The sequence below is a fragment of the Primulina eburnea genome, chromosome 11 (genome assembly GCF_022965805.1).
Source record: "Primulina eburnea isolate SZY01 chromosome 11, ASM2296580v1, whole genome shotgun sequence".
NCBI classification, from domain to species: domain Eukaryota; kingdom Viridiplantae; phylum Streptophyta; class Magnoliopsida; order Lamiales; family Gesneriaceae; genus Primulina; species Primulina eburnea.
This window is the reverse complement of record NC_133111.1, coordinates 2,225,432-2,339,083: the sequence shown is the minus strand read 5'-3', so window position 1 is coordinate 2,339,083 and position 113,652 is coordinate 2,225,432. Positions and strand designations below refer to the sequence as shown.

The following is a 113,652-nucleotide window of genomic DNA, read 5'->3' as shown; positions in this document are numbered from 1 at the left end:
AAATATAAAGAAATAAAGTAATGATTATGATTTGACAACATGTCAGAAATAATAAACAAAAATAGAAAATCACTCTGTTTTTATTTGTTTCTATTTATATTGTTTTTAGTCACTAAAACATCTTTCTTGTTTCATTTCACCATCCTCTCATTATCTTTTATTTATTATTACCGGAGCTACTTGGTGTGTGTTATGTGAAAAAATAAAGAATGAAATAAATAAATGTAGTTCACCACATTTTAAATTTTATTTATTTTTATGTAACTATATCTTTTTTACACTTCATTTTAATAGTAATTAATATAAATTCACCATTTTAGAGTTAAATGTAATATTAAAAGTAAGAATGTCGAAACGAGTTAGTGGTTCGGGCCAGCGGACAACCTGTCCCAACCCAACACGTCTTGATCAAGGGTTAGATGGGTCGGCCCGTTTAATTTTTTTACTTAAAAAATAATTAGAAAAAAAATGCCAGTTTTTAAATTGGAAAAATTAAAACATTTGAAATTATTAAAAAAATAATAAATAAATTTTTATCATATTGTTTAGGGAAAGTTGGTAAAAAATCTCCAATCAAAACATTTATTTGGGTTCACTCCCTACGCTTAAAATTGTGGTACTATATCATACAAAATATGGTACACTTCATGTGGAAATGTGGTACTTCATGTAGAAATATGGTACTAAAAAAATACGCAAAGACTGAACACAAAAAAAATCGACGGACTAGCAGACTGAATGCTAATTTTCCGTTGTTTATAAGATATTTTGACGGGCTGATAGTCCTGTGTTTCAGACTCAACCCATTTGATCCGTCTCAAAAGCCCACCTCGTTTCTATGGTGGAAACTGACATAGGCTAATAAAGAAATAGTTTCTAAATAAAAACTCAAGTACAAACTGACTAGTGACAAGCATACATATGATAGAGAAAAGGAAACCTAGTCTGAGACCTGTGGCCCTGAATGATGTTAAGATAAATATTTGTAGTATGAGTTTTATCGAATTTTATATAAAATATTTTTTTAATAATATTTTATAATTTTATATAATTATGATATTTAATTCATCAATATACATTGATAAAAGTTCTTGAATATACAATAATCATATGATTTGCCTCTCAATGTAAGATCATGAAACTTATTAAAAAGCGTACTCTATATTCTAAACTAGTTCGTTATTATGTTTGTACACCGTTAATCGTTTGACCCAGAACAACGTAGATGCTCGCAAACGATTTTTGATCCATTTACTGTGTATGAGCAAGCACAATGCACTTGGTTAATTAAAAACATATCAGATTTAAATTGTTTCATGTGTAGCTTTGTTTAACAAACACATCTACTACATTGTCACATTTTGTTTCAAAAGCACGAAGACACATCCAAAACCTGACTTTCCATTCTCTTTCAATGGCGACGACTTAGTTACCATCAAGCGATGTGTCCTTTTGCCTGCTTATTAAACTCTACAGAAACCATAAAATTGCACCAGCCATACTTTTTAAGATGCGAATATAGGAAGAAGGGGAAGACAACGCATCCTAAGTGCCTTGGGAAAATAGAAACATGATATCGAATGAAGATTCATCACATACAACTCTTCTCCTACCCAGTGAATTTTAACAGTCGTCTCACATTTAGTTGCCATTACAGGGGAGACCAACGGAGTAAATAGTACAAATGGGAATTGTCCAACAAAAAATGCTAACATGTAAGGCGACAAGAAGATGTCAAGGTACAAATACATGGATCTAAGTCAGTATGTGCTAGATTTCTATTACACTCCGTGGATTTTTCATAAATCCCTCAAAGAACAGCAGCTAAAATTCCAGCTTTCTGCGTAAGTTCTTGTCAATGTTTCTATACTTACTGCTGGACTTCTTTGGAGCTGCAGGACATGTTTCATGTATTCCGGCAAGGCGTACTGCAAATTTAGGGGTGCAAAATCCATCATGAATCCAAAACCTGGGACGGGGATTTGGAAGCAAATCCATTGGTCCGCTCCGAAGTAATCACATCCAGTAGGTCGTTATACACAATATCGAACATCTGCTCTTCCTCAGAGATTTTATCATCGCGGGCTTCTTGATTCCTAAATACCGAATTTGTCGTGCTAGAGAAGCTGAGCCGCCTCACGATATTGTTTCGAGATTCTTCAATGCATTTTCTGCGGGAAGGAGCTAGCATGAATTTGTCAAGAACAGGAGGAAATTGATCAAAGATGCTCTCTTTAGGGGTTTGCGAGTCGTTGTTGTTTAAATCGAAGCAACGCACATTGGGAGGGGGAAAAACCGACATGACTTGGAATGGCATATCAAGGATTCGTACCGCGCTCGGTCGGTCGGAATCGGGAGTTACAGTCCGCCCAATAGATGTAAGTCTCTGATCCAATATCAAATTCGGAGATTCAGGGAACCTTCTGACTTTCTTTTCTTCCACTTTGGGAGAGTCTGCCTTCGGAAAAACGCAATTATGAATGAATTAGAAGATGCAGTACCTTCCATTTCCAATCCGTTAGCACATAGCTCAGACCCCATGACTCCAAGAGGGATGCCAGTATCAATCAACAGTCTCGGAAAGGTACAATACCTGTCTGAATATCCCCGCAATCCAATGAAAAACAACAAATCTTCTACGCCCAAAAAAACAAAAATAAGAATTGGTCAAAATTTAACTGAATTCGCACGAATCCGAGCTCAAAATCTCTGACGTATAACAGATCATCAAAACAATTAAATCGAGGGTTCAATTGTAGCACAACAAGATTTATAAAGCCAAGAAAAGGAATTAAATCGCAGTGTTTCGAAGATGAATCTTGCCCTAAAATGGGACGAAATTAATTTTCAGTATTATCCAGGGACCAAAAAAACCGTACAATATCTTGGTAATTATAATTATTCTAACCTAAAAGCTTATTGAAACCATTAAAAACTCACACATTATTTTTTGAATATTATCTTGTGAGACGGTTTCATGAATATTTATTTATGAGACATATCAACCCTACTGATATTCACAATAAAAATTAATTCATAGATGACCCAAATAGAGATTCGTCTCACAAAATACGACTCGTAAGACAGTCATACACAAGTTTTTGCCATATTTTTTTGCTTTCTTAATTAAATAAATTCAGCTTTGTGTAATTAATTCTTTTAGTGCCAACTTACCTATGGAATTCTATTCAATAGATATATAAAAATTTATTTGTGAAAGGTTGATTAGTAAAAATAATGGAGTAAAAGGTGTCAGTGGCATAAAATGTTAAGATTTTGAGTAATAAGATGACAATTTTATTAATATCGTTAAATTATTCAAAAATCATATATTAATATCGGATATGAAATTGTTGATATTCAAATATCATTTATTATTATTATCATATTTTTAATATTTTGTATCGTTTTTCATCTGAAATGATATATGTGTCATTGATATCAATATTTGTTATACATGTTTGGATACTAAAAAATCATATATTAATATCAAATCAGAATTAATATGTGCTCACATATAATATATCATTACTATATTTTTAATGTTTTGTATCGATTTTTACTCGAGATAAAACACGCAGACTGAGAGAGTATAAACATATTTTGTTGTGGATCAGGTATTACAAATATATAATTTTTCCGACAGAGACCAAATTCAAATTTAAGTTTGAATGTAGTGATTTAAAACAAATTTACATTTTTTTCTTTTTTAATTTTGTTTTATCAAATGCATGACAGTTATTTATTCTTGATTGTCAAAGGGCAAAATAGTTATTTTCTTTTCAAATCACGAGAAAATTTTAATTTTTTTTCACTTGTGTCATCTACTTGTGTTGCATGTACTTACAAATTCCACCAGAGAAAAATTTCTGTGAGACGATTTCACGGATCATATTTTGTGAGATAGATTTTTTATTTGAGTCATCTATGAAAAATATTGTTTTTTATACTAAGAGTATTACTTTTTATTGTGAATATCGGTAGGGTTGACATGCTTCACAAATAAAAATTTATGAGATCGTATCACAAAAAACATGTTCTAAATTATTATTTATGAGGAATCTAGCCTATACATGTTAATCAAACGTTCCCTTGAATTTAATTTAAATTATTAAATTGTGGTGCAGACAAACCGATGTGACAACAACTGAATGAAACACAAAAATAGGTATACGCCAAACTTTTCAATAATTGTTTTATATTTACATAGGTGTGATCTGAAATATTTCAACCTTTATTTAATGTGATCAGATTTTAGTATTTGGATTTCTAAGATATAGTGTGAATTTTCATAAAAATCTGAGAAACTTATATCATCCACCGATGTTATATATATGCATATTTAATATTATAAAATATTTTAGCTATTAATATTTTTATTATATTTTTTAAATATTAATATATTTTTAATAATAATTTATGATTTTTATTATTTGTTACATGGTCGAGTTTCAGAATATCACAATGTTCTATATTTACAATCAACACATCTGATTAACTAGATAATATTGTATGAGTTAAGCATTCAGATTATATTGTATGAGCTTAGAGATAATATACACAATCATGTGTTGACGTATTTAAATTATATGAGGTTATATGGTGTTCTAAAATATGGCTTTCTTGTTTGTGATAATTATCTTATTACTGCTCTTTTTGAATGGTGGCGCGTGAGACGCATCAATTTCATTTTAGAGGTGATGAGGCTACAATCACTTTGCAAGATGTTAATATTATTTGGAATTTAAATATTGATGGGGAGCACGTGACTATAGTAGATTATTCACATAAAGTCACTAAATGGTAACATACATGTCTCGAGTTGCTGGGATATGAACATCTACCATCACATTTTAAAGACAATTACTTATTTATTATCTTTTTACATGCTCATTGTGAATCCACGGGTATTGATAATGAAAGATCACACATTGATGTTGTTAAATATAGTCCATGTGTGGCGTTGGTGATAATTAGAAGAATAATATTTCTAGATTACTAAGGAAAATAAGTCGAGCTTTTGCTTTTGCAATTACTCTGTGGTATCGATTGAGTGAACTCATACAGTTGGGATAGTGCAATGTTAGCTTTTTTATATCGCGAGTTATGCTATAAACCCGTATAGAAAAGTTTAATATAAGTGGGTCTTTAAATATCCGGCATGTATATATATATATAATATATTTTATTATTTTATACATCTTTTAGTTTATTTATAATATTTGAGAGATATAGGCATATAGCAAGATTATATTTTTTAATCCCGACAGACATGGTATATCTCTTGTTGCGTATGTTCGTAACCTCGAAACATTTCCAGTTGCTCTCTATGCTGCACAATAATATTTTGAAAACTGATGTCATAGTATAAAATATTTTAAATATTCGAATATATAATCATATTTTTCCATGTATTAGGTGAAAATTTGTATTTAATTTCACTCGTATATCGACACACATGCTAATAATTATAAGGGATTGTTTTGATCATATGAACAATATTGAGTTATTTTTTATTATTAAATGACCTATATTTAATTTTTATTATTATTTAATATTGTATAATTATTATTATTTTTTTCCAGTTCGAATAGATCGTATGTAGAAAAAATATATGAATGTAGAAATTATTATTGATTCATACGATAATGATATCTGACGATTTTTTGTCCGTTGATCTGCTTCGAGATTGTAGAGATGCATAATCTCAATCGTATGATGCGACGATTCAAAATGAGACCGGTCTTTTCCAACTTACGATAACTTGTGCAATATCACAAAGATAATTCATCGCAATACATAATGTAATGAATATAATAAAAATGCAATTCTTATGTGGAATAAAAAGTCTAGGTACGTTGTATAAGATCAACGACATAAGAGATCAAGAGAAACCGTTGATGATTATGTGCAGTGTTATGAACGAATTACTGTACAAACAACTTGAATCATATCCAGCAAACTAGTAGATCATAATACTCGAATCGGTATCACATGTCAGTTACTATATTCGAATTAGATGTTTCCAATAATAATATCAACGCCTAAAGATAAGATAACACAAACTGTATCCATCAAACCAATTGGAAAATTTGAAAATATAAAATATGTTTAAATTTTTAGAGAGAAATGAAGGTGAGAATGGAAAATAGAGATGTCAACATTGATGTGAAATATGCGAAAAAATAAAAAATTTATAGTTAATGTGTATAAATTTTAAAATGTCCATATATACTTTCCACAACAAATTATATAACTATCCAAACATTACATAAAAAAAGCTCCTCATCTCATCTAGTAGATCTATCAAAATGGCTAGATCTGTCCGGTTGGATTGCTCCGGTCATGTCAAATAGACGGGTTGGATCTATAATTTCTCGACTCGTCCAAATAACGGGTAGGCCGACCACATCATACAGTGGGTTGTGACAACAGTCACGACCCACACAATATAACTAAAAATTAAAGAGTTATGGTCGACATTTTTTTGACTCATACAAATGACGGCCACCCAAGTCACCAATGGTGGGTTGCTGCGGATTGACTCTCGTAAAATAAATTAACAGTAGGTCTATCAGGAGACGATAAAACATATCAATTCTGTCCATATTTACAATAAAAAGTAATATTTTTGACATAAAAAATAATAATTTTTCATAGGATGACCCAAATAAAATATATGACATAAAAATTTGATATATGAAACTGTTTTACGTGAATTTTTGTGAATAAAATAATAAACCGCAATCGAGTATTTTATCGGTTTATTTCTCATGATGTCTGGAGAATTATTTGACAAAAATGGGATTAGTGATTTATTTCTCTTATTTTTTTGGAGCAAGACAAAATGGAACCATTATCAGTAATTAATAGAGGGAAAGAAACACGCAGGTCCAGATATAAAAAATAAACGCAGAGTCGCCATCGAAAGGTCAGGCACTATTCTATTCCATGGAAAGTCACATTAATTAATCGATTATCGATTGAATATTCGTAACGTCGAAGCAAAAGCAACGCCTGGCATCACGAGGAAGGTTCCTACGCCACAAGAACCACAGCATATGGTGGGGTTCGGTGGATCCCACTCGCGAGAAACTTCGGTAGAACAAGTGGGGATGGTTGATTTCGAAACCGGATGATTCTGTTCTGGAATTGGAAGAGTTTGACTATAAGAAGGAATCGTTAAGTAACATCGTCATTGTGATTATTGGTTTGTACCGAACCCTATATATTATATACGTCTGTCAAGTCTATCGTTCTTACATTGTTCGGTTCCCACAAGGAATAGTGTTCGTGGTTGGCGTTACTATTGTTAGAAAAGGAACATGTGTATTTTGTTGCGTGGCTGCTGCAATAGGAATATCAGGGCCTGCCACCGCCAGCCTGCTGTGTAGTTCAACTGTCGGGGTATTTTCAGCTGTATGTCCTCCTCGCTGTTCCTAATTCGTCGCCGACGTTATGATTTGCCTCCGTTTTTTATTGGTTTATCGGGTCCCTTTTTTTCCCTACCCTTTTTGATTCGTTCTGTCTTAAAGACGGGATTTTTATTAGAATACGACATATGTATGTGTATTGAGAAAAAATATTATTTCTATCCACGATTTCTCTTTATGATGTTTTCCTGCTTTCCAATAACTCTTTTTTTCTTTTGAATATTTGTGGACACAGAAAGTTACGTTAAACATACATATCCAGCGGGGACTTCTCAACCGCAACTCTCAAGAAGAACTATTTCTTGCTACAATTTGAAGCTTAAAATATTTTGAAGGAGAGGAGATGATGAATAGAATGCAAAGGTTTCTGGTTCAGGTCCTAACTGAACCACCCAGGGGTGGAACGTCGGTGCTTGGAAGCATCAAGATTGCTGTTCTGCCCATAGCAAAAGTTTTTACCATGTGTTTCCTTGGATTTCTTATGGCCTCGAAGTTTGTAAACATCTTACCTTCTAATGGAAGGAAACTTTTAAATGGGGTAAGTGGACAACATAGATTTTTCTCCAGATTTGAATCTTATGTCTGTCTTCTCATCAGTTGTTATTGTTTGTATGACTTGACGCAGCTCGTCTTCTCACTTCTGCTCCCATGTTTGATATTCTCTCAACTAGGACAAGCAATCACTTTTCAAAAAATGATTGAATGGTAAGGATTTTGTATCATTTATTCACTCTTCTTAAATAGCAATGACCGATTTAAGTGCTCGATCCATGTTCTTGTCTTGCAGGTGGTTTATTCCTGTTAATGTTGTTATAGCCACTATAACAGGCTCTATCATAGGGCTTCTTGTTGCATGCATTGCTCGTCCTCCTTACCCATTCTTCAAGTTTACCATAATACAAATTGGAATCGGTAAATATTCCAGTGTTAATTTCATTCCTGTAGCAGTATGAGGTTCGTTAGAAGTTTTAGGAATGTGACTTTGTTGCTTCGTTGTTGATGGAGATTTCAGCTGGGTGCTTTTTATCACAAGCGATAGCTTATTCTTGAGATATTGCAAAAAGAAGGGACAAACATGACACCAATTTATCACCATAATATAATTATGAATGTTTTAAAGTGAAGATAATTTAATTTTCCTTCCTTTGTTCAAATTCTACTGTCATCTATGGTTTAATAATATCATTTCCAAAATTTTAGGGTGAGAAGAACAAGATGCGTGTCAATTGATTCATAAAGGTCGCTACTATAATTGTTTGTTGCGAGTAATCCCCATGATTCAAGGATAGGACACTAGCATGATAATTGATGCATAAAATTAACACATTTTAATCCGTATGATTACTTGTTGTCAAGCCGAGTGGCATGTCTTACAATGAGCACTTGTTGTCACATTTTGAAGTTTGGGTTGAAAATAGGTTTAAAATTATTACATCAGGACATGAATCTAAAAGCTGAATAGTGGAATTTCTCTGCTCTCAGGAAATATTGGAAATGTGCCTCTTGTCTTGATTGCTGCATTGTGTCAAGATAAGTCAAATCCTTTCGGGGACAGTAGTAAATGTTCTCAAGATGGAAATGCTTACATCTCATTCGGTCAATGGGTAAGTCGTTGCTTTATTTAGTCCCATGATTACTGCAGCTCAGATTCCGCGAATACACCAGTTTTAAATGAAGAAAACCACATCCAACCTTTTGCAGCTTTTGGAGCTACACAGACCCTTGAGGCCTTTCACATGTTTCCTCTTCTGTGTAGTTGTTGCTTTTTTTGGAAATATATCCAAGATAGACATCATGATGCTTAGCATCAAAACTGAAAAAGCACACACCACTCAACCATAAGCCAATATGGCTTTAAGCCTTTTCAACAACTTTATGCAAAATTTGGCCCACATGGTAACTATGCAATTTTTTTGCCCACAGGTTGGTGCAATTGTTGTATATACATATGTTTTTAATATGCTAGCACCGCCGCCTGGTGGTACATTTGACGTTGAAGATGAAAAACTTCCTGTTAATAATCCTACAAGGATAAGCTCTAACTCTGCTGCTAAAGATAGTTCTCCTGAGAATGTTCCTCTACTTATGGAGGAGGCTATTTCAAATGATTCTAGCTATACTAAAAAAGATAAGGTGAGAACTGAAGAACTTATGTTAGTTTCATTTTCTTATCCAAGATCTAATGAAGATATAATTTTGCCTCTATCTAACTATAGAACACAAAGGTTTCCCATCATTTTTAGTGTTAAAGCTGTATGAATATTTGCGTGTGTCCGGTATTTTTTTAGTCACAAAGTAAAAAAAGCCACCATTTAGTGCTTATGCTAGCTATTATTCGTCTTGTAATTTCGACATCTCAAAAAACTGTAAAGAGTGATGTCCACAATAAGCCTTAGATTTAGTTATTTTGAAAATGTCCTGTTGACCTCGTTGCTGCCTATAATGCAAAAGTGAGACATGCGATGAAGTTTATTTAGATGGTTGGATTTGTCGGTATAAGTTTTGCCATTAATTTTATTTTGCCTTCTGCTGTCTTGCCATGCAGGTTAAACATTTTCTAAACATTATATATGAAAAATTGAAGCTCAAGCAAATCTTTCAACCACCAATTATTGCTTCTGTAAGATCAGTTTCTCTTATCTTTTATTAGCTTTCTTATTACTCTATTGCTTGGTCCAGCTGATGTTGTTCATAGTATTTATTTTTTATGGTTCGCAACATTTGACTGGGAAGTTAGTTATCATTGTCAATCATTAATACCAGTTCAAAATTGATTATTTGCATTAGTAAAAATTATCATGTTCTTCAGCAGCACTTTCTAGATGTTGAATTATAAGTTTCCTTTTTCCTTGTTGCAATGTTCTTACTTTCTATTTTTAGACTACACCCACTAAGAAGTTTAATTTCAAAATAAGTTTCCAAAATGGATCCAGAATAGAATTTCACAACAGATTTTCTCCAACTTGATTTTATGTGCAGACATGTTGATTTGCAATTAGGCATGTTCATCAGGGTATTGACAATAAACAGGGTGAGGATAGAATTAATTCACTGTTCCTCATTTTGAATATTTTGGTAGAAAATCTGGCTATCCCATTGTTTTGGTCGACTGCGTTTCCATGAAATTTTGTATTTAACAAATTGCTTTCCTCGTGAAATTATATATTTTGCAGGTTGTTGCCATATTTATAGGATGTGTCCCTGTTTTGAAGAAATTAATCTTTACTTCGGATGCTCCTTTCTATTTTTTCACTGACAGCTGTATGATTCTTGGGTATGCTTTTCTTTCCCCAGTGTGAATCTATCTAGTTATTTATTTACCTTTTGACTATATTACTTCGATTATTTTACATTGGTGAACTAATTTTCTCATAACTGGAGGATTACTTTGGCTTTGTTTTTCTGGTATCATTAACTTATTGAAGACTGGGCATGAAATGCGCTAAAACAGAAAACCTCTGGTTCTGATGTGCTTATTTGTCTGTCCGATACCCCAAAACGAGGATAGATAACATACTTAACTAATGGACTTGTTGGCTTGAATCATTTGTTCATTTTTTTCAAAAAAATTAATCCCATCAACCAGGGAAAAGGTATGATTTTTCCTCTAAATAGGTTTTAGTTCAAGCTCAGGGTGGTATTGAAAAATTTCTATTCCATCTGAAATCATGGATGCATTTTTCTATAGGTTAACTGATCATTACATATTCGTGATACTTTGTGTTTGATTTGTTCATTGTCCGTGGTTATATACCCATACCACAAAAATCGACCTGGTGGGCCTGGCTTTACCCATTATATAAACTCTGCAAATGCTATTATTATTTTTAATATATTTGATTATCAGGGAGGCGATGATTCCATGCATACTGCTGGCCTTAGGAGGCAATCTAGTGGATGGTATGTATGTTATCTAAATTGGCACTTAGAAGTACTGTACACGATGATTTAGAAGTACTGTACACGATGATTTAGTCGAGTTATTGTAGCAAAATTCCTTCAATAACCTATAGTAGTTCGTTCGTGGTGCCTGATCAAATCAAGTGATTCCAGGATATGATTTGCCTTTCAGGACCAGGTAGCTCAAAACTTGGTTTGCGAACTACCGTCGCTATTGTGTTTGGGAGACTGGTCTTGGTTCCTCCAACTGGACTTGGCATTGTCATGCTAGCTGACAAGCTCGGTTTTCTTCCCCCGAATGATAAAATGTTCAGATTTGTCCTCCTCCTCCAGCACACAATGCCCTCGTCTGTGCTTGCAGGTAAACATAGTATGAAGACAACATGACATTTTCTATATTTAACTCGATTGAACTTTGATTTGGGATCAACCGGTAAGTTAAGAACGATGTTTCCATCCCCCCATTCACAGGTGCTGTTGCCAATCTGAGAGGATGTGGGCGGGAGGCAGCTGGTATATTATTCTGGGTTCATATATTTGCTATTTTCTCAATGGCTGGATGGATTATTCTTTATCTCCACTTGCTCTTTTAAAATGTATCACAATAAGATGGCATTCGCGGTAGTTGTTTTGACGAATCGACCTGGACTAGTATCATAGAACGGTAGCAGATGCTACAAAGCTCCTGGTTAATGCTCATAATTCACATTGTTAGAGCAAAGGCCTTTCCATGTAAAGATTTTGGTTGTTTACTCTTATTTAATTATTTATTGTACGAAAATAAATAAATGAAATTCAACCCCTTTTCACTTCTTCATATAAAGCCCATAATCTTACACAGTTTAAACGCCTTGTAGCCAATGACAAGGAAACAACAAACGGCGGACTAAGCGTGCCCCCAAGATACATGCATACACAAATTAATAATTGTGTTCGATTGAAATGACAACTAATGTGCCCCGACAATACGAGGCTGGATTTCGGAATTTCCAAAGGAAAACATAAAAAAAGGGTTACACACCACTTTGGATGAAATATATTATATATCTGTCAGTGGCACAACTCGACCATTACATAACAAGTTATAAGAACGACCACCATCTCCTTTGGCTGTTCTCTTTGCGGCAGGGAATGTGGCCACCTGAGCATACTCCATTCACCGAAGGCTTGCCTAACCATAACATGAGAGAGATGCCTATCACACTGACAATAGGAGCAACTGCAGCCGCAAAGAACCATCTATTTCTTGGAATCTTCCAACCACAGTTCTCTGTATCGGAAGATGCATTAATCAGTTCCACTCGAGCACCTCCGCCATGATGAAATTGAGAAAGTTCATCTGCCACAGCATTATCTATGTCGTTTGACGAACCATCATCGTTAACATCATTCAGATGCATACTGAGTATCTCAACTCCATTGCCCCTGTTCCTTTGCCTTTCTTCATAATCAATGTCGTCAGTTGGAAGCTCATATCTGCAGAGAGGACATGTATTTCGTGTGCTTAACCATGGCAAGATGCAAGAGGGGTGATAGAGGTGAAGACAAGGAAGTTGGTTTAAAACAGTGCCCACACTTGGACACTCCTTGCAGATTGCGCATGACAAATTATCCAGGTTTTCATATTGTCCATCAATCCTAATTTCGGGCAAGCTATTTACAAAAGACACGGCAGCAGGTGGCACTCCCATCATAGAAATATCAGTTTCAGCAAGATGTTCCAGAGAATATTCAAATTCTCTCACATCCATGTAATCTCCGAGGACTCCAGCATAGTTTTGTGTCTCCAACTCGTCAAAATTTGATAACAATTCAGAATAACCATAACGAGTTCTATCCCTAGCTACAAGTGAAATTGTACCATCAACACGAGGGGACCGTGTTTGTCTGGACCAAGCCATGTACAACAAATTGTTCCTGTTGAATCCTAATGAACCATGATGATGGTCTCCAGCTCTCAATGACTCAACCATGTTTTCCTCGACATTAGCTTCCTCCCATTCACTACCATTGTCATCATCTTCTACCCCCTGATCTTCCGAACTCCATTGGTAGACACCAGCATTCATTGGATCAATATCAGTATCACTATCTAGGCCACCTCCTCCATCAGCATATCCAAAATTTCCTATCTCCAAAACACTCTGCCCGTCTGCTGACACATCAGAATCTCCACCATAGGCACTAGAAGATAAGGTATCACCCTCACCACGGAAAACCCTATATCTCATGAGGCTGGCATTTGATTCACTCTCCCCGTATATAGAATCAAAACCATCACTTTCAGTGTCAGAAAACACTCTCCTCCATCTTCTAGACCCACTAGGAGTAGTATGCGAACTAGCACGCTGAACTAACCTTCGAGTTCCATAATAATTGACAGATTGATTATCATGCTCCACCGCTACCGAGTGGGTGTGTCTTTCCACAGCATTCAATTCGGAAAATTGTTGGGAAAACAAAGTTTCAACCGACTCAGAACTCCCATAATTTCTCCTTCTTGTCACAGGCATTCTCCTTCTATAAACATCAGGTGAAGTGGTTTCAATGTCCTCCAAAAAGAATCTGCAATCTCCGCAGACACCCGTCAGGGCTTCTATGCCGCTCGATTCATTGCCAGACGATGAGATTCTTTGGCATACAGCACATGTGGTCGAAAGAAGATTCAGGGACGTATTGTTCACAGCCAAAGTACAACGATTGTCGTCCGGCGCTGATACTTGAGAAGATTCCTCCAAAACACTTACACCCGCCGTTAAACTTAAACTACTCATTTACTAACAAAAACAAGTACTTTATATAATCAGAAGAGGGATCATATTCCTTTGCGCAATAAAGTCACGTGAATATTGTCACCAAATGCTACCCAAGAAATGATCAAAAACAGTAGAAAACGGGAAGAGATTCCACAAATCCAGATAAAAAGTCCACAGTATGAGACTTTACTCCCCAAGAAATGAATTATATATGTATATATATATATATAATATAATATAATTAGGGCTGTGTGTGTGTGTGAAAAGAAGGAGATTCACAACGACAGGACGCAGATATGGTCCAAGTAAGAAAATGCAACGACATAAAGAACAATACAGAGAATAAGATAGAGATAGATAGCGTGTAGCTGACCTGATTACTGCAGGAGGAGACTGAAATTAGGGCTCGAGGCAATCCTAAATTAGGAAATCCGACGGGATCGTTAATCGATCGAAGACAAGGTAGCTGAAGGAAGAAAAAAGCTGCTAGCCCAAGACTCTCACGATCATTTTCACGCTTCTTTCTTTACAGCAAAGGTACAACTCTTACACGTTTTCTATTATATTTACTCAAAATGAATTAAGTCAGTTTTTAAAAAATAATTGATGTGGCTAATTTTGTTATTTTTAAACAATAATTACAGAAAATTTATAAATAAATAAATATTGAAAAATTATTTTTATTGGTTCATGTTAAACAATAAAAATAATCGAAATCAATAGATTTAAAATTCATCTATCTAAATGCATCTTCGACAACAAATTTTAATTTTTTCACCTGTCTCGAAATAGATGAAGTAAATAAATTATAAGTTTCAGCATCGATCGTATATATTCAAGTTATTTATATCAGTAGCAATAAGAGCTAAATATAACAAAAAATATACCAAAAACTAAACAACTGTAATTTGTAGCAGGTTTCTCACCACCGCAAGATTCCAATTTGATCAAGTGAAAATTAGTACATATGACGAATTCACGCCATAAATGAACCTCTAAATGGGCTGTTTCAAAGCAAGAATATGTCATAAACCCACGATTAATGTGTGCATTTTCATCTTATTAATTTGAACAAGTCTCTTGTGTAACAATCTCACGAATCTTTAGATTAATTTTATCGATATTTATAATTAAAAAAAATATTTTTAACTTAAAAATTAATATTTTTTATGATAGACTCAAATAAAAATTACGTCATAAAATACGATCGGACGCTGAAAATTCAAGATCTTTTAATAGAATCGAACATTTTTTCTCGTAATCGAGAGGAAAGATATCAAAATTATATCAAATTTTATCATTTAGTGTAAAAATCCAACTAAAAGTCTAAAACAGTAGGAAAAGAGTTGCAGAAGTACTTTAATGGAGGAGACAGAAAACCAAGCAACTTTATTTAGGAAGAAGTGCAAATCTGTGCATATTGTGTATTGGTAAATATGTGATCGAAGTTTCACAGAGTAATCGAAGTTTTACAGAGTAATTTTTACTTTCCGATGAATGTTACTGTCAATTTTCTACAATTTTTAAGCAACTCCGTGATTGAAGTGTCGAGTAAAGCCCGAGGCAGATTGAGTTAAAAAAAAATGGCTACTTTGCTGTTCTTTTCCCCTCTCTCTGATATCTTAACAGCTCTTTTCTACCCTTATTTTCTATTTTCTTTTTGTTAATTACAATATTATTATATTTTTGATACGCAGAAACGTTATTTTTGGGGGTAGGGTTGTGTATTCCGTGTCTTTGTATCTCTCTCCTCCTCTTCTCGTCTCTTCTTGTCATTGCCCTCTTTGAATCTTCTCGAGTTGTGGGTGTTGACACCGAACAGCTGATATTTTGATTTGCAAGCTCCACATGGCGGGCCATTACAATCCCAACTTCTCGCCATCCAGAACCGTGTCTCCGCAGATTAGAAGCATCCCAGATGCGGACAGGTCTGATTTCATATTTGGTTTGAATTCTTTTTATAGTTTACTTGAAAGATTTTGATGATTCTGATTGATATGGGTTCTCCCTTTTGTGTTTGTTTCGAAACAAATTTTAGCAGTCGGTATTTATCAGAGCTACTGGCGGAGCATCAAAATATAGGTCCTTTCGCACAAGTTCTTCCCATCTGTAGCAGACTCCTGAATCAAGGTTATATTTCGGGAATTAATTGGATCTTCTTCTCCTTTTTGTCTGGATATTTTATGCCTTTTTTCAGACAGCCGCTGTTTGTTTTTATATGCGCTTGTTGGCTCTAGACATTCGTGTTGCTAGTTGTTCTGCATCCATTCTTGTGTCATTTCTTAACATTTTGTCGCTCTGACCCATACTTTAGATTAAAAAAGTACTTTGTAAGGACGATATCGTGAAAAGGTTTTATTTTCTCATTTATGAGTGGTGGTGCTGTTTATAGCAGGTCTTGGAAATCTTTCGTTCATAATCTAAATGTAAATGAATATTTTGTGTAAAAATACACCTCTTCTAATATCTTTGCTGCTGTTTGATCATCATTTGAATGTTAATTTTTTTATTTGTCCAGAGATCTTGCGGGTTACTGGGATGATGCCCAATCACGGCTTCGGAGAATTTGAGAGGCTAAGACATAGAAGTCCCAGCCCTATGGCTTCTTCAAATATTTTATCAAATGCTGGTGGTACAGGGTTAGCTGGCTGGAACGGACTAACTCAAGAGGTAATTGTTTTCTTTGTAATATATGTGCGCACTCAAATGCTTACACACAGCTAGTGTTGCACTTACGGGGTAAAAGTAAACATGGCTGCAATATTTTTTTTCCTTTTCTTTTTGAATTTGGATATCTCTGAATATCTGTTATTATCTGGAGGAGTGCTTTTATTGCATTATTACCAAAAATTGCCATACCTTGCAAATTGGGTAAGTCCTTCCAAATTTTGGTGCGAGGGTTATGTTAGTATCTCACCTTGGCCTTTCTGTTCACAAGGCAACAATGGAAATCGTTAAAACATAACAATTCCTTCAGTCAATATAGTTGGTATACTGCAAATTTTTGAATCATGTAAACCATCTGTTTAAGTAATGCGGCTTCAGGAAAGTTCTTTATGATAAAATCTAAAGGACTGGTTCATGGATTTCATTGTTTATGACACAAATTTTCTGTGGCAATTACAATTTACGATCGGATTTAAATTTCTATCAAATTAAAGATTAAATAAGAGGAGTTCTGTAAAAGACACAGTATTAACTTTTCATGATTTTCATTATTATTTCTCGGCTTATTGAATGTGGAAGTGAATACGCTGTGAGCATACCTTCGTTTTGCCTTGAATTCCTAATTACTACATACATCCAGTTGACTTCTCCACTGTATTACAGAGGTACGGCCCCCCTGGTATGACAATGAGCTGGCAAGGAGCTCCAGCAAGTCCTAGTGCTTACACTGTCAAAAGAATCATGCGCCTAGAAATTCCTGTTGACACCTATCCTAACGTAAGATTTTGATGGAGCTGGTTTCCCTGACTCTCAATAATACATTTTTTGTGCATTCACACTCTTTAGGGTCAGCATGCATCCTTCCTCACTAGAGTATCTTCTTAATGCCTATCTTCTGGCCTCATAGTTCAATTTTGTGGGGCGACTTTTAGGCCCTAGAGGAAATTCATTGAAACGAGTGGAAGCCACTACAGGATGTCGAGTATATATTAGAGGAAAGGGTTCAATAAAGGACCTTGAAAAGGTAAGATATTGTCCCTCCCCCTCCTTGTGATAGAGTTTTGTAGCATTTTTTTTGGGAGAATCAAAATTATATGACGAACTTTTATTGTAGAAATGTACATTTACTGCTAATTTGCATGATTTGAGATTTTAATGGATGTTAAATTTAACTTCATTCTGCTGGTGTTTGTCTTCTGAAGGAAGAGAAGCTACGGGGCCGACCAGGTTACGAGCACCTGAATGAACCGCTCCATGTCCTAATTGAGGCTGATTTACCCGCAAATGTTGTTGATATTAGACTACAGCAAGCACAAGGGATAATCGAGGAACTGCTGAAGCCAGTGGTGTGTATACTTCTATGAAAGAAACTTATTCACCTGCACTGTGTAATTAATTCTCTGTTTTCTGAAACTTCAAATTGCTGAAAAGCAAGTCCAAAGTCTGAATAGCTGGACCCTTTAATTCTATTCACTAGTAAATGCTAAAGATTTCTCCCTGGATCTTCTAAGGACGGTTAATTCTGTCATCTCGTCTTAGTTAGACCATGAGTGCCATTGATACTGGTCTCTCTGTAGTTGGAACATGCCAAAACATTCTTGCTTTCGGTTGCTACTGGTCGTCTTTGCACAATCTTATTATTGTTTTGTTTGTTTTCTTGAAGGATGAGTCACAGGATTTTGTCAAGAGTCAGCAACTTCATGAGTTAGCCATGATAAATTCCAACATAAGAGAGGAGAGCCTGGGACCAAGTGGCAGTGTTTCACCTTTCAATACCATCAGTATGAAACGTGCAAAAATGGGATGTTAAGATGTCGAATGCATTAGCTGTTTGTCAGAATTTTCTACTCGTGTGTGTTTTACAATACTATTTAAACAACACATGTTAGCATTCCCCCTTTAGCATGTAATAATAATATAGGAGAATCCAATAAAAAGATCTTCACAGTAGACAATTTTTTCTAGGATTCTCTTCAATTTTTGGACACAATATAGGAAAGAATGGAAATGGGTTCTCGAGTGGATTTAATTGGTTTTGTATTATGATTTCATCAGTTCGCTTTTTGTTATTTCCATTTTGTTCAGTGAAATTTTTTGGATTTTATCATGTTAGCAACTCCAGTATGATATGTTATGTTTGTTTCAAGGGTAAACATTATAGTTTTATTTATTAATCCATCTATTTTTGGCTAAAATGTTGGGGTATTTGGAATCATGCAAGATAAGACGGTGCTAAGACTTGGACAATATTAAACTTGCGACATAAGAAAGCATGTGTCCGGAAACACAAAACTTAGGAAAATACACAGATTCAATTATTTTTTTTAAAAAAAAAAAGGCATCCACCAAACCCTACAAGTTACTTGAGGTTTTGAGTTAAATCTTTAATTGTATTCATCTTTAAATTTATAAATCAGAATTATTATATACATAAAAATTTAAGAAACTAACTTTGAGAGTCATATGTCCATAATTTCACCAAGCATTTAAAATAAATATATAAAAATGTTGTTTTTTTGTCTAATCTTACTCTTGTTGGCTTTGTTAAAGTTTGAATCTGAAATATTGTTTAAGAACAATCAAATTATTTGCCACAACTTTTCAGCCAAAAATAATAATAATAATTACCACGTGTGTCAATATATAGATGTATATGAACAACATTTTTATAACGAAGATCGAACCGGTTTATTATAAAAATAATTCAATCAATAATAAACGGTCAAACTGATAAACCGTTATATTACACAAAATAAAATATAATATAGTAAAAAATATATTTAAAAATTTAAATATCTTATATATATATAATATAGAAGATATATTTATCCAAGTTTGAAATCTAAACAATATACATATAATCAAATATAATTATATATATATACATATATTAACATAAATAAAATTTTAAATATAAAATCTTTTTAAAAAAAATTAAAATGTGCAAATCAGGGAGACCGGTTTTTGATAGGTATGTCTTAATCGGTTTGATCGGTCAAACGGTTTTGTAGTGTTTTGCAGACTAGTCTCATGATCGGTTATTGGTTGAACCAGTCGAATCCGATTTTGAAAACGTTATATTTATTTTATATAAGAATAAATACTTTCTATATTAATTGACAAATGAGGTTTGTACATTTTAATGTAAAGTTTGCACATCAAACTATAATTACTGTGTATGCATATAAAAAGTATTCATCCCGAAGAAAATTACATCTTTCTGATTTTCCTACACGATCGGGCTAATTTGAAAGACAATTAGGCTGCGAATTGTCACTCTCATAAACTCGCATAACTAAATCAAGTACGGAGAGTCTCTTCCCCAAACTAGGGTTTTCCTCTGGTACAGTCAAGCGCACATCACAGAAGTCGGGACCAGTTTTCCGAGCATCGACAGTCCCTTTTCGCTAGTTCCGCTGTCAATGCCACAATCATACTCCCGGTTTCTAAATCCTTCCTTCACTTCCCTATTTCCCACATTTGTGTGTGTGTGTGTGTGTTTTTTTTTTTTTTTACTGAATTGGAACTTTAAAAGTCATTTGACGTAGTCCCAGATTAAAAATTTGTTACTGCTCGCGATACTTACTTTTTGGTGAAGTTCGAAAGTCAAGATAAAAATTTTCGGCCGAATATTGAGAATTCTGTGTTAAAGATGAAATTAATCTGCTTGAATATTTTCTTTCATCCATCAGTGTTGTTTTTTTCCTTCAAGACGCGTATTTTAAAAAAAATTGTTTTTTATGCATGTGGTTAAACCCTGGCGAAGTCTGGGTTTCGGACTAATGCAAGTGTATGGCCTAAAATAAATTAAATTTGTCAATTACATCCGTTCCCGCCCTGGTTAAATTAGTTTCCATCCATTTTTATTTGCGTGTAAACCCGTTTCATTCAATATTTATATTCTTTTCCCCCCTTTTTTGCAGGTTCGACAGGGTTTTGGTATCTTTAGCAACACATCATGTCCTATTCCCGAAGATTCAATGTTTTTTACCAAGTTTACGTACTTTCACAAATTATTGTCCATATGGATCCCATGTATAGCTTAATAAAGATCAGTCAGAAATGCTCACCGTTTTTCGTGGAATACTTGGTGGTTTAAGACAAATTTCTTGCATTGTAAGTGAAACATTTTGCCTCCAGATGATTGTGTCATGCGTCCACTGTTGTGTTTATGCTATTTTGAGGTGTTTCTACGTGAAAAGCAGGTCTCTTCAGCATTTGGAAATTTTACAGAGGTGGTAGGTAAATCAGAAATGGCTTCATTGGATCCTATAGATATCAGTTCATCATCCGACAGTGACTCAGACTTACGGGAGATAGACAATTATAGAGAAGGGTCTCCTGTGACGGATAGTGCCTCTTCTGTAAATCTCAGGGTACTTCCATCATGGGGATCTTCAAATCCTCCACATTCGACGAGTAATATCTGAATTGCTGCATGCAAACACCTTCACAGTATTATTGAAGTATATTATATATCAAATTTGCTTTAATGCATTTGACAGGTTACAATGGTCATTCTCATCAAGTTCCTTCCTCCTCCAAGAGGCCAGTTGTTAATGGAGAAACTTCCTCAAAACGCCACGAGGTCCATGGAGCTTCAAGTTCAAGGATGGCTCGGGATGGGAATTCGTACCAATCTAATGGTTTAAATAATGCTGGTAGATTCAACACTACTCATGAATTACGTTCTTTTCCTGAATCCATGAAGAGAGCACTTCCTGCATCCATCCAACCTTCCATATCGAGAGCGATATCGAACAATTTAGTGGAGAATATTGGTGGCAGTCAAATTCGTGAAACATATGGAAAATATTATCAACCTGCAACATTGTCAGATTCTTTAAATGGAAAGAACCACGTGGTCGAAGATTTTCACCGGGTCACTGTGAACGATTCAACATTGTATGAGAAAAGAGGGAATCGGCTATTACCTTCATCTTTGATGATTGGGAAATATTCTCCAACCCTTCAGGTTCTTAGTTCAAACGATTCCATGCATCAAACAGGGGTTGGTGAAGAAAGGATTGCTGGAGCTGATGAGAGATTTGTTTACCAAGCAGCTTTGCAGGTACTTGTTTGACATGATTCCTAATTTCATATTCGCGGGTGATTGTTTAGTGCTTTATATTTGTTGTTTTCCTAGACAATTGGATATATATTTGTTATCTGTAACTTTGGTATCTCACCCTTTTTCTATTTTTTTATAAGAAAAGATATTTTATTAATAATTTAATAAATGTTAATTACATTCGGTGGACTAGTGGATCACTTTCAACAGAAGCTACATAAAATCAATGCTCTATCACTGATACGCATAAGTCTAATCTCTCAATTATATCTGTGATCGACACGTTCTTAAATTCTTCATGAGTACCAATCCACGTAGCAACATTGATCTTGATTTTAGCCCAGCAATGTTGTCTTCCGTATTCTAAAAAAATTTCGATTTCACTTTCTTTATACCTTTTTCTTGGCAATGTTTTATGATTATTTTTTATGATGATGAAAAATGTAGCTGATACTTTTCGGTGCGCACTGGATAAACCTCCGGGATAACACAATAGCGTGCAAACTACGCTAGTTAGGTGAATCGCACTGGGCAAACCTTATGTGACAAACTCGCCTGAAAAATATTGGTAAATAGAATCAAACTCTTGATTATTGGTCAAATGTTCATCTACTCTAGCAACTCAGACATTATTGATCAAATGTTCATCTACTCTAGCAACTCAGACAGTCCTCTAAGATTTATATTTATTCATATAGTAGTAGTGCCTTTACTTTCTGAAGATTAAGAAGCTTAGTGGGTGACTCTACTCTTTATCTTCTTGTTAACTTTTCAATGATAGAGAGAAGACTCAAAAGAGGAATATAGAACACAACTAAACATTGTTACTCAATCATGATCAATGAGGGCCTATATCTCCTGACGTGGTTTGACCATAGATCTAGCCTCTAGGGCTACAACTCTTTTGTTTTCGTTTAATTTGGAAGTCTATGATGACAATGGGTGAGAAAATATTTTGGGATATTACATAATGGGGGCAACCACTCCAACTAAATAACAACCAAGTCATATCATAGGTTTATAGTTATATCAAACATGATTCGAACTGACTAATTTGATTTTTAACTCTTCTTTATTGACCATGTTTATTTTTTTCGTCCCAAATTGGATTACCCCATCATTTTTTTTAACTCCAGGGTAGAGTCATCCGTATTTTGGCATATCCTGTTGTCACAAAATTCACTTATTAATTCAACTAATTGTCTAATTGTATTTTTAATGAGTTTTTTAGCTGTTGCCTGATGGTGCCAATTTGAACTTTTTTGGCAAATAAATTAGTTTTCAGAAGCTGATTGAAGCCTTTAACATTGTGGTGGTTGGTGGAAATGAAGGAATGTAGAATTAGTTATAATGAAAATTGAAATGAGGATAGAAAATTAGGCTGGCAATATGGTAGAGTAATGTAAAATTGTTTTACAACATGACTCATATGTTTCCATTTCCAGTATTTCGGTGTTTTCCAAATCTTCTTCATCACTATTATTTTGTTCAACCATTATAAACACTTCAACCTTTTGTGATCAACCAGTGAGAATTCAAATTCTGGGGGTATCGAACTTTAAAATTCGTAATTTTGGAGAAATTGGAATCAGAGGTGGAAATTTCTGATCAGGGCCGCTTTGCCAGTGTGCATCAGTCCAATCTGTACAACTAACTATCTTGTTGAATATTCTGGATTGAATGCAGTTCCTAGTTGAACGTCCATCTCCAGTTTCTAAACAATGGTAGTAATCGAAAATTATTATTTGTTCTCTACTAGAATTAGACTCCAGTGTGGGTTGCTGCTGAAGGTACTTTGGTTGTATGTGCATATATCGAAGTCCTGTACAGTGTATAGTTCACTTTCGAGCAAAATTCAGTAACTTGGACATTGTTCCTCTCTCTTTCTCTTGTGTATTTTTTACTTTATTTCATGTTTGCAACCTACAAAAGACCAACCTATTTTTGAGAAGATTTTCTTGCAACTGTGTACCCAGCTTGAGACCTTATTCCATTTGATTGCTAAATAAGTTAACAATATTATGCTGGACTTGTTGTCATTTTCCTGCAGGATTTGCATCAACCCAAAGATGAAGCTACTTTACCTGATGGCACATTGTCTGTATCTCTGCTTAGGCACCAGGTCATTCATTGTCTGCTTCTGTTACACACCCTTTAATTGTGCTGTGCACATGTAGTTCTGAGCATAGGACTTTTCACATGCAGAAAATTGCTTTGGCGTGGATGCTCAAGAAGGAATCATCTGGTTTATGCTTGGGCGGAATTTTGGCTGATGATCAGGTCTGCGAACTAGCGTTGCTGCCACTTCATTTTTTCCCCTTCAATCTTTCTTATAAATTTTCCATTTTGCAGGGCCTTGGTAAGACGGTGTCAATGATTGCCCTCATACACGCGCAAAGAATTCTGGAGGGAAAATCTAAGCCCGAAGACTCATGCAATATCCAAACCGAAGCCTTAGATTTGGATGGCGATGATGAAATTAGGGATATTGCAGCTGATGAAACAAAGCAGGCTAAAGAGAGTGAAGAATTTACTATACTTCCACAGACGAGTAACACAGTAACGGGATTTCACTGCAGGAGGCCGACAGCAGGTACATTGATTGTGTGTCCAGCTAGTGTTCTTCGACAGTGGGCTCAGGAGCTGCATGAGAAAGTTACAGATAAAGCTAAACTCTCTGTTTTGATTTATCATGGAGGTAATAGGACTAAAAGTCCTGCAGCATTAGCAAAATATGATGCAGTTTTGACCACGTATGCCATTGTGTCCAATGAAGTTCCAAAACAACCTTTGGTTGAAGAGGACGACAGCGAACCTAAAGATGGAGACATATATGGATTATCTTCTACATTTTCCATGGCAAAGAAACGAAAAAAATTGTCAGCTAATAAGAGGTCCAAGAAGGGTAAAAAAGACATCAATATTTCTGCTTTTGATAGTGATTGTGGCACATTAGCGAAGGTAAAATGGTCTAGGGTTATTTTGGATGAATCTCAAACCATAAAAAATCATAGAACTCAAGTGGCCAGAGCCTGCTGCAGTCTTAGAGCAAAGCGAAGATGGTGCTTATCTGGAACACCAATACAAAATTCAATAGATGAATTTTTCAGCTACTTCAGATTTTTGAGATATGATCCATATGATAAGTACAAAACATTTGTCTCCTCGATTAAGACTCTAATTTCAAGGGATTCAGCCAAAGGATACAAAAAGCTTCAGGTTGTGTTAAGAAATATCATGTTGCGTCGAACTAAAGGTGATTTTCAATTTCTTCTATCATTATTAATCTTGAGAATACTCTTTAATATAAAATAGTTTTGTACAACAATGTTTCTATCTTTTGAAGAATTCGCAGAGGCTTGCTAAAATGATGTAGGGTTCTTGTTTTATTTAGAAAATATGTTCTGGAATGCGGAAGGTACAACAATGTTTCTATCTTTTGAAGAATTCGCAGAGGCTTGCTAAAATGATACAGGGTTCTTGTTTTATTTAGAAAATATGTTCTGGAATGCGGATGGTGGTAAAAGATTTGAAAGGATTTTTATTTTTTCAAATCATTCATGATTCAACACTTATCTATGAGTTTTTGACATTAATATTTTTAATTTGGGAAAGTTGGAGAGATTCTTATCTGTGCTGTATCAGGATCTTCCCTTGCTTTTTTCTAATACTAGTCTAGTACCCTCATATGATTAATAATATGTTTGAATACTTTGTAGTGGAAAACATTTGTGGGTTTCAACTGATTCTGTGTTGTAAAATGATATATTTTACGAAATTAGTTTTGCTTGAATTTTAGTTTCGTCAGCTCACTTTTTCCTCCGGAGGAATCCCATTCCTGTAATAAAAAAGTAACACTACTTGTAAGCGTCTTTGTTTTTATTTTGGATATAATTGCTTTTCTTGATGTAAAATTTAGCTGTCTACTCTCTACTCGAAACAAATAATTTGAAGGTCATCATAATAATACCCAATAGTAGAAAAATGAAAGACGAGCTCGATATTTTTTTGGCAGAATTGCCTTCTCACCTGCGAGTTTCTTTTTTTAACACTAACGAACCTAGTCCTTTTTAGTTTATCCACCTTCATCGTTCTAATAGCTTTCAATCTCTTCAATGTTTATATTTATCTAAACAACTCTCCCTTAATTGGAATCATACTTTTTGAATATTGAGAGTACTTTTAACAGTTTAAGCTGCAACTTATGAAAACGTAATTTTTGAAGTTGTAGATGACTTATTTTTCAATTCTGTGTATGCTTTTGCTGTTCATTCTTGATTCTAGAGTTTTCATTCAATAGATGGTCATTCTTTTCCTTTGAATATGTATGATTCATCAAGGCAAGAGTCATGAAATTACAGTTGGTGCATGTTGGAAGCGGTATTCTTAATTAAAGTTTGAACTTGGACATTACTGTGACACTTTTTGTGTAGATTTGAGAGATCATTTGGCCATGTTATGTTATAATTAGAAGAGTGAATGCCATAGATTGTATAATTTGTTTCTACAGTGAGCATCGTGTGCTCTATGATTGCACAACACCCAATTGCGACGAGGCTACTGATTCTAACTGTTTCACGTTCTACGGTATTGAACTGTGTACGTTTTGATTTATTGGTTGTACCAACACTGGATGAATGGATATTGTGGCTTAATATGGCGACCATTTTTTTGTCAAGGGTGATTCTAACTGTTTCACATTCGACAGTATTGAACTGTGTACGTTTTGATTTATTGGTTGTACCAACACCGGATGAATGGATATTGTGGTTTAATATGGTGACCATTTTTTTTTTGTCAAGGGTGGAAACTTCGATTAGCCCAGCAGCGCAAGTAGTTTTGGCAGCTTCTCTGTGTTACTTGATTAATTCTTTTTTTATTAGATCTTATTTCTTTTGATGACTTTAGTATGTCATTTTTAATCAAAATGGTTAATTTCATGTTGTTTTCAATGAAAATGCAATGATAAATGGCCTCAGTTGATTTCACATGTATAGATGATTTATATCGGCTGCTGCTAATAATCCTTTCTTTGTGGCTTAGGCACATTTATTGATGGCAAGCCTATAATTATCCTGCCACCCAAGAAAGTACACTTAAAGCGCGTGGACTTTGCTGCAGAAGAAAGAACCTTTTATAGCAAACTTGAAGCAGATTCACGCAAGCAATTTAAGGTTCCTCTTCCTTTGTGTGTGACTCGTGTTTATTTTGATTTGTTTGTGTCTATCTCTCATCCACTTATTCCAGTTTCAATTCAGTTGTAAATGTGTGTATTGATGTGATTCTATCGATGTTTACTACTGGAATTTGTTGCCAATTTCATCCACTAGTGTTATTCTTGTCCATGTTTTGGTGCTTTATTAATCATCACTTTTTCATTTTAATTCTAGTTTCCTCCCCTGATGTTACCGGCCCTCTGTAAAATTATTGTAATAGCATCTCTATGGATTCATTGTTTATGACTATTGCTCATGATATCTTTATTGTTTCTATTTTATTGGATTATGTGGAACTGAATTTGATGTTTTTATATTTGCCTCTGGCATGTGGGTATCCATGTTATTAACTGAAGTAATTTACCTTGAATCATCAGTTGTTGACAATGTTCTTTTTGAAGCTATAGGTACACAACTAGGGATGGAAACATTAATTTGTGAATGTGGTGGGAATTCTTATGTTATGGTATTGCTACATTATGGTCTAAAACATCCTGGGGCTATCTGCCAAATATTCTTTTATGATGAGCATCATTATCTTAAAGAAGTGGTACTTGTATAAAAAAGGCATTAGGTGCTCTTAGGTGGGATCTAATTTATTATAATAAGCTGTTATTGATGATCCCCTTGTAACCATCTTGGTTCATTTCTGGGTCACAATAATGAGTTAATTCCTTTTAATTCCGATATTTTGCAGCTCTCTCTCTCTCTCTCTCTCTCTCTCTCTCTCTCTCTCTCTCTCTCTCTCTCTCTCTCTCTCTGTTGGTTTAGTGTCATGTGTAATTGTTGTTTTCAATGTGTCTGCTTTGTGTTTTTATGTTTAATATGGATGTTTTAATGGAATGAAATAGGATTACAGGTCATCAGACTAACCATACCTTTTAACCCGACATTGTCAATGATGAAATAGAGACTATCAACTAATTGATAGAATGCTATATGTTGATAGGAAGACTGCTGATATTGTGGCTTTTTATGAACCAATAGGGTAATTTATACACTTTCCTCAATGTCTACTGGAGATAACTTTGCCTGTTAGACATTAGTGGATACAACATTGAGGTTGGTGCCAGAGAATCTGTGGTCCTTTCAATGATATCAGTAGCACAAACTCCTGGAGATTGTGGTGCCATGAACAAATTTTAGGACAAGTGTGTCAAGTCTTTTACTTGCCATGATTTAAATTCACGAGTCCTTTGCCAGATCGTGGTTGTTAATTAGATCTATGGTTTTTTTTATGTTTTTCACTCTTATCTTTTACTTGATGGTGGATTAATGACATTTAGTTTTGATTGTGATTGTAAAAAAGTTTGGATTTAAAATAGGTAATTTTCAGGAATATGCTGCTGCTGGCACGTTGAATCAAAATTATGCAAATATACTACTGCTGCTTCTCCGACTTCGTCAAGCCTGTGACCATCCATTACTTGTCAAAGGGTTTCGTTCTGATCCTGTTGGAAAAGTTTCCTCTGAGATGGCCAAATTACTCCCCAGGGAATTACTTGTTAATTTAAATAATTTTCTGGAAGATTCTTTGGCCATATGTCTTGCATGCAAAGTACGATATCTCTCATTTAAGACCTTTTTTGTGCTTATCACATGAACCTGGTTCATCTCATTTAATCATCTTCTTGGATCACCAAAACCATTAATCTTGCTTTTTACTGAACCTTAATGAAGTCTTCAATGATATTGTTTTGCATAGAACCAATGACTTGCTATTGTTAATATTTATGAATCATATAGTTGAGAATGGTGCAGAGTTGAAGTGCAAGAATGTGTTTTATGTTATGTTAGAGTCCCATTTTTTATGGGAGACTTCTCAATTGGTTTCTCTAATTATGTATCAGAAATCTTTTCAAGGAAATCTTGCATGAGAAATACAGAAACATGTATAATCTTATAAGTAAGTAGGAAGCTCTAATGTTTCGATCATGTGATCGAATGCAAGTTTGATGTATAAATTGTTACCACATCTTGCATGTGAAACCTTTTAAGTTTTACCAGATTTCCAAGATAGCTTCCACATATTCTGCTACAAATTTGGATTAAACTTTACTTGGTAGAACTGATTACCCCTAAATAAAGATTTAGAAAATCTCAACCTTCTTCATTGGGGGTTGATTAATTTTTTCTTCATAAATTAAGATATTTGTTGACCTCCTGATCTTCATTTAGTTTACTGTTTTCTTTGTGCTTTCCTGACCAACTGATCATTTTTTCTTGGTCGATCAAATGCTAGAGGTGACCTTTTGGTGGAGATTTGGGATTTCAAGTAAAAACTTGAGGTGATTCATAGATTTTATGCATTGGAAAATGACATGACTGATGTCTAGTTATCACTTTTTCTGGAGGCTGGCTATATATTGATGAGATTGTTAAAGGATTCAGTACTTTCTTTATGCTTGTCAACTAGTATTTTTATGAGTTCTGTATAATGGTCCTCCTAGTGATTGATTTGTTGTCTAGTGTCTACGGTGTCAATCATGTTAGATGTTGGGAACTGTTTATTGGATAATTCTACTGTGAATGCATGCTTGTTGGATTCTTCTCATTATGCAATATGTAGGGATGACAATATGATTTTGGTGATTTTGATAGTTAACATGGTAACAGTTGCATGAGTGATGAAAAATTAATTAATGAGACAACTTTCATTTGTTGATTTTTCATTGCAGGTAAGCCATATGTTAACCACAAAAGGCTAAGTGTTTTTTGAATGGTTTGATATTCTACAGGATCCTCCTGAAAATGCAATCGTCACAATGTGCGGACATGTTTTCTGTTATCAGTGTGTCTCAGATCATTTGACAGGGGAAGACAGTACTTGTCCAGCCCCAGAATGCAAGGAACAACTTGGTGCAGATCTTGTTTATTCCCGAGCGACTTTACGAAGATGTTTATCTGATGATATTGACAGTGATACGGCCGTTTCATATGAAATGGGTGAAAAATCTAAGGTTCTGCAGACTGACTACATATCTTCTAAAATCAGATCTGCTCTGGAAATTCTCAAGTCACATTGCATTTCAAAAAGTCAGAGGTCAAAGTCGTATGATTTGGTTACAGTTGGGGGAGATGCTTCATCTTCAAGTGGTCTCTACTTGGATTCTGAGAGTGAAGAACCTGAAAAGGCCATTGTGTTTTCCCAGTGGACTAGCATGTTGGACTTAGTGGAGATATCACTGAAGAACTCCCATATAAATTTCCGTAGGCTTGACGGTACAATGTCAATAGCTGCAAGAGACAAGGCTGTCAAAGATTTCAACACTGATCCAGAGGTTGGACTTTGATCTCCATGTTACTCATTTTCTTGCTAGTTAAAATTTAAGTGCATTTTTCTCTAAGGTGTCTGGACGTCTTCCATTCTTGTTGGCTTCAATTGTATCTGATTGAAGATATAGTTGTTGAATTTCATGTTGGAGGTTCTTGTCAAAAAAAAATTACATCGTTGAATGAAATGTGGTATTTCTAATCAGCAAGTCACACCAACTTATAAACTTGTCTATTGTTAGCATTTATAAAATGATAAAGTCGGGTTCTTCTATATAGAGGAAAGGTATATTTTTAGCCTATAAACTCTGACATTTTTCATTTTATTGGATACGGAAAATTCTAATTTCTAGCCTACACCGGGGTAACACTCTTGGTGTGGGATCAGCCATTGGAGGGGTTGTTAAATATATTAGGATAGAATTTCCCATTGGATGCAGAGGATCAAACTTCTATGTTTATGTTTGACAAACCGCTTGACATATTTCTTTTAGTTGATTGATTGCAGCAATTTCTAACTCCAAGCATTGGCTAGTGGATAAGAATTCAAACAGTGATAAAAAGAGTTAAATAAGGAGTTACTTCTTCATCCCAAAATTGAGCTTGAGACATTTCTCAACTACAGAGTAATGTGACTTGGGATGGAAAGTCTGCCCTTCGTCAATCTTTTTACCCACTTAATCATTAGTACCCCAATCACGTGTCTATGGTTTTTTGGTTATCAAATACCATCATGGATTGTGTCAGAATTATTCCTCGGTCATTTACCTATGGTCAATTGTTTTCCCGTTCAAGGTGGATGTCATGTTGATGTCTCTAAAAGCTGGAAATCTTGGCCTGAACATGGTTGCTGCTTGCCGCGTAATTCTTTTGGATCTTTGGTGGAATCCGACAACAGAAGATCAGGCTGTTGATCGAGCACATAGGATAGGACAGACTCGTCCTGTTACAGTGTCAAGGTTAACCATCAAGGACACTGTTGAAGATCGCATTTTGGCTCTTCAGGTATCCACGTCTAATCTTTTGAACATTGTTTATTGGTTGATATATTTATTTATTGAGCTTTGAGGTTGTATTTACTGTCTGATTGAGTCTGGGTATGGATTGAACACCTTGACATGGTTATTCTAGGCTCTTTTCTGACTCATGCCTCTATGATCATCTCTTTAATCAAATTACAATCTTTTTGTCTAGCCGTTTCATCTTGCTCTTCCGAGTAGCTTTTTTTGCCATATAATTTCTCAACTCGATTCGTTCTTAATCAGAACCATATTTCGTTTTCTTGTTTTCCATGAAGTTATTTCTTCTTATTTCCATGAATTTAATTGCCCAAATACTTGTGGCAAAGTTGTGCATTGCCTGTAGTGTGACAGGCTTCTTTGAATTTGTTGAAATTACTGATTGTTTGATTGATTATCCTCTAGTGATGCATAGAAGGCATAGGCATCTCTTTTCTATTTTACTTCATCCCTGTTGTCATTCATCTCAGCTGACACTCTTATTTTTATAAATTTATTGGTATTAGTGTGTCACCATAACTACTGAAGGATCCTAACCAATCTATTGTCGTAGAATTCTCTAATATTTCTTCATGAACATTTTGGGTACAAAAACAGTAAACATTGGCTACTTGTTTTACCCTATTTCAACAAATAAAGATGTGTTGTAACCCTGCTCAAATGAAACAAACGAGCTTTCAATCCACCTGCTGTTGACTTGACGTTAGATAAATTTAGTTTTAACTAGGTTGACTATTATTTTTGCTTGGAAATGAATAGTTTTTGACCTTCTTATGGACAAAAGGCTGGTATCTAGTAACTTGTTACGTGATCGTTATTTTCGAGAACTTGTTAATGTAAAATGATATTGTTTACTTATTCTACTCTTGCCTGGAATCCTAATGTGAATGGTTGCTGTTGGCTTGTTTGTTACGTTGGAATGGCTATTGGTTGGTCTCATTTGAGATTTTATATTTGTAAGTCATCTGAAGCTCCGTTATTTGATGGGGACAATGATAAAATTGAATTTGCTTTTTGCGTTTTACAATTGATTTCCTTCTTAGTTAGATTGTTGAGCTGTGTTTTCTGGACTTGAAAGATTTGAGCTAAATGAGTTGATGCAAGTTTAAGGACAATAATGGTGAATTGATTCTTTCTGGTAATTGGTGAGAAATGGTGTCAACTGCTAAAAAACTGTTTATCATGCCTACAGGAAGACAAGAGGAAGATGGTCGCATCTGCTTTTGGTGAAGATCAAAGTGGCTTGCCTGCTACTCGCCTCACAGTCGAAGATCTCAGATTTTTATTTGAGGGCTCTGGACGCTGACAAATATGAAACATATAAATATGAAATTGACCGTAGATTTAAGTTTTGATGGCGTGGCAGCAGCATTGCCTGATTTTGTACAAAATATGCTTATGTGATAGTTCTATCGTTCATTGTGTGTGAGGGGCCGCATGTTGTGCTGCACATCATCTTAATTTAAGATTTCTAACCTGTAAGTATCCTTATCGCAGTTTTTTTTCAGAATTATTCCATCTTTCTACTGTAAGTTATTTATGCAGCCACTTTTGGTTACCTGAATTGATGTGCTGTCCAAATTTTCGGACCTTTTATGGTCTTCTGTGGATATGTTTGTGCATTGGTTCAAAATGAGGCACATTGTGCATACATTGCAAGCATATATGGATATTATTGAGCTATACGGCGGCATCACGAAAAAGAAGTCGAGTTTGTATTTAGAAAAAAAAAATTGCAATGCTTGTTTTTATTTTTCAAAAACTCATTTGATATGTTCCAAAATAAAATCAAATATCATAACCCCACTGAGTCTTTATCCCAAAATTACATTTCTATCAATATTTACCCTACTCGGTATGGGCATTGCATTTAAATCAATTTTTTTTTTATTAACTCTCATAAAGATTCTGTTATTACATAATATTCAAGAAAATTATGTAATTTTCAAATCTCAGTTTAATTATTATATAACTCTCGTAAATAATATAACTAAGTAATATTCTGGACAAGTCTTCTATCTTCAAAATCTCATTTTAACTTGGTTTCAAAAATAAAAAAAGTTTTTTTTTTACTTATTATCTATAAAGATTATCAATTCAAGTATAATTTAATACCATTTTACTAAATAAAATTTTACATGATTTACCTGCCTTTCAGAATAAAAACTATTTGATCAACAAATTGTGCCGATTACATTTATAAGCTCCCAACATTATCTTAAAAAATAATTTTTTTCCTAATCTCCAAAACTTAAAAAAAGTGATTAATGTCAGGGGAAATTGCTCCTAAATCCCTAAACCCAAACTTAACTTGTTCCTAACTCCCTAGCCATCAAAAACTCTCTTTTAACTCCCTAAACCTATAGAATTGACAAAACTACCCTTATTCTCTATTTTCTTTAATTGATCCTCCGCGCTTCACAAAATGGTATCAGAGCATGGTTAATTTATTTCAAACACGAAAATTTTATTATTACTAGTAATTAAATGTATGAGAAGGAGAATTTCGAAAAAATTATGAATCCGAACTTTAGTTCGAGGAGAATAATTTACAAGAACTATTCCAATATTTTGGAATATACACAAGTTTATCTAACTATTGTTAGATATCAGAAACAGGAGAACAAAGGAAATTTATCTCCTGATGAAAGACAGCAGTGTTTGCAAAACCTTGCATACACAAAAGGTAGACTCTTACAGGCCGAAAAGACCAGATCTTCAATGATCTGTTAAATATGCCAGGGACTACCATCCAGCTCGAAATTGAACTTATTTCCCTAGAAATAATTCAATTAGAACAAGAATTACAGCGAAGTACATGCTTCACTGAACTCAGAACGAAAGGTATGCATTTACAAGGTTTAAAGAACCGTAAAAACATACTTCAAAATCTACTCAGAAGAAATTCTTCAGAGAACAATGGATCTGTATAAACAGAAGATCTACGAAGGGAAGCAACAGCACCCTCAGGTAAAAATTTATGATTCAGAATAATAAATTTCTGGAGATAGTACCAGACTCCTCTAAGCTCTCTCTGGATCTTAGAGAAATACAGAAAACGGTACAAAATTATGGCAATATGCTATATTATGTACCTCAAAGGATTGAAAAGGTCCTAGAGAAACAAGAAGAAATTCTTGAGATCTTAAAGGATATTCAAACAAGAATACAGAAACTAGAACAACAACCAAGTTCTAGTAGAAGAACTTCAGGAGGCTGGTTACCACCATCCTTTGGTACCGAACCTTTGTTACATCAACAAGGGAAGGCCAGAATGGTGTCAAAACCTTTAACTGAAGAAGAAAAGATGATCAATCTAATCAAATCTGTCTCAGAAAAGAAATTGATCTGATGACAACTTTAGAAAGGATTGGTTTGGAGGATCTACAAGAGCTTGCGGAATCTTTCGCAAATCTCAAAGTAGTAGATCTAAAGATGAATACAGCAGTAGGTGAAACACCACCTGCAATAACCTGGTCATCTTCCCAGGAACCACCAAGGGAAAGTATGGGATCTCATAATATAAATATGAGAGAATCTCAGACTGATTTCCATACTGGTGGAGGATCACACCCAGCGGGAACAAGGGCAAGGAGAACTCAAATCCCTTTGCACCAAACACCCTATGGGAAAACTGTTTTAGATCCTATACATCCTTACGGGGTTATGCTTAACCTTGATGTATTGGACTTCAAAAACAGAGAAGAGCTCATAGACGATTGGACATCTGCTATGAGGATTGCAGCAGGAACACTTGATCTCAACAAAGAAGGATTCATTAAACTTTTGGAAATGAGTCTTATGGGATCAGTAAAAATTGCTTGGGACATGACTTCAGCAGACATGAAAGAGTCAGTCCTAGTTGGAGAATCTCTTAGTGAGATCGCTGGAAAGATGGCTACCCTATTCAAAGCACACTTTATAGGGGTAGACTATTTCAACAGTCAAAATACAGAGAAGAAGAAAAAATATACTCAAGCTCTGCATAGTCTTGAATTACATGATATATGTTTGGTAGATGAATACATTATGTTATTCACCAAATATAGATGGAATTCAGGAGTCGAAGAAGATATAGCTATGCAGCTTTTCTTCGCAAAAATGCCAAGCCCGTGGAGAGAAATGCTCATAGGGGAATACGTACCTGGTAATCCAGATACATTGGCAAGAAGAGCCTCTTTCCTTAAAGGGAAATTAGCAGAATGGTGTCACATGGCAGCATTACAAAAGAATTACAAACGACTAAGGAGTATCAACAAAAGAACTCCTTTGTGTTGTAAGGAAAATGATCTTCCAACAATTATTGGAAGTAAACCACAGAAACATAAAAGGAAAAGTTTTAGGACTCATCCTTATGCACGAAGTGGAAGAAGTTCTTGGAAACCAAGAACCGTATGGTCTAGACAGAAAGCCAGATCTTATAAATCTGGACAAAGAAGCGGACCATCGAGAAGTAGGATATCATCCCAGGCATCAAGTTCATCTCGAAGCACAGGAAGAACACCTACAAAGAAAACTTTCAGAAGAGCTCATACTAGAGCCAATGAAAGTTTCAAGGATTGTAATTGCTGGACATGTGGAGCAAGAGGTCATATCTCGACCAATTGTCCAGAAAATGAGAAAAGAGGTATTAAACGTTTTGATCCTACTCCGGATATTGAAGAAGCAGTTTATTACCAAGATCTCATTCAAGTATACCAATTTGAGGACATTGCCTCAGATGAGAGTATATATGAAGAAGAGGAAGTCTTAAGTCAGGAAGAATCTGATGGAACAGAATCGGAATCTGACTGAAGACGAGGTGTTTCGACACGAAACACATGAAGATTTGTCTGGGTTTTTTAGCCAGACAACAATATCTCATAACATGGTTCAAAGAATCATGATAGAAAATCCAAGTCTACAGAGATACCAAGGTTTCTCTGCAGGACAGGTAGAAAAGTTCTTAGGAAGTCTTGGCCTAAGAAGCAGAAAGCATCATCTAATCTATAAAGTTTCTAGAAGGAAAATGGCAATCCCAATGGAACTTACAGGAAATAGAATGGAGATGCAGTTAATTCCTTCCGAAGAAATAAAAGAGGAATTACAAAAACTCAAGATAGAAGTAGCAAGGACTATGTCCTGGATTCATATAGGAGCAATCCAGATTATGATAAAGGCTACTTTCAAAGAAGGGATAGATTCACCAATTGATATCGCCATATGCGATAAAAGAATGGGGAATCTACAAGATTCAGTACTGGGAACAATCTCAGGAAACCTCTGTGCAGGAAAAATTGTAGGAGTAATCTATCCAAGGATAGCCTACAACCTGGCAGATCGAGATTTCAGCCGAGCCTTGACATTACATCAGAACTTCAAGGAAAAAAGATTGATGAAGGAAGGCAATAGACCATATTCTATTACCTATCAGATTTCATATGCTCTATCTAATACACATCATTCTGAATTGTTTATTAGAAACGAGTTTATTGAAATACCTGAGATATTTGGAAAAGTTGCGCAGGCAATTTATCCAGAAAGAATTGAGTTTCCTTTAATACAGGAAACAGATATCCAGATCCAAGACAAACCGATTCTACAGAGAAATCAAAGTCTTAGACTGGAACCAAGAAGACTATCTTTTCAAGGAGATAGAATTACAAGTTACAGATGGGATAAAAAGCCTGTCATAGAAACCCAACAGGAGTTGAAAAGTTTTTCTACAATAGGAAAGCTCAGATGCCCAGAAGGTTGGAAGGAAGTAGAAATAGTATTTGATATTACAAAACAAAGGAATCAATTTCCTTGTAATTCAATATACTATTTGGAACAACCGATGATAGGAACTTACCAAGGACTGATTAATATCGGAGAATTGGAGGTTCATATTCAAGGAATTCCAGGAAAAGAATCAGAACGATTGATTCTTGGGCTAGAGTTTCTCGAGGAACATAAACCTTGGAAACGTCTAGAGTATGGAATGGAGTTTATGGCAGAAGATAAAATGTGGAAAATCCAATGACCACAAGTCCATTCTCCATATACATTCCAGTAGGAATGTTGTATGAACAATATAAGGCAGAATACTTTGCTGCATATATTGATTCAGGTGCTGGAATATGTACAGCAAAACGAGGAGTTTTTCCAAATAATTTGGAAGAAGAAGATTGCTGGAAGAGATTTTTCCAGAAGAATCTTAATCTTATGTAAAGGGATTAAGATGACTGAAATCATGATTGGTGGTGCTGGACAAACACCTTGGTACAAGGTAAAGACACCACCAATTTATTTTCATGATACAGGAGCTGACATATTGTTAGGAAATAATTTCCTACAAATGTTCAAGTCCTATACACAAGAAAATGAGACTAGAAGATTAGTGTTCACAACACCATGTGCCCACAAAATCATAGTCCAGAGACTTAGGGAGGCATTTTACAGAAAATTGCCAATCTAGTTTCGCAGCAAGCGTGGTGATTCAGGAAAACTTCTGAACCCAAAAATGAAGGATTCAAGACGATTTGGAGAAACAATGCTCCAGTTAAGAGCAGATAAGGAACTCCAACCAGAAGATATAGAATGCCTTAAGATAACTCTACACACAAATGAAGTAGAGTTTGAATCTAAGGTATCACTGGAAGATGTCAAGAAGAGGATCAAAGAAAATTATAACGAAGATCCCTTGGCATGGTGGGACAGAAATCAACTCAGGGCTTGCCTTAAGATCAAGGAAGGCAAAGAGTATGAATTTGTCCGTTGTAAACCCATCCCAATGAACATCATTGATCAGAGGGATATGCAGATTATAATCAAGGAACATTTGGACCTTGGATTAATCAAAGCAGGTATGTCACCATATAGCAGTCCAGGTTTTCTGGTAAGAAACCATGGTGAAATTAAACGAGGAAAACCCAGATTGGTTATCAAGAAATTAATAAGATTCTGGAGTTTGATGGGTATTTTATACCTAGTAGAGAACACTTGATTAGTTGCATTCGCAATGCCAAGATATTCTCTAAATTTGATTGCAAGTCTGGATTCTATCAGATTCGGATGCAGGAAGAAAGCAAGAAATTCACAGCTTTCTCCACACCTCAAGGACATTATATTTGGGAAGTATTACCAATGGGATTGGCTAACTCACCCCAAATATTTCAAAGAAAGATGGATAATCTTTTCAAAGATTATTTCAAATTTATGTTTGTTTACATCGACGATGTTTTAATAGCATCCAAAGATATGAATGAACATGTTAAACATTTGGAGATTTTCTCTAATGTTTGCAAGAAAGAAGGACTGGTTTTATCTGAAAAGAAAGCAGTCATTGCTACAAGAAAGATTGAATTCCTCGGAATTGAAATCGATGAATCAGAAATAATTCTGCAAGAACACATAGTAGAAAAGGTGCAGAATTTTCCAGAGAATCTCAAAGACAAGAAACAACTTCAAAGTTTTTTAGGGGTTGTTAATTTTGCTGGGATGTTTATTAAAAACCTAGCAAAACACAGGAAGGTGTTCAGTCCATTATTGAAAAAGGATGCTAGATTTATATGGACAGACGAACACACAAAAGGACTTATCCATTTAAAGAAGGTTTGCAAAAATCTTCCAAAGATGGCATATCAACGAAAAGGAATTTTATGCAGTAAAAAGGGCTTTTGAAAAATGGCCGTTATTTTTACTTGCAAAGAAATTCACTTTGAAAGTTGATAACACTCAAGTTAAAGCCTTTTTGAGGAATAGAATTGAGTCTAAACCGGAGAAGGCTAGATTATTACGATGGCAAGCTTTATGTCAAAATTATATTTTTGATATTATGATAATAAAATCTCATGAAAATATTCTTGCAGATTTTTTAACAAGAGATGGACAGCATTGACATTGATGCTATTATCAAGATGCAGAGGCATTTGAGGGAACACCTTGAAATGCTTCAAACCGAGTTCAACAAGTTAGCTGTTAACGCAGAAGTTGCGGGAAGGCTACAACAAGCTGATAAGAGAATTGTCTCTGATCGAATTACAGGATGTTTACAGGCATATACTCAGTTATGGTCTGTAACGCAAAGGCCTATCCTCCAGGGCATTGAGAGACCACTGGTTTCTCAAATGGAGAGTTTTCGAGTACAGGACTCTATACCTGTAGCGGGGGATTCAAATACCCCTTGCACAAGTGTTAAGTCGGGATCATCACGAGATGAGTCGGCTGAAACAAAAATTGAGACTCCTGATCCTTATCTTGAGTCCTCAAGTCAACCCTTCACCTCGGGGATTGAAGAGGGAGAGATCAACCTTAGGCCTCGTATTGACAAAGGCAAAGCTAAGGTTGGTACTAATGAAGGTGTAATTTCTCCATTCCAGGTTTATCAGCAGAATTGGGAGAAATTAAAAACACGTATTGGCATTAACCCAGCTACAAATAGGGTTGATGTTTCAGGAAAATATCCAAGGGTATGGATGAAACCTAATTCATATCCCAAGGAGGTTAAAGCTTGGTATGAATTTGGGGCTCTTGCCTCAGTTTATACTACATCACCCAGCTTTCCGGAAATCTCAGGTTTACCAAAGTGGATCCAGGAAGCTGTTCACGAGACTTGGGCAAACAATGATTATTTGTCCAGAGGAGATGTTTTGGAGCTATACTTCTTTAGTGCAGCACCAGAACCAGCAGGGAAAGGTTCTCACGAAGCCTTTCATTTCATCAAGCTAAGGAGGCCAGATTCAAATATCCAGAAATTTATCAAGGACCCTCCGACAGAAGAAACACCCCTAGTGTCTTCAATGACTGAAGATGACATTTCTACCAGAAGAGCTTGGGGTATTTGGGTCTGTCTCACTGAGATGGACAAAGTCAAGTTTCCGTTCAAATTCTACAATCATTCAGGGAACGGATCATTCCTGTTAAATACCATGACAGGAAAAACAACAAGTTTTGCAGAAGATCTATTTGAAAAGAAAAGAAATCTTTTGTGGAATAGCAAGCTGCCGGCAAGTAAAGAAACTCGTCGGAAATTCTGTAATATGGCACATGTAGGAAGATGGTCTGAAAACATCTGTCCAGAATGCCAAAACCAGAAGGAACCGGAATTTGGTAAAGGATTCAAGCCGAGATCTGATCGGAAACACTTTACCGATACCAGTACAAGTGGGGATGGACCACATTCACGATTTCCTCGAGGAAGCCGAAAGCCAAAGATTCCTCGACAAAATTAAAAGGGACATGTGACCCTCCACTACAAAAGCAGGACCACTACCATGTGAGTGGAAGAAACAAGACAACCACTAATTAGTGGTAAAGGACAAATAGACCATCAATAACAAATGGTGGATGACTCAGCAAGCATTGGACACCAATCTAAAAGGAATCCAATGAATAAAAGTAAATTAACTGGTCCCGAAAATTCATCGTGTATATTTGAAAGTTTTGAAAAGAAGAATAACATACAAGAGGAAAGAGGCAGAAGCTCTTAAATGGTTAGTAAATCATTTCAAAGAGTATAAAAAAGATGAAATTACTGCCGATATACTGGAAACTCATCGTCAATGGTATCTAAAAGAGATAAAGGAGGATGAGAAGTTGATGTCAAGATTAATAATCTAGACAGGGACCCCTCAACCACCAAATGGTCCCCAATGCAAGCTGTAAAGGCTTATGAAGATTTGAAATCCGAAGTTCAAATCCGAAGGAGCCTTCTATAAATAAGGCAGAAAGAAGGAAGTGAAGATCATCAAATATTTTCTCCATTTCTTTCATACAAGGTTGTAATATTTTCTTTCAAGTTTTATGTGTGTTAAGAGTTCAGCTACGATAAGTAGCTAAAACAAGTTTCTCCTCCTCTACAGGAGGTTACTATGTAATAAATAAATGTTTGTGTTTGAATAAAAGAGATCTTTGCTCTTAGCCCCTATCATGTATTATTTTCAAAAATTGATCTTTTGCTGTACGCTCTAAGGTAGGAAACGAATTAGAGCTGTGCTAAGTATTGCTGAAGGAATCTGCTTAGTAACCATCGGTTGCGATCGTGTGGTTGGACTGTGAGGAGCAGTTCGTAAAAAACGGTGGATATAACCCGGTGGTACTCTAGTCAAAAAGGTAAAAGATTCAATTTATTTTACGGAAGCATGATGGGCCTTTTACTACAAAAAAGAAATCAATTATTTAAAATAAATATATAAGGGCAAACTTGGAAATTTGAGGGATATGGGGAGTTGAAACAAAGTTTTAATGGAGTAGGGAGTAAAGAGGAGGTTGAGAATGGAAATAGGGAGTTTTTGACAATTTCCCCTTAATGTTATCCATCTAACTCTATTTCACCGGGTCAATTTTGACTAATGCTTCGTTTTGGTTCTTTCAACACGTGAAGATTTATTCATTGATCCAAAGAAGCTCAAAATCTGTCAACGATAATACTGATCTTTGAGTTAAAGACGAAGCCGGGAAGAACCTATTCTTATTTTTTATTTTATTTACGCTGTTTATTATCGTTTACGAGTGTACATATAGGAATAGTAACAAGAAAGCGCTTATTACAAGCACTGAATCGTGGAGCAGCAGCTATTAAGGGTTGAGCCTCCGATTACCAAGAACGCCGCTACATCGGCAAGGATCTTGTTGACAAAATAAAGCAAAGAAATATCTAAGGAGAAACGGCCATCATAAATCTTTGGTTGAGGGAGGCCGCAATATACGTACGCCCTTGAACAATATTAATAAATCACCCGTTCAAAATGACTCATGGGAATGCATAATGTAATTTGAACTTCGCGAGGGAGGTGAAATAAAACATCTTTGCTGCAGGCACCATTCTTGTACAATATGGAGCTTATATACACATACATGCTGCTACCTTTCTTGGACTTCCAAACACTTTGGGAAATTTTTCTTGGGTAGCTGTATGGCTTTATATATCAATGTAAACGTTTTTATTCTTTCAGTTAAGAATCCACTCCATTACGGACTGATTTGATGCAAAGAAAGAAATCCATGGGGTCAGGGAGGGAGTCTTTTGGAATCCCAAAAAAATCTGTGCTAAGATATTGATAAAATCACGGTGGATTATCGAACTCATTAAACTTGGGACACGCATAAAAAAGTATTGAGGTCATTACAAGTGGGAACGAAGATAGGACACACACTACATTATACACAATAAAAGCATTTGGAGATAACGTCTACATTTGTTTGCATTCAATCAATCCTGCTTTGTCCTTATTAAAGAAGTAAAGCAAGTCAGAACACCAGAAACAGTTGAAATCCCCATTTTCTATATTATCTGAATAGCAAGATCTCACCCGGAAATTTAATTTATAAAGACAGATCAAGTGTTACCGTCCATTGGCTTTAAAGAGACTATGAAGGAAGATTCAAGATCAGTCACCTCCGCAAGTAGATTAACTAATCCTGTAACCTTGCTTCCGAATTAGGTTCCCTTGGCTGACCTCTATCTCTGATGATCCTGTAGAGATAGAATGCGAATACTCCACCACTGCACATGCATAGTTGGAACATAGATTAACCAATGTTTGATTCAAAAGAGCAGAAAGGAACAACGTGCCGATGCATGCTCTTTCATCATTTTAATTTGTCAGGCACATCACTCCTGAGTTAAGTAGTTCGCACAAATCTATAACATACTCAAACTTTCAAATAAAACCCTCTCCAATTATCTCACCATGCAGATTAGTAAATACAGTATTGTTGTTTGAGAAGAAAACCCTAAAAATCATAACATCGGCAATTAGGAGCATTAAATTTTGGTGTGGTATATTTGGTTTGAAAGGGAAAACATCTTCAGTTATACATGGATGGTCAAGTCCTTCAGTTCTAATTCTCATCAAAAGTATTTCACGTTGAACATGTAGGAACTTGTATATCAAAGAGCAGAATATAAAACTACTGGGGTTTAGTCAAGTAAAATAGCAGTAAGAGGAAGTATGATAATAGTAATTCAGAATTTCAGAGAACCGGAGACCTGACAAAGGTTGTGAAAAAGTTGAATATAAATGGCCGCTGCAAAGGAGCACAAAATGAATGGTGTTAGAGCAATAAAAGAACATTGCTTACAACTTCATCAAATTAACATTCTCTCATGGCTGTGAGAAAACAGAACTTACCAAAGACAACAAGCGCAATTGTCTCAGAAATAATATGGTAGCAATTGCTGCAGCAACAGCAGATCCAAAATCACATCAAGAATTGCATTAGTAAAGTTTATTCAAATTTAAGAAAGCACTCGATCAGACAAGATTATTCTAAATCAAGATGATTCCTTACCATAAACAACCAAATCATGGGATACATAACAGAATAATAATTGTGTCCTTGTATAAATGGTTATATATGATCTAAATACAAGCAGACAACACCATGTACAGTGCAAAATCTTAGAGCGGCAAACAACATGATGCAATATAAAACTGAAAGTATAAAACAAGGACTAATGCATAATAGATGTAAGGTATGAGCAAGCTTCCATCAAACAAAACATCTTTCTCAGGAAAAGCTTGAAAGTTAAGGATCATATATTAGACGTCTTTCGATGATTAACAAGCTTTTATCCAGCAAGTTGCAAGTGTAACTACAAGCATGCTTTTCAATGCCAATGCACAGATAGATAGCCAAGGAAAATCAACTGCCATCAATACAGAGAAAAATGAAATAAATGTACAAATTTCCAATGGAATACAGACCTGCTTGCCCTTTCAAGACTAAAGGTGATGACTCCCCCTTTTTCCAAGATTTCAAACTTGATATACTCATCGCCAAAAGTGTACCACCAAGAATAATGCCAAACCTGATGGCAGGTATACTTCCAGTGAGCATGAAAGAAAGAAAGCCTCCAAAAGAAAGAACAGCACCTGGAAAGTGTAAGTAGGATAAGAACATAAAAATATTTCAGCCGGTGCGACTTTTTGTATCAGTTAAAAGTCAAATTTCAACAGACCAACTTTGCTCAACATACCATAAGGTATTCCAACGTAGAAGTCTCGCACTTTAGAGACATCATTCAACTCATCACGGGAAGAAGCAAAGGTGTCAACAATATCCTTCACAGGCTCCGGGTAATTATCTGCAGCCGTGGCCAAGTATTCTTTGCTTTCTTCAGTTATTTCTGAAGCAATAACACTCAGATCCAGTCTTGCTTTTTCAGCTTGAATTTTCAAATTTTCAGAAGTTTCTTGTAATAAGATCACAGCCTTTTCACTGTAAAGTTTATATGCTTCTTTTGAGACACTCTGCAATTTTAAGGATTGTTCTTTAAAAGATTTGAGCATCTGCTGCCATGCCACATGTGATTCTTCAGCTCCCACTTTCAAATCCTCCTCCTCTATACCAATATCTGAAGGCTTCTGAAAACAAATTAAACTGGAATTATGATTATATGATTCAAAAGGCTTTTGACGTTCAAAAAGCTTTTGATGCACAAAGAAAACATCACATCGCACAGTCATACAGCGAAAGAAATAAAAATAGTTTTCCAATGTAAGATGAAAATAGAGAACAAGTACAGCCCTGGAATATGCATAAAACTGAATTTAGAATTGCCTAATTCCAAAGTCCGACTTCTACAGAACAACAGAAACCGATATAACATCAGCCATCAGAAATTACAAATTCCTTTCTTAGTTGCATTGTTTCTCAACCATCTCAAGCTACCCAAGTTTCTCGCCAAAACATAAAATGAATGTAAGCATCAAATCTAAACGCAAACAACAAATCTTATACACATCCTTTAGCAGTCAAATTCAATTAAATTGTGAGGGGCGAATAAGGTGATGAAGCAATCAAGTACAAGAATGTCATCAATGACCCCAAAGTCCAAACCCCACTTGCAGACCGACCAAACAAAACAAAAGGAAAAATAAAATTAAGAACTAGACAAATTAGTCCGAAAATATTCTTGCTACAATCAATAAAACTGGAAGCACAAAGCATAGCTCGCGCGGGTCTAGCGATTTACATTGCATATGTTCCCGTCCTCCCTACAATGCAGAAAGTCAAATCTCCCAAATAAATGACGAAAATTAAAGTAAAAGAGAAGAGAGGTCACCGATTCCTCATGAGAAACGGCAGATACAAGCAGCGAGCGATTCCGCGAAATTCGGCGGCCCAACGGTAAGAGATTAGGGGAGAAGCCTCCAGGAGCAGCCGGCAAAATGGAGAGTTTACAGCGCGTGGTGATTTTGAGGAGAGATTGAAACCCTAGGGAGGCAGAGGGCGGTGGACACAGTGTCATAGGAGCAGAGTGTGCGTTGGAGCTAGGGTGGGACTTGGGGTTGGTTAGTGTGATCGACTCCAAAATGGCAATCGGTGATGGTTACGTTCAGCTATATATGGGCCACGGTGGGGTTGGTTAGGCGTGGGCGTGAATACTAAGAATCACCTGCGGTCTCTGTGTGCGACCCCACCGAATCTGGTATGTGGCATTCATAGAAACTTGAATAAACTTCTAAGATTAAAAATTAACCAAAAATTTGTGTAAGATTATCTTATAGGTCGTATTTTATGAGACAGATCTTTTATTTGGGTCATCTATAAAAAATTATTAATTTTTATACTAATAATATTACTCTTTATTGTGAATATCGATAGATTTGACTCATCTCACTGATAAAGATTCGTAAATTTCATCGTCTCACAAGAGACCTATTATAACAATTATTAGAAGAAAATGAGGTGTTAAGTTCAATATGTCGCAAACGTCGAGATATCATTTTCAACTAAAAAATGTTATTATTATCAATAATTTGTATGTTCATATAGTATTATATTAATATTTACAACTTACAAGATATACATAAATTTGATATGTTGAGCATTCATCACTAACATCTGAATGAACATCATTTAAGAAAACGTTAATCTATTAGATGCACAAGTCATCATCTAAGCAATAAATGTCGATAAAATTACAGTAATTAATTAAAGGCAAAACAGTTGGAGTGATTAAAATGAAAATCAAATAATAATTTTCTTTTGCAGACAACAACAATAATAATAAGATTCGAAAGAAGTGGTCCAAAAAATGAGTAATTGTGGAAACTGTTTTCCAGGTTGGATAACATGCAAGAAACACCTAAGTATGGTCTAACAGACGGCACAAGCGAGGGATATATGCTCGCAGCTCCCAAGCAATCCACCGTTCCTTCGTAAATTTTTATTACATAAAATCAATTTATTAATGCCATATTTCACATTTGTACGTTTCTGGTCATGTTTGGAGCTAAGGTGTCATTCGGGAGTGAAAGCGGGCTCTCGATAGGCTTCAACCAGAATCCACTCCGGCCCAATAATTCAGACTAAAAAAATTTCAGCCCATAGTGATCAGAATCAGAAAGATTCAACTGGTACAAAACTAGATTCCATGGACCAATTTTTATATGATTTTGTAAATATATAAAATTCAAATATAATGAGAGAAAGTATGTCAAATTTTTTCAATAAAAATAACCAAGTATGTGTTTCTATCACTAACTATACAAGAGTAAAATCGATATTTAATGCACAATTTTTAATTTAAATACAATGTTAAAATGATATTTACCTGAGCAAATAGTTAAATTTGAAAAAATTACATTCAGTTTATTATTAAGGATTCGTGAAAATAACGTTGAATTTTAATAGCTTAGGTTGCAATATATTTCAAGTGGTTGCGCGATGACATTTTAAGGATATTTAATTGCAATTTATATTTGTTCAACAATGGTTTAATTTGTTCCTTTTTTAGGGTATATATATAGTTTCATTCACTAAATTCAAAAAATAAATAAACAATCATTTTTAAAAATTTATGATTCAACTTGGAATATCGTAACATGTAAGTACCAAGTATGACAATATCTAAAATTAAAATTAAAATGCATTTTTAAAATTTTAATTATGTATATATATAGCTTCGCATTCTCTCTTTTTTTTCTTATCTAATTGTTGAGGATTTGGATCCTCTGATGTGTTGAAAACACAATATTTAGTGATTGATGTGTATTTTTTACACGAGATGATCACGTGATCATCTTATGGATATCACACCATGGGGTAAATTTAAAATTTCTTCAAATTAAACGAGATGATCAGGTGACCAGCTCGTGTAAAAAAATGCACAACAATTGGTGAAAACACAGTAGAGGATCCAAATCCCTAATTCTGGACATTTCACATTCTCCTCATGAGAAAAAAGAGAGAATGTTTTCTGTTGTTATTATGAGTATATATGCATGTAAATTAATGCCAATTCCATGCATGCGCATGCATTTAAAATTGATAATATGCAAAATAAGGGCAGTACATCGTCTTCATTAATAGGTAGCAATATTTAAGTACTTAATCAAACCTTAAATTACTACTTAATACTAGCTAAAACTTCTTCTTAATCATAAGCCACGTACGTAACAATACTTTCTCCAAACAAATTTGTGGTCAACGAGGGAAAATCTTTGTTCCAACTCCATAACTTTACTTAGCTCACCCTGCAACGAAAAGCAACAATCAATATGTTATAAATGTAAGGAAATATTATTAGAACGAAGACAAATGCATGTATATATATATATGTAGGTATATGTACCTGGAGCAGTCAGTGGATGGGCTGATGTTATAGGGAATAGAGACGCCACATTTTCCTGGGAGCTCGGCGGCGTTGTTAATGATGCTTGGGGTGGCGGAGCTAGCAACGGATTTCAAGCACGAGCACACGGCCTGGCGGTCCTCTTTGGTGGTGGCGGCGTTTGCAACAGACTTTACGCCGTAGCAGCAGTCCGTTGGTGGAACAGCACCTCCGACCAGAACAAAGTTGAGGCATGGAGACAGAGTGGTCAGCACTGAGTTGCATGAAACCACTGCCTCCGCCGTAGGGGTCGGAGCAATCAGCGCCGCGGCGATTATTACTAGTAGTGCAACGGACATTGGATTCAACGACGTCTTCCTTGCCGAAAAGCTTGCCATTGCAGGTTGATCAATTTGGCTCAGGAAGAATGGAGTTTTTGAGTAGATTTTCTTTGCTAGGAAGTTTATATTTATAGAGAGCTACGGATGGCTTTCGGAGGAATTAATGAAATAGTCAAAATTTGGCTGGTGGACAGTTGGATTTTAATTATTTCAAAAGCTTTATTCAGGGCATTTCATGCGTGTTTAATGCAAACAATTCATTATTGTCTCTACACACAAATTTATTTCATACAATATATAATCTAAAAAATTTATAAATAAAATTACTAATTAATTAAATTTTTGTTTTTTAATCAGTTCGATTTTAACATATATAATATGAATTCGAAACAAAACAAACTTTTCTTTTAATATTTATATCAAAATTAAAAAAAAAAATTGTTTTTCGAATTGGTTTGGGATTTGGTTTTTAAGTTTGGCTTTACGATTTTTTCAATCTAATCAAAGTTTCAACATCCTAATAGAAATGGCCTATTTTTCCACATCGACACTTCATTGAGAAAATAATTTATTGTACTATGTCGGTGATAGTAAAATTTATATTTTTATTTGTAAAACAAAATTATATTATTTTTATTAAAAGTTGTTTTGTCTAAGGTAAAATAGTTTTTTCCACATTAATTTATACAAGTTTGAGTTTTTGGTCGACTAAGGTTTTATGTTTGATTTTGACATGTATACTAACTTTTAGTTGTCAAATATTTTCATCTAATTGTCGATATTGTTGCATTGAAAAATAATGATGTTATATTGAAAAATCGTTGACTTGTAGATATCACGTCATTAATTGAATCAAAATAAACGTAAGTTATATTTTAATATATTAATATTAAAATTTGCAAATTTAATAGGCCGAATCCAAAATTATTAATTCACCAAAGATTATTTTATTTTAATTATATCTAAAAATATATCCACTCAATTGCAGATAATATCAGTACGACGAAATAGAAAAACGTGGAGAACGAGTTACTCTTCGAATCAAACCATCGATAAATCAAAGGAGGTGGTATTGAAAGAAAATATTTTATTCTTAATTTATATTTGTATTTTATTTAATTTTAAATATAAGTGTTTTGCATTTTTAAACTTGTTTAACCTAATCTAATTTTGACATGTATCATATATGATTTGTTTTTGGTATTTATCTACTATTTGGAGAGGATTTTTACATAGTTGCTGGAGTTTTTCTTTGAACATACACGACGTTCAAAGTTATAAACAACTTTCATGCTGAAGAATTTGAGTGATCGACTCAAGTTTATAACGTGTTGCTGATTCGCGTTGCAAACACATGCAGAACAATACTGACGCAAAGTATTGATCAAAAAATGTTCTTCTATTGTTTTTAAGCAACTTTGGTTTATGCATCTTGTGATTGTAATTATTTAGAGTGTCAAGTAATTTTGTTTTGTTAATTTCATTAATATTATTTTGTGTAAATAATTTACATCATTTTCTAGTGAAATTTTAGACATCAGGTGTTGCACAAGTACATTTATGCATAATTTAAAACTGATGTTTATTCATTAAAATTTTACGTGTATGTTAAATAATCAATTTACGCTGCATGTTGTGCCTCGTGTTGACAACACTAGAGTACAACACTAAACTCTGATACATACAATATATTATTCATATACATTTATGATCAACTGCCTTTTCATCTACGGATACCTTTTTCTAATTAATCAACACATACATGAGTGTTTATGTTATTTTTGTGTTTTAGAAATCACATAATTATTTTTCTGTCATTTATGTGATATAGATTAATAATTAATAACATGTTTAATTTAGAATTGTAACCCATTTTTTTTAAAAAATAATGTTCTGCTTTACAAAAATAACAAAATATTTCATTCCCGATTTTATCTATATTTGCTAAAAAACTTCCGTAAAATAGTCCTATTAATTAATTTTGTGAGATAACAAGTTTGGTTTTTTTATAGTGCACAGTTCCACTTCGAAAATTGTAAAAACTTAAATGCGCGCGTGTCAATTTCGTGCAGTATGCCATGCCGGCCCATTTAATTTCAGAAATACTAATTGTCTCGGAACTAGAGAAAGGTGAACCAGACATTAATTGACGACCACTAAAGCTACCGAATTCAAAAAGTTATTTATTGGGTAAATTGTTTTTTAAATCTCTAAACTCAAATTTGGGTTGTGGTTTCAGAAAAAAAAATGTGTTTATAATCTTTTATCTAAAAAAATGTTATATGCACTCTTTTGGCTAATATACCTTTTTTCGAATAAAAATCAATATAATATGAAATATTAAAATACGATGTTAATATATGGTATTTGATTATTAAATGATTTGAATTCGATAATAATATACTATTTTTGAGTATTTAAATATATAAAAAAATATTGATATTAATAACACATATTTCATATCGGATAAAAATCAATATTAAAAATATAAATTCTAATATTAATATATGATATTTGAGTATCCAAACAAATGTTATTAATAAAATGTTCCAATTTTATATTTAAAATATTATTTTTTGTATCATATCTAAAACAATAACTACTCAAAATACCATATATAGATACCATAATTCCAATATTTTATATCGATTTTATCTTTGAAAATATATGTGAGTCCACTTAGTGTAATTATTATTACTTTTTTTTTGGTATGAACCAAGAAGTGCATAAATTTTTTTTCCTTGACAGTGATTGAACACGAACTATGTTTAGATTTAAGGATTTAAAAGCAAGTCCTCTTATTTATTTTGTGTTTGCCTTCACATATAATTTTTTTAGGGAAAAAATAATTAAATGGAGAGGCTTGTGATTAGTTTTGGCTGGTAATATAAGAATTAATTTTCCAACTCCATAAGAATTTTAGTCACTTGTTAATTACGTACTCCTAACGATCATATTCTCGATCGGTTAAATAACCCAAACGAAGAAAACCTCAAATTTTGAATTATTTAGATCTTCCCCCTCGCTGTCGGTTTATTTCATCCTACCTTGTGAGGCACTGCCCCATGAAGTGATCAACGGCCCAGATTTAAACACACATAATATACCCCATGAAGTGATCAAAGGCTCAGATTTAATCACCATGTAAAATCAATGGCTGAGATCCTGTGAGGGCACTGCCCCACAGGTAGCATGTACTCTACCCTCGCTGTCCAGTATACATACCTCTCGGATGTTATTTAGTTGTTCATTCTTGCTACTGTCATATTCAAATGTTTGATTAAGCCTAAGGTGTAAGAAGAATAAGGGAGGCCATGTACAAATATAGTCAAATTAAACGAGAAGGCATTATCGGTCTCTCTTACTCGGAAACGGACTTCAAATTAAACAAAACATAGGAACATATAGTAGGTACTGCATGCATCCATGCATGGACATAATATTTAATAATTAAGACTTCAAGCATACGATAAGCCTTAAATTTTAGCAATCCAAAACTCAGAATTCATAATAATTATGATCCTGCTATATATTATTCCTGGTGTAGATCCCCGTTGCTCGTCCGATACGCTTGATCTTTGTATTTCAACGCACTCTGCAACAATGAATTAGCATTGGATTAATTGGATAAACAATTTATTGAAGCTGGACGACATATATAAGTTAAATTGTTTTTGGTTACTTTGTGCAATCAATGGTGGGGGAGATCGTATATGGAAGGATGACGCCACATTTCTTGGGGAGGCTGGCGGCGTTGGCGATGACAGGACTAGAAGCGGAGTTGGTGACGGCTTTCAGACAGTAGCAAACAGCCTGCCGGTCGGCGGTAGTGGCCGCCTCCTTGTACAGCGACTTAACACCGATGCAGCAATTAGAAGGCACGGTTAGGCCGCCGCGCAACACGTAGTCGAAGCAAGGAGCTAAGGCGCTCGTCACCTGGCCGCAGGAGAGCTGCCCTTCTGCCGCAGGTGTGGCCACCGCCAACGCGACTAGAACCAGGCACGTAGCTTTAAGAACAAAACGAGAGCTGATTGCCATTGTTATTGTTGGAAACACTTACACAAGGGAATTGAACTTGTATGTATTTTTATGCATGTCTGTCTTTCAGAATATGTGACATATATATATATATATATATATATATAGTATAGTATTATTGAGGATGCATACTCAGGGACTGTAGACTGTAGCACTTTAATTTGGTGGTGGTTTGAAAATTTAATGCTTAATAAATATAATATCTGCCCATTTCAAAAGGACAGTGGATGTCATATAAGTGTCACAACTCACATGCACAATCTGTAATGAAAATTGAATTAAGTCTTCGTGGGGTAGGTTATTTATTATTCAGGTCTTTTTTAAAAATTAAGTTTCCAAATAATAAGAGGACATATTGCAGATTTGATGATTTTGTATTTTCAAGTTTTAGTTTTAATCATAACATATTCTCAATTTTTAAAGTTTTTTTTTTTTAAATCAAGAATATTGACGTGACAAAACATCATGTCGGCGCTATGACAAGTATTGTCTCAGATGTCATAACATATAATAAAAAGATACATCATAATAATATAACAAACAAATAAATAACTTAATTACAAATGATACACATATAATTATGTACAAGCGAACACACTTGTGTGATGTTACAAAGAAAAATACTCACTAGAGAAAAAAAATCGAATTTACTAAATAAGTACTAGTGAAGAAACAAAAAAATATATTTCTTAACAAGTTAAGTAAGCAAAACATAGGGGTGTCAATCGTGTTGGGTAGGTCGGGTTTCGGGTCAACCCGCAATTTTTTTTCAACACGAAAACCCACAACCCGAACACAAACATGTCTAACCCGACTCAACCCACCTAACCCGTCTAACCCGAATTTTATTTATTATTTTTATTTTTTTAAAAAAATTAATGAAATAAATTCGAAAAAATAAAAAATAATAATAATATTTTTAATTTAATCACATAATAACAAAATTTTCGATTTAAATTTGAAAGTTTAATCGTAGAAAATTAAAAGTATATTTACTAAATCAAATAAACAATTATTAAAAAATATACAAAATAAATATTAAATGATGAAAATTTATCATATAGATATACGATAAATTTTGTTCAAACATATAATATATAAAAATATAGGTGATATTTTTCAAAAAAAAAAATCCGGGTCAACTCGTGACCCAACCCTACCCAACCCGAAACCCATCTAACCTGACATCAACTCGAACCCGAATAACCCAAACCCGAACCTGATTTTTTTCGTGTTGGGTCGTGTCGGGTTGACGGGTCGTATTGTATTTTGACACCCTTAGCAAAATGCATACTAAATATCAATAACAAAAATAATCGAAAACACAATAATGCACATCTTTGTGGCTGAAATTCGGAGCAGTTAAACAATTATTCAATCAACACTTTAAACGATTGTTGTCTTCAGATGTCTAACACGTCACAACAACACGATAAAACAACAATGCTTCGTCTTTGTGATGTTCAAAAAATTATCTTTCTATTCTTTCGTATCTCGTTCGTCTCATTACTCTTTTTGTGCATTAATTATTTTTAATATATATATGTATATATATTTGTGTTGATCTTGATAAGATTTTTTGAATATATTCTTAGAAGATATTAAAGTAATCTTTAATTACGAAACAAAATTATTTGAATATTAACTATTAAATCTAAAATTTGAAAAACTCCATATTTTAGATTTTTTTTTCAATTTTATATATTATCTATGTCATTTATACTATATACATGTTTCCAATTTTCCGAACAAGTACATTTATTAGATGACTAATTAATCCATAGCATACAGGCTGCCCCGTCAAACTGATGTAATACAGTTGGCGTAATGCATTCAAATTTTCAGATATAATATGACCCACGCCAAGCAAGCTTCAATCAGCTGCTGGGTGGGAGTTGAAATTACATTAACTTTGGAAATGTGTGTGTGTGTATATATATATATATATATATATATATATATATATATATATATATAAATACTAACTTCTTTAAATTAATTATAATAAAAGTTTCATGTACATTTTGGTCCAATATTGGACACGCGATGTAGGGACCCAGACGCTAATCATGTTCTTAATCATCATTGGGACTATTAATCAATTATAAAACATGGTCTAATTTTTTTTTTAAATGCGGAACGTAGTGAAATAAAACGTATATACAACTCAGTATAAAAGTACAAGTGCTGTATCACATACATTTATTCAACTAAAGTTCAACATCTAATATCAAGTGTATAACCATATCTCTAATCCAAGTCCGGAGCCTCCACTCTAATCATGATCTCTCTTCATCTCTTCAACCCTGAACCTGTCCCACCTGTTGTCATGCACACATACAAAACAAGACAACAGCCGGATAACTCCGGTGAGAATAAATCTCAGTATAAACAATGTATATATGCAATCATATAAAAACATATATAAAAGCATAATAACAAATATTCATAATATGTATCAACTCAGAAACATAACTCAATATCAAGCAATGAATCACACTCAGACTCAAACTCAACTCAAACAATGCGTCGTCTCAGACTCGACTCAACTCTAACCTAGGGATCCCGATGTCTGGATATTGAGAACTATATCGAATTTCCGTTGATAGGAATGACTCAACCCTAAACGGCATCGATATAATTCCTATATCCAGTGTCTGGGCGAAACAGCCGCAGAATTGACGAATCAGTCAAGAATTAAGCGAATCAGCCAATACTAGACGAATTAGCCAGTAATTAAGAGAATCAGCCAAAGTTTAGACGAATCAGTCGATAAATAGACAAATCAGTCAATAATTAAGCGAATCAGCCAATGTTTAGATGAATCAGTCAATAATTAGACGAATCAGTCAATAACCAGACGAATCAGTCGGTGACTAGGCGAATCAGCCAATGACTAAACGAATCAGTAGTCAATACATGCAGTGACTATAAATCAATAGACTACAAACATCAATCTCATCAATTACAATTATCAATGTAATAAACTAAGTATGTGATTTAGGGAGACTCGAGTCAAACCTCACTCGAGTTGTGCAATCTCAACTCAACATTAATTTATACCTTTCTTTCTGATACTCAGACTATGTCGAAGTCTCGAACTCAAAACATGTCAATATCAATCTGGCAATGACAATACCAAGGAGTATACTATCAATACCCGTTCAAATCAATACTGGATATAAACAGAATTCAATCAAATTTTGTTTCAACAACATAACGGAATAATCTCAATATATCCAGCCATATCATATCAGTTAGATATCAATTCCAACACCTCATAATCAATAACAACTCAATTCTGATATCAATTCTCAATCAACTCAACTCTAAAAATCATAACAATTTCCTCTGGTGTCTGTTCCTCAATCCAGTTTCAATTATACGATGTCTAACATACCAAGAACATCATATATGAATCATATCAGATTCTGACAATACCATAATTTCAGAACATATCAAAACGTAGTAAAACTTACGTCCAGTTGTAGCCTACGTCGATAGGAACTCAATACCGAAGTCGGATTCAAAATCGGACGGACGGATTTCTCACAAAAAACGTAAGGATTTTCAACCCTATTTCAGAACTTTTTTCTCGATTCTTATCGTTTCTTCTGAAGGATTACCATTGTTTATCTATATATATATATATATATATATATATATATATATATATATATATATATATATATACACACCAACTTGCATGTCCGAGACTAGGTGGCACATTTTCGTATTTCCCAAGCGGTGCTCGGGCGGTCGCATAATACCGCTCGAGCGCGGAACTCTCTGTCCGTGACTATAATTGTTATCCACTGGCGCTCGGGCGGTAATATTCTACCGCTCGGGCGCCACAGGTTCTGCCCGAAAATCACATAACTCATATGTTTTAACCAATTTGGTCTCGGAGCGGTCCAACTATACTCATATCCATTCATAATCAATAAATCATCTCAGATTACGGTAATCAAATTCTTGGGCATTACACGGGAGATTTGGGATATAAATTTTAATGAAACCCAAAAAGAGTCATGTATCATGTTACAACTTACAAGTAATATTTGAGATATATGAAAATTACAACACGTGAATGACATTTTATTGGTAGACACATAGGTGAAGTGACACTCATAGATTATATATACAATTTTGATATACTTAATCATTTTCAATATGTGAGAGTTACCTCATTAGTGATCACAAAAACCATGCACAGTTGGTAAATAACATATCAAAATACAATTAAGTTATTTTTGGACGAATGAATTTAAAGTTACAGATTTTAAATTCATAATAACAAATCTATTGGTTTGTTTGAGCAAACCCGGTTGACAATGCATTTTAAATCGAAAATAATTATTTTTTAAATCTTTGTCATGGATTTCTAATTCATTCCAATACGAAATCATTACAAATCACCCCCTCAAATACTTCATCAAATCCAAATTCTTCGATCCAAACGTAACCTGGATTTCTTTATGTTGATTTTTCCACCCGCTATAAGTTGACAAAATATCATAAATAGCTAGGCTATTCATGATTTATATCGTCAATATATAATTTTTGTGAACTATTCTATAAAAAAAAGAAGATTAGTAGGTAAAATTAAGCTTGTGGATTTTGTGTTTTCGAGACATCTCGAGGAGCATAGAGTCCATATAAATATGGAGATGTCATATTAAAAACATAACTCCAATTGCCTTGATTTTGGGCCAAAGTTCAAAGGGATTGGGCCGCATGCGTAGGTTTGTCCTTTCCCGGAAAATTACAATGGTCAATATAATCATTTTTGGGCTCTGTATAAGCCCATGTACATCAAGGGAATACGATTGTTGTGTGTTAAAATCTCATTTTTTTAAAAAAAAAAAAAATTGAATACAGATTGTATTGTATGTGTCACAACCTAAAAATTTATAAGAATTATGTAATTATATTTTACCCTCTCATATGCTAAGATGGATGTGCAGATTTGAAATAATGTATAAGCTAAGAAACAAGTATATTAGCAGGAAAATTGAGCTCGTGTCAGTCGAAGAAAAAATGAGGAAAACGTGCAAGAAATGATGTGAGCACGTACAAAGACGACCAACAGATGCTCAAGTTAAGATATGCGAGAGTTCATGACTAATACTCATGTTAATATACGAAAAGGAAGGTCGAAAAACTTAGATACAAATGATAAAGCATAATATGCATGATCTAAATATAAATGAAAATATAATAAGAACTAGATTACAATTATATATAAGTAACCGATCCCAATTATTATAATAAAAACTTTTATATTTAATTGTATAGTAGTTGTTCACCCTATTTCCAAGAGGTCCATACCTCATAAATTTTATTTTTTTAAAAAAGATAAAAACTTGTGTGAGCCGATCTCACGGGTCGTATTTTGTGAGACAAATATCTTATTTGGGTCATCAATGAAAAAACATTAATTTTTATGCTAAGAGTATTACTTTTTATTATGAATATCTGTTGGGTTGACCCATCTCACAAATAAAAATTCATGAGACCGTCTCACAAATGATCCACTCTTTTAAAAAATACACGATATGCCCATTTTTTACTCCTTTTCTTTCCGGATGTGTGCAGAAGATACATTATTATTATATTATTATTTATATGCACACACATTTTTGGCAGAATATGCACACATATTGAATAGAAGGAAAAAGAAAAACGAATATTCAATCATCAAACAATTAAAACTCTCTTTAAGCAAAAGCACATTTATTTTTTTCCCTTCATAAAAATGGAAAAAAAAAATGCTCAAGTCTTGATTCTGGCTATCAACCATTAATTAATAGATATCGGTATTTTTATTATATCGTAATCATAATGAACGATACATGTAAAGTATCTAAATCGATATAATATATGTCACAAAAACATAAACTTATAAATCAATCTTGTCAAAAAAATATTTAATTAGATCTGATTAATTAAAAGTATTAATTTTTATATTACTTTTCGCTTTAAATATGAATCGTATTATAATATGTGATTCTTATGTAATGTTATGATTATTGTTTTAATTTAAAAATTTTAATTGTAAAATCATAAAATTTGAAAATAACGAAAAGTATATTATTTTAATATCAATAAAAAACTAATTGTTTTTTCTTTATATAACACACTCGATTAAAATAACAACTCTGCGAGGAATTACTAATCGTGTATTAATTTTTAAAAAGGAAAATTTAAAAGGCAGGGAATCGGCGGTCAAGAAACCGCAGCAGTCTTACAAATATAGATTTGTATAATCTAATTTGCTCAACCCAACTGAAATCACTTGTGAATGAGCGTAATTGTATGTACGGACCCCTAAATCTTTCTTTTCGATCTTTAAACCCTCGTGACCTTCTAATCATTAATCTCCTCGAATCTTATACCTTCAGACCAGAACCCATTTCACACACACGCGGGTGGAGGAAGAAGAATGTGTAACTTTTGTTGATCTTTGTGGGCATTCTTGATTCTTGATTTTCCAACACCGGAACTTGATTTTTGATTGTGTATGTGATTATAATGAAAAGGGTTCGGTGATTTTTGTTGTAAGATATCAGTTTTGTGTAGAGATAATTAAAGTGCGTAGCTTTTTTTGTTTAAGTTTTTTGTGAGAGATTAAATGGTTGATCTTCCGGTCGGCGCAGCCGCTAAAGTCACTTTACCTTCATCATCGATCTTTGACTCCCATCAGTTTGATTTCGGACCGGAGCGTTGGGCCCAGACGGAACAGGCTGCACATGAGCTAATTCAGAAGGTCCAGCTAACTGCTGCATCAGAAGAGAGGAGAGGGAAAATTACTGGTTACGTTCAAAGACTCATTAGGAATCGTCTTGGTGCTGAGGTATAAAGTTTGATCGCACTAGTCTAGCTTTTGCGATGCATGCTGTTAGATGCATTTGAAAGCATGTTTTGTTTGCGAGTTGCAACATTTGTGGGTGTGGGTATTGTGGCTAACTTTTGTTTTTTCAGGGTTTGAGGAATTTTTTATTGGGAGATTGAATTGCAGAGGCTTCTAGTTTTTCTATGTTCTAAACTTTATCTTTTGTGTTATTTCAATGATAATTTGCTCTGACAAGGATAGTTCTTGTGGTAAACTGAGTTTTCATAAATTAATTTGTTTGAACTGAAGAATGTAAACAATTCGAGGATATGAAAAGTTGATCTTTAAGGGGTTATGAACTTGCCAAGCAATAGGGAATGCTTGGTATCTTGGATCTGTGAGAATGATCCATCAATTCTTTACACGTGGTCGCTGAAATTGGTTGCTGTTATCCGTACGATCGGAAAAATGTAATCTGTTTATAGTATTTATTAAAGTAGCTTCTGCGATTTAATTTTTAAGAGGGTTTGAAACATGCAAAGTAGGATAGATATCTAGGAACAGATTTTTTATTGAGGTGAATCCAATATTCATGATAACATTCCATCAATTCTCTACACGCGCTGATTCGCGATTGGTGGTTATCAACAAAGGAAAGAAAAAAACCGTTATGGGTACGAGCATGTATGGCGTACCTTTTATGATTGATGTTTAAGAAATAAGGAACATACCATGTACCAGGGAGTGATTGGTTTCTTGGAAGCCCTTTATCAAGGTCAATCCAATATTTTTAGAGAACTTTCCATCGATTCTTAACACGTGCTGGTCTGGAATTGGTCACTGTCATTGGTATGTGGGAGAAAAACATTACAATCGTGCGTGGCAGCATACTGTCTTCTGCTGTAAAATCTATTGCGGCAGCTTTTGCAACTTTTAGTGATTAGAAGAAGGGTTTAACAAGTTAACGAACTAAAAATGATAGTTTATAGCGATGAATCGAATGCCACCAGATTTTGTGCAAGATAAAATCAGTGTTTACTTGAAAAACAGAAAACCGATGAGATTAGAGCTGTCAAAACGGGCCAAGCCTGCCGGTTTTCTGCTTACTTTAATTTATTGTCAATTTTGGCCATGTTGGAATGACGTGCTTTCCATTTTCTGCTTAAGTATTTATCAAATCTTTTTATGTAGCAATAGTATTATTTTTTGATGGTGGAATTTGTGCCATAATAGATCTGAATGGATAGAAACCTGTGAAGAAATAGAATGTTACTAAATTCTTTTGCTATCCTTGATTGGAATTTGTAACTGATGCATGGAAGTTTTTCCGGTCAATCAACCTTTTTCCTTGTAACGTTAAAGATTTGGACTTTGCAGGTATTTCCTTATGGTTCTGTGCCGTTGAAAACTTATCTCCCTGATGGAGACATTGATCTGACTGCCTTTGGTGGTGCGAATAGTGAAGATAAGTTGGCTGATGAAATAAAATTTGCTCTGGAAGAGGAGGCAAAAAATAAGGAAGCCGAGTTTGTTGTAAAGGATGTCCAGCTAATCCATGCTGAGGTTTCTATCTCGCTAAATTTTACTTCAAAAATTCAGGCCTTGTCAGCATACTTGACATAAGTTTTCCCAATATCTACTCAATGTTGCTTCCACTATACATTTTATGATTCTAGGATCTGATGGTCCAACATAAATGGTTGCTTGGTGCACCGTTTTCTCCTTTGAAATCAAATAGTGGGAAACTAGGTTAGAGGCATCATATGAAATGAATACTTAACAAAAAACATGTAAATGATGTACAATAGTCTGATGCATTTGGTCAAACAATACAAGGGTTATAACCATAAAGCACATTTTGTTTTGGTTATAGACGAGTATTTCCAGAGAAAAAGATATATGTTTGTATAACACTTTATTATAGCTGGAATGCATTTACCGAGGCTGCTTCAGAGCTGTTGAGGTAATGGATCATAATTAAAGGTTAACCAAGAGGGCATGTTCTATCCAAAATCATGTATAAAAGGTAGACATTTAAGCATGGGTTTTTGGTGTAGAGGCGCCCCTACCCATCTCGACTCCTGGAGCCACATTGATCCCAGATTAAGTTGGGGTTGAACTGGATGGACTCATTGTGAGAACTGAGGAGCACTCCAAACATTTGTCTCTTAATTCACGAAACCCGTACCCAAGCATGTTTGATGGGAACCAAGCTCCTTGCTACTTGGAACGACGTGTATTGGTAAAAAAGATAGCTTGTTTTAGTGCTGTAGATTTGGACATACAGATGACTGTGACAGGCTGCTGAGTTGAAAACAAGTTACCTAGCAGCTGACTGCCTGTGAATGAGGATAAGATTTCTCTTTTGCAACAAATATGATATCATGGCAACTCCGTATATGACAATGTTCTAAATTAGGGCAAGTGTGAAAATAACCCAAAATAAACGGTGTATAAGTTTCCACTTGCAGAATATAAGAACTTTATCAGCACTTGAATTAATTTGCATGCTTTTCTTTTAAATTGGTTTTCATCATCATCCTATCTTCTGTTAATTCAGAATGCTGTAATATTATGTGCTAAATTAATAATTTGTTGAACTTTAAATGTCCCTAGTGCCATAAATTATTTGAGAGAATATTATGTGCTAAATTAATAACTTGTTGAACTTTAAATGACCCTAGTGCCATGCTTTTTACAACACTTTCTAATGAAGATTCAAAAATTCTTTTGAAGGTGTTTTATGAATCACCATCCCGGTGTGCTTCTTTCTCTAGATCCTTGACCTTGACGTTCTGGTGCAGGTTAAGATTGTGAAATGCATTGTTCAGGATATTGTTGTCGACATCTCCCTCAATCAAATTGGTGGCCTGTCTGCTTTATGTTTTCTTGAGCAGGTAGAGGAACCTAAAAGTCTGAAGTAATTAAGATATGTTATGTGCATATACTCATAACTCACATGGTCGAGAACCAGAATTAAGATTGATGTTTTAAATATTCTCGTATTTGTTGATTAATGTAATCCGATTAAGTCGAAAATTAGTTAACAACGATAGATTCTTAAATTATTTCATGAATCTTCTGATTCTATAAATGACGATTTACGTTTTTTTGTTATATTTATTAATTCATCACATTTCTTTCTAATTATGTATAAGAAGGGCAGACCCATATAGTTTCTCATGACCTATTTACCTTTCTTATGTTTCAGGTTGATCGCTTCATTGGCAAAGATCATCTGTTTAAGCGCAGTATTATACTGACCAAAGCCTGGTGCTATTATGAAAGTCGTATTCTTGGTGCTGATCATGGATTGATTTCGACATATGCTCTGGAGATTATGGTTTTGTACATCTTCCATCTCTTCTACTCGACATTAAACGGTCCTTTATCTGTGAGTGCTTCCTAAGAAAGTTACTCTCTTTAAAGTTTAGATTATGCTCACAAAAAGAACCTAATTTTTGAAATTTCTGTAAATAGGTTTTACGTAAATTTTTGGATTACTTCAGTAAATTTGACTGGGAAACCTACTGCATCAGCTTAAAAGGGCCTGTTCGACTTTCCTCGTTGCCAGATGTTGTGCGTAAGTAACACCTTGAATCACATTAACTAAGATGTTTGAGATTAAAATTAAACCATTGTTCATTCTCTAATTTGCAGCTGAGATACTGGAAGATTGTTGTGGTGACTTAATGCTGACAAATGATTTCTTAAGTTCTTGTACTAAAGCATTCTCGATCCCTTCCACAAATTCCCGTGGATTTCAGCAGAAGCATCTAAACATAATTGATCCCTTAAAGGAGACGAATAATCTAGGCCGTAGTGTCAATAAAGGTAGCATGGACTGGAATAGTTGGGTTCATTTATTTATTTAATTATCTGATCTTCTCTATATTTGCACATGAAAGCAAACCCCCTTTAATTTCTTTATAATTTTGCTATTTTTGTACAGCAAATTTTTACCGGATTCGCAGCGCATTCAATTATGGTACTCAGAGACTTGAGCGAATATTTTTGCAGCCTGAACATGTAATTCCTAAGGAGTTGCATAAGTTCTTTTCAGACTCTATGGCTAGGCATAGATGCGGACAAAGGCATGATGTTCAAGAATTTGTTCCACCACCGACTTGCAATGGTACCATCACCGATTTACCTGTTTCTAAGGCAGAGTTGCGAAAAAACGACATCTTGTCCTTTGAAACACATGTTAATCACTCTCACTTGGCATTGGATCTTGCCACTTCAGGTATGCAAGGCCTTGGGATTTCCAGTGACTTTCCTGACACTATGGTTCCGATTATTGAGAGTGCTCGTGCAACTGTTAAGCCCGTTTTTGCCTCTCACCTCGTTTTCTCCAATTCAAAAATGCATAACGGGAGTACAAGGAACATAAAATCAGATTCAGATCACTGCAATGATAGTAAAGCGGGTGTTTCTTCCGTTAAGGCAAATGACATTCTCATGGATGGCGCAAGGCCATTAACTTTTCAGGGTTCGGCTAATAGGATTGGGACACCTGAATTGTTGAATTTTTCGGTAGATCTTACTGGGGATTATGAAAGTTATTTGTATGGGTTAGAATATGGTCGGCGGTGTTATGAATATACATTAGCTGTACCTTCTTCACCGGTGCCTCCCTCTCGAAGCCCTCCTTTTTTTCAGATCAAGAATCCTCAGGATGATGTCCAATCTCCATCACAGTTGCCGACCAATGGGTTTTCCTTCCGACATCCCAATAGCTTCCATCCGGGTTCTCCAGTGTATGCCATGCCACATTTACTGCTACCAGGTATGGCTTTTGGATGGGAAGAAATGCCGAAGCCCCGAGGCACAGGAACATATTTCCCCAATACGGTATAGAAATTCATGCTTTCCCTATTAAAATTTGTGAAAAAAGGTTCCGAGCTTGGATGAATATTTGGATGCATTTTTGTGCAGAACCAACCCCCACAAGGCTATCGACCTTCGGCTCTGAAAGGAAGGAGTCAGGCTCCACCAAGGTCTCACCTTAATAACGAGTGGAACCCAATATTTATGGAGCCAAGTATGCTCGACAGAAGCCTGCACGAGCCAGCACCATCCTCTGATAGCCGCCAACAATCTTCTCCTCACTGCAATGGCTTGGCCATCGAACGAGAACCTGAGGGAACAGTTGGATCTGGGGTCGGACATGCATTTGGAACCTCCATGCAAGAAATAAGCAGGCGACAGAGACCCTCTTCTTCTTCTTCTTCTTCTTCTCCTAGGAGTTTCCCCGCGACGCAAGGGCCACAACCTGGATTCAGCAGGGAACGTGATAGGTAAAGAATCTCGGGATTCTCTGATTACTAAATATAGTTGGTGTTTTGTTTGAGCGTTTCTCTGCCCTGAAAATGTAGGATCGCAATGAGGTCTTCATACTCACTTAAAGATGAAGATGATTTCCCTCCATTGTCTGTCTAAATATGGTGTTATGCCGGCGCTGTTAGCTTAAAACTACATGCAAGAAAACCGATTTTTTTTTCCTTTTTGACTAACTACATCAATTGCTAAAAATTGTTTTTTTTTTAAATCCGGAATCGGTAATGTTTCAGATTGTTCATTTGTAGTTTTTTACTAAAGGTGAATCTTTTTGAAGAAAATGAATATAAAAGGATTATGTTACCTTGGTTTGAATTTTCTTTTTGAAGTTTTTTGGCCATTTTCTAATATCGCATTGGATTTGACTGGATGTTCGTTTTCTTCATTCACAAAACCACCCAAGTGCCAACACCTTGATAGATGCTTTGGCACAGACAAAATAGAAATCCCACTCCACCCAGCCCACTTGTAATAAATAACAAAAAACCCTAAACCCAACTATTTTTCAGAAACAAAAAACGCTAAACCCAACTGATCCATGGAATCCTTGAAAAAAAAAGTAAACCTTAACCTAAAATATGCTGTTATGTATTTTTACTGATATGTCGTGTTCATCGAGTACGTTTTTATGGATAATTTATTGTTTCTCAATGCGCTTGATCAACTGATCTAACTGTACCATAAAAATTTTGTACCAAAACTTGAAATCACAAAATAATACTGAGATATATAACAAAATCAAGCTTTTTAGAAATGTTTCATTTCAGTGTTATCATCACTATATTTTATTTATATATCTATATTATATATGAATGTTGTGATCTTTACTGGTCTGATTTGGTGACAATAATTAGTTTTTACGGAAATATTTTATTCATTTATATAAGTAATGTTTTTAATATGATGTACTCTAATTTATTTTGAAAATTCACTTATTATCTCTACAAATCATATATTAAATACAATTACATTATTCTTATCCAAATAATAATTTAAAAATATATCAAAATTTTATGAATTAGCTCGATTTATTAATGATTGTGATTCATATACAATAATAGTCATAATTTTTACACACGTGATGCGTGTGTCCGTTAGGACATGATTTTTATTATTATTATTATTTACAAGATGGGTTAATAGATATTCTAATTAAACATGTTTTTTTAAAAATAAAATAAAATAAAATAAAAACCGATGTAACCGGTTCACTTGCAGGAAACATGTAGCCGAAACGACGTCGTCCGCTTCTTGACCTTTTCTTCTGTGTCTTGATTCTCATGTTACATGCACACTCAACCCGACCGTCACCTCTTTTCATGTCTGCAGTTCGAATTCATACAGTTCTTTCAATCCCTCTTTTGTAATCTTTACTTATTGATTTCAGATCTTAAATTAGACGCAGAAATGGCCGCAGTTTCTTCGAGCCCTCGAACGGTAGAGGAGATCTTCAAAGATTACAGTTCTCGCCGTTCTGGAATTGTTCGTGCTTTAACTGATGGTACTTTGTATACACAACTCTACCTAGACAGTTTTCTTTGTGTGGTATAAATGTTTATATCTCGGTTTGTAATTTTTTTTATTTGTTTTTTTTTCTCAGAAGTGGATGAATTTTACGGGCTTTGCGATCCAGGTAAATATTTTTGGCTCAGATTTAGTTTAATTTACTTTATGACTTTTTATCATTGTTTTATTGCCAGTCGGAATATTATCTAATTGAATCTCGTCCTTATTGTGTAAAGACGAAAAATTGAATCTTAATGATATTGACATTTTTTTGAAGTTCATTAAAATTGTCGATATGCATTAGCTTGTGGGCTAATTAACTCCTTTCTACACAAGCATGATAGAATAAGGTACATGAGCTTGCTTCTTTTGCCTTTGCTATTTTTCTGAAGTGTTTAGTTGGAAATGTTGCTGTTTTTCTTATTAATTGGGTTCTCTTTTTCGCTGTTCTGTTGTGAGCTGTAAATTTGGTTCAAAGAAGCTGCCTTCTGCTTCTGTTCTATCAACTCTGATAATCGAAAGGGACAAAGACTTGTAATTTACCAACCTGCTACTTCTTCAAATTTGGTCACCAGGGCTGCTTCTTTTTTGGTTCCACGAAGCTGCCTTCAGCTTCTTTTCTATTAACGCCGATAATCGAAAGGGACGAAGACTTGTATTTTACCAACTTGCTACTTATATTTGCCAATAAAGTATACTGTTTACAGACACCTTTTAATATGTTTTTGTGAAGAAACGTAATGTTTCCACTTGATAACCTCCTCGTCAATTTGTTGAATTTTTAATGAAATGGTGAGAATGAATACTCTGTTTAATAAAATTATTCTGTAAGTGCTGCTTTGTTGAATGTAACATTTGTAATGGACTAGTGCGCAAAGTCCTGACTTTTTTTATCTGTCAAGGGCCTTTGTAATTGGAAAGATGCCTGTGGCTAGTGTGTATGGCTATCATCACTGTCTCGTGATATATGGAATTTAATTTCATCTTGGATTTCTGTGTCTTATATCTTGTCTCTTGCATAATTTGTTTGCAGAGAAGGAAAATTTATGTCTATATGGACATCCCGATGAATCGTGGGAAGTGAATCTACCAGCCGAAGAAGTTCCACCAGAACTTCCAGAGCCAGCACTTGGGATCAATTTTGCCCGGGATGGAATGAACCAAAAAGATTGGCTTTCCCTAGTTGCTGTGCACAGTGATTGTTGGTTGCTCTCAGTTGCTTTTTATCTCGGAGCAAGGCTCAACAGAAATGAAAGGTATACATCTCATGTCTTGCTACAAGTTTCTTGATGTAGCTGATTATAGACTCTTCTTCAGGTGCTGTTGTTAGATGTCATGTGAACCGAAAGTTGCCTTAACTTGACAGTTGCTCTAATTGCTGATGCTTTAGACCTTTTAGTTACTCTTCATCCATAAAATAGAGAAAGATTGTGCAATGATACCGCATTACCGCCTATATCGGGATGATTCCCTATTATTCGCTCGTCGTGTGTCATTTTTCCAATCTAATCCCTCATTTTCTAATTGCCCCAAATTGATCCTGCATTTTTCCAAGATTTGGTCCTCCGTTAAATCGAATGTTTAAATAGACGGAAATTCAGCATGTGATGATCACATGCTTGTATGTTACATCTTCAATCTGTGGAATCCTCTCTTCATCGATTCCCCTAACATACAAGCACATGGTCATCACATACCGAATTTTCGTCAATTTTAACATTCAATTTGGCGGGATGACCAAATTTGGAAAAATGGAAGACCAATTTGGGACAATTAGAAAATGAGAGACTAAATCGGGAAAATGACATAAAACGAGGGACTAGTATGGTATTATCCCACCCATATTCAACAACCATAACAAAAGTCTACTCTTCCCGAGTGTCGTAGGGTTTGGTACCATCAGATCTCTTCTACATAGTTCTGAAGTTTTTCTTGTTTGGGAATTCATTTGATAATATTCAATTATTAAATGATTCATTGGTCAAGTTATGCAACTATTTTTTTGAAATTGCTGAATGCATTGGTTTTTCTGAGATCTACTCATAACATAATATTATGTATTATTACTCTCATAAAAATAACATTATTCCTCTATTTTCTTTGCTTAAATTTAAAAATAAGAGTATTTTGCGATAATATCCTTGATTTTTAGAATTTGGAATGTAATACAGATACTCTGCAGTGCGTATTTGACTTTCTGATGCATCCCTTGGGGACTTGTACTGATCCTGATTTGTGGTCCAGTTTGCAGAGCATAAGCAAACAGTTTCGAAAGTAATCAGTTTTTTTTTGGGTTTTTAATGGCACACATCCTTAGAGGCTGTATCTGACTCATAGAATGCTGAGTTGGTTCATTTTCAGCATTTAAATTTAAAATATCGTCATAAATTGTCTTTGAAGAAAATTTATCTTAGCATCTCAAGAAAACTCAAATACATGCTTGTTTTCCATCGCAGTTTCAAGTTATTATTGACAAGCAAGAAAGTTTATCATCCTTGATAACTTACTGATCATACTCAATTACGAGCATTTACTATTTTCTAAATTTGTTGTAGACCATGCTTTCCTTCTGGACATGTGTGCATGAGGAGGCAGATGCAGTTCTATATTTGATTCAAGATGGGTTATTCATGGGTATAAATTTGTTTCTGTACTTGCAGAAAACGCATGTTTAGCTTGATCAATGATATGCCTACGGTCTATGAAATTGTGACAGAAAGAAAGGCTGAAAAAGACAAGCCCAATGTGGATAGTGAAAGCATATCTCGTGGCGGCACAAAGGTAGAATTATTGTAAATCATAACTGCTACTCATAATCGATCTTTTCCTTGTGAATTAGCATTTCTTTCTTGTAGGTAAAAAAATGTCATCAGATATCCGAAAGCAGTATATTTTTTTAACTAAAATTTTTTTAGATGATGAAGTGAGAGAATATTTTCGACCTGTCAGCTTCTCCGTTAAGGTTTTGTTCAGGAGTCTTAGATTTTGATAATTGATTGTGATATCAATCAACATTAAATATGTATCTATATACAGAGGCCCCTTGATGGCCAGGCTAAAAGTAATAAAAAACTGGAAGGCGAAGGTTACGAAGAAGATGAAGATGAACATGGCGAAGCTCTATGCGGAAGCTGTGGTGGAAATTACAGTGCAGATGAATTCTGGATCGGCTGTGACATCTGTGAAAGGTGGTTTCATGGGAAGTGCGTGAAGATAACTCCTGCAAAAGCCGAGAACATCAAGCAATACAAATGCCCATCCTGCATGAAGCGTGGCAAGCAGTAGGGTCCGGTCCCCCTTTGATTGAGGTGATTGGTGAGTGCTAACAACTTGGTACAGCAAACATTGTCTTTCATCTATTGTACACTAGTTTGTGATGTTTGTTATAGTAATTATGGAAGGAATAAGGCAGTCTTCTTCCATGGTAGGTGCGTCACTTTTTATGCAAATATTCCTTTACACTCGGTATTATATCTTCCGCACTTCGTCGAGCCACACATTTAAAATACTTTGCTTTAAACTTATTATAGCTATTTTATAGGAATCTTTGATTCATTCATGTGTTGTGACTGTGTTTACATGCCATGTACTTGTTGAGCTTTATTTATATGATTATTTCACTAAATTTGTAGAACTAACGGGTAATGGAGCTAATTAAGTAATGGATATTAGCGATGTATTAAACAATAGAAATTTATTTATTTATTTTTCAGTAACAGTGGATATCATATATTAACCTCTAAAAACATAGAACGACATGATAATTATGGGGGGAGATCTGATGAGTTGGGATTCAACTTGAGACTTGCCGCAAGGGCCCCTGGTCCTGATATAGAGTCTGTATTCATCAAAGTCATGGCCGGTTAGAGCCGTGGCTCGGCCTCGGTCACAACTCACAAGTGGCTAAGCTGGCTTGATGACTATGTCACCTCTTGGATTGTAGAAGAAAGCCAATGACACCCTCTCTTTCCATGCATTGATCAACACTCTGTGCTCCACACTTTTGTATTTTCCATTTCTCAACACCTACAATCCCCACCAATTAACACAAGGAGATGCAGATTTTTGAATTACTTTTTCCAAGATGTCAGAAATTATATATTATTTGATTTATTTTACATCTCATGCCAAATGGCAAGAGCAATTCGTCGGGTCATTTAAAAGAATATCATCAATGTATTATGGATATGGGGAGAAAAAGTTGATCTGGAGTTGGTCCGCTAAGTTTACAATGAAGGCATTTGGAATGGGCTTGACGGTAACCCAATAATCACCATGGCGGACTAGGAGGCCCGATACGTTGTAGTCGGGTAAGAGGATGGTCATTCCACCCGGGTCCGAACGTGATGACCCGCTAAACCAAGGCTTATTGAGAAAATCTTCGTCAGTTGGTTACAGAGTTTAACCACTTCTTCACTGTATTTCGCCAACAATTCCCTGCAAGAAGTGTATTATATCCAAATTACCCCTTCTCTATCTCCATTTCTATCACTCAAACACAACAAAATCGCAATTTAATCCTAAATAATACTTTTTTGAAAAATTGTAAAAGTTCATTGGAATACCTTTGAATCAATTTCAACATATTTATTATCTTTAGATATTTTAAAGTTTCGACCAAAATTTCTCACAAGTGGGCGAGCCGCATTTTAGGCCCGTGAAAGCCTACAAAAACATACAGCCCCATATATTAAAATAAATACCTTTAGAATTCGTTCTTATAATAATCGAACATGGATTTTCCTATGAATTGGGCAGATCTCTGATTTTTATTTTTATAAACATAGGATTTGAAAAGATTTTATAGAGTTTGTCTATTGTAAGACGGTCTCACGAATCTTTATCTGTGAGACGGGTCAACCCTACCGATGTTCACAATAAAAAGTAATACTTTTAGCATAAAAGTAATACTTTTTCATGGACGACCCAAATAAGAGATATGTCTCACAAAATACGATCCGTGAGACCGTCTCACACAATTTTTTTTCCAATTTTATATTGGGGTTTTATGTTTTTTTCGAATAGGGATATAATTATAATTATCCCTACAAAAAATAAATGAAAATCTCAAAATCTCAAATGCTTTTTTTTTTTTTTTTTGAAATTTGTGAAAATGTACAGACTTGATAATTTATATTTCCATCCGGAGTTTAGTTAGTTAACGCATGTAAGAATACTTTATTGTCTGGGCGTTACATGTCACGCCTGAAATCTAATATCAACACATGTAAAACGTGCTAAAACTTTTTTAACTTCAAATTTTTCACGTGCATGAATCGGGCAAAACAGGCGACTTATTCGGATCCCTAACCTCCACCGGCAGATAATGAAGGAAGAAATAGTCACTCCAATCCAAGGACATACCCTTGCCTGCTACCGTATCCCTCGTAAGTACTCGGCGAGTTCGCGTACTTGTTCTTCTCCTCCAAGGGCAGCCGAAAGAAGCGGAGCCACGCCTCCCGCGTCCCCAACAACAGCTCGTGGCTCACTCCGTGATTCACCACCTGAAAGAACCCCCATTCACGGCCTATAAAAATACACTCATTTGTGGTTTGAATTCTATCTCGAAATATATTTATTAAATCATTTTAAATCCAATTTGCGTTTATAATAATAATAATATAATAAGGTAAAATGTCAAGCATCAAGTTTTACCATGGAAAATGGTCTAATTTGACAAAGGGAAAAAAGGTTACCTATTTTTTGTGGGTACTGAAAGGCCCCTTTCAACCGATCTTTCTTTTTCATTCCAAACAGTCAAATGTATATTGTGTTTATTTAGAAAGATTCAATAATAATAATAATATTGATAATAATAATAAAAACAGTAAAAAAAATAAGAAGTGGGTGAGTTAATTAATATTTTCCAATGTTCTTTCAAAAATAATAATAATAATAAAAATTGTCCAATGTAGATGGGAAAAAAAGGTGTGCTGAATTTGGGTTGTCTGCACAAGTAATGTCGTGCAAATTAATTTCTTCTCCTACATTCTAATTTTGAAAATTTAGTCTCAATAATTGAAGGGAATCGGTGAAGCACAATCTGGAACCAAGAAAAGTGGCTTTAATTTGCATCATTCCGCACATCTCCGCCGTATATATATATATATATATATATATATATATATATATATATATATATATATGCATGTGCACCAAATGTTCCACATAATCAGTCAGAATATATTTTTTTAAATAAAATATAATTATTTAATAAAATAAAAAATTAACTTAAATTACTCGGAGTAATGAAGTATTTTTTAAAAGAATTTATGCTAAATATATACTATTTATAATGTTTTTGTTGGTTTAAAAATTTTACACGATTTGGCTTGTACTTGTGTGTTAGCTGGCAACAATTTTCTTGATTTTGATAATCTGCATGCATGTGTTGATAGCAATTATCACTGTCAACAATGTGTGAAACAAATGGGATTTCCCCTTTTCTCCCGACTGCATGTGTTTCTTGAGGCAGGTACAACATTCTGTCCATTGCTACTTGTCGATCGGACATGGGAATGGGAATGGGAATGGGAATCTATATATTATCCCGGGAAAATAAATAATGGTATTTTGTCCAGTAATTTATACATCATGTTAACTTCACGCTCAAATGTTCATTCCTGGGCATGAGTCCTCCTCCTAGTTTCTGGGGTTGAGTTAGGTCCAAATCTTAATCTTAACAATTTTTGGTGTCAAGTATTATATATATATATATATATATATATATATATATATATATATATATTCATATGAAATAGTTTTTAGGACAAAGTCTATAATTTTCTTTTGTTTCGAAATTATATTATGGTTATATTTAATCTTAGCCAAGGGCTAGAGACCTGCACAAATATTTGCTTAGAATTTGAGAGGGACTTTTAAGTCAATATTATATCTTGGTATATATATATAGGCTATAAATAATTAAACATTGAATTAATTTAAGAGTATGTCTCTTGTGAGACGGTCTCACGAATCTTTATCTGTTAGACGAGTGAACTCTACCGATATTCACAATAAAAAGTAATACTCTTAGCATAAAAGATAATATTTTTTCATAGAAAACTCAAATAAGAGATCGTCTCACGAATACGACTCGTGAAACCGTCACACACAAATTTTTGCCTTAATTTAATTATCTAATATCTGAAATACTTTCAAAGGAAATAATTACAGTACCATACATCTAATTAGAGTAATTTTATTTAATTCTGAATAATAATATTATAAAAATAGTTATATAATATTATTTAGTATCTCATTAATCAATTTTATGAGATTGATCTCTATTTTAACTCAACTCACAAAAAAATATTATTATTTTTATCAAAAATATTGTTTTTTATTATAAATATAAAAAAAGTGTAAATAAAACTGACTCAAGCGGATCTATTATTTATTATTTTTTAACTTGACATGTGAGTAAATACACAGCAGCTGTTGGTTTGACCTTTGTCTATAAGTCATCAGCATGACGACACAGATACGCGTGTGAACAAATCGACAAGATACACACACGCACAAATATATATATATATATATATATATATATATATATATATATATATATATAATTTTGATATCCTGCACATCTACCGTGTACATTTTTGTGAGCACATATGAGGTGTCACTTACCCATTAGATGCGCAGTTTTTCTATATTTCATCACATCCAATAGATGAGTGACACCTCATCGACGCTCACATAAGTATTCACGGTAAATGTGCAGGATATCGAAATTGATATATATATATATATATATATATATATATATATATATATATATATATATATATATATATAGAGGATATGTAAAAAGAAAAAATCAGTTTCCGCGTAGGGAGACGAGACCCATTAAGGGAGAGACAGAAGGAAAAACTATATTTACATTCATTTTCTTGATTTCTGAAACTTGTTTGACTTCTAAACAGATGAAACCAAAAACACCTTGTTTGTTTTCACATTGATCCGTGTTATTTTTACAGAAACAACTAATATCGCCATTGCTGAATTGATTCTTGGTGGGTTTTTAATCTCTAGCCAGCCTGCAGTTATATGGATCATCATCATATTCAGGGGCATCATCACTACTCCTCTAATTATGCTGCTACTACTGGGGGGGATAGGTTTCCTCAATGGAGTATTCAAGAAACCCGGGATCTGTTGATGATTCGTGCCGACTTAGACCCCAATTTCATGGAAAATAAACGTAACAAGATTTTGTGGGAGCTCTTGTCCACACGGATGAAAGAAGAAAAGGGCTTCGCCAGAAGCGCTGACCAGTGTAAGGGCAAGTGGAAAAATCTCGTTACCCGATTCAAGGTATCATCTGTATATATAGCCAAAATGGGAGTTAGCTATTTCTTTGATCATCAACATGAAATGAGCATGAAAACGAATGATTAATTTACAGCTTTATTTTTCACAAAAAATATTAATCAAGCAGGTTTTCTTGAGGAGATTGAATAAATTAGTTAAAGCGTAAAACATCATCATTTTTTTTAATTATTATTTCATTAAACAATTAAGTAGTTCGCAATGAATCATGAATTGATGTCAAGAATCTCAAATTCATTAATTAGAAAATCCAAATCTAAATTCTGTAATTAGTAATTTGAGTGAGACATCAAACATATTAATAACACGAGATACATTTAAGGTGTGTTTGGTTGAGTGGATTAAATAAGGATAGATTAATAGTCTAATATTTATCGTTAAAATTTTAAGTTGTTTTAATAATCATTTTGACCCGGTTTAAGATCCAATTTTATGAATAACTATTTGATTAATAAAATTGGATCTTAAACCTGGTCAAAATGATTATTAAAACATTTTAAAATTTTAACGATATATATTTGACTATTAATCTATCCTTATTTAATCCACTCAACCAAACACACCCTTAGTGTTTATTTTTTTTGGATATCTGATGTATTGATTAATTTGCAGGGATGTGAAACAATGGTGACAGAAGCCATGAAGCAACAGTCCTTTCCATTTTACAATGAAGTGAAAGTAATATTTGCAGCAAGAATGCAGAGAATATTATGGCTTGAGGTTGAAGCTGGAGGAGCCGCCTCCTCCTACTCCAAGAAAGAGGCGGCGCTGCTATTTTCTTCCGGAGAGGAAGATGATATTCTGAAAGAAGAAAGCGAACACGACAAATCCGGCTGGCCGAAAAAGAAAAGGAAAATAAAGGGAAATAATAGAAATCCTCCCAGTGGGATCAACACCAACATTCAGTCGAAGGATATGATAAATGGGATAAAGGAAATAATGGAGGATTTCATGAATAAGCAAATCCAACTGGAAATGCTATGGCTGAAAGCTTATGAGGAAAGGGAAGAAGAAAGGAGAGTAAGAGAAATGGAGTGGAGACAAACAATGGAGGGCCTGGAAAATGAGAGGTTAATGATGGATAAAAGATGGAGGGAAAGGGAACAACAATGGAAGATCAGGGAAGAAGCTAGGGCTGAGAAAAGGGATGTCCTAATCACAGCTCTCTTGAACAAGCTTAGAAGAGAAGACATGTGATCATACTAGCTATCATTATATTAGTTATGTTTTACATCGAAGACGTATCGAAAAACCGATGATCATGTTTGATAGCTTCAGATGAACTGCGATATTCCATTTATACATACAAAATGAGATGTGATTATACATGAAACGAATTGGTTCTAGCGATCAAGTAATGAAAGATTAACTGATTGTGAGTACTAATCCATATTTTTTGTTTCTCTAGTTTTAATGGTAATAAGTGCTTAGTAAATCTGGCTTCTTTAGTCGTGGATGCTACTAATTATGTAGATGTTGGTGCTAATAAATTAGAGGAGGTTTCGTGTGAGACGGTCTCACGAATCTTTATATATGAGACAGATCAACCCTACCGATATTCACAATAAAAAGTAATATTCTTAGCATAAAAAATAATATTTATTCATGGATTATCCAAATAAGAGACCCGTCTCACGAAATATGACCCGTGAGACCGTCTCACACAAGTGTTTGCTAATAAGTTATTACTAATAAATTTATAGCTAATATTTCTATGCTATATCGTCTTGTTTCTTATAGTATAAATATTTGGTTGCAGTATTAAAACTAATGCCTTTTGCCAGTGTGATTGTCTTGATTGTATTCCCATTAATTTTCTTTGACTTTTGAGTGTGTATGGCCTAGAATCCTAAGTGGCCGCCTACGTTGTTGTAATCATTGACAAGAAATTTGAGATTTGAATTTTCAGTTTCTTGGGAGAAAAGGTTGCATACTAGCTAGTATTTCCAACCCAATTGGAGCATTTCTCTTATTGAATGTATTTAATCTCCGGCATAAATTTTTAACGTGCAAGGATAGCCCATCTCTTGTCTAGTTATTACCAACCTTAACAACATTGGATATTTTTTATACTTTTGTTTTAAAATATATATATAACACCACCCGATAAGGACGATGGTTTGACGGACCTCTAGAAGTATATAAATCATAAAAAAAGGGTTTGAAACAAGCCCTAACCTTCAAAGTATTATATATATATATATATATTTGTATTTATACGGTCAATTCTCCTAAAAATCTCATCTTGGAGAAGGCAAAAAAAGTTGGTGTTAATGCAAGTCAAACGAAGACAAAAAATATAAATAGAAATAAAAGACAGAGAGAAGTCAAGATCTTGAAAGTAAAAATGAATAAAGCTATGTCAGCACCATTAATTATTGCAAATAATATAGGTTATTAAAGAGGCGGCACAATTAATTCTTGATCCACGTATACGTCGATTAAATATTGAATTATCGTAAGTTATTGTTCTGCAAGTTTTCCATATTAAGTAACAGGGATAATTGTTTGCTCGAATTAAAGTTTCTTCAAAGTTCTGCAAGTTTTCCATATTAAGTAACAGGGATAATTGTTTGCTCGAATTAAAGTTTCTTCAAAGTTTAGAATTTATATTTCACTATCCGTTTTTCTCGATTAAATGTTTCCAAATTTTCACTCAAACATTATATTGTAGTAAACATGCGATTCCTTGTCCCACCATGTTTCCATAATCGGTTGATGCATGCATATCTCCCCAACTTCTTGAAACTTGAAACTCCAATTAATCCAAAAATGTAAAACAAAAATTCATATATTTTCCATCCTCTACCATTACACAGATGAACAATCCAGGGATTTACAAGGGATACACTGTATGAAGTGAGAATACATCTGAGTAAAAACACTACATATTTCACTTGGGAAGAATCAGAAGAAATTTATACATGTCCACCGGTGCTCCTAAAAACAGTTGCAGTAATGTGGTACTGGTTCTTGAATGATTTAATGACGACATGAACACAGTATGGTCAATTGTAGAAATTATAAACAAGTAGGAAGGCAAAAAATGGAAAAAGAAACAGTCTCCCAGGTTCAGGAAAAGGGGATTGGTTGGTAATTGTTTGCTCTCGAATATCAGTGCCTTCACACAAGGGAACAATGATGATCGGCCCTCTGCATTTCCACAAACAAGTTCTTTACCCTTAAAATGGACACACTAAATGAGGAATCTATCGGTAGCAATGGAAGTTACCTTGTATACACCACCTGTCATATATGATACCACTTCCGATTTTCCATTGCCTTGACAAGCTCATCCGTCAATGATGCAAATTCTTTAGCTTCATTTTGCAATTCTTCAGTTTGCCTCCTGGTTTTCTGAAGAAAATTGCAATGTTAAATGACTGTGGTATGGACCACCGGAATAGCTAAAGTACATGAAACATCATAATTCAGACCACTGAAGGAAAACGATATCCATGTTTTAGACTTGGATATCACAATTATTATCCATACAAATAAGGGAATTTTTTTATTCGTTAGAATTTTTGATTCACTATAAGTCAGTTCTCATGTGTTACTTGAGTTTTTTGTTACAAGTAAATTCACCTCAAGTTTTTGTTGACGCTCCAAAAGCTTGTTTCTTGCTTCTCCAGCTACTGATGAGGCATCCTGGAATTAAAAGAATAGATGAAGCAGCACAGTTCTTGAGATGGCTCCAACCAGGTGAATGTGATAGCTCAAAGAATAACCAGATGGAAATTACCCCATTTTTCCTGTAAATAGCTTCAATTTCTTCCCTTGTTCTAACTCTGGGCTTAACATCAGCACCACCATCAAACAATTTTTCTCGTTCCGTTTTCTTATCTACATGATTGAAGAAACATTGCTAGTTGCTCTAAGGGTAGCCAAATCAAGGCCAACAAAAGCAATATTTTCTTTACCTTTATCTCCATTCTTTACTTCATGGGATAGGGTAGATTCCAAAGGTACCAGTTCATCAATTTCAATGTCATCTGTGTAAATATACCATAAGTTATAGAGCATGGAGGATAACATCCGTGCATAAGTGCAAAAAAGCTCTGAAACTGCGCAGGTTGGAAGAATCCAAGAATAGAATATGTCATATCATTATTCGAAATCTACTGATGTTGATAGAACAATGCCAACAGATTATTCTAAATCAATTCCTCTAGTTCCATTACTTTAATCAAATCTTTCAACTCAAACACAAACATAAATGATTAAAGCTACGCATCTTGAAGTCAACAAAAAAGTGCAGAAGAGTGAAACCTATCGTAAGCTCACGAGCTTCCTGTTCACTCGTAGTCATTGATGGTTCCAGGAATGGATTCCTCGCGAAGACGTCTTCTAAATGGCTAAACTTAAATTTAGAAGTGGAAGAAATATTAGCCAATTTGCTCGATTTCTTTCCCTTCAACCCTTTAACAACACCGCCTAAAATCCCAGGATTCGCACCCTGCAGCATCTCCAGAGAGAGTCAATAAAATTATAGCACATTAAGGTATCAGCATGTAATAACAAACAGTACAAGTTATTAAACCTGTTTTAACTTAGACTTTGAAGAAATACTAATTGCAGTATCGGCTGCAGCTGCAAATACTTCATCGTGAAGGTTAGGCTGGGAACCTGGAATCCTGGAAAATGTTATTCATCATGTTCAGTATACGCTGATTTCCATTCCAATGTTTTAACGGGCAGAAAATGCAATTTCTTAGGTCGATTCCCATGGAAGCACCAGTAATACAGAATTGGCTACATGGATAGGATAGCCATACCAGAAGTCACTTTTGCCTGTTAGTAGAGAAATGAATGCCACTTCACACCCATATGCCTGTGACAAATCACATTATTGAAGAAGTGCCACAATGCAATCCATATTTTCGAAGAAAAATAAAAATGAAAAAGAGAGTACATGTACTGTTATTCGTGATAACTTCAAAACTGCCACTCATGTCATAGCTTTCAAACGGTTATGTTTAGCAACGTTAAGATATTCTGGCTGTGCTACCAACTTACCATCATAATCTGCCCATTATCTGTAGAACTAAATGTCCTTTCCATGTTTGCCTGAAAGTTCCACCGTAAATCTGACATTAAAGAATATTCTTTCACCATTTTTAGATCAGTCACTGATCTGCAGAAAAATGGCAATTACAAAAGCTCAAGTGTTTCTGCAAGATCTAAAGCTGTGCTGCAGGTTTCCCAGAAAATTTTAGAGAGAAATTTGAAATAAAGTGATTTACCTAATTTCTATCTCCCCAGTCTGATAGAACACTACCAGCCCACAAACCTTTTCATCTTTCCTTAGTAGAGATGTCCAACAACAGGGCTTCACAAGTTTGACTTTATGTATATATTTATTTTCCCCCTAATAAGAAATGCTGCTTTATTTTATTTTGAGAGAGAACAAAACCACAGTATAAAAGGGGAAGGAGATGCTCACATTCATCACAGACTTTACGGGGTACATACGTAGTGCATCCTCACAACAAAGTAAAAACAGGGATTCCTTCATAATTTCTCCAGGGGGGTTTTTATCTGAATAGTGGGTGTCAGTTTCACATTTCTCACTCCCTTGAGCAGTGTCATTCTGGGAAACATCATCCTTGACAATCTGCTCTTCATTTGCAGCCAGGGAAAATCGTTTGTGACTTTCTGAATTATAAATAAGTAAATTATGAAGAAGCCAAAGGATAAAAGATTGCCGTAAAGATTTACTTGGCCACAATGTAAAATTAGTAAATAATGGATCAAATCAAAGTTAGGAAAAAAAATATTAATGTCAGGACATAATCACCTATAATGTACAGAGAAATTGCAGATGACTCTTTCTTCAAGTGTAGAGGTCTCGAGTTAATCAGACTACCTTTATTAGCATTAATGACATAGATATTTGCATTCTTGGTTAATACAAAGACCAGTTCTGCAGTAGCGATATCCGGAATTATCGGTGTAGGCTCATTTGTATTCCTAACGGAATTAGAAATAAAAGCTTCCCAGAGTACAGATACCATAGGTGCGTTTTGGCTGGATATGGAGTCTAGTATCAATGCAATACGAGACCATGAATTTAAGTCTAGCACTGCAATCTGCAACAATGGCATTGGACCATAAGCAATACTAATAATTAAGAAACAACATGATAAAAACACATTGGAGGAAAACGTCATGACCCAGACGACTGCTCTCCAAAAGTGGAGGAAAAAAAAGCATTTTGCCATTCAGTGGGATCTAGCAAAGGGAGTAAGTCATGTCATGTGCTCAGGGACAAATATATAAAAGGTAAATCAACTATTAACCTGGGATACTACTCACTTTGGCAAATTCGTAACCGACAATAAGTTTGGTGCCTTCATTTGTAAATTTCAGCTTTTGAACACCTGATTTATGAAGGTTAATAACAGCTTCACACCAAGGTCCTTCAACTGGAGCAGAATTACTAACTGTAAAACAATTGCAGATGCTCAATGTCTTCAAAAATTTTCACCAAAAATCTTAAAATTCTTACAACACTTCAGAATATCTTATTATATGTTTAGCTAAGATGAGCTAGTCGTATATCCTTTTACCCAGGGACTGGAAAACCAGCTTGAAGAAATAAAATTTTATAAAATGGTAAAAACAAAAACACAAATAAATTGGTTATGAAAGATTTCAGAAAAAAAAAACTATCGCCAGCAATTTATATCACCTTCATGTTTGGTTTCTGTGACATAATGGAAGCTTGAATCCTCGCTGCGAGATAGATTGTAAAGTTTAACCTGCCAAACATTAAGTGCAGAAAAGAATAAGCAAAGCATGAAAACTGAGTCTATGAAATGAATGATCAAAAACATTTCTGACCAGACCACATTCATTGCCCACTGCTAATCTCAAAGTGGAGGAGCAAAAATCCATTTCTGACACTGGAGCGCCAGAACTGACCATACCTTCACAGCAAGCCTGACATTCATCCAATATAACTCAACAGAAGCAATGGATATATATATATATAAATATTACATCCATAAAACAATGTTGAAAACTATATCTTCTGTAACTAATTTCCTCTAATTATTACAAACCTCAGCAGTTAAAACACAAAAGAATGAAAAGACTGGATAAGTAGCATCCCATATTCGAACTGAGCCATCCTGATAACCAGCTATATACAGTTTGTCAACCTTGTTATTCTTAGCAAAGGAAATGTGATTACCAACACCCCCCGTAAGACGCCATTTTTGATCCCCAGACATTGTTTGTGTTGAACGGTAATTCGTCATTTCGACAATCTGTTTCAGCATAGATGCATGAACTGTTATGCGAGATTGAGATAGCGTAAAAACCACCAACAAATGTTTAATTATGATGTGTCACAGAATTATATTTACCGTAGACTGTCTTTTTCTACTTCCATATAAATAAAAAAGATCAGCAACAGTCATTAAAGGATCAACAGTTTGTATGCAAACTGGTAACTTTACGGCTGAGGAAGGTAGCTCCTTCCGACGTTGCAATGATGGGGAAGAAAGACTGGCACTTTCAAAAACATGTATCTGTCCAGCGTTTGATAAAACAAACAGAGAAGTGTCTTCTTTGCTCCTGGTTGTAGCAGAAGATGGTATTATGATCATGTCAGCAAAGGAACCAGCGAGAGTGAGGTCCACACGACCTATGCATCTTAGTACTTCCGTTCCAGATGTCCATTCAAGGCTTAGAACCTGGAAATTCCAAAAGAATTTACGAGCAACCTAACCAACTTATAGTCCCTACGTGTCTTGATTGGTACAAACTTCTATACCAGAAGATTTATGTTAATACACTTAAAGCGCATCAGACTAAAATGCACGGGAACCTCTGCCGGTGTCCAAGCCTGGGCAGCATTTGGTTTTCAAAAAAAACTGTATAGCAGACTTAATTGCTTCATTAATAATGTGGAAAGAACTACTAGCAAAAAATTATGAGACAATTATCATTTCCAACTAAGATTTCAGAGGAAACTCAACACCCAGTCTCATAGTAGCTGTCCTTTCTTTGGCTTCAGGAAAGTATTGTTCCCAGCAAAACAGACCCACCAAAAAAATCTATTTGTCCTTGTTTGTGTAACATTATGCTATATCAAGGCCTCAAGGGGAAGGTTATTGAACACTTGAGGTTTTTATCATGTGAACTTCAAATTCTATGAGAAAGAATCCAAATATTAGGAAATCAACATCTAATACGATATTAAAAACTCATTCAGTGATCACTGTTGGATTATATGATAGAGACTGAATGTAATTTCTGTCAAGTACCAAGTTGATAACCCACCGTTACAGCTTCTTCACATCCGATCCCATCACCACCATAAATAAGTAGCCGACCATTTACTTGATTTTTAGATTTGTTTTCAGCCATCCAGTGTAAGACAACAACGGGAAGCCTCTTTTGAGAAGATGACAACTGCAGCTTAACAACATTCTTTGAGAACCCATATTTTTGCTCCTTTCGAGATGTTGCTTTAAAACCATTCCAAAATAAAATATCGCCATCTACATATCCCACACCAAGAATGGACCCATCACTAGAAGCCCAGCAAAGAGAACTGATCTCCTTCTCCTCTAAATCATTGGAAGATGTTTCATCCACATTGCTGGCATCCAAAGTATTTTCAGAGACAACCTCGCTTTTCAATTGGAGGACCTTGTCACCTCGAACATCAACAATATGCGATTGAATGACATCCCAAAGTATGATGAGCCCACTCTCATATGCAATTATTAACCTGCAAAAGTAGGATCATTCCTGTTAGTTTATGACATTTTACTCCCTCCATAACAGTTTTCTTGTCATCGTGTACCTATCAAATCTATTTCACTCGGCACCAAATGGAAAGAAAAACTTTAGCCTTTGCACACATCCCTTAAATTAAATAACATATCAAATCATTCTCAAAAAAATACTAATAATATAAATATCAAATCAGGACTTAGTTTACTATAGAAATAGTCAAATCCCTTTAGTATATAACACCCACGCCAGGTGAAGATAATCATAATTATCCATTTTATGCAGCAGACAATCCAAAAATATTTGTTTATAGCACATGTTCCTTATAATAAAAAGGGTCCATAAGGGGCCTAAATAAGCCTCATCAACTCACTTTATTGAAAATGCCTAACCATTGAATCAACAATATCATATTGGTTTTCAGGTCTACCATTGAAAAATAAACCACCAAACTCAAATATGAGAAAATCAGAAACGAATTTGTTCCTATTCATGAAATATAAAATACACATAATCAAGAAGCTTAGATAAAAGAAATAGAGACTAATCTTGCCTATTTCCTGAAGAACAAGGTTGTGGAAGAACTCCAACTATAGGTCGATGATAAGCAAATGGATATTTTGCTGCTTCTGTCAGTTATCAAAATTCATGGTGTTGGGCATACAATGTAGTGTCATTTAAATATACAAGGACACAAAAAGCAGTATAAGTGTATAGCATTCAAGTTTTGTCAAAAATGAAACGGTGTATTTTTTTCATTCAACTAACAAAAGTAATAAATTAGTTAGAAACCTCAACTATTTTTTGAACAGATGTAATTGTTTCTCGAGTATGATAATTAGATTTATATGTCCTAGCAGCAAGTGTTTTTTTTTTCTTTTGAATTATTCTTGATCACTTTTCATTCCACTAAGGGAACATTCATAAACACAAGATTACAGAGAGTATACTTCAAAAAGAAAACATTTATAACAAATATATAAACGATTATGCCTAGAAATCTGCCTAATCAAACCATAAAATTATTCTTCCCAATAAAAAAAATCTTCAGATCTCATGAGATGTCAAGTATCTTCTAGATTCTCCGATACCCCCATCATACTGTTCTGGAGAAAAGTTAAGGTTTGCAACTCTCTGTTCAAAATAAAAATAAGCACAACCCCCACAGCTTTTCTGGACTCCGATCTGCCACTTGCGCCATGTTAAGATGCTACGCTCTCTGTTTTTTCGGTCAATAAGCTTACCATGGAGCTCCTGGCAACTACAGGGTTTAATTTTAGTGTGTGATGGAATATTTTAGTTTGTGATGGATTCACCAATGCTTGTTTCCTGCTCTCTTCTTTTCTCACCTCTGCAAATCACTGTTTGAGGGTTCATAGCGAGCAGTTTCCTACATTCATCCAAATTTGAATTAAGCCTCCACAGGAAATCAAAAGTGCGCTCTTTCTCAAGCATTTTTAGCATTTTACTGTATCCGTAGCACAACCCCATCCCAAGGATAGACATTGTGCATGTGTTTGCTTGAGTTGTTAAAAGCTTGGAACTTCTGCAGGAGCTTAGCTGCCTAAGGTAGCGATAAACGCTCATAGAATCAAGTAATCAAGAGTCTGTCAAAACTAACAAGGACAGTTCTTCTCAAAAAACAAAAAGAAAAGTTGCAACTTCGAAGTTGTTTGGTGGAATTTGAAAATTAGAAAACAATTTAAGTAGATGCACAAATCTACAAATTACTTGAAGCAATATTAATTGGGTCTTTGTGGTGATCACCTGAAAGTGAATCCGAAGATAGATGATAAGGCAACCGCAGAAGCTGTTCACAAGTTGCATCATACTTCAGAACAGACATTAATCCATGCTCATCACCGACATAGCTGTCACACAAAGGAAGAAGTCATTTATCAGAAAGCCAATTCCAATCCCAGTAGGCGTTACTCTATGGAATGGTAATATCACATGTTTATATCAGTATCGTACATAAAGGAAGAACCACTGATGACAGAGAAAGCAGTTACATTGGATTCCCACTGCAAACTACAAGTTATGGACCTCCTCTCCAGATTCCAGATCTGCCAATGAGAGAAACACTCAACGATGGAAGTTTGCTTATTTCTCAAATTTCTCTCCAATTAAGTTTGACATTTTTCTGACTCTTCTCCTAATAAACATTTCTCTCTCTTTTCTCCATTATTTCTGCCTTGCACAAGTCAAATCAGCTTTCTGAGAATCAAGGACACAAGTTCATCTTTTTTTCATCAATAAAATTACTAAAACACACGTATGAAATAATAATATCTCAAATCTTTCTTCATGACTTTTAGAATATCTTCGAACTTTCAACTGAATAGAATCAAAGAATTATGTTTCACCTGAATATCATTGTCGTTCATAATGCTAATTAAGATGCCTTGATTCTGAAGAAACTGTCAAAAAAGATATACATATAATTAGATATACAGACTGATTCAAGCACTCCAAAAAATTGTCGGTTTCGAATCTGATACATGGATTGCAATTTCATTAACCAATCAATGAAGAGAGAACAAGCAGAGATCTCTAATTTTTCGTCCATGCCTCTGTATCTTCCAAAACTTCTAAAGTTACTTGGATCAGTTACGCATCAGATCATGAGGAATTTTCTTACCCTTATTCCCGACTCACAAACAAAATTCAGACTAGAACTAGTACGTTAGAAAAGAAGCAGGAAATATCTTCATAACCAAGTCTATAAAAAAGGAGGGGCTACAAGAGAGGAGGATTCTCCATCAGCATAAATGAAAATCTAAAGAATGACCAAGCAGTTCAAGGAGACACTGATTTAGAAACACCCAAAGTTGGACAGCTGGCAGGATGGAAGAGAATGGCAATCAGCCTGAAGAAACACTAGATGAAAAGCATAAGCATGCTCTAACTTTCAATGAATACAGCAAGCCAAATCAGTAACATGAGCTCCTGAGAATACACACAGAATAAAACAATTTTGCAAAAAACGAGGATGTTGACATAACAACCTGATAATGAGAAATAAAGAAGACAGTAAACTTGATACATGAATCGCTTTCAACCGCTGAATCTGTCAATTGATTTCCATAATCAAATCCCAATGCACAATTAGACATGTGGGGCCACCAGGACAGAAAAAAGCAGGGACAGTAGCATGTAAATTATAAATGGTGTTCAAATATTCAAAGCACATTTCATGCCAATTGCTCAAGATTGAGAATTAGTATGAATGTAAGACACACCTCCAAGAATTTGTAAGGCAGTAGCTTTGGGGAAATTAGAAGACCTTCAATGTTATTGCCACCAATTACTTTAATCCTGCCATCCCTGCATATCACGGGGAAACAGTATTAACGATGGAGAAAAGGCTTAAACATATATTTTCAGTTGCTAATTAGACAGTAATCATTACATGCTGATATTTTCACCCTCTAATTGTGCATAATCAAACTAAGACAAATAAATTGATCATTCTTGAAGTCTCCTCCACTAACTAAGAATAAAATATATTAAGAGCAAATCTGGAACCTAATATCAGGCCATCTTAGAGATCACTTACACATATAACCAAACCAAAGCCCCATCATCGACATCTTGATGGAAAAAATTAAAATTTTGAAGCATTGAATCTATAAATATATGTATAATTAATTAAAATAAAAAAGAGGATAGAATACAATCCGCATTTCATAAACTATCCAGATTGAGTCCACACCTCTCATTAAGTCTAAACTTTCACATTGTTTGCGCATGATCTTAAAGAGTTTCAATATGATTTCACGGATGATCAGCTGAACCATCGAAGATTGTTGTTTGATGAATCTTTGGCCAAGGTTACTTGTGTTAACATTAATACAGGCATTCATTAATATTAATACACGTCTCTGCCTAAATGTCTCGAATTAAAAAATGAAGGTGGTAGACTTACAGAGTCCCAACAGCCAATAGTCGTTGAATTGGATCAAAGGCCAGAATCGATGCCGTGGATGGTATACCATAGTGCACATCGATCCTAAAACCAACGTCCTCTGACGTCAACGAACTCTTTTCATGATGCTGAACAAAAGAAGGAAAGGAAATAATCAAGAAAACCAGAGGACGAATCAAATGTCAACATAAAAAAGAAGTGAGCTCCCAGCTCCATCACATCGTCGCGATTCATACACGCAATCAGACAAAAATACGAAACTCGTGAGTTCTTGATTCAAGCTTCACATGCAACAGAATCCAATCAGTTCAAAAATCAACAAAATTGCAATACCAGGTGACGATGAGTAGCCTTCAGAAACAAGCGTTTAGCGAACATGCCGAGGTGTTGATTTCTTCAAAATGCGCCTTCCCGTCTGTTTCAAATTTACCTTTTACGGATTTCTCGATTTGTACGCTAACTTAACGAGGATGATTTTTGTTAGAGGACCCGGCCCACCCATGTAGCTGCTGCGGGCCCGACCATCTGACTTCCATTAAATATAAATGTTATTATTATTCTTTTGATTATGAATAGGATTTCGATTCGTCCAACAAATATGACAAATTCAAAGTTATCGATACTTAATATGTTAAGTCCACACCACTCGTAGACTTAAAAAAAAAAAAATTATTGTGAGACGTTCTCACGAATCTTTATTTATAAGACGGGTGGATCCTACCGATATTCACAATAAAAAAATAATATTCTTAAGATAAAAAGTAATATTTTTTTATGGATGACTCAAATAAGAAGTTTGTCTCACAAAATACGATCCGTGAGACTAGACTGTATCACACAAGTTTTTGTTTTCTTTTTTTTTCACATATTTGAAGACATTTAATTTAATAAACAAGAAAATACAAATAAATTGATGATTTTATCGAAATATAAATCAAATTACAACTCAAATTTTACTTTTTTTGTTTTCTTTTTTTCTCCATTTTTCTGTGAGTATGTGATAAATAATTGAAGTATAAGCTCGGGGATTATCTAACGCATTGGAGTCATCCACTAAACATGGACTTGTTTTGCAGAGTAGTATGTATGGTCTTGCTCTCCATTTTTTAAAATTAATATGTTGGTTTCTGATTATCAGGTTGAGGGAGGTTGGATACCTGAAGGCCAAAAGCGCTGGATAGGAAACAGCACTTTTGCTGTTTGTTAGAAACACTGCTACAAATCAAATAAATGGGTCAGTATTAAGTTGTCCCTCGTGTCCTTTTCCACGCAGTTACCTTTGTATTTTTATATGCAGACCGACCATCTTCAAATGTGAGATAGTATTGCTGTGTGTTGTTTATGCCTTCAAGTCATCAATTTCCTTTTGGTGTTCCTGTTTCTTGAGATCCCTCGAGCCACTGCCAAAATATAGGCATGTTTGGGTTGTATACTTTCCTATACTATCTGTTTACATCACTGATGGTGGAGCTTCATCTGACAGATTCATCCTAAAGAAGAACGTACCAGGTCTGCAAGCTACTAAAATAGAAAATAAAATTGGTTTGAGAATGGTACAAAATGGAGATATTCTCTTGAAGAAAGTTTTTGTCCCTGATGAAGACAGACTGCCTGGAGTCAACTCCTTTCAGGATACAAGCAAGGTATTCTCAAGATTCTTGAAGGTTGATGCAATGTTTTAGTTGGTTGTTTATTAATGTTAGTTCCAGATAGAATTTCTCTCCCTAAGGAATTAGCTGAAAGATACTGGCTTCTTGTTGTTGCCTAGCTTCTTCTGAGTTTATATGTGAGTGTGTCTCTCACCTTCTATTTTTAAATACTTTGAACCTCAGAGTACTTCTACTCCTGCAAATAGGTGCTCGCTGTTTCACGAGTAATGGTTGCTTCATGCTTGGCAGCCTATTGGGATTTCAATGGTGTCACAGACAGGTATTTAAACCCGTTTTTATTCTTGGTGTGGTTCATCCAAGAGAAGTTTTTGTAGGCTTTAACATGAAATTGATCGATTCATATTGACAGGTACTTAAAGGAAAGGAATCAATTTGGTGCTCCGTTGGCAGCTTTTCAGCTCAATCAGCAAAAATTAGTCCTAATGCTAGGAAATATTCAAGCAATGCTCCTTGTGGGGTGGCGGTTATGCAAGTTGTATGATAGTGGTAAAATGACTCCTGGTCATGCTAGTATGGGCAAGGTCAGATATTACCATTGCTTGCTCGTTGTATCTGGAATTCAGTGGGATTATTTATAATAAATTTTAACTGATTAATCTTTGTTTGATTTAGTCATGGATTTCGTTGAAATTGTGCTTTTGCTTGTAAGAGTGTTATATATTACCTCGCATGGCGTGAATTGTGCTTTTGCTTGTTAGCCTAATGTGCCTCCTTTCTGTTCATTTCCAAGAAAATGCTTGTAAGAGTGTTGTATACTTAGAAGGAAATTCCAACGCTACCTTAAGGAGTAGAGGTAGTCGCCCGTACGCTTTAGATGGATAACTGAAAGAATGTTAGAACTAGTGCATGTGATGAAGCATGGCTCAAAGGTTTGGAGGAGTTTGGTGTCGTCTGAGCTTTGTAAACTGCAAGTTGCACTTTCTGCTATGTGTGAGGGTCTGTCTCATTAGAAACAGTTGACATTTACAGATATATTTTTTTCTCCAAATTACAAGTGTTACACTCTCTTAAGTCACAAATCACGTTTTCTCCACTAGGTTCCGGTGAGAGAAGGTTTTATTATCCCCAGTTTCCTTCCATTTATTTTCTTGCCTTACCGGATATTTAATGCTTCCGAATTCATCGCAACTTAACTATTCCAATATTTTTGCTGGCACATATGACACAAGCTGTGAGTAAAATCAACCAGAAGGGAAGCTAGGCCAAATTTATCTGTTCCCAATTCCAAGTAACATGATAAATTCCACAACCCGCCTCTCCCTGTCTTCCTGTGGTGCAAACCTAAGGTGGCAGCGAGAGCCTAACAATTTGTGCAGGACCGAGTATTTCGCCAACTTCTCAATGCCAGTCGCCAGGACGCCCTCATTTTTTACACAAACCTCAGCAGTGTTGCATCTATCTCTGATCTCTCGACAACTTTCGAATCTCTGCAAAGTCCTCATCCAGCTGTAATCGAATTTCAAACCTACTTTATTATAGAAGGTTTTTTTGACCTCTCAACCATTCCCATTATCAGCACTCTACTTATTTCACGACTCTCTCAAATCCCTAACCCAAAGCAAGGATAAAAGGCACAACTTAATCATAAAAGCTTTTTTTTTTATCATTACAACAACTAGCCACAGCGATGACATGATAGAACACTCATCACTGAATCCCATATAGTTTACATCTGTCGAAAACTTTATATGCCCAAAACCTAAATTGAATATAGAAGTGGGAGTCATAGTCAGTAGGTCATATGAGAAGAAATGAAGATGCAAATATGAAATCAAAACAAATTAGGGAGCGGGAGCAGGGAAATAGTCATTTGAAACACGTTGTGTTCTAAAAATTGAGATAGGGCGTCGCCGGCTGACCACACCGAAAAAGTGTTTGCTCGGCCAGACTAGGCAGATTAAAAGCCCAATTATAAAATGAAGAGTAATTTTTTTTATAGGACTTAAACCAAAGTCCAACAAAAAATATGATTTGTTGGTTTGCCCTAACACACCGCTATTAATCTTATTAAGTTGATACCGTGGAATACGCTTAGCGACGTCTAGTCCCCGCCTAGGAGGCCTAGACGCTTGTCTGATGCTTGACTAGCGTCTAACGACTTTTAGAAACTTGGAAAATCGCAACTTAAACAGAAATAACATCCATCCAGCTGACAGAGTATTACAAACGTAATAACATCATGAATGTTCAGGAATACCAACAAAAGCCTGTCTTTCATGAACTCAACTTCATTTTGAATCTTTAGTGGACACCTCCACACCACAGATAGAAAGGCAAGAGTCCCAATAACAAAACCCAAGAACATAAGACAATGTTGTTAAAAGCCAAAGGAAATGTAACAGCCATAACTAGCAGGCTATCACCTCTTCTTGAAGCCATATTTCTTCCTCTCATAAAACAGATCAGTTTTAGCACTCCCCAAGTTGACTATCTTAGGGCATCCATCCCTATCTTTTTCGAGCTGGGTGCACTCCTTGCAATAATAGGCATCCGAGATTCCCACCCCACCACAGATGACACACCGGCCTTGGAAAGATCCATAATTGCATTCATCACATATACGAACAAGCGTGCAAGGGCGCACATAGGAATCACAAACCACGCATTTTCCATCGTCTTTCTCACAAAGCCTTCCTATAGCTATCCCTGGTTGCTTGCGACACATGATTAAATCTGGATGATGCTTAGCCATAACCTCTAGAAAAATTCCTAGAAACAGTGACTGCAGCAAAAATTACCTGGTTTAGTTAATGCAAGAATATACTCTTCTTTGCTAAAAATCCATCAATAGATGCCAAATGGAAACATTTACTCCATAATCATTTTTTGATAATAAAGAAACCAAATATCTTCTTACATGCCATGTTAAAGGCCTAAATCTTATTTCACGTGCATCAAGCTTGAATTATGACAAAAATTTGTACAGGAGTAAGAACAGAGGTAATCTGTATCGTTTCAAAGAAAATGAACATAGACATGTATAGCAGGGAACTTTGCATCCAAGTTTCTCCTATTTTCTATTTACAATTGTGCCTTTTATGGAGACACGATATACAATCATCAAAGCAGTGTGTCCTAAACAGTGAACACCAAAAACAAATGAAGCTGCACAAAAATGATATACAATGCGGGTCTAAACAGGTTCAGTCATCTTCATGCTAAAAAAATGCTAAAAAAAGCAACCAATGGCTACCCAAACTGAACAATCAAAGGAAACTGGAAAATCCCATGTTCATCAGCAAGCTGAAACAAGCTAAAATCTGCTTCCTTTTTTTTAAAAAAAAACCTAGATATAATAGTACCAAAAATATGAATTTTTAGGCCTATAGGATAATACTTCTTGTTGATTGACCACTCAAAATCATCTCTGTGTCATTTTTTTCCACAAAAAAACTCGTAATCATAAAAACTGCCTTCGTCCGCGCTAATTCCTAACATCCCTGTTGAAGATGTGAAATCACAAAAAAAAACGGAATCTAATTAAAATAATAGGGCACTGTAATTTTCGAGCTTGTGATTGTTCGAGCCTGCGTGTGCGCATGAGCGGGGGAGGGACGAGAAAGATCGAGAAGTTGTTGAGAACCTGGTGCGATAGTGGAGAACTGTAGACAGGCGAGCGTAAAAATAATGCATTCAATCCCCTTTTTATATTTCTTTTTTTGGGAAAGTACTGGACATAACCCCATCTCTTAATTATTGCATTTTTACCCCCATTATGTATATAAAGTTGTTAAAAATTTGTGTGAGACGGTCTCACGGATCGTATTTGTGAGACGGATCTTTTATTTGGGTCACCCATGAAAAAGTATTACTTTTTATGCTAAGAGTATTACTTTTTATTGTGAATATAGGTAGGATTAACCTATCTCACAGATTATGATCTGTGAGACGGTCTCATATGAGACTCTCTCTATAAAGTTATTTGAGTTTTATTCGGAATTCGGTCTCAATGTCTCCTCCCTTTTGTACATGAGATGTCGATCGGTTTATAGCTGCATTAAAATATAAAAATTATAATTTTTTATTAATCATGCTGCGTTGAAAAATTGAGATGATTTCGTAAAAGGTTTGACAAAAATTTGTGTGAGACAGTCTCACGGGTTATATTTTGTGAGACAGATCTCTTATTTGATTCATCCATGAAAAATATTACTTTTTATGCTAAATATTGATAGGTTTGACCCGTCTCACAGATAAAGATTCGTGAGACCGTCTCACAAGAGACATACTCAAAAGTTTTGTGTTGTTTGATATATGACAATGAGAGTTGATATTTACAATTCATTTCTTACTAGTTGCACTTTATTTTTGAATAAATTTGACACATATTTTATACATGATATGAAATATAGATAACACAAAATAGAATATAAATATACACTCTGTATGACAAAGATTTTTTTTCTTAAACTCAAATTTTGATTAATAAAAAATTATGAAAAATATAATCCCGGTATTTTTGTCTCAGAAACGATATTTTTTCAAATCATATCTTTTACAAACATTAAAATAAATATATTTATAAAAGCTAGTATTAAAATAATTTAGTGAGTAGGACTCATGTGAGACCGTCTCACGGATCTTTATCTATGAGACGTCAATCCTATTGATATTCACAATAAAAAGTAATAATTTTAACATAAAAAATAATACTTTTTCATGGATCATCTAAATTGAATATCCGTCTCACGAAATTGATCCGTGAGACCGTCTAACAAGAGTTTGTGTGTAATTTATTTATCAAACGTATGTTTTAAAAAAAAAATTATCTTCTCCTTTGTTCTCACTTTTATTTTTATTCACATCCGTAGAGATTAGATTTTAGAAAATTGAAGCAAATGATTTAACATAATTCAAAGTAGAAGTAATTTAAATTAGACAAAAACTTATGTGAGACGGTCTCACGGGTATTATTTGTGAGACGGATCTCTAATTTGGGTCACCCATAAAAAAAGTATTACTTTTTATGCTAAGAGTAATATTTTTTATTTTGAATATGGGTATTGTTGACCCGTCTCACAGATTATGATCCGTGAGACGGTCTCACATGAGACCCACTCAAATTAATCAATAGGGTACTAGTGGTGAGAGTATTTTAAGAAAATTTATCATGTTTAGAAGAAAGAAGAATTAACCGGTACTTTGAAAAATTAGGAACAAAGCATATTAATTTAATAAGTAAACCCACAAAAGAAACATTTCATACCATTCAAAAAAGAATAAATATAGAAGCTTAATTCAAATACCGTAGTTCCAACTACAAATTTTCTTTTGTGAATCACAGGAAGGAACAGAAAATTACAACAAATATGGACCAACTAAAATCTGCAAAAATATTCCATCTAGTTAACAAAGATTGCGGTAGGATTTCCTGGGGAGGGTGGGTTAGAGATTAAAACGGAGGAATAATCCCCAGCCCTTGCAGTAGCATCAGCATCTGCCGCACATAAGACTTCCAAATGTTCGAGTCCCAACTGCCGCTTGATCAGTTCCGAGTTCTCCTTAAGAACATCGATTTCACCGAAAGGAAGCTTCAGATCCAACGCTTGTGCACCGACCGCCTTAGCTTCGTCTTTCTTGAACCTCAAAAAAGGCATACACAGCTTTTGGATTTGTTTAAAGTTTCCTTCTTTACCAATCTCACTTTTTTGTAATTCGGAAAGTATCTCTTGATCAGGCGCAAAGGTGGTGGTTGCTGCATCGAACTTCATCTGGAGTATGTTGAGACATACCTTTTTCCAGCCGTCATACTGTTCGTTTACAAATATCAGGCCAACTGTGGGCTTGTTCTGAACGTTTGTTGCGGGGGTCTTGGCTTTCTTGGAACCGGAGATCTGCTTCTGCAAAAGCTTTCTCATAGAAACAATCGAATCTTGCAAGTATTTGTTCGCCTTTTTGAGGGTAAGATCCGGTGAATAAGCTTCAGGCCATCCAGCTTTCACGGCATACCCATCCTTCTTCAATAGCTCCTTCCACACATATTCTGTGTAATGTGGGCAGATCGGAGTAATCAGTCGTGTTTGGACATCCATAAATCTCCATAATAAATCACGGTTCATTCCCCCTGAAGCACAAGAAAGTCTATACTCGTCCCTTGCAGCTTGAAGATCATAGAAACCACTTTTTAGAGCTTCTCGGAACATGTATTCACTATAGTTCTTCTCAGTCATCTTGGCAGCAATATTTATTTCATTGTTGAACACACGGTCTGCAAAAGTGCTGCCAGGACCACTTCTCAAAGTCGACTCAGCAGCTAGAACCTCCTCCATCCATGAGATTTCTTTTGTAAGACGTAATATCGCAGCATTAGCAGTCTCAAAGACAAAGTTGGCATCATCCATCCCATCACCGGCATCTGCAAGGGAGAACCTAGTGGCATCAGCTGAAAATTCCTCAATAGCTTCTCGAAGAGTCCTGAAATTCCCAGTTGACTTCGACATTTTCTCAGAATTCAGCATAATGTGACCGTTGCATCTGAATCCACGAGGCCAATGGTTCTTGGGCACGAGTGCTGTGTGGTTGTATATACAAAAGGTGAGATGATTTTGGATGAGATCCTTCCCAGATACTCTGAGATCGAATGGATACCAATACTCAAACTCTTCCTTCATTTTATTAAGAAGAGATGGAGATATTCCTGAGGATTTGGGATACGGTCCACCGACAAATAAGAAATCCCAAACCTCATCCGTTAGTAGTTCTGGTTTTACAGAAGACCTATCAGCCCCATACATTTCTCCTCTCTGCAACACATGTGCTACAGTATAGTATGCCATGTATAGAGTGGAATCAGACAAAGACTCAACTAAGAACTCTTCATCCCAGGGAATACGAGTTCCTAGCCCAAAATTCCGAGAACATGCCCACTGATTCAACCAGCTCAAGGTGTGCTCAAAGCCATGTCTTGCTTCTTCCGAATAAAGATTCATGCTAGCCAAACACTCCTCGGCTGCCTTTCTCCATTCTTCTTCACCGTAAGTGATGTACCACTGATCAGTCAAAGCCACAACACACTCATCCCCAGATCTTGACATGACTTTTTTTTCGGGTTCACTGTAAACCACACCTAGCTCCAACTCTAAAATCTTGTTCCTTATCAAACTTTTAGCCTCTTGAACTTTCATTCCGGTAAACTCACCCACAAGCATGGTACCCTCATAGAATCCTCCCTTGTATATAATTTTCTTGGCATCATCGAGCTTTTCTCTGTCATTCTGACTCTTAATTTTTTTGTCAATGCATATTCTCTCTGCCGACTTGTCCCCAAATTCAGGGTGGTGGATGATGGGTATGATCTCGAACGGCACAACCCATTCATCCTTCACACCGTACTTGGCTCTGAATGCTGGTTTTGCTTTCAAATCTTGGAGCGCCATGTAGTCGTCTGGAGAATCACTTGGAACACTTGTAACAATTCCAGTACCCTTGTCAGTGAGAACTGATAGCATGGGCAAAGTATATATAATTTCATTAAATGCTAAAGGGGATTTCAAAGGCAGACCAATTAGATCTTGACCAGTCAACTCTAACAAACAAGTTGGCTTCTCTTGAAAACGTGACAGCTTCTGATAAGCCAAATTCAAAGCAGCCCTTTTTGTTAAGATAAACACCTGGTTGTCATCGATTTCAAAAGCCCCGTATTTTCCATCAGGTAATACCCAACAATTGGTTTGCCCATACATAGTCTCTGGTCTCAATGTAGCAGCAGCTAGGTAGACCTTCTTTCCCTCCAAGACACTCATCTTTGAAGGGAACGGACCAATAACTTCCATTTTTATGAGAATATACTCCTGTGGGATAACACCTTCACCAGAAGCCCGATCATGGTCAGCACACGGTTGGCCATCCAAAGGTGAATATATAGTATATCTCAAGTCCTTAACAATCTTTCCCATTGCTTTCAATTTCCTCACTTGCCACCTAACAAATGAATCAAAATATGGGTTCATATCAGTCGTGATAAATGTGCGCCTCCAATCACATCCCAGCCCAAAAGCCTTTAAATCCTCTACGGCCAATGGTGGAAAAAAGGTGAGCCAGTGATATGGATTTGTGAATTTCACTATCTCCTCGTCACTCAAACCATAACTCTGCATAATCTCCCATTGGTACTTGACACCACCAGACTTCGCCACAGCTTTCGATTTCTTACCTTTAAAGTTACCACCTGGTTGAGCTTGATTCCCTTCACTTTCATTCTCTGTTTTCCCCCCAGGCTCGCCGCTTTCTTCTTCCTGAACAACAGGAAAAACTGGCGGGTTGCCAAACATTTCGATCTCCCTGGTAAGCTTATCAGCTGAAGCCTTAATTGGCATCCCAGTACAATGAAAAGCAAATGGCAAGAGCACATTTGCTCCCCTCAATCTATGGTAGGCGGCAGCAAATTCAAGCTTCGAAAGGGAAAAGGCATGACCCAAATGGAGATATCCATTCATATATGGAAATGGAAAGTTACCAAAGAACTTCTCACCTGGTTTTGGTGGTGAGTCCTTGGGATCAGCCTGAAACACATTGCCGTCATCCCACATCTTCTGTACCTGTGACTCAATTTCCAAAAGTTTATCTCTTCGAGCAAAGCTTTTTCCTGTTTCTTCGGTCATTTCGTTACCAGCTAGCCCTGAAACGCTGAGAGGAGAGAAAATAACACGTCAAATTGATGATAAATTATGGAAAGCAAAGAATACTTTAGACACGAGTACAATTTCAATACACACATAAAAGTGCTTCAACAACATAGAAATCTTAGATGTAATCTCCTTGTGATCCCCGCAATTACTAAGTGAGAAAATATTACAGTTCTTAAATGCATAAATTCTTTCCCGCTGACTAACATACATACATGCATACATTTATAACCACGAACTGCAAGTGTTAATAAAAAAGGTAAGATGTAAATTTGACAAAATTGTGTACGAGCTATTTACCACCAAAATACTGACAAAATACTAATCCTATAAACAAAAATTGATAAAAACTTACTCGGTCAAAATTGCTTCACATCTTCTGATTTACAAAAAGAAAATTAACACAATGAATCACCAAAACATATAATCTTTTATCAGTCCCCCCAGATCTACAAAAATACCGTGATTTATACAATTCTACGCCATCTATACAATAAAACACATAAATTTAAAGAACAATATAATAATTTGAAAACACGAAAGAATAACACAACATACCTTGATTTAACGAAATTTAGGAACGGAATTGGGGAGAGAAGGTTGCGCCGTTGAGTGTGAACAATGCGTCTCGAAAAAATATGAGACGCCACAGCTTAGTAGTAACAGATAAGAATGAAAGCTTAAATGTAACTCGACTCTAGGGTTTAAGGTCAGAGTACTTCCAAATTCGATTGCTCCGAAAGAAGTCGGGTCGGTTCATGTTGTGTCAGGCCGGGTTTGATTTGCTCCAACAACCCGAATAACATCAAATTTGATTCGCTTAATTAAGTTATTTGCTTCATCACTTAAAAAAGTTGATTATGAATCCATTTTATAAATTTTTGCAACTTCATATAAAAAAAAGTATAATCAATTTTTAAAAAAACACTTATAAATACTACCATAGTGATCACGGCGTTCAATTATATATTTTACTTGATTTGATTTAGAATTTTCTCTTATATCTTAAAATATTCTCTACATAAAAATTTCAAATTTTGATATTTATGAATTTCCATACTATTATATAATAGATATATGGCCACGTTAGATAAACTATTTTTGTAAGACACCAAATTTTCTTCCATATCTGTCCCAACATTTCATCACAACTTTTTTCGACATTCTCTACACTTCTGTCAATGGAGCATGTTCATCTCTCCACTACATCAATTTTTTTCTCCATCAATGACGTTGTTGTCTTATTTTAAAGGAACTAGAGTTAACAAGCTTTGAGCTTGGAAAAAGAATGGATAGAGTTGAATCAACTGTGATTGCTCTTGGTTTGGTCTTCAAGCTGATTAGGATGTTGATTCTGCTTTATACTAATTCATGGAATCTTAGAGAGACTAGAGTAGTTAAGAAGGAAGGGGTGGACAAAGAAGCTGTGCCGGATCTTTCCCGAAAGCAAGGGAAGGAAAATAATAATCTTGTAAGGAGTTTTCTTAGCTTTAAATAGGCCTTGAAGGAGTGAAAGAGAGAAGAAATAGTAAGTAGATATGGTATCAGTGCTAGACAAGATCAAATAAAGTCACTTCACTCAAAGCTAGGTAAGCAATTGAAAGAAGTCTTAGTCGAGTTCGAAGCCAGGCTTAGAAGGAAATAAAGCTCATCATTTTCCAAAAGCAGTCTAACTCAACAGTGTCTTCTCTTCCATCTAGCCTTTCCGAGGCGGTTGTACGAGCCAATGTTGTCAATAAGCTTCTTCATCGGTGACATATGTGGTCTTGGATTCCCCTGGGCGAGGTTAGCATCATTGGCAATAAGGAATTCTTCTCGTTTGATAGCAAATATATCCGTGTAAAAATAATATTTTGCATGGTTGATTTGGAATTTTAAAATAATAATTTAAATTAATTTTTTTTAAAAAAATAATAATAATTTGATTGAGTACTAAAAGATTAAAAGTTAAACAAAGAACGAATCGTCGAAAATTTTAGATGCAGCTCGATCTAATTTGTTTTAAAAAAATATATATTTGATTCAATCACATTTACGATGAAAATGTTTAACCTCCTTGAATTTAACACATCCAAACTACTCAATGTTTCATATAATAGTGTATGTGATTCGAACTGGAAATTAAATAATTAAAAATTGACCATCAAGAATCGAGCTAATTAATTATTGAAATGCGTAAAACGTGACTTGCTTTGAAATGGTCAAATTTATTTCCGTTCACCATATACTTTATTCAGGCTTGAATTTCGACGTTTCTTTTACCTATTGCATGATGGTTATCGCATTACTTAATTAGGCCTTCTGGAAATTTACAAGCCGCCAAGATTAGAATACTTCGATATATGCTTGCTCAATCAATCCATGGCAAAGGGGTAAATCGAAAAAAGATAAAAAAAAGGATTGTGATAAATATATTGAAGCACGTTAGCCCTAACATAATAACATTACAAAGAAATCCATTCATTCTACAACTCTGATAAAATATTCCTTTAAGTTAAAAGTCTACCCGTTCTTATTCTATGTTTTGCCTTTTTCCTAGTTTATATACAACTTTCAAGGTCCAACATTCACATGTTGGGCATTGGACTCCTGACTAGCAGGGTACACATTCTTGCTTGATTCACTTATTTGATATACCGGGTATATAACTCCTGTATATATTTATATACCATTTTAAGTAAAACTTTTGCTGCGGGTTGTGTTGGGGCTAGGTTCATCTCTTCTTGAGCAAGTAGACATACTAAAGCAGGATCAGAATCCATAATTCGTCACGGATGAGAGCTCTAGCTTATATTACAGCAGAAATTTCAAAGGATTGGGTCGCTGGTCCCTGTAACCACAGGAAAGGAAAAACCATGTTTGTTAAATACTCATAATTCATACAGGGTGCAAGATTAAGCCAAACACACCTTTGTATGTCATGGTATCAACACATGCTCAGAACGAAGACTAGCCAAGCTCATCATGTGTCAATAAACTGGGGAAAGTTTGCCTTGCCCAAATATACCTGGTGCATTTCCTCTTTCCAGATCTAGATAAAGTAGAATTTACAGCGTGATATTCTCCAGACTTGTTTTATTTATGATAAATCTATGAAGTGTAAGGCATACCATCTCACGGAATTCTAGTCGAATATGAGGCACATTTGTCCTGTGTATGTCATTTCCATCCGGTCCTCGTTTAAAGTACATCTTCCCAATCCAATGAGACTGAAATCATGATATTCAAGTATGAGCATTAGTAACAAAGCTCAAATACTTACGATCCTGTTACAGAATGCTTCTAGGTAGAGGATGATAAATAAAACGGTCACACTGCATCAGATTAACAAAATTGACTCAACAGACCAGATTTATAATTGAAACAAACCAAAGATATAACGCACTGATATTGGATTCATGGCCCATGGGACATCAAAAACTTTTTTGATCCCCTAAAGCAAATAGTAGAGAAAAAACTAAACTCTGACTTTATTTTCACCCTGTCCACAAAATAAAAACATATGTAGCTTATTACAAAAAAAGGCATGTGTTTCGAGTAGCTAAAACATTTCATTACCCAGCACAAAGACCTTTTATTACCATCACGTGCCTTTCATGAAAACAAAGTTATTTTATATTTAAGTTTTGACAAGAAACAATTTTCTTATAGCCAAGTGCCTACAGCCTTTGATGTGTGATCCACATCAATGCCATCAACGTCAATAATTCCCATAACTTCATACCTTCAAAGCATGTGAGAAACCGGACTGATAAACTGAATTCCGAGCGATCTCACATAAATCGCATGAACTTAACTTCCAAACCTACAATAGCAAAAGGTTATAACAAGAGTCAGATTTCATGAACAAGTATATACAAGTGGAAAACTAAGTTGGGCACACTTACAGAAGCAGCTATACTGTACTCTTCAACCAAAGGTTCTTTGGTTAAGTGGATCTGTAATGGATCATCAGTCGAGAGGGACACGTTGAGACCCCGCAAGAAGAACGTGGGAAAAGGATTTCGATGGTAGTCTAAAAATAGAGAGTTGTTGCTCAATGGAGACATCGCCAAACCAATCTGAATTATATGTCAGTTCCGACCACCAGAAACCATCATAGAATAAGATAATAGCATTTATCAATCTTAGACTTCTTACCTGGGCCAGGTAGTACAGATATTGAAGGACGGGAGATTTTCTCAGATTGATTCCGTGTGCAATATTATGAGATGTGAGAAATGTTGCCGCAAGATGATCTATATCACCAGCCTGATCACACAGTGTAAGTGATGTATACAGACCATGAAAGTAATGAACATTTAGATGGATGAAACCTGACACACACCTCTCCAGAATGGGGCCGGAACTTAATAGTTGTCATACCCTTCAACTCACGAAGCTGTTTTGACAATTAAAGTGATGTAAAAAATTTGGAAATAAGAGTACCAATAAGTTGAATTGCAGGCCATTGATCAAAGCATGGCTAGTTTAAACATTTAGGTTCGTGGTGAAACAAGTATGTGTCACATCTTACTAAGCAAAAGGGGACAAATGCATCCTCGCTAATAAGGACATTATCATTGACTGAAATATATCCTGGATAAAATGACCCTCTATAGACATTGAGTGCTCAAGCTATATAAAAATTACAGCCATGCAAGCTTGCAAGTACAAGTAAAAAAGGAACAAATTTTAACTATGACCTTTGAGACCATGGTAAGAGAGATTGTTCACAAAGTAAAAGCTCTGTACCTTGTTCAGGGTATAGAGGTTAGCATAGCAGTAGTATACATAGTACGAAAATGCAGGATTAAATATATTGGTCCACTGAGCAGGTGTAGGCATATGTTTTGTAGGCCGTCTTTCAGGTTTGCTTTCATCATCCACAAGATCCAGTCCAACAACCTGTTTAGACCAAAGGTCGTGGTAGTTTATCATAATCCCATGAAGAAATAGGTTAGCATTGTCATACTAAATTTGAACATCCGACGCTCTGCCATAAAAGTTAATTTTCAAGGGCTATTTAACCAAAAGGCCCAAGCAGTATCTAAGGTAAAGCAAAAGAAACCGCCCAGACATGAACGATACCAGTTTTTTTCCCGAAAATCACTCGTGTCCCAAAATGAACACTCGCTGCATATCGCATCCATTATATCAATAGAACCAAATTGGTGATTTGAGGTGAGCACATTTGCAATTTTAATAAATTCTGATCTATAAACATGCTTAAGAATTTGAATGAGAAGTCATATGAGGGGGATCACCTGCTTTAAAAACACATGCAACTGGGGATGTGAATCCGGATCAACAGTCACCTCAAACAAAGGCAGAAAGATGTTATCAAGGATGTTTTGAAATGAGGTGACAATCCCCATCTCCTTGTACACATTGTAGAGCCTAGGGAGCTACAAGACAAAATTTCTAAGGTGAGAATGACATCATTCACATTTCTACATGCTAAAAGATGTTCGGGCAGATAAAGCGGACAATGCCAAACGCACGAGAAAAATGTGACAATTAATTGCAAAAAAAAAATTCTTGATAAAGAAAGAGATTACACTCCAACCTACTCCATTTAATATAATTCTACATAAAGATCAGATTCCTACTTTATTTTTTCGCTCATAATACCAAGTACCTTAACCGAATTTGCATCATTATAAAGATAAACCTTTATGCATGTGCATATATTCCATTAAACTTTATCAGCATATAAATGTTCAGAGAAGAATAGTATCCTATTACTTTACAAACTTTCTGGTTAGTCGAGTGATGCTCATCTCGGATTGGTATAAATCAAGTAGACTTGTTTGAAAAGGATGTCATATTTATTCCCCATTAGATGAGTTCCTCTTACAAAATAAAACTCTATAATATAATCACTGGTGAGCGAGAATATGATACACAAACACAGAAACTATATTAAATGAATGAGGTAACAACATTTTACCTGAATCAACCAGACAACATTTTCACTATACAAATCATTATTTACAATCCAACTTGCCAGTTGATCCCACTCGCTCATTTTTCTGCCATATATTGATATTCGATATTCAGCCATCTGTTCAAGTGCAAGATAAGATCTCAGGAACAAAAGGAATATCGAAAGAAATGGCATATACAGATTATTTACTTTCTTTCCCCTGAAACATATGCTCTAGGAACTGTAAGCATAGCACAAATAAAATATATGAGAGGTGAAAAGATAAAATTTAAAATGAGTTGACAATCAAAAAGCAAATTAAAAATCCCCAACAACAGAAATAATGACACCCTAATTTCATACAAAATTGTATCAGTAACAAATAAATCCACCAAACGTTCTCCCAGATACGCACTTGATATTTACTTGCAGCCAAATCTGAGAACACTTGCTTAGTTAGCTCACCTAAGAATCGACCTGTTGAAAAAATTAAAGGTTAAATTAAATTCCATCAACAAATACAATCAACCAAAATCAAGAGGGGATGAAGCTTAAATCAGTTGGGGGGGTGGGGTGGGGGAAGCACTTGATAAGATCTTGTGACAACATCAGAGATTACCTTGGATCAGATTATCCTGCTTCAAAAAGATCTCCCTTAGTCTACTCTGACCACAGGGATTGTATTTCAAGTTAAACTTGTCGAAGCGATGAAAGGTGCTTTTATCAGCATGGACATCTAATAGATCAACATTCAGGTCGTAACTGTCAAATATATCCGAACAAGAAGTCATTTACATATTAACAATGAGTAAAAAATAAACTACATAATATTTCCACTTTTTTGAAAGCCTGTGCATCCTTTCCCTCAAGTGTAAGTCCATATCGTTACCCAGTCAAATCCAAACTCTCAAACACCTCTTTCAAAGTAAGATATGTCCCATCTCTGAAAATAACAACCTGAGACAAGGATATGAGGGTTATCCCTATGCAGCTGCATCACATTAAAATATTTAACTCATAGATTCTGTAACTTTGACTTCCATTTATGTTTTCCCCTTTCCTTCTGATCATTACAATCTCGTGATTTTGTTGTTATTAGAATGAGAGCTGGAATGAAAGGGTAATAGGAAACAACAGATTACCTCGTCTGGCTCCTTCCTCAGCTTAGACTTTATAAACCTTAAAAGATGTTTCTGGTTCATGCAAGCGGAGTGGTGGACATGTGTGTCAACTTTTCTCACATTATAAAAATCTCGATGTGGTGCGCTTTTTTGAGCCAAGAATTCTCTGTCCGCATTAAGCATCAGATGAAGGTTGAATTTCTGCTTCAAACGCATTCCAAGAATAAATCAGATGAACAATAATAAATGGACATCAAGAGTAAACATCAGACAAATTATTGAAAAAATGATAAATGAACCTGTTCTAGAAGAACTAGCCTATGGTGACAAAGTGTTCTGATATTCCCAGCAGCAATAATTTTAAGGATATGATGCAAGTCAGTGAAAAATGTGGTAGCATTGGCAACTGGATAAAGTTTCTCTTCGGCTGTGGTAATAGAGAGAGAGACAGAGAGACACATTTTATGAGGCATACTACTAATAGAAAGTTTGATCGATAAAATGTAATGCAGCTCACATTCTTTATTTGCATAAACATGAACAACTCCATCTTCCATCTGAAAATAGTGCTGCATGAATTTGAAGAACAAATCACGTGGTTGGCATTCAATTTTAATGGACGTCAGTAGCATACAAGAAACATAAAATAAAAGGAAATTTAACTTAGAAAATCAAGTATAAAAAAGCCAGAACATGAGTTCATACAGAGCCTTACATCAGATTTCCCCTCTGGAGTATGATCAAATGGGTTTGGAATTGGCTTCGGGGTATTAGGATCAGATATGATTTCCTTCTCCCAAGGAGAAACAGCTTCTCTAAAAACATAACCTCTCCTCATTTCAAGACAATTTTGAAGATTGCAGTAAACCTCTGCTTCATCAGCAGATGGTGTCTCTAACAGCAATCACAAGGAACTGAAATCAATTTCTCGCATGCATATGTCCCAAAGCTACCGTCCACACACAGCACTTTATAAAAGTAATCAAGATGAATGTGCAGAAATTATTTTCAAAACATACAACTTCTTCAGCAAATAGTTGACAATTAAAAGACAAAAGATCAAATCATATTTCAAAAACCAAATTACTATTCAATATCAAGAGTCAGAACTGCACATTTGTAACATGAATTTCAAGAAATATCAACAGATCTGAAATATTTGACACAATATTGACCAGCAATACTTCAACCGTTTGACACATGATGGTTAGAAATGAAAGTTGAATCAACAAGAAAATTTACATATGGAAAAGTACAGCCACAAACACTTGAAGACACTTGATTAACTCAGCTATGATTCAAAATGAAAAATTTGATCAGCTTTGAAGCATTGTTATATTAAATCCCATAAAAGACAAATGATAAAAGGCTTTTGTTTTTGCTTTTACTTCTGCTTCGACCGTTGTGTCAGCTAGACCCTTAGCTTGGTGAGGATTGAGAGTTATCGCAACACACCTCTCACTAGAATAACACTAAAAAATATTCAATGGAAGGTGGCATGGCATAGATAACGACAATACCTGTTGGAGAAATTCTCAATCGCACAAAAGTTTCTTGTTCTGGCTCTTTCCTCAGAATATCAGCAGCAACAGGATCGGGTTGAACTCCATGAAGGTCACCAGATACACTATGTGAGCGAATTATGCTTGATGTAGCCATTGGCATCTGTTCTCCGTTTGTATGGATATGATCTGGCAAATTCTGAAATATGCTTTCACACTCAGGGGCACAATCAACTAAATATTGAAAACTTTTCAAAAATGTGAATAGAATATCATGGTTTGCAAATGCTTTAGGAAATATCATTCTACTGCTTGTGTTTTGTGCCTGAGCATTTTTTATTTATCCATGTAGCTCACCGCACTTCCATTAGTATGAACATATGTCGTATCTAATTTAGCAGCATCAGTCAAATTATCTTCGTCGTCTGAACCTTCTATACTCTCAAATGCGCTAACACTAGCAACGGGTGATTTGGGAGAAATGGGGCGAGAATGATGGCCTGCTCTCATTGTTGAACATGCGCCACCAGATTTCCCTGAAATAAAAGAAGTTCCCAGGCTTCATTATTAATATCAATTATACGGTGAAAAAACAACAAGAAACATAAATTATGCCACCAGAGTCACTGGCAGTAGTTACTGCCATTAAAAGAAAACCAAACTCTTGCAATATTTCATAACCAAGGGAATATTCAGACAAGAACAATTTACTATCAAATTGTTATCGGAAACGTAATATCAGGTCAAGCACAAATGCGAAGCCTACACATGAGTTGAACTAGTGTACTAAACCTTATCATCAGACCTTATTCACATGGTTTGTGATGTCAACAACTCCTTAGCTACATTTTCTACATATTACACAATCATGGTAGTTTTCTGGTGTTCCTAACCAAGTGTTTGTGTAACTTTATTTTCTATGTTTGTCAAATACGGGTAAATAGGAATTTGGCATTCTCAGCCTACAGATGCCATCTAGTAATTTAACCAGCAGTTACAAAAATGCTTAATCAATTGTCAACAATTCCCCCATTCTCATTAAATTTTTCACAGCATTTCTCGGACAGGAATCATATCATGATGGTAACAGACAACGGCCTAAAACTGGCTTTCTTAAATTTAAATAAGTGAAAATGGAACGCAAGACAATGGAAAATCGGCCAATATAGTCTTTATCCATGATATGGCACCCAACAGCTTTAAGTACGATGAATTCAACCGCAACGCTTTAACAGAAATACATGCTCCAAAACTCCAGCTATCCTCCTTTCCAATTATTCATATTGAACTCAACTAATTGACTCGGTCATCTAAACAAAAGCAACCACAATGCCCAGCCAAAATTTGCATAATCCTACTATGATTTAAAATATTTGCAAATTATATGTCACACATCTATCATATTTAGAACACATAGAGTTTATAAAAACAAATCAATTACTCCTGCCGCCATTTGGATACCTTCAGGAAGCGTGTGGAGCCTCGGCAAACCCGGGGGGATATAATCAATGTGCACGGGACCGTTCCTCTTCTCCTCGACCTCTCCACCAGCACCGGAAAACGAAGCTACGTCAGGCAAAGACGCTGAACCACGGCGATAGCTCCCGCCATTGGCCTTCCGCCTCCCGTAGCTCCTCCTCGACGGATAATACTTCTTGACACGCTCCACGGCGTCCAAGCCTTCATCCGCCTCCTCTTTGTCCTTCTCTATCGCCTTCGCGAACTCCAATAGCTGATTCAAAGTTTTACGGTGCATATAATACGCCGAAACCGCCACAAACGACGCTCCAAAAAGTGCCGCCATAGCCAGATGCAGCGAATAAGCATCCATTTTCCTGTATATAAATATATATGTATGTATACAAAACACTGCTCTCAATTCTACGTACGTCAAATTTGTGTGCTTGTGGATTGTCGTGGACAGCGCCGATTAACCCTACTGCTGTGAGTGGGGGGAGCTTGCTTTGTATTACTCAGTAGGCGAGGGTCAAGGCGGGCTATTTATAGGGAAAGCTGAGAATCGGAGAAATACCACACTAATCCATATTCTTTTATTCTCCGTTTTTGCTTTTTATAATTATAATATAATAATTCAATTCCATTTGTGGATAACGTTTTCGGTGAAACGTCGAACTTGCCCCTGTAATTTAGTTAATCAAATGGAGAAGAGAAATATACATCATACAAAAGAATATGTCTATTGTGAGACGGTCTTACGAATTTTTATATATGAAACAGGTCAATTCTACCGATATTCACAATAAAAAATAATATTCTCAGCATAAAAATTAATATTTTTTCATTGATGATCCAAATAAAAAATATGTCTCAGTGTTGTCCATAAAAAAAAAAACAGAAAATTTAAATTCTCTCGTCTAAACGAAATTAGGTGCGGTGTGGGATAGATTAAGGTGAAAATGAAATTAAAAATATTGATATTACTATTAACTAAAGAATGAAAATGAAAGATTTTAAATATGTAATTCGGGGTTGTAATTTCCTTAAAACGTGAATTATGTCGCCCGAGACAACATTAAAATTGCGGCTTACTTGTACAAGTTGAACGACTTTTATATGATAATATAATATATATTATATTTTCTACCGATAATTACGTTATGGATTTACTTCTATTTTAATAGATTGACAGTGATTCTCGTAAAGAGTTTATGAAATCCTACTTATACGTGGATATTATCTTAACTTCATTTTAACGGATCTTGTAATACGTATAATTTCAAAAAAAAAAAAATAGATCATATATATGCATTGGCAAATTTTGATCTTTCATCTTATCATAGGGACAATACCCACATAGGTATGATGAAATAAACCTTTGTAAAGGTGTGACTTGTGATCTACAAAGATATTTGTGGAGACGTGCTTATTGGTTGTGGGCACAAGCCGCGTTCTAAAAAACCCGTTTAAACTTGAAGCTCGACAAAAACACTCTGCTTCGGATAAAAACGGAAAAAGCGGTTAAACTGTAGTTTGACCGAATTAAGCGTAATTAAAGTGTTTAATTAAGTTTGTTTAAACACGATTAATCGCATCTATTTATTTTAATTTTTTAAATTTTGAATGTATGTATTTTTATTTTAAGATAATAAATTAGGTTTATAATTTATATGTTTAATTTTAATTACAATTATGATTAAGCATGTCTGATAATGATTTGACAAATATTTAACGTTTTTTAATATGAACTAATTTCAAAAATAAATAAAGATTTTAATTTTGAGATTTTTCTGTTTTATAAATATGAGAATTAATGTATCAGACTTAAATTTATCATATTTATGTATTATTTTATCTATTTATTGTTTTGAGATAATTACATTTACACTAAAGATAAAAAAAAAACACTTTTTCACTCTTAAATATGTGCTAATCTCGCTTAAAGTTGAAAAGCTTGGAGCTCGACATCCGTGCTTCGGGACGCTTCACACTTTTTAGAACCTTGGGTACAAGTCAAGTTATTTGAGTTTTGGTTTTTATATGCTTCTGCTCAAATTCAATATAACATGTTATCCGAGTCCGCACATATTTCAAGTGCTTTTCAAGAATAGGAATTAATTGGCAACTAGGGATGACAATGGGCCGGGGCCGGGGCCGGGGCGGGTTTGTCATCCCCATCCCCACCCCCATACCCGTCCCAATCACCACTTTTTCGTGTTCGGGGAATCCCCAAACCCGAAACTTCAGAGATCAATTTCTCATCTCCGTCCCTATCCCCGTTTCAAAAATATTAATATGGCAAGACGACGACGAATTCAGAGATTTTCTCAAACCAAAACTTATTATTATCTATTATTATTAGAGATAATAACAATATTAATACAAATATCAATATTAATAATAATAAGGTTATTAATATTTTAAAAATAATAATATTATATTATTAATATTAATAATATAATTATTTTACTAATGATATTATTTTCGGGGCAGGTTCGGGGATTTCAAAGATGGAGATAGTAATTACATACCCGCCTCGAATTACATCGGGGATTTAAAAAAATCCCCGAACCCGAACTCAAACTCGAAAAAATCGGGGATCCCCATCTCCATTTCGGGTTTTCCCCGCGAAGCCCAAACCCGTGGAGAAAGTTGTCATCTCTATGGGCAACTAATTATCTGTACTAGGTAGAAATTTACTACCTGATACTCGACCTAATGTATTTATATCAAATCGTTCAGGTCAACGATTTTAACTATTTCATGCGGTTTTAAAATGTTCGTTAATTTTTTCGGGTTTTATCACATATCTAGACCATTCAGGTCAACGTTATACAATACATAAAATATTTATCCCCTTATAATGTGCTAAAACGTTAGCTCATCACACACACACGCGCACACACACACACACACACACACACACACACACACACACACATATATATATATATATATATATATATATATATATATATGCAACTTTCATATAAATACGAAAAACCAATATGTTTGATAAAATTGGAATAGGGGACCCGATATTATATAAATTAATACATGAATCCCAGGGAGAATTGGGGTTCAGTCCCCAATCCAAACCCATTTTGCCTTAGCTCCCTGGAGAGATAAAAATAAGTTTTAAAATCCAAAAATACCCTTAACCCTATTTAAATGTTAATTGATCCCCGTGCTTTCTCAAATGGTATCAGAGCATGGTTGATTTATTTCAAACACAAAAATTTATTATTACAAGTAACTAATTGTATGAGAAGGAGAATTTCGAAAAAATTATGAATCCGAACTTTGGTTCGAGAAAAATAATTTACAAGGAATATTCCAATATTTTGGAATATAAACAAGTGATTCTAACTATTGTTAGATCTCAGAAGCCGGAAGGGAAGCATCAGCACCCTAAGGTAAAATATCAGGTAAAGTAATGATTCAGAACAATAAGTTTCTGGAGATAGTACCCGATTCCTCTAAGCTATCGTCAGATCTTAGAGAAATCCAGAAAACGGTACAAAGTTATGGCACTTTGCTATATTATGTACCCCAAAGAGTTGAGAAAATCCTAGAGAAACAAGAAGAAATTCTTGTAACCTTAAAGGATATCCAAACAAGAATTCAGAAACTAGAACAACAACCAAGTTCTAGTAGACGTACTTCGGGAGGTTGGTTACCACCATCCTTTGGTACCGAACCTTTGTTACACCAACAAGGGAAGGCCAGAGTGGTGTCAAAACCTTTGACTGAAGAAGAAAAGATGATCAATCTAATTAAATCTGTCTCAGAAAAGAAATTGATCTGATGACAACTTTAGAAAGGATTGGTTTAGAGGATCTACAAGAGCTTGCGGAATCTTTCGCAAACCTCAAAGTAGTAGATCTAAAGATGAACACAGCAGTAGGTGAAACACCACCCGCAATAACCTGGTCATCTTCTCAGGAACTACCAAGGGAAAGTATGGGATCTCATAATGTAAATATGAGAGAATCTCAGACTGATTTCCATACTGGTGGAGGATCACACCCAGCGGGAACAAGGGCAAGGAGAACTCAAATTCCTTTGCACCAAACACCCTATGGGAAAACTGTTTTAGATCCTATACATCCTTACGGGGTTATGCTTAACCTTGATGTATTAGACTTCAAAAACAGAGAAGAACTCATAGATGATTGGACATCTGCTATGAGAATTGCAGCAGGAACACTTGATCTCAACAAAGAAGGATTCATTAAACTTTTGGAAATGAGTCTTATGGGATCAGTGAAAATTGCTTGGGACATGACTTCATCAGACATGAAAGAGTCAGTCCTAGTTGGGGAATCTCTTAGTGAGATCGCTGGAAAGATGGCTACCCTATTCAAAGCACACTTTATAGGGGTAGACTATTTCAATAGTCAAGACACAGAGAAGAAGAAAAAATATACTCAAGCTCTGTATAGTCTTGAATTACATGATATATGTTTGGTAGATGAATACATTATGTTATTCACCAAATATAGATGGAATTCAGGAGTCGAATAAGATATAGCTATGCAGCTTTTCTTCGCAAAAATGCCAAGTCCTTGGAGAGAAATGCTCATAAGGGAATATGTACCTGGTAATCCAGATACATTGGCAAGAAGAGCCTCTTTCCTCAAAGGAAAACTGGCAGAATGGTGTCACATGGCAGCATCACAAAAGAATTACAAACGCTTAAGGGATATAAACAAAAGAACTCCTTTGTGTTGTAAAGAAAATGATCTTCCAACGATTATTGGAAGTAAACCACAGAAGCATAAAAAGAAAAGTTTTAGGACTCATCCTTATGCAAGAAGTGGAAGAAGTTCTTGGAAACCAAGAACCGTATGGTCTAAACAGAAAGCCAGATCTTACAAATCTGGACAAAGAAGCGGACCATCAAGAAGTAGGATATCATCCCAAGCATCGAGTTCATCTCGAAGCACAGGAAGGACACCTACAAAGAAAACTTTCAGAAGAGCTCATACTCGAGCCAATGAAAGTTTCAAGGATTGTAATTGCTGGACATGTGGAGCAAGAGGTCATATCTCGACCAATTGTCCAGAAAATGAAAAAAGAGGTATTAAACGCTTCGATCCTACTCCGGATATTGAAGAAGCAGTTTATTACCAAGATCTTATTCAAGTATACAGATTTGAGGACATTGCCTCAGATGAAAGTATATATGAAGAAGAGGAAGTCTTAAGTCAGGAAGAATCTGATGGAACAGAATCGGAATCAGACTGAAGACGAGGTGTTTCGACACGAAACACATGAAGATTTGTCTGGGTTTTTCAGCCAGACAACTATATCTCATAACATGGTTCAAAGAATCATGAGAGAAAATCCAAGTCTACAGAGATATCAAGGTTTCTCTGCAGGACAGGTAGAAAAGTTCTTAGGAAGTCTTGGCCTAAGAAACAGGAAGCATCATCTAATCTATAAAGTTTCTCGAAGGGAAATGGAAATCCCGATGGAACTTACAGGAAATAGAATGGAGATGCAGTTAATTCCTTCCGAAGAAATCAAAGAGGAATTACAAAAACTCAAGATAGAAGTAGCAAGGACAATGTCCTGGATTCATATTGGAGCAATCCAAATTATGATAAAGGCCACTTTCAAAGAAGGGATAGATTCACCAATTGATATTGCTATATGCGATAAAAGAATGAGGAATCTACAAGATTCAGTACTGGGAACAATCTCAGGAAATCTATGTGCGGGAAAGATTGTAGGAGTAATCTATCCAAGGATAGCCTACAACCTGGCAGATCGAGATTTCAGCCGAGCCTTGACATTGCATCAGAACTTCAAGGAAAAAAGGTTGATGAAAGAAGGTAATAGACCATATTCTATTACCTATCAAATTTCATATGCTCTATCTAATACACATCATTCTGAATTGTTTATTAGAAATGAGTTTATTGAAATCCCTGAGATATTCGGAAAAGTTGCTCAGGCAATTTATCCAGACAGAGTCGAGTTTCCTTTAATACAGGAAACAGATATCCAGATCCAAGACAAACCGATTCTTCAGAGGAATCAAAGTCTTAGACTGGAATCAAGAAGACTATCTTTTCAAGGAGATAGAATTACAAGTTACAGATGGGATAAAAAGCCTGTCATAGAAACCCAACAGGAGCTGAAAAGTTTTTCTACAATAGGAAAACTTAGATGCCCGGAAGGATGGAAGGAGGTTGAAATAGTATTTGATATTACAAAGCAAAGGAATCAATTTCCTTGTAATTCAATATACTATTTGGAACAACCTACGAAAGGAACTTACCAAGGACTGATTAATATCGGAGAATTGGAAGTCCATATTCAAGGAATTCCGGGAAAAGAATCAGATCGACTGATTCTTGGACTAGAGTTTCTCGAGGAACACAAACCTTGGAAACGTCTAGAGTATGGAATGGAGTTTATGGCA

The 113,652-nt window shown here is 35.1% G+C and overlaps 14 protein-coding genes, 1 long non-coding RNA gene and 1 pseudogene across 31 annotated transcripts; 7 read left to right on the top strand and 9 right to left on the bottom strand.

Moving 5' to 3' along the window:
* Positions 1–6,899: 6,899 nt before the first annotated feature.
* On the top strand, positions 6,900–12,146 carry LOC140804239 (protein PIN-LIKES 6-like). Of its 4 annotated transcripts, none has more exons than XM_073160116.1 (11): positions 6,900–7,210; positions 7,669–7,971; positions 8,059–8,138; positions 8,221–8,345; positions 8,916–9,037; positions 9,357–9,566; positions 9,979–10,053; positions 10,607–10,707; positions 11,281–11,333; positions 11,506–11,694; positions 11,805–12,146. In XM_073160116.1, exons 2-11 carry the CDS (start codon positions 7,777–7,779, stop codon positions 11,924–11,926), a joined length of 1,272 nt encoding a protein of 423 aa, XP_073016217.1. In that variant the 5' UTR covers positions 6,900–7,210; positions 7,669–7,776; the 3' UTR covers positions 11,927–12,146. The 4 variants fall into 4 exon arrangements, with proteins under 4 accessions (XP_073016217.1, XP_073016216.1, XP_073016214.1 ...); XM_073160115.1 differs by having other exon boundaries at positions 6,900–7,407; XM_073160113.1 differs by having other exon boundaries at positions 6,900–7,419.
* A 58-nt stretch (positions 12,147–12,204) lies between these two features.
* LOC140804238 (uncharacterized) lies at positions 12,205–14,631 on the bottom strand. The gene is made up of 2 exons (XM_073160112.1): positions 14,463–14,631; positions 12,205–14,110 (listed from the first exon to the last, which is right to left on the bottom strand). The coding sequence occupies exon 2, from the start codon at positions 14,105–14,107 to the stop codon at positions 12,416–12,418; it is 1,692 nt and encodes a 563-aa protein (XP_073016213.1). The 5' UTR covers positions 14,108–14,110; positions 14,463–14,631; the 3' UTR covers positions 12,205–12,415.
* Positions 14,632–15,412: 781 nt separating this feature from the next.
* On the top strand, positions 15,413–18,825 carry LOC140805017 (KH domain-containing protein At2g38610-like). 2 transcript variants are annotated; one of them, XM_073161197.1, is made up of 8 exons: positions 15,413–15,565; positions 15,787–16,017; positions 16,128–16,219; positions 16,608–16,759; positions 17,420–17,533; positions 17,664–17,780; positions 17,959–18,102; positions 18,420–18,825. In XM_073161197.1, the coding sequence occupies exons 2-8, from the start codon at positions 15,938–15,940 to the stop codon at positions 18,564–18,566; spliced, it is 846 nt and encodes a 281-aa protein (XP_073017298.1). In that variant the 5' UTR covers positions 15,413–15,565; positions 15,787–15,937; the 3' UTR covers positions 18,567–18,825. The 2 variants fall into 2 exon arrangements, with proteins under 2 accessions (XP_073017298.1, XP_073017299.1); XM_073161198.1 differs by having other exon boundaries at positions 15,413–16,017; positions 16,131–16,219.
* Positions 18,826–19,988: 1,163 nt separating this feature from the next.
* Positions 19,989–32,945, top strand: LOC140804814 (helicase-like transcription factor CHR28). Of its 3 annotated transcripts, none has more exons than XM_073160953.1 (12): positions 19,989–20,198; positions 20,680–20,872; positions 20,962–21,175; positions 21,262–21,827; positions 23,878–23,949; positions 24,033–24,107; positions 24,180–25,083; positions 26,871–27,001; positions 28,380–28,601; positions 29,782–30,324; positions 31,112–31,321; positions 32,528–32,945. In XM_073160953.1, exons 2-12 carry the CDS (start codon positions 20,819–20,821, stop codon positions 32,639–32,641), a joined length of 3,105 nt encoding a protein of 1,034 aa, XP_073017054.1. In that variant the 5' UTR covers positions 19,989–20,198; positions 20,680–20,818; the 3' UTR covers positions 32,642–32,945. The 3 variants fall into 3 exon arrangements, with proteins under 3 accessions (XP_073017054.1, XP_073017052.1, XP_073017055.1); XM_073160951.1 differs by having other exon boundaries at positions 20,959–21,175; XM_073160954.1 differs by lacking the exons at positions 19,989–20,198; positions 20,680–20,872 and having other exon boundaries at positions 20,994–21,132.
* A 9,408-nt stretch (positions 32,946–42,353) lies between these two features.
* On the bottom strand, positions 42,354–45,737 carry LOC140804844 (protein FATTY ACID EXPORT 3, chloroplastic-like). The gene is made up of 6 exons (XM_073160999.1): positions 45,368–45,737; positions 44,279–44,666; positions 44,007–44,174; positions 43,431–43,477; positions 43,289–43,326; positions 42,354–42,802 (listed from the first exon to the last, which is right to left on the bottom strand). Exons 1-6 carry the CDS (start codon positions 45,551–45,553, stop codon positions 42,712–42,714), a joined length of 918 nt encoding a protein of 305 aa, XP_073017100.1. The 5' UTR covers positions 45,554–45,737; the 3' UTR covers positions 42,354–42,711.
* Positions 45,738–47,559: 1,822 nt separating this feature from the next.
* Positions 47,560–48,276, bottom strand: LOC140805049 (non-specific lipid-transfer protein 1-like). The gene is made up of 2 exons (XM_073161234.1): positions 47,882–48,276; positions 47,560–47,783 (listed from the first exon to the last, which is right to left on the bottom strand). Exons 1-2 carry the CDS (start codon positions 48,256–48,258, stop codon positions 47,774–47,776), a joined length of 387 nt encoding a protein of 128 aa, XP_073017335.1. The 5' UTR covers positions 48,259–48,276; the 3' UTR covers positions 47,560–47,773.
* A 3,330-nt stretch (positions 48,277–51,606) lies between these two features.
* On the bottom strand, positions 51,607–52,306 carry LOC140804933 (non-specific lipid-transfer protein 1-like). The gene is made up of 2 exons (XM_073161090.1): positions 51,884–52,306; positions 51,607–51,796 (listed from the first exon to the last, which is right to left on the bottom strand). Exons 1-2 carry the CDS (start codon positions 52,237–52,239, stop codon positions 51,787–51,789), a joined length of 366 nt encoding a protein of 121 aa, XP_073017191.1. The 5' UTR covers positions 52,240–52,306; the 3' UTR covers positions 51,607–51,786.
* Positions 52,307–58,488: 6,182 nt separating this feature from the next.
* On the top strand, positions 58,489–64,725 carry LOC140804210 (uncharacterized). Of its 2 annotated transcripts, XM_073160067.1 has the most exons (10): positions 58,489–59,095; positions 60,452–60,637; positions 61,879–61,971; positions 62,286–62,468; positions 62,555–62,657; positions 62,735–62,908; positions 63,027–63,209; positions 63,321–63,928; positions 64,013–64,374; positions 64,453–64,725. In XM_073160067.1, the coding sequence occupies exons 1-10, from the start codon at positions 58,874–58,876 to the stop codon at positions 64,514–64,516; spliced, it is 2,178 nt and encodes a 725-aa protein (XP_073016168.1). In that variant the 5' UTR covers positions 58,489–58,873; the 3' UTR covers positions 64,517–64,725. The 2 variants fall into 2 exon arrangements, with proteins under 2 accessions (XP_073016168.1, XP_073016167.1); XM_073160066.1 differs by having other exon boundaries at positions 58,490–59,095; positions 63,027–63,928.
* Positions 64,726–65,652: 927 nt separating this feature from the next.
* LOC140804211 (PHD finger protein ALFIN-LIKE 1-like) lies at positions 65,653–69,479 on the top strand. Its single transcript, XM_073160068.1, has 5 exons — positions 65,653–65,915; positions 66,015–66,047; positions 66,954–67,176; positions 68,581–68,701; positions 68,957–69,479. The coding sequence occupies exons 1-5, from the start codon at positions 65,702–65,704 to the stop codon at positions 69,203–69,205; spliced, it is 840 nt and encodes a 279-aa protein (XP_073016169.1). The 5' UTR covers positions 65,653–65,701; the 3' UTR covers positions 69,206–69,479.
* Positions 69,480–69,586: 107 nt separating this feature from the next.
* Positions 69,587–72,413, bottom strand: LOC140804493 (jasmonate-induced oxygenase 4-like; annotated as a pseudogene).
* A 1,346-nt stretch (positions 72,414–73,759) lies between these two features.
* Positions 73,760–75,645, top strand: LOC140804959 (trihelix transcription factor GT-3b-like). Its single transcript, XM_073161126.1, has 2 exons — positions 73,760–74,242; positions 74,870–75,645. The coding sequence occupies exons 1-2, from the start codon at positions 73,976–73,978 to the stop codon at positions 75,452–75,454; spliced, it is 852 nt and encodes a 283-aa protein (XP_073017227.1). The 5' UTR covers positions 73,760–73,975; the 3' UTR covers positions 75,455–75,645.
* Positions 75,646–77,032: 1,387 nt separating this feature from the next.
* LOC140804301 (uncharacterized) lies at positions 77,033–87,416 on the bottom strand. 4 transcript variants are annotated; one of them, XM_073160209.1, is made up of 25 exons: positions 87,270–87,416; positions 86,937–87,064; positions 86,251–86,335; positions 85,375–85,428; positions 84,983–85,074; positions 84,776–84,879; positions 83,562–83,637; positions 82,550–83,003; positions 81,631–81,960; positions 81,325–81,531; positions 81,104–81,202; positions 80,952–81,021; positions 80,576–80,703; positions 80,058–80,349; positions 79,704–79,915; positions 79,504–79,628; positions 79,277–79,394; positions 79,036–79,091; positions 78,801–78,894; positions 78,530–78,716; positions 78,181–78,252; positions 78,003–78,103; positions 77,846–77,908; positions 77,490–77,614; positions 77,033–77,410 (listed from the first exon to the last, which is right to left on the bottom strand). In XM_073160209.1, exons 1-24 carry the CDS (start codon positions 87,312–87,314, stop codon positions 77,507–77,509), a joined length of 3,300 nt encoding a protein of 1,099 aa, XP_073016310.1. In that variant the 5' UTR covers positions 87,315–87,416; the 3' UTR covers positions 77,033–77,410; positions 77,490–77,506. The 4 variants fall into 4 exon arrangements, with proteins under 4 accessions (XP_073016310.1, XP_073016311.1, XP_073016312.1 ...); XM_073160210.1 differs by having other exon boundaries at positions 77,033–77,378; XM_073160211.1 differs by lacking the exons at positions 86,937–87,064; positions 87,270–87,416 and adding an exon at positions 86,017–86,078.
* Positions 87,417–87,911: 495 nt separating this feature from the next.
* On the top strand, positions 87,912–88,853 carry LOC140805121 (uncharacterized). Its single transcript, XR_012112277.1, has 3 exons — positions 87,912–88,170; positions 88,420–88,579; positions 88,792–88,853. It is a non-coding gene; the product is annotated as an uncharacterized lncRNA (long non-coding RNA).
* A 1,877-nt stretch (positions 88,854–90,730) lies between these two features.
* On the bottom strand, positions 90,731–92,276 carry LOC140805112 (PHD finger-like domain-containing protein 5A). Of its 6 annotated transcripts, none has more exons than XM_073161302.1 (2): positions 92,190–92,276; positions 90,731–91,328 (listed from the first exon to the last, which is right to left on the bottom strand). In XM_073161302.1, exon 2 carries the CDS (start codon positions 91,296–91,298, stop codon positions 90,966–90,968), a length of 333 nt encoding a protein of 110 aa, XP_073017403.1. In that variant the 5' UTR covers positions 91,299–91,328; positions 92,190–92,276; the 3' UTR covers positions 90,731–90,965. The 6 variants fall into 6 exon arrangements, with proteins under 6 accessions (XP_073017403.1, XP_073017404.1, XP_073017405.1 ...); XM_073161303.1 differs by lacking the exon at positions 92,190–92,276 and adding an exon at positions 91,909–92,183; XM_073161304.1 differs by lacking the exon at positions 92,190–92,276 and adding an exon at positions 91,944–92,183.
* Positions 92,277–93,785: 1,509 nt separating this feature from the next.
* On the bottom strand, positions 93,786–97,934 carry LOC140805693 (leucine--tRNA ligase, cytoplasmic-like). The gene is made up of 2 exons (XM_073161965.1): positions 97,789–97,934; positions 93,786–97,231 (listed from the first exon to the last, which is right to left on the bottom strand). The coding sequence occupies exon 2, from the start codon at positions 97,204–97,206 to the stop codon at positions 93,949–93,951; it is 3,258 nt and encodes a 1,085-aa protein (XP_073018066.1). The 5' UTR covers positions 97,207–97,231; positions 97,789–97,934; the 3' UTR covers positions 93,786–93,948.
* Positions 97,935–99,642: 1,708 nt separating this feature from the next.
* LOC140805209 (AMP deaminase-like) lies at positions 99,643–107,772 on the bottom strand. 2 transcript variants are annotated; one of them, XM_073161437.1, is made up of 20 exons: positions 107,223–107,769; positions 106,119–106,297; positions 105,780–105,960; positions 104,975–105,153; positions 104,777–104,828; positions 104,559–104,686; positions 104,281–104,460; positions 104,028–104,095; positions 103,758–103,900; positions 103,554–103,615; positions 103,163–103,276; positions 102,477–102,617; positions 101,965–102,117; positions 101,558–101,611; positions 101,371–101,481; positions 101,118–101,291; positions 100,955–101,035; positions 100,341–100,439; positions 100,140–100,261; positions 99,643–100,060 (listed from the first exon to the last, which is right to left on the bottom strand). In XM_073161437.1, exons 1-19 carry the CDS (start codon positions 107,590–107,592, stop codon positions 100,193–100,195), a joined length of 2,538 nt encoding a protein of 845 aa, XP_073017538.1. In that variant the 5' UTR covers positions 107,593–107,769; the 3' UTR covers positions 99,643–100,060; positions 100,140–100,192. The 2 variants fall into 2 exon arrangements, with proteins under 2 accessions (XP_073017538.1, XP_073017539.1); XM_073161438.1 differs by lacking the exon at positions 99,643–100,060 and having other exon boundaries at positions 100,208–100,261; positions 101,118–101,245; positions 107,223–107,772.
* Between the last annotated feature and the right edge of the window lie 5,880 nt (positions 107,773–113,652).

What these genes read in the sequence shown, in the direction of transcription:
- LOC140804239 (XM_073160116.1), top strand. Translation starts at nt 7,777, where the DNA reads ATGATGAATAGAATGCAAAGGTTTCTGGTTCAGGTCCTAACTGAACCA. An exon ending in CATAATACAAATTGGAATCG is followed by an intron (nt 8,346 to 8,915) that starts GTAAATATTCCA and finishes CTCTGCTCTCAG; the next exon opens with GAAATATTGGAAATGTGCCT. An exon ending in GCTATACTAAAAAAGATAAG is followed by an intron (nt 9,567 to 9,978) that starts GTGAGAACTGAA and finishes CTTGCCATGCAG; the next exon opens with GTTAAACATTTTCTAAACAT.
- LOC140804238 (XM_073160112.1), bottom strand. Translation starts at nt 14,107, where the DNA reads ATGAGTAGTTTAAGTTTAACGGCGGGTGTAAGTGTTTTGGAGGAATCT.
- LOC140805017 (XM_073161197.1), top strand. Translation starts at nt 15,938, where the DNA reads ATGGCGGGCCATTACAATCCCAACTTCTCGCCATCCAGAACCGTGTCT. An exon ending in AGCATCCCAGATGCGGACAG is followed by an intron (nt 16,018 to 16,127) that starts GTCTGATTTCAT and finishes AACAAATTTTAG; the next exon opens with CAGTCGGTATTTATCAGAGC. An exon ending in TAGCAGACTCCTGAATCAAG is followed by an intron (nt 16,220 to 16,607) that starts GTTATATTTCGG and finishes TTATTTGTCCAG; the next exon opens with AGATCTTGCGGGTTACTGGG.
- LOC140804814 (XM_073160951.1), top strand. Translation starts at nt 20,819, where the DNA reads ATGCTCACCGTTTTTCGTGGAATACTTGGTGGTTTAAGACAAATTTCT. An exon ending in ATTCACGCAAGCAATTTAAG is followed by an intron (nt 27,002 to 28,379) that starts GTTCCTCTTCCT and finishes GGTAATTTTCAG; the next exon opens with GAATATGCTGCTGCTGGCAC. An exon ending in CCATATGTCTTGCATGCAAA is followed by an intron (nt 28,602 to 29,781) that starts GTACGATATCTC and finishes GATATTCTACAG; the next exon opens with GATCCTCCTGAAAATGCAAT.
- LOC140804844 (XM_073160999.1), bottom strand. Translation starts at nt 45,553, where the DNA reads ATGACACTGTGTCCACCGCCCTCTGCCTCCCTAGGGTTTCAATCTCTC. An exon ending in CCGTTTCTCATGAGGAATCG is followed by an intron (nt 44,667 to 45,367) that starts GTGACCTCTCTT and finishes ATTTGTTTTCAG; the next exon opens with AAGCCTTCAGATATTGGTAT. An exon ending in CTACGTTGGAATACCTTATG is followed by an intron (nt 44,175 to 44,278) that starts GTATGTTGAGCA and finishes TACACTTTCCAG; the next exon opens with GTGCTGTTCTTTCTTTTGGA.
- LOC140805049 (XM_073161234.1), bottom strand. Translation starts at nt 48,258, where the DNA reads ATGGCAAGCTTTTCGGCAAGGAAGACGTCGTTGAATCCAATGTCCGTT.
- LOC140804933 (XM_073161090.1), bottom strand. Translation starts at nt 52,239, where the DNA reads ATGGCAATCAGCTCTCGTTTTGTTCTTAAAGCTACGTGCCTGGTTCTA.
- LOC140804210 (XM_073160066.1), top strand. Translation starts at nt 58,874, where the DNA reads ATGGTTGATCTTCCGGTCGGCGCAGCCGCTAAAGTCACTTTACCTTCA. An exon ending in TCCAGCTAATCCATGCTGAG is followed by an intron (nt 60,638 to 61,878) that starts GTTTCTATCTCG and finishes GTTCTGGTGCAG; the next exon opens with GTTAAGATTGTGAAATGCAT. An exon ending in TTCAGCAGGGAACGTGATAG is followed by an intron (nt 64,375 to 64,452) that starts GTAAAGAATCTC and finishes CTGAAAATGTAG; the next exon opens with GATCGCAATGAGGTCTTCAT.
- LOC140804211 (XM_073160068.1), top strand. Translation starts at nt 65,702, where the DNA reads ATGCACACTCAACCCGACCGTCACCTCTTTTCATGTCTGCAGTTCGAA. An exon ending in TTACGGGCTTTGCGATCCAG is followed by an intron (nt 66,048 to 66,953) that starts GTAAATATTTTT and finishes ATTTGTTTGCAG; the next exon opens with AGAAGGAAAATTTATGTCTA. An exon ending in AGGCTCAACAGAAATGAAAG is followed by an intron (nt 67,177 to 68,580) that starts GTATACATCTCA and finishes CTGTACTTGCAG; the next exon opens with AAAACGCATGTTTAGCTTGA.
- LOC140804959 (XM_073161126.1), top strand. Translation starts at nt 73,976, where the DNA reads ATGGATCATCATCATATTCAGGGGCATCATCACTACTCCTCTAATTAT. An exon ending in ATCTCGTTACCCGATTCAAG is followed by an intron (nt 74,243 to 74,869) that starts GTATCATCTGTA and finishes ATTAATTTGCAG; the next exon opens with GGATGTGAAACAATGGTGAC.
- LOC140804301 (XM_073160209.1), bottom strand. Translation starts at nt 87,314, where the DNA reads ATGTTCGCTAAACGCTTGTTTCTGAAGGCTACTCATCGTCACCTG. An exon ending in ATCAGTGGTTCTTCCTTTAT is followed by an intron (nt 84,880 to 84,982) that starts GTACGATACTGA and finishes TTTGTGTGACAG; the next exon opens with CTATGTCGGTGATGAGCATG. An exon ending in ATCTTCGGATTCACTTTCAG is followed by an intron (nt 83,638 to 84,775) that starts GTGATCACCACA and finishes GATAACTGACAG; the next exon opens with AAGCAGCAAAATATCCATTT.
- LOC140805112 (XM_073161302.1), bottom strand. Translation starts at nt 91,298, where the DNA reads ATGGCTAAGCATCATCCAGATTTAATCATGTGTCGCAAGCAACCAGGG.
- LOC140805693 (XM_073161965.1), bottom strand. Translation starts at nt 97,206, where the DNA reads ATGACCGAAGAAACAGGAAAAAGCTTTGCTCGAAGAGATAAACTTTTG.
- LOC140805209 (XM_073161437.1), bottom strand. Translation starts at nt 107,592, where the DNA reads ATGGATGCTTATTCGCTGCATCTGGCTATGGCGGCACTTTTTGGAGCG. An exon ending in ATTGAGAATTTCTCCAACAG is followed by an intron (nt 105,154 to 105,779) that starts GTATTGTCGTTA and finishes GATTGCTGTTAG; the next exon opens with AGACACCATCTGCTGATGAA. An exon ending in TGTTTATGCAAATAAAGAAT is followed by an intron (nt 104,687 to 104,776) that starts GTGAGCTGCATT and finishes CTATTACCACAG; the next exon opens with CCGAAGAGAAACTTTATCCA.